Source organism: Cryptomeria japonica, chromosome 7 (genome assembly GCF_030272615.1).
Source record: "Cryptomeria japonica chromosome 7, Sugi_1.0, whole genome shotgun sequence".
Lineage (NCBI taxonomy): Eukaryota > Viridiplantae > Streptophyta > Pinopsida > Cupressales > Cupressaceae > Cryptomeria > Cryptomeria japonica.
The window spans coordinates 758,752,638-758,896,816 of record NC_081411.1 but is presented as its reverse complement, the minus strand read 5'-3'; the positions used below and the strand labels follow the sequence as shown (position 1 = coordinate 758,896,816).

Here is a 144,179-nt window from a genome sequence, read left to right as displayed (position 1 = left end):
TAATCACAAAATAAATACCATCCACATGACACCAAGCTTTGTATTTGGAAAACCCAGTAAAGGGAAAAACCATGGTGGGAAGCCTACCCACAGTCAAATAATACTTTGTTGGCAATTGACAATCAATTGATTGGTTTCACTATGTTGTCATAGATGGCAACATGGTATTGTGTTTTTGCTTAATGTTTTGGATCAGTTGTGTACTGGTAGGCACTTCACAGATACTTCACCAACACCAACACCGACAGTGCAAAAGGATTTCTCTGGTCACTGACAATGCAGGCTGATATGGTTTAGTAAAGGTTATCGGTATTGGAGGCCAACATGTCTTGGATCTGGCATCGACAATTGATTTTAATGTTTATGCATTTATGTTATCTGGTCGACATGTAATTTGATATTGTGTATATATATATATACTTTGTAAGCCGACATAAGGCATGCAAATTTGTATAGGGTATATAGGTCAGTTTGATAGATCAATTTGAGACAGACATGAGATAGAGGATAATGGATATGCGAATGTAATATATATATATATATATATATATATATATATATATATATATATATATATATATATATATATATATATATACACTTTGTAAGCCGACATAAGGCATGCAAATTTGTATAGGGTATATAGATCAGTTTGATAGATAATTTGAGATAGACATGAGATAGAGGATAATGGATATGCGAATGTAATATGATGCGAAATATATCAGAGAGGTCATGTACATGAGGAAATTAATGTAAGGGTTATTCCGGTAAAGGGTTTGAGATTTCAGACTGGAACAGACAAAGCTTAAACTGGAACTTTATTCTGGCATAGAAGATGCTATCTCAGCAGTTCACACTTCTCCGGATTGTAGTTTGGAATTTTATGTAGTTAGTGAGGCTCTTTTTGTGATTGAGCAGTGTGCTCTAGGTTGTAAGCTCCTGCAAGTGCAGGCCCCTCATATTTTGTAATATCTCTTCATATGGCTAGTGGATTGATATTGTGGGTCACAAATCCCACCGTGGTTTTTTCTCTTTGAGGTTTTCCACATATAAATCTTTGTGTTATGGTTTTCATTTATGTGATTGGCTTATTGGTTACTTTACTTCTTTCGATTCTGTATATACCGGTATATCAATTGGTGTATGCATGTTTTAATAAGGCTAAAATTAATTATTTCGGTATAACATTGATTCATCCTCCCCCCTCTTAGTGTTATTGGATTCCAACAATTGGTATTAGAGCCTTGTGCCTTAGAGGAATTTTAACAGCTTGAGGAAGATCCTGAAACCGAAATCCTTGGATATGGCTTTGGAGAAGCAACTTGAGATGGCACTTGAAGATTATGATGCTGAAAGGTTGAAGAACTTAAAGCTACAAGATGAGTTAAATTCTCCTAAGGAATTAATTATTGTCCTACAAGAGAGGCTATCAGTTGTTCAGGCTAGGAGGAAGGAATTGTTGCAAAGTCAGTATGATGAAGAGAAAGATGCACTTAAGGAACAATGCCAAAAATTGAGTTAGGAGAACATGGTTATGAAAAATGAAATGCAAGTTATAACTATGAGGATGTCTAAGGAGATTGAGGATAGAAAGAAGAAGGAAGAAAATCTTGTTGTATCCCCAAAGAACAAATTTGAAGAATGTGGTAGGTTGGTTAATGAGAATGATATGTTGAGAGCTGATTTGGTACAATGCCAGAGTAATGAACAAAATCTTGAGAGGCAAATGACAATTCTGAGAGAAGATTTAACTACTACAAGTGAGTACAAAGAAAAATTTAAGATTAGCTCAACACAGCTAGATGAGTTATTGAAGAGACAAAGGCAGATTGGAGATTACAGTGGACTTGGATTTGAGAAAGGATAGAGTTCCAGTACTTCTAATGAAGATCAAAACCACAAGGCACCGATACGACAATTTAATGCTTATAAATTTAATGGTAGTTATTTTGTTTACAATAAATTTGGTCACGTGGTTAGGTAACGTAGAAACAGAGCAAATCAGAACCTTGATTCTGCTCTCGATAAATATTCTAAAGGCAATAAGTATGGTCATAAAATAAAAGATTGCAGAATGAATGTTAAATGCCATGTTTGTGGAAAATTTGGACATATGGCTAATATGCAGGTCAAGCAATTTCACCAGTTTTAGCAAAGCAATTCAAAGGAACAATGTTACATGTTATGCATGTAATGAGGTTGGAAATATTGATAAATTTTGTAGAAGCAGAAATCCATCGGTTGTTAATGGAGGATCAAATTAGAAAGGAAAAGAGAAGGTTAGTGAAATCCGACAAGATCATACTCAAAGATGGGTTAGGAAGACTGAAGAACAATCATTAGATGGGAATGTCCCGATTACTTATCCGGTGGAGGAGGCTTCTCATGAACCGATAGGTAGCTCATTTGGTAACTAAGGCAGATACCTTAGGGGCAGGCAAAATTCATGAAGATGTTGCATATGCCCTAGGAAGAGGTTCTGGAAGATGTTCCATATATTGGAGATGATTATTTGGCATGGATATGTTCTGAGCGAGATTCGATATCTTTCACTGGAAGTCATTTATGTCAATGGAAGATTAGGGTTTTTATCAGAGGTTAAAATGTCGAATTGACTTTATTGTTGATCACCTTGCATTCAGAGCGACTTTAAAGCGATCAATGGCAATACAGAGCAATCGTATTTCTTCTTGAGCGATTTCACCGACGTCTTGAAGAATTTGTTGGAGGTTTTCACCAAGAGCAATCAAAAGGTATTTATCTTTAAACATGGAAGTGGGATCATCATCTATTCTTGTTTTTATTGCAAACCCGATTGTGGTAGAGCTCAACGACCGCCCTAGGCCAATTTTCAAGCGGTATCCACATGTGGCTACCCTGGAAGATTCGGTTGGAGCATTTTCTCGTGTTCTAAAGGGAGTTGTCTATGTAGAGGATATTAGGGCATATATTCACTATCACATCGAGGACTTGGGAACTTAAAAAATTAAGGGCATGTATATGAGTGAGTTGATGGGAGAATCTGGAAAGTTCAAACCAACATTCAAACATATTGAAGACTTAGGGTTTACTGACATTCTCGATATTCTAGAATTTGAGGATGAAATAATAAGATATGTCTTGAGCAGAGTACATGGGGAATTTATATGGTTAAACAGACCTTAAAAAATCACCAAGGAATCCATCAGGGCAATCACTAGTTTACCATCGGCTAGGCAACATCCAGACAAGAAAGTTTCAAATGATTTCATGAAAAAGATCACCAATGCGACATCTGACAAAAGATCCATGAAAGTGAGCACTATCACCAACATGGACATCAAATTCGGTAGCATGATCATCAAATATAAGGTAACTCAGTCAAACCAACTGAATTCTATTTCCAGTTCATGCATTTTGGGTGCATACAAAATGATGAGAGAGAATGTGAAATTAGATCTATGCGATTGGATGCTAGATGAGTTGTTAATAACCCTAGGGAAGATTAAGGGTGAAAAGAAGGGTACATTTTGGTATGGCAACTTGATAGTTTTCTTAATGTTATATTTCATGAATGATACACCCGGTTTTGGTAAGAGGCAATGGGCATTTGACATCCCGGTAGGGAGACAATTGAAACAGTCAATTGTTGCTTTAGGAAGTTAGAGAGATGATAAGGTATGGGAATATTTTGAAGAATTCCAGAAATATATGAGGTTTAGGGTAAGGGTACTTGAGCATATTGTAAAAAAATATTCAACCGACATATGCTTCGTGGTGAAAAAGGATGAGACACTTATGGAAGTAGTTAAGCCTCAAAATATTTGGATTGAAGAAATGGGCTATGAGGTGGATGCACAGATTCTTGATACCTATGAAAAAATGTTGATTGATACACCAATTGATGAAGAAGAGAAGCCCTATGGTACTGCACAACATAAAACACAAGAGGTTGAAATAGAGTTCAACCGGAAGAAAAGAGAGAAGCATGAAGGGAAAGCAAGCAAATTTATGGAGAAGGTCTCAAAGGAAATCAAAGCATTAATTGATGTTGTCTTGGAGAAAGGCAAAAAGAGGAAGGACCCAAAAGTACACATTGACCTTATTACTGCAGAATGAGAATCTGAGGATGACACACCATTGGCATTTAAGAGGGTTGTTAGGAAGAAAATAGAGGAAACAAAGGCAGAAGATAAGAAGCAATTGGTTAGGAAGGTTACAATCAAAATACCGGCACAAAAGCAAGCACCAAAGGCAACACCTTCAGTTGCATCTGGTACTGCAAAGAAGAAGAAGAAGAAGAAGAGTGACATCAAATCAACAATTGAATCTGGTAATGTGACTATCATACCACCTAAAACTTGTGCAGAATTAGTAGATGAAATCACCAAAGATGGCATTTTGAAGAATGTTCAATTTTATTATGAACACTTAGAGGATGATGAACAAAGAGAGGTAGAGGAAGTAGTCTTACTATACTTGGATATTTATAATAAAGCCTTAATAGAAATAGAAAATCAAATACCAACCGAATTGTATAATATGTTAGATGCTAGAAGACTGTTAGCTATGCAAGGAGATAAACATATTAAGATTCAAGAGCTAAGATTCAAGAGCTATTATCTATTTGTGTTACTATTTCTCGAGATGAAATAGAAAAGACACTTGAAGTGATAGACATAAAAGCCTTCAATAGAAAACATAGGATAACTAGTTTGATGCTAGGAAGAGTAAATGAAATAATAAAGGAGACTCAAAAAGCATGTGTTAAATTTTTTAGAGAAAACAAAGGATTCTTTACTTCACCAGAAACCAAGACAAACACTGTAGATACCCCAGTTGAAGGAAAAGGAAAGGGGATGATGGGTACTTCAGCCTCAATTTTGAAAAATATTAAGATAGTGGAAATTGAACCCCCGATAAATATAGATGTACAAACAAATATTGAGATACCGGTTAATACAGAGAGTGAACTAGTTAATATTGTACAGGATACTAATATTGAGGATAATTATCCTCTGGATACAAATGTACAGGTTGAGGTTACAATTCCGATAGAGGAACCGACAGTTACACAGACTGCACCAAGTGGCGAAGCCACCAGTGCAAGTGAGGAAGTTATAAAGGATAAATCTTTAGAAGAGAAGACAGGGGAATCCGGTAGGGAATCGATAGTTGGTCCATCGTTGTTGTCAATTGACACCTCACAGGTCAAAAAGAAAAAAACATCAGAGAGATGAGTCCCACTGAACTCATGATGATGGCAGCACAAAAACTAATGAAGGAGGGATCCACAGATAAAGAGATTATAGATCAGTCAATCACTATTCTACATAGACTGGTTCCAGAGTGTAAGATTGAAAATGAAGTGAGCCCATCCGGAAAGCTTAAGATAATCACTAAGCATATTTCAAAGGATTTTCAATGCTTACAACAAATCTCAAACTGGCAAGCACTAGAAGGGTTTCCTCAGGCTAAGAGAGTTGCATTTGATCAAGTAATGGAATCTGAGAAGAAGAAGATTGATGAGAAGCTGATACTAATAGAAAATTCTTTGAAGCAATGTACAAATATATATAGGGTATGTTGTAACATTGAAATACTTACAGCTAATGTGGATAAAAAGATAAAAGAATTGCAGGAGAAAATTGCAAGCATAGCTAATTCTTTTGATGGATTGATTTCATTGAGTACATCAATTGATGGTCAAATTTTGATTTTGGAGAACCAAATTTTTGTTATTGAGAAGGAAAGAGACAAAATAATAAGAAGATCCATAAGTTTGAGAGGCTTGGTGAGTCCCCGGTTGGATTCACTCAGTGTACACAAGAAATAATGCATGGATATGGTGGGAAAGCCCACACCAGTAGAGGTAAATGAGAAAGAGTCTATTGCACATATATTGAGTGGACTTGTATCTATTTCTGACACATTCAAAACTAGTTGGGATTCTTATCTTGAGATACTAGAGAAGGCTTATCCGGAAATTTTGAAATTTGTCAAGCTCCGGTAAGACATTTTGGGATATTCATTTTACAGTTCTTATTCTTTGACATTCTTTTTTTAAAAATTGATGGCATTGATGTTAAAGGGGGAGTGTTATAGACGTGGAAAGGAATAAAAGGAGTTGGATACATTAGGGGGAGTTATGGAGTCATGGATATATGTGGAGTATTTTGCATATTCAGCTCAGGGAGAGCAGGGTATGATGAAACCAACAAATGAAACCTTGACCATTTTTCACATGAGTGTTGCCATCAATGCCAAAGGGGGAGATTGTTGGCAATTGACACTCAATTGGTTGGTTTCACTATGTTGTCATTGATGGCAACATGGTATTGTGTTTCAGCTTCATGTTTTGGAATAGTTGTGTACCAACAGGCACTTCACAGATACTTCACTGACACCGGCACCGACAGGGCAGAAGGATTCCTTTGGTCACCGACAATGCAAGCCAACATGGTTTAATAAATGTTATCGGTATTGGAGGCTAGCATATCTTGGATCCGGCATTGACAATTGATTTTAATGTTTATGCATTTATGTTATCTGGTTGACATGTAATTTGATATTGTATATATCTTTGTAAGCTGACATAAGGCATGCAAATTTATATAGGGTATATAGGTCAGTTTAATAGATCATTTTGAGACAAACATGGGATAGAGGATAATGGATATGCAAATGTAATATGATGTGAAATATATTAGAGAGATTATGTATGTGAGGAAATCAATGTAAGGGTTATTCTGGTAAAGGATTTAGGATTTTAGACCAGAACAGACAGAGCTTAAACTGAAACTGTATTTTGGCATAGAAGATGCTATCTTAGTAGTTCACAGTTCTCCGGATTGTAGTCTAGAATTTTATGTAGTCAGTGAGGCTCTTTTTGTGATTGAGCATTGTGCTATAGGCTGTAAGCCTCCCTGCAAGTGCAAGCCCCTCATATTTTGTAATATCTCGTCATATGGCCAGTGGATTGATATTGTGGGTCACAAATCCCACCGTGGTTTTTCCTCTTTAAGGTTTTCCACATATAAATCTATGTGTTATGGTTCTCATTTATTTGATTGGCTTATTGGTTACTTTAATTCTTTCAATTCTGTATGTATCAGTATACCGGTTGGTGTATGCATGTTTTAATAAGGCTAAAATTAATCATTCTGGTATAACACTGATTCACCCCCCCTCTTAGTATTATTGGATTCCAACATACTTCTGCAGTAAGTATGTGAATTGCAATTGAGGGGCTTGCACTTGTAGGAAGGCCAACAGCCTAAAGCGCACTGCTTATCACAAAAGGAGTCTCACTGATTACATAGAAATCCATACTACAATCCGAAGAAGAGGTTGAACTACAAAGATAACATCTCCTATGCCTGAGTACAGTTTTGGTTAAGCTCAATACTAGTGGACTAAATCCTCTTACATAAACCCAATTCGATCTCTAATGATCGACCAAATCCTCTTCCTGAATGATGTTACATTATTCGTACATTATATATCCATTTCCTATACTATAACCATGACCATGATGATCTACAATGAGATTTTACATTATATATACAAACCCTCGACCATAAACAATTAGGTCAGCCACCAAACAATAAACCAATTACATAATTACAAAACATGTCGGGCTCAGACCAAACAAACAATATTCAATACATAAGATATCTTAGAAACATATCGAGAAGTCCAATCCACATGCTTCACTAAACCGATCCATAACCTAGACCAACTGGGACCCAACATAGGTCCATACGCTACAACAATGATCTCCATCCACCAAGTCTCGAACATGATCACCAACAACATCCTAAAACTCTACCAGAAGCTGCACCAACACCACTTATGCAATTCATCAAAGATCCTCATCAAAAGCTCTGTCGATGAAACCCTTGTTGGAACCTGAAGGCAAGCTTCCAAGCAAATAGGATAGCATCTGATCACTAGACCAAAACCATCTTACTGAATATGAACATGAGTATCATGAACAATCCAATTCCATAACCAAATCATATCCAAGCCTAGCGAATCATGCTAGATCTAAACCAACTAGAAACTATTCAACCTACTAGGACCAGAAGTGTGTCGGTAAAGCATCTAAACAACTAGTGTTGGCATCAACAACAAAACATCAATGCAACACATAATCAGTTCCTCTAAATGGCCAACAACTTTGCTGGTGAAACTTGATTTTGACAAAACTTATGATAGAATGAGGCAGAGATTTATTATTAAAATGCTCTAATGTCTTGGGTTTGTTCCCAAATTGTGCAAGCATGTCGAAATGTTGTTTCAGGATGCAAATGGTCATCTTGTGATTAATAATTCACTCAATGATTCTTTTCCTTTGCAACGGTCTATTAGAAAGGGTTGTCCTTTATCACCATTCCTTCATGTGCTTGTTGTTGATGCTTTGGGTTACCTATTGCAAAAATTCAATCAAATTAATCTTATTAAAGATATTCATATTCCTAACAATTCAGTAGTGATCAATTCTCATTTTGTCGATGATAGTCTATTATTTATTCAAAATTCTAAAATTGAAATTGCTAATGTCATGGAAGTCTTAAATATTTATTGTTTTGTTTCAAGGTCTAAGTTGGCTCATCACAAAACCGAGTTCCTTATGATTAGTTCTTATCTAGTTTCGCCATGGATTCCTAAACAATGGAAACTAATCAAACATGGATAAATTACTAGGTACTTGGGCATTCCCTTTGGCTTGGGAGTTTCTCTATCACATATGTGGAGTTGGTTTATAGTCAAGTTGAAAAATAATATCTTTAAGTAGAAAAATAAGTATTTATCATTTGTTGGTAAAATTCAAGTGGTAAACAGAATTTTATTACCATCCCAGATCTATTATTCCTTATATTGGATGCCATCTAAAAAAGGTTGTGAAGAGCTAAATAAGATTGTACGACAATTCTTGTGGACTAATTGGGATGGCAAATTAAGTTTCAAAATCTCTTCTTGGCTTCATTATAGATAACCAAGAAATAAAGGTGGGTTGGCGCTTATAGATCCTAAGACACAAGGCTCTTGTTTATCAATGAAATGGATCATTAGAGTGATGAGTGGCGATAAGACTTGGAAAATTTTGGTTTGTCAATGGATTTCTCTCACTGCTACTAACAATAAATTGCAAGGGGTGGGTTGGATAAATATAATTTTGATAGCTTCTTTCTTCCATCTAAGAGCTTCATTTCCTTTACAATCCATATTGAAAGTCTGGCAACAAGTTTGTTACCTTTTGAAATGGAAAAATTCTTTGCAAAGTGAGTTTAGCCTCCACTTCTTCTATTTGGTGGAACAAATTGGCGCAATATCGTGAGCTTTCTAAACAAGCCCTATACTTTTTTAAGAAAGGGTTGCAACAATTTAATGATATATGAAACTTTAATTAACTAGATTGGGCTGAATGACAAAATATTAAAGTTTCATTCAAGTTGAATAACAAATCTAGGGGGTTTCTGATTTTTGTTAAATCCTTGGTACATGCTAATCTACTCATGAAAATCTACTCTCTTATTCAATGCAGTGTTGTTAAAGATTGGTTGTGGCTGGGGAATATCCCTTTCACCTATTTTGCCCTGAAGAAGATCTACTTGTCCTTGCTTTCAGGCCTGAAGTTTAATCCCAGGATGAACGCTGAATGGGGTTGTAAGTTTAAAGAGAAAGAATGGATGAATCTTAATGCTTAAATATGGAAATCCAAGGTTGATTCAAATGCTCAAATTTTAACATGGAAAAATTTACATCATAAATTACTTGTAGGGGATAGATTGAGGCATTTAAAGATTGTTCCAACTCCTTGCCCTTTTTGTAAACATGATGAAAGTGTAAAACATATTTTTGGGGATTGTGTTTGGGCTAAAAAGAAACAAGCTTCAATTTTTGAACACTTCCCTGCTATTTTCAACCTTGTTTTGGGTTGGAAGGAAGCATTTTTAGGCATTGGTTTGACAAGGAATATTATTGTTGATTCAATGAGACAAACTATCTTGCTTAATATTTGGTCAAGTAGATGTTTGACTATTTTCTCTAATCAAATTACTTGTCAGGAAGTGAAAATGCGATAGTTTTACTGTGACGTTATGTTACAACTTGTTTTTTTGTGTTCCTAGTTGGAAAAAGGGCCACCTACAACAAGCTATTGGAAGAGATTAAGCTACAATTCAGTTGCATGCTAATGATGTTCAATATTAGAGACAACTTCAAAAGTTCTTCAAATTTTATATGTAATGCTTAGTCACTGGTTGTACTGCTTATTCTCATGTTATCTTCAACCATATGGTTTCATGTATATTTTGTTAAAGTTTCATGGACAACTATTGTTATGTTGTAGCTTCTTTTAGTTACCACTCTTAGAGTATTTTTTTAGGGCCCTCTGAACAACTATTGTTTTATCATTTGTACTGGTGGCTGATTTGGTTCTTTATCTTTCCATTTCTTGCAATTCTTTTTTTATTTTCTCATTATTAATATTTTTTTATACTTGCTTTGTTCAATATAAAAAAGCAACAATAATATACATTTCCTACTCAATGATTAATTAGACATCAACAAAAACAAATATAAGATCTTGAAAATAAATAAATATTAAACTAATAAAAACAGATATCATGTTCATTTTCTTTTATTTCTAAAACATCTCGATAAAAAACAATCTTATAAAAAGAAGAAATATGCAATGAACAAGAGACACATTTGCATCAAGTTCCTGCCGGTGTTGTAATTGTTAGTTTGTATTGTTCTTGTAAATATATTGGTTGTTTTGATGTTTATTCTATATAGTTTTGTCATTCGTCAATTATCATTAATTGTTAATTGGGAAAAATATTTCAAAGAGAGAATTGTCGTATGGATAGTTAATTGACATAATGATATTTTTTTAATATGTTGACCATAAAGCATGCAATCAGAAAATAAGAAGCATTTTACAATCTATTGAAAGAGTATAAATATAGAATGTTTGTGGATAATTACTTAAATTTAGGTAATTTGTACTAATAATATCAAACAAGTCCAAGGGGTTGAGCTTAGTTGGTTAAAGCATTGAGTTCTCAATGTGGAGACCCAAGTTCAACTCCTATGAGGGACACCTTTGTGTAGAATTCTAAGTTGTGACTCTTGTTCTTCCATTGGTTGTATTCGTGACATTATTTAAAGTGGATTTCTAAGTTGTGACCATTGGTCTTCCAATTGTTGTTTCTAGCTTGGTGCTCGAAAAGGAGCTAGTATTTGTAATAAGTTTGCTCGAAAGGAGCTGGTATTTGTAATAAGTTTGTAACGTGGACGGTCAAATCAACAAAAAATGAGCTTTGTGATTCTATGATACTTAATACAAAAAAATAATATCAAACAAGAACATAGTTAAATGATTTAGTAGTTTGTCATTTGCTATAGCAATAGAAAATGATGCAAAGTTTCATAAATTGTTGCGGAACTAAAATATGTAGTTGGTTTAATAACAAATTGTGACCACAAATGCTAATTTTGTGTCATATAATTTGAGCTAAGAAACAGTAGCATCCCATGTTGTAGAGATCCATGATCGTTTTTGTTTGTTTCCCACGTGCTTCCTGCAAAGTGTGTATTCATGTAGTTGTCATATACATTATATAGGTAATTGCAAAAAGTAACAACATATATACCTTTTCATCTGGTATTTTGGTTATTGTTCAATGGGAGTGGCGTTGACAATAACATTGTTATGATTGAATGTGAAATGCCCTGTTATTGAGAAGTCACGCATCAGAAAAATAATTGTTGATTTGTCTTCAAGATACTCTTCATGCATCAAATTTTGCAAATCAGGTAACAATGTTTGAATAATGGACTTGTCAAGAGAACAATGCATTATTTGTTTATTACCAGACATTAGAATGGCTTTCAGATGTAATGAATATATGTAGTTAACTTGTTCATCACATCTACCACAGTGGGTAGTCTTTTCTTCAAGTGTTCCATAATTTTTAAATTTGTAATTGGATTTTGGGCAAAACACATGAAATGGATTAGACAGTGCATTTGCCACTTTTAGAGTTCCATTGACCTGCAACATATGTAAAAATATCATTGTTATTGGAAAGGATATGTTGCTTCATTATGATTTTGGAATTTAATAATTTTAAAACAATTACCTCAAATGTTGATTGTAGTATTCGGTTTAATTTTTGTATTGTTCTTCTATTTGTCAGATTGCAAATAAATGTTGACTAGGATGTGCGAAGACTGTTATTTGTATATGTGCGTTTTACAACATTTTTAAACAGTATTGTTGGAAATTCATTTCTGCTCACTTGGTCCTCTAGTGTTGCAAAGTGGTGCACCAAACTCGAATGGAGTTGAAGCTGCTAATTTTTGGCAAGAGAGATTTTTTTTTAAAGTTGTAAGAGTACAAAGAGAATAAAAAATGAAATGAAGGAAATTTAGATAGAGGATTAGAGGGATATTCCCACTTGTGCTTTGTCCATCCCAGATTCTCCATCTTTGATATCAACTAAATATTGGAAAGGTGTTTTTGTAGTAGCCATTACCAATGCACCAATTGTTCCAATAGAATAAGCATATGTACTTGTAAGTAGTTATTTTATAGTTGAGCTAGGGATGAAATTGTATTCCTCACAAAGATGAGGTATATTTTCGATGGTACTTGTTTCTTTCAAGATGATAATACAATCACAATCCCCACGATCATAATCAGATTTAGGAGCAATTTGAAAATCTGATATGGAAATTGTTGATCCTAATACTATTTTATTTTCACAATTTTGGACAAGTTTATAATCGACATTTATGGTAACTGTCATTTCACCTTTTGCATTTGTTAGATCAGCACACAACACTTCTCATGCTTCACTTTTATCCAGGACAATTTTGTAGACTACGATGATATCACCTTCGAAAATATACTTCCTACTTTTCGGCCATTCAAATCTTCAATGGACATGGAATTTTGAATTTTTGTCTTTGATATGTATAGAAGATTTTAGAATTATTTTAATATTTAAGAGATGAATCGGTATGGTTTGAGAGCAAGTATAGTATTTTAATTACCTTTTGGATGTTTCTTCTTGTCTAGGTTGTGTTTGTTTTGTTGTTCTCACGCTACTTTCCATCATGCAACTGTTGTAAGATAATTATACAATAATTAATTACATGTTTTGAAATTGTAGAGAAAATATATATTGCATAGTTATTGACTATTTTGATTCATACACAAAAAACATAGAACATATATTTTAGTGGGTTGAGAAATAGTTTTTGTAAAGTGCAAAGTATTGTGCATGGCAGAAAGATAAGTTGTTTATTACTAACAATAGATTCATACATATTTAATTAGTTTTATTTTGATCAATAATTTAAAACTTCATAAATATTGGATCATGATCAGTCCAATATGCTTCTGATTTGTAAATATAACATGTGTTTATGTATACATTACTCCATATATGATTAATTAGTGTTTATATAGATTGTCTGATCTATGCAATAAAAAGTTGATGCTATTTTCTTGCATATAGTTTAACAGTATTTTGTGTTGTTGTTGTTGTTATCTATAGACATGTCGATGTTAAAATCACCCACAATATATGTAATGGTCGAGTATTTACAAAGGAAAGTACTTCATTTATTATTGTTAGAACTTTTGTAAGTGGTGTATTGGGTCTTGCATATAGATTACATATGTTGATTTCAATATTAATATAAGTTATTGTTATTGTTATGGCTTCAACATTTGTTGTTCTGTGTTGCATTGTTTTTTAAATGAATAGGTTGTGTTTTGTGAAAGTTGTTACACCATGTATATGATATGTTTAATAGTTGTCAAATTTTTGTAATGGATTGTTTAAGGCAGTGAGTTGGGTATGTGTTTCTTGTAAATAAAGAACATCAGATAACATCATATCATGATCATTGAGTATGTCTTCTTTATGTGAAAGTAAGTTACGAGTATTTAAAGTAGATAATAGTAAATAGGTGTTATTACTTTATTGTGGTTGTTGATTTTCAAATTGCCAATATGCATTTGATTGGAGTCTTGACATTTTAGTAATGACTTTTTTTTAACATTAAAGTGGGAATGTACTAAGGGCTGTAACAAAAATAATGTCTCAATTGATCTTGTTCGTGATAATGCCATGTATGTTAAACCATGTTTGTTTATCCTAAAAGGATCACATGCCAATCCTTGAATAGTAAGTCCTTGAGATCTATGGATAGTACAAGCACATGCTAATTGTATTGGAAATTATTTTCTAATGGTTAATCTATTTTGGTTGTGTAGTTGTTTAATAGGCTTTGCAATGCGAAGTATGGGTATCCAACTATTATCAATGTAATTTTTATAGTAATGTGCTAATCGTTTGGCTTGTTGGACACCAATTTGTGGTTCATTAAATTTGATCCAAACAATGTCAATGTTGTTAGCTTTCACATATGCTTTGAATGTCCCATCTGATCCATTTACAAGGCCATCTTCTGTGTCATAATTATCAGCATATATTTCAATTAGCATATTTGGTTTTAATACTATTTATGATGGTAGGTTCATTGTATGATTGTAAACTGATGTTGTGTTGCAATTTTTATCATATTCGTCAATTGCATTAAATGTAATCAGTTGCCTAGGTGCAATTGACAACATATTTTGATTGTGTATGTTCACATCTTTCCCTGTATAGAAGAGGAAAGGAAATTTTGTGTATATGGGGGGTGACTATAAGCAATTTTTATTTAAATAGTCTAGATCTTCAGTTGTTTGAGAGCCAATGCGTATTCTATTGAGTACGTTGATAAAATTCTCGTCCTTTTGTCTCATAGTTAATTGTAATGTATGACACTTTATCTTTTCTTTCCAAAAATTATATGGCATCAACTCATTTAATGTTGGAGAATTTTCAAAGATTAGTGAATCTTGTATAGGTTGTGCTTGATAAAGATCTCCACAGAAAATGGTATCAAGATTTCTAAAGTAGCTAGTAGGTGTTTGCATTATGTCTAGTAATCATTTGTCTGTGAGGCACAAAAACCTTGCACCTACTAAGGAAATTTCATCTATCAAAAGAACACACAGTTGCTAATAATATTTTGACACTGCATCTAATGTTTCAGTATTCAGTGGGATGAATTCCGACTTGTTGAACGACATATGAAATGCTGAGTGTATTGTCATACCACCTATATTGTGTATTGATTTTCTTGTAAAAGCAAGGATTAAGCCTTTTGGTTTATCCATATCATTGTCAATAGAGTTGTTGTATTTGCATATAAGTGTTTGGTATATGGATTTTGCAGCAAATGTTTTGCCTGTTCCAACTCCTCCTGTTACGAACAAGTGAAATGGTGTTTTTGGATTTTTATTTTTTTTCAATACAACATCTTTAACTATTGCTTGTTGCTCTTTGTTCAACATTCGTGTAAGCTTATAGTAGTTAGTATTGTCAATTATGTATGGATGTTTTGTAATTTCAAATGCATTGTGGCATGTTCTCTTTGATTTATTTATAAGGATTGATTCAACGTCTGATTATATGTTGTATTGTTCTTTTTGCAATACATCATTGCCTACAAATAGTTGATTTTGGTTATAATTGTTTTTTGTATTGATTTCATTGATAGGTTCCTCAAAATCACCGCATGAATGATTAACATTGTAATTGTATTTTGCGTAATTCATTTTAATAGTTGTTTCATGATATAAATAAGCACTATGCCATGTTTTGAAACCATTTAGGAGAGTTTTTTCATGGACCATAAAAGAGAAATAAAGTAGTAATTGTTCTCGCGTATAATTTTCTAAGTCAATATGTTTATTGAAGTTTACAAATCATATAATATTTGCTTTCGATGGGCTACATGATTTCTTACCATCTTTGGTAAATTCAAATACAAATTGTTTTAGACAAATGTGTGAAATTGTTTTAGGTCTTTTTAGATACTAATCTATTAATGAATTGGATGTTACATTTTCTGATTCATCTGGCTCTTTTTCCAATTGCTTTGCTGGTTTTAACACAAATGTTCGGTCATCTTCAACTCTTGTATCAATGAATACACACTTTCTTGAGCTATAGTTTAATGGAAGTGATTGAACAATGTGAGCTGCTTGTTGTGAATACATTTGTTGTAAATTTAATAATGCATTACCAAGTTTACTTATCATTTTTATGGTATCAATACTATTTCTTTCATGATCTTTGTGAATTCTTTTGAATGCAGATGTCCTTGACTTGTCTACTTTTGTCATATAGGAGCTACAATACATTGCTGCAACATATGCATTCAAAATAAATTGTGCATCTGTATTTGCTTTCTATATTTCTAGTAATGTTTTGGCAAAGGTATTATTCCATATATCAAACGGTTTTCTTCTAAAAAATAGTGTTGGCATACGTATTGTGGATCTAATACCAATTATCTAATCATCTTCAGTAATATGCATTTCTTCTAGAAACATTTCAAACGAGAATGATTTATCATAGTTTGTTTGTTGCAAACTAGAAATTATGTTTTTTGCAACATGAATTTTATTTTCGTTGTTGTTTTCAAGGGGTTCAAGGATTTTTGTATATTTCATTGGTGGAAACGGGAAATTGTAGTGAAAATTTTATTTTTGTGATTTTCTACATTGTTTTGTATGGTGATTTTTGCGTACATTAGCTATTTCAGAATCTAGATGTTAAGTGTTACAAGTAATATACTTGTCTACAAATGCTTTGATAGTTGCATTGTCATCCTTAACATAAATTGGTACATTTGCAATCCATAAGAGGAAGTGATCATGTTCATTGCCACGATTTTGAAATTCAGTTACAGAGAAATAATCTGAGATAATGTCGAAGAGCGAGTTATTTGTTAATATCAATTTTTTAATTGCATTAATTCTATGTCTATAATAAAGTGCACATGTTATAGGATCTTTTTGTACCAGATAAGATTTTCATCTTTATAAATATAGTATTGTGTTGTTGATATGTTGTTTTTTGATATGCATTGTTTAATTCTTCAAGCGTTTTTGCTAATGGCTCCCAATAGTGTTCAACACTTGTAAATGTAATAAAAAAGGTAGGTGGTCCAAGTTGTCGTATCATTGCAAAGACATTTTTTTCAATTGGTGCAGGTAGTCTAGAGATACTCTTATTCTTTTGAAATCTACGTAACCAATATCAGATTTAAGTAATTTCTCTAGATTAGGCTTACTTTTTACATCTTTTGCTAGGAGCTTCCTTCCTTTTAGTTGGCCTTTGCGCAGTCTTATCCAAATTGTAGACATCACTTGTTCTATCAGTATTTTAATAGTCTTGAAAAATAGATTTGTTGTATGATAGGCAAATATTCTATTTGAGTGTTGTAATTCCCATTTTGCAATTTTTTGGTATGAATATTTGTTTGTAATGTCTTCATCACGTGGGTTTCCAAAGAATAATGTAGGAAAATTCATTTCTTCAGCATACTTATCTTTGAAGATCCCAATAGGATTATGTCCTTCTACTGGTGCAATTTCTATGATTTTGTCTTGCATTTCATGGATGCATTTAGATTCAGTGAAGCCATGTATCAATGTTTCGCATGGAATGTCATTTTCTATGTCACTTTCGTCATCATTTTCACTTGTACTATTTTCATTGGTTTTGTCATCTGCATAATTCAATTGAAGGATTTGTTTCCAATTTTTGTTTATTTGGACATTTTCCATCTTGTATAATTTTTTGCTATGTAATTATTTCAAAGCTTTCATGATGATAGTTGCATGTACTATTTTTGTTTGATATGCATTTTTGTATTTTAGTCGTCTTTTAAGAGCAACAACAATAGTCGATGTTTCATCAGTAGAGCATGGCAATGCTATTTGTACGATATCTATATCGACTGGTACATTTATAATTGAACCAGTTAAGCCAATTTGAGGTTTTTTATATCCCAATTGCCATATTTGTGAAAATGCAATTCTAAGCCACACTAGTCTCTCTTCTAATTGGGAAAGCTTTTGTTACGTATTGCAATGGTTTGTTTGTTCGAATGTAATTAGGTTTTGCATAGTCAAGTAATTTAGATTGTTTTAACGATGTTTTGCATTTGGATCAAATATTGTTTGTTGATGTCAAAGGTCTATTTTTGTTAAATAACGATATGTTTGCATATCTTTATTTTTGAAATTTACAGTCTTTTTTTAAATGCAACATATGACAAATTGAACATGTATATCTAGGTGTATCTTGAACTTGTTTCTTGAACTATTCTATTGGTGACATTGTTTTGTCTTTGTTGATTTATGTACATATTATTATGTGTTTTGCGCGTATTTGTTTCTTGATTTTTCGAAGTGATTGTTGTAGACACCTAAAAATGTCTCATTAATCATTTACTAATTATTTGTCTAATTGATTAAATATTTTTTTAATTGTTTAATTAAGTTAATTAATCTTATTCTTCTAGTTTCATATTTCCTCATCATCTTACTAATTATTTCTATTTTTTATTCTATCATCATTTAATCATTTAAACCATTTTCTAATGTTAATTAAACATTTATTATTTAATTAGTTGTGATTTTTAATCCTCAATTTAAATAATCTTTATTATTTAAATAAATTCATTTTCAATTTCTATCTCTATCTTCAATTAATCATTAACCCTTTTCTTTTTCTTTTTTTAACACAAGGTGGCAGTGCCACTTAATATATTTTATTATATAAAGCTGATTCAAAGAGCTCCCAGAGAAAAGAACCAGTAAGAAAAACCCCGATCCTTGCTCTACAATACATATAAAGGTTGTGAGATGTAAATCTCAAATATGCCAAAAAAGACAATATCTTATAGTGTCCAGAATACCAAGTGTCATAAAACATCCCCCAGTATCAAATGTTTTCTGGAATGTATTGAACAAGATGCAGTCTAAACCAAAACATCACGAGGGCTGTGCACATTTACATAGCAGTCCACAATCTGTCTCACTTATGAATTTATCCAACTTACCATCCAGCACACTTCTCAAATCGATATCCCTTCACAATATACAGAAGTAGCAAAACCACAGGACCCTGCACTTATAATATCACACATACCAATTTATATCATTATGAAAAAGACCATTGTATAGCTATATGTAATATTATCTTGTACCCATATCCTCCAAAAATTTTGCCTTAAGAATTGGATAAGAATCAAAATCACAATTCGGACCCATCATATTAAGTTCCTCCTTGGAACTTCCCATATTTGCCAAATGATCTGCAACCCGATTCCCTTCTCTATACACATGTGAAATGGTGAAGCTTGTAAATGTATCAATTAGTGTCCATGCTTGTTCAAGTAAATATCTTATCTGCCAATTATCAATATTTCTCTTTATGCAAGCGTTGATAATAATAGCTGAATCGCCTTCAATGTGTATATATGAGATGTTCAGTTTTTTTACTAGTAGAATACCTTCAAGTAAAGCATATGCCTCTACAAAGTTGTTAGTACCCGACGGAATAAAAGCAGCTTTCAAAGCTAGAACATATCCTATGTGATCCCTTATGCATACTCCTATCCCTGCATCACCTGGGTTCCCTTTGGAGGAGCCATCAAATTTTAGTTTGAAATGCATTGAGTCTGGAGGACACCATTTCACTTTATTTCTATCAATTTTACTAGTTCTCACTCTCAGAAGACAAGGTGATACAGGAATAGAGATGCCCTTCCAACAGTTAATAACTTGACCATCCCAAGAAGTAAATTCCCTATTTGAATTGAACTGATTTGAAACTTGAGCATTAACCAGTTTTGATACTAATTTTTTAATATAATTGAAAACTTCAGAAAGAGGAGATGTTTGCTTTCTAAAAATACGCTTATTTCTTTCCCACCAAAGTGACCATACTACTATGGATGGGATCACTTTCCAAATACATGCAAAAAGAGAGGATGAGTATAAGACTGGCCATGACTGGAACAAATCACATATATTATCTGGAAGAGGGGTGCTAAAGGAAAGCTTATCAAGCACGAACATCCAACAATAGTGAGCAAAATCACATTGGAGGAGGAGATGATCTAACGTTTCACTGTGTTCACCACAAAGTACACAAGCAAATGGATGTGCAATATTCAATTTAACAAGTCTCTCACTGGTGAGTATTCTCTTATGTAGAGCAAGCCAAGCAAACATCCCTGCCTTGGGAAGAACACTATTATTCCAATAGAAATTGTAGGCTCTTTGTGAATAGGATTGAACAAACATTCGATGAATTGCCTTATACCGTTCCTTGATAAAGTACTTTCCATTATTTGCAGGGCACCATATCAATTTGTCCAAACCATTAGAGATAAAGATAATGTGGTTCTTGAGAATCAAAGAAAATTTTACCTTTTGACCCAGGGAGATTGGGAGTAGAACTGGCTTTTTCCAAATGACACGATTTGAAGGCTTCTCAAGATCATCTATGTAATCATAAAGGTGTGAACCCCAATGAGCAGTAAGTATGGGGATCACATCTACTAGGGACTCCTCCAAATTAAGAGGGGGGAGACCACTCCATGAATCATGCCAAAAGTTGACTTCTTTGCCATTATGTACTTGCCACGATAAGTATCTAGCAATCACATTCCTAGAGTCCATCATGAAGTTCCAAACTGCAGATCCTGATGGAGGATCAAGGATAGTAAATATACGTGAAGGGGTAGGAGTATCTAAATACTTTTCTTGCATAATTTGACACTGCAAAGCATGTGTTTTTTCATACATATTCCAAACTAGGTTTCCCCCAAAGGCCTTATTCCTTTTTGAAAGATCGCGCAGACCCACCCCGCCCGTAGATTTGCTTGGAGTCATTTTGTTGAGAGACACAAGTGGGATCTTTTTCTCTTCTGAAAGATTACCTTTCCAAATAAAATTCTGAATAATTTTCTCGATATGAGAGACAATAGATTTTGGGGCTTGAAGGATTGAAATGTAGTAGTTTGGAATTGTAGCCAAAACAGTTTTGACAAGAAGGATTCTGCCTGACAGAGATAACCATCTAGCTTTCCACACATAAATTTTTCTTTTTAATCTGTCAATCACAAAATTCCAAAAAGAAGGTTTCCCTACTCCCATAAAGAAAGGGATACCCAAGTACGATGATGGAAGAGAATCCACTGGAAAGCCCAATGTCTGGATAATACTGTTAGACACCATTTCAGAAGTATTGAATATGAATAGTTTAGATTTTTGCGCATTGATTTTCTGTCCAGATCTAGAAGTATATATGTCCAATATTTTCTTAATATGCCTTGCTTCTTGTATATTGGAATAGTTGAATAAAAGTGTATCATCTGCAAATAAGGTGTGGGTGATAGAAGTTGAGGTATTAGGGATAAATACCCCCTTCCAGAAACCCAGACTCAACTGCTTATTGACCAATCTACTAAAAGCTTCTGCCATGATAATGAATAGAAAAGGTGATAGCGGGTCACCTTGTCGAACCCCTTGGGTGGCTCGAAAAAAATCGAAAGGATTACCATTAACAATAACTGAAAAATGTGCCCCAGAGAGGCAATTTTTGATCCATTTGCACCACTTATCCAAAAAGCCAAACTTTTTAAGCACTCTCAAAAGAAAGGACCAATATACTTTATCATATGCTTTCAACATGTCTAATTTAGCTATAAAAGTAGGGGACTGTGAAGAGTTAATTGAGTGCAAAACTTTATGGGCCACAAGGGCACCTTCTGATGTTTCCTTCTCAGGAACAAAACCTCCTTGTTGAAGAGATATTACTTTAGGTATCAAGGATTTTAACCGGAGATAGATAGCTTTTGTGAAAATCTTGTACACTGAATTTCATAAGGAGATAGGCCTAAAATCTGCAAAGGATTGAGGGTTATTGGATTTGGGGATAAGTGCAAGATGGGTTAAATTGAAGTTCTTGAGAATACAAGCTTTTTGTCTTGACTCCTCCAAAGCCATTAAAAGATCAAAGCCTAAAACATCCCAACACTTTGGAAAGAATAGTATGGTGAAACCATCAGGGCCTAGAGACTTGTCCGGAGCCATAAAAAATACCACCTCTTGTAATTCAGCAAGAGAGAAAGGTTGCATCAAATAATCATTATCACATTGTGAAATCAGACAAGGAAAGGAGTCTAACAATATGTCGACACCGGACTCCTCATAAACAAAAGGAGGGGAGGGAGCAAGAAGATTTTTATAGAAGAGTTCACCCTCTTCCCTAATTTCTTGTTCATTAGTTAATTTTTCCCCTGAAGAAGAGGCATTTATAAAAAAGATAGTAGATGTATCTTGCTTAATCTTTGCAGAAGCCTGGAAGAATTTAGTATTTTTATCTCTTTCTTTTAGCCATAATTCCCTTAATTTTTGTCTCCAGTATTCATCCTCTCTAGAGCACAATTCTTCCCAGTAGCTTTGTAAATGCTTTAGCTTTAAGAAAATTTCTGGATTAATCCCAGTAGAGAAGATAAGTTCATTGACGTCCTTTAATTCCTTCTCTACCTTTTTTTTTTCTGCAAATATATTTTTGAATACTTTCCTATTCCAGACTTTGATATTTGCTTTTACAAACTGCATTTTTGTATAAAGTTGAAACATTTTGTTCCCCCTACAGAAGGGGGCACTCACCCACCATTGATGAAGTAGAGCATGAAAATGTGGGTGTCAAAACCACATTCTTTCAAACTTAAAAGAAGATCTATGATGAGAAACTTCATGTTTATCTAGACATAATTCAATAGGAAAATGGTCAGACCCGGAGAACGATAGAATTTTAGAGCTGAAAGTATATTTCTGAAGGATCCATTCATATGAAGTGAAAACCCTGTCCAATCTACTTGCAATTTGAAGGGAAGTTCTCCAGTTTGTCCATGTAAATTGACCATTAGAAGGTGAAATGTCAGAAAGGGCGTTATCAGACACGAAAGATCTAAAGTCTTCAATCACCTTAGGTGTTGTAGGATTGCCTCCCCGTTTCTCATCCTGAGACAAGATGGCATTGAAATCAACTCCTAAGATGATTTTCTGAACTCCCTGCTGTTGGATCTGACAAGTTATAGTACTCCAAAGAGTGTGTTTCTCTTCAGGAGCTGTTGGGCCATATATATTGAAGAGAACAAAGGATAAATCAAAATTTTCAATAAGAATAAGATGCCAATTTGTCCCTTGACTCAAAGTTTTTGCTTTGATTGTCCTGGTATTCTACAAGGCCAGAATACCATCAGAAGCCCCTACTACAGGAATATGTATGAAATCCCATAAAGTCCATTTTTTAAAAATCTTTTGAGAGGCTTCATCTGAAAGCTTTGTTTCTTGTAGTAAAATGATATCTGCTTGGGAGGAATCCAGCTGCTGCTTGATCTGCCCCCTCTTGTTAGAGGCATTCAAACCTCTGACATTCCAAGATAAGATCCTCATTGCATCCGAGAAGAACAACATGTTCTTCTCGCTCTTGTGTGGGGTGAAAACTTATCTACAATTGTGGTATAGATACCTGCTGCAATCTCTTCTTGGGTTTTAAGAATCTTTGGCTTTCGACCTCTTTTTTTAGGTGTTTTATATAACAGAGGAGATGAAGAAACCATTTGAACAAGAGAGAGATGTTGAGAAAAATCAAAGTCAAGTTGTGTGGAAGGCTGAAAGGGCTGATATGAATTATCTTCAACCACAAGGTGTTCAACATGACTAGATTCTAACAAGGATGAGGGAATGGGTGGTGAAGCATTGAGAGCAAGAGGCATAGCATCAACAACAAGGACACTTTGAATTTCTGGCAATTCCTCAAGAGCAATTTCATCTATCAAGGTCAATGCAATAGAGATAAGGATATCATGTGCCATTAATTCAATATTTGGATAATTCGACGAGGATCCAACAATGGGAGGACTGCGTTGAATCACATGGAAAGGTTGGTAATTAAACATCAAGTTGTGAATCAGGTTAACCTTTGCATTCTGTGATATATAGAGTTCCTAGAGTTGAGTATCTGAGTTTCCCACAGAAGTTAAACTCAAAAAAGAAGAAGTGGGCTGCCTAAAGAGAGAGGAAGCAAATATTTTCTTGTACAACCAATCAACCAGGATTGAAGAGAAGTGGATCTTAAAAGATACTTTCTTGTATCTCCCCCAAAATTTTTGCAGAGAACTTAAACTAGAAAGAGCAACCTGATAGTGCTGAGATTTCTTCAAATTGGAGGGCTTTGTTCTTTTTTCTGCTAGAAGTAAAGCATTAGTCATAGAGCCCAAAAAGGATTGAGAGGGGATTAGAGAGAGAGGAGAAACATCTTGAAACAACTAAGCACCCTGGAAAGGTCTTGCAATATTATCAACATTGTTTAGAGGTACGAAGCTCTCTATTGAGTTAATTACACTTGTTGTCCCATTTGATGTAGAAGGAGGAGATGGAGAAGATTGATAAAAGGAGAATTTATGGTAATCAATCACAAAGTCCTTGCAAACCCTAACAACATCAATGCCTGAACCTTGACACTGCGAATTAAAATGACCCAATTTATCTATACGGTCATCAATATCTCTAGTACCCTGTATGCAAATGTCTTGATTCCATTTCCCTATGGAAGAAGTCATTATAATGGACTTGGGAAGTGGCTTTGTAAGGTTTAGCAGTAAGCATACCCAGACGGTTAAATGGGCTAGTTCATATGGGATAAGATCGTGCTTGATAAAAATACCCATTTGGTTAGCCACAATTTCCACAATATCTGGATCATGATATTCAAGAGGGAGCCCCGGGAGAGTAATCCAAAAAGGCATGAAAAGGGGGGGAATTGACTCCATGCTAAAATTTGGAACCCACACCAAAGTGATAATACCAATACCCTTACAGAACCATCCCTTATATCTATGAACACAATTTCTATATTCTTTAGTATCAAAAATGGCAATAAAAAAGAGACATTGCTTATCCATCAAAAAAATATCCTTCAAGCCCAACCAATTTTGTTTAGCCCAAAATGAAAGTTGCATAAAGGAAATAGTAGAATGAAGTTTACCAATGAGGGTTGTGGCGCATAGCAGATCTATTTGAGGAATAAGGTGGTCCGACAAAACAATCTTATACACATCTTCAGATTTGCTTGATTTTCCAGTGTTAGCAGCAATCTTGTTCTTTGGCGAGACTGAAGCCTGACTACCCTCTTTAGTTGTTTCATCTAGACATTGCCCTTTACCTTCTGCATCTGAGTTAAGTGCTTGTGGATCGGGAAGTAATGTGGAAGGGGTTTTTTTTCTCCATCTCTGTGTAATCTGTTTTGGTTTGAAGGGTGCTCCTTGATGCAAGTTGTTTATTGGGAGATTGTTTGGGGTTGAAAGAAATTTGGGGTTTATCAAATGGGTATTGTTTGGCCAAGTCACATATGATGGAAGATTAGCAGGATTAGCCTACGATTTAGATAGAGAACGATGTGAGAATGGTGGTGTCCCCTCACAAATGTCAAACGAGGGCTGTGGTGTTCGATCTAGTCGACATGCAAATCGATGTCACAGGAATCTTCTTTCTCTCCCCTTATCTTGATGCCTGCCTGGAAACCATTGGACTCCATCAAAAGAGCGTCTATTCTTTGATATATCATCATGTAGCTGCCACATAATCTGCCTACCTCCCACAGGTCCAGGTCCTAGTAACCTTGGTTGCATGTTTTGCTGCATCACTTTGAGTTACTCAATGCTCAACTTCCTCTCACCATGCATGATCATGAAGAATCCTGTAATAAATGTTGGTTTCCTATTTCTTCCCCGATTTCTTCAGCTAGATGTCACCAACAAAATCTTTATGAACTGTTGTTGCATGATGCTTCCATGTTACAACGACACCCCCTAATCACAACTGCCATGGATATCCTAGTGCAGTTAATCCCTGCAGATTCGACCACGCAGTCACAATGTAAGCCCAAGGTCGCAGAGAGGAGCGAGATTCATTCTCCCAACAATGGCAGCGGTTAGGGTTTGCAGAGAGGAAACAATCCTCCCTCAATGGCAGAGACTACGACCTGGCCAGCACAAGCGGCGGCTAGGGTTCGCAGAGCCGGTTCGCGCAGTAATGCAACTCCCATTAACCCTTTTCTTAATATTAATAAAAAAAATTTAAATTCTTTAAAAGTAAATGAAAAAATGAAGAATGTGAATACATTTGCGAAATGTAGAAACCTTTCTGTGAAACCCCTGCGACATCTCTACGGGTAGGGGAGGCATCTTGGGCAATGGCAGAACAGTTTTTTTTCTCTGGAGGCTCAAGAAAGTGCTACTCGCTTGGAGAACTGTTTCAATGCCCTAATCCCAGAAGCTACAGGGGCTAATTTAACAACTCTAAAGCTCAATGAAATTAGCAGAAGGGCCTTGGAGGCATTGGCTGACCGACTCCCTGCCCTAATACAATCAGAAGGTCCCTCCACTTCTCCGGCAATGAATGTCAATAACTCAAGGGATATATTGTCATTGGGGTGCCCTAATAAAAAATATCTCCTATCTTGCGGACAAAGTCTCTCTCTAGGAACAATGATAATGTGGCTTCCGGAGCAAACATAACCAAACTAGGGGTTAGAAAACCCTCTTCATTTATCTCAAATTTCTCCACCAGAAGAAGGGAGGATTTTTACCCTAAGCAATGTCCTTTAATCATTCAAAAGTCGTCCGACTTCAAAATAGATAATATTATGATTATAAGTGACAATCATACTGATGAATTGTGGGAGTGTTACAATGCTCGCAAGCTCTTTGGCAAATGGTTCGGTTATGGCGCTTTGACCTCTGAGATCCAGCAATGGCTGAAATCCTTCACGGGAAATCAAATAAGTATCACAAGCTTAGAGAATGACTTTTTATTTATCAATTGCAATACTGTGGATCTTAAAAACAATTTACTTAAAAATAATCATAGATATTTTGAGGGTTATTGCTTCAAATTTTTTAATTGGAAACCTAATTTCTCCCCTAAAGATGTTGAGAAACTTAGGGTTCCAAAGTGGATTAGATTTCCTAATATGCCAGTAGAATTAATCCATAGTCATGTCCTTAAAAAATTAGGAGATTTTCTAGGAGGTTTTGAGGGTTTGGAGGATAATTATCTGGAATCCTCTAATATTAAAATTTTAGCCAATGTTGAGATAGGAAAATCAACATTTGATCCCATCAAAATTATCACAAACCATTCAATATATGAAATCAAATCAGAGATCCTCGCGAATGACTTCATTCCAAGGACTGTAATTTCCCCTTTTTAGGAGTCAAAGAAAACATGCCAAAAGGCAATGAAGGAGGTGGAGTTGAACATAAAATTCAACCCTATGGGAGGTTTTTTGTTTAACAAACAATATCTTGGGGCTAAGGAATCAAAAAACACACATAGAAAAACATAAAGTAAAAGAAATGAAATCACACTTACTGACCTAGTAGAGGAACATAGGGGGATAGCTCCTGCGAATAAACAGAGTTTATCGCAGAATTCTATACCAGTAGCCAACATAGCTCTTACAAATTTAAGCGATGAAGGAGCAACTAATAGCTCCCTTATTTTTGAAACCAACCCCATTGACCAGGAGGCTTTATCAGCTCAAAATAAGATCACATTGGAGGAAGATAAAACACTAAGCAACCTTGCTTCAATCACGGAAGACAAGGTTAAAGGTCTAAAAAAAAAGAAAAAGAATAAGAACAAAAAAGGCAAAGGAAAAAACAAAAAACGAAAGAACAAAAAGGGAAAAAATCACATCAAAGACAACAACATTAAGGATATGGGTGCGGATGAAAGAAGAGATCTTGAAGATAAGTGCATACTTGAGTATGTTGGCAACTCTGTCACAGATGACCTCATTGAGTTATTTATTAATGAGATAACTGATGAGGAAGAATTCGCATTACAGAAAACACTGTTAGCTAGAGAGTTATGCAAAACTGACACTGAGTATATGGCCAATCCCTCCTTTGGTGTTGTGGCAATCAAAAATATGGAATGCCTGGGGATCGCTAACACCATGGAGCATTGCTCCCCCCCAGACTTTGCTACTGACCTAATAAAGCGGGGGAGGAAATCCATTTCTGAATTGCTCACCAGGGCTGGAAGTGCGGTGGGTCAGACTAAAATTACTAATCTTTTTGAGGTAGGGAAGGGGAAGATCCTTCCCAATGAACTATGAAACTCCTTACGTGGAATGTTAGGGGCATGAATGCTCCTAACAAGCAGTGTATCTTAAAATGATGCATTGCCAAATACAACCTGAAATTATTCTTAATACAGGAGACCAAACTAAATAATAGTGAATTAACAAACTTAAAGAGAAAAATAGGTATCAGAGAACTTGAGAGGCAAACTGCCTCCGGAGCATCTGGTGGACTGGCCATCATATGGGACCTGAGGCAAGTTTCCTTCAAACTTATAAGGAAGAACCCAAATTGGATGTGTGGAAAGGTTTTAAGCATCAAAAGTAACTTTTAATTCATTATAATTAATGTTTATGGCCCCATCCAAACACAGGCAAAAAAACAAGTCTGGGATGAAATTGAGAATTTCCCTCTAAGCGATACTGAACAAACTTACCTAATTGGTGGGGATTTCAATGCAATTTTGGATCCCAAGGAAAAGTGGGGTGGCAATAACAAAATGATTCAATCATGCTTAGATTTTAGGAACTGGACGCATAAATGTAACTTGCTGGAATTAAAAGCCAGGAACGAAGCCTTCACCTAGAACAACAGAAGACAAGGCTTCTGCAACATTGTAGAAAAACTTGATAGATTCTTCCTATGTGGAAATCTGACACAGTCTTCTAAAACCTCTATCCTCCCCCTCTCTGGATCAGATCATTTCCCGGTCCAATTAATAATAACAGAAGCACTAAAATCGACAAAAACTCCATTTTGCTTTGAAAAGATGTGGCTCAGAGATGAAAATCTATTACAACTTATTGAAAATTGGTGGAATGAAACTAAAGTCATAGGTTCCAAGGCTTTCAAAGTAGTAACCAAACTTAAAAAGATTAAGCAACAATTAACAATTTGGAATAAAGAACACTTTGGCAATATCTTTTCACAAAAAACAAAGATTGAAAAGGAGATGGAGATTATCAATGAAGAGGTGATCAAGTATGGGATGAATAACATCTTATATCAAAAGGAAAAAATCATTTTGGCTCGATATGAAGAAATCTTAGCTTGTGAAGAAATTTATTGGAAACAGAAATCTAGGGATAACTGGCTTGAGGCTGGTGATAGAAATACAAGTTTCTTTCATAATAGCACAAAACATCGTAGAACAATAAACAGAATCAACAAGATCAAATTGGTATCAGGGGACTTTACTGAAAATCCTGAGCTAATTGCTGGAGCAGCAGTGGAGTATTTTGAGACTATCCTTAACAATAGGGAGGGCTCCAAATGGACTAAGGAGAGTGACTTTTTAAAACACATCCCAAAATTAATATCAAAAGAACACAACTTAATGCTTAACAAAAAACTAACTGTGGAAGAAGTAGAATCAGCTTTATTCCAAATGGGTCCAAATAAGGCTCCTGGTCCTGACGGGTTCCCAGCTCACTTTTTTCAAAAATGTTGGGGCTTCATGGGCATGGAAATTACTGAGGCCTTAGAAGGGATGAGAAATTCAGGGAAAATTCTTAGAGAACTTAACAATACATTCATAGCCCTAATCCCAAAGAAGGAGATTGTGGATAGTTTTGAGGACTATCGCCTAATAGCCTTATGTAACACTCTCTATAAATTACTCACAAAAACAATGGTAAACAGATTACTTACCCTCCTCCCCATAATAATTAGTGAGGAACAGACAGGTTTTGTGCCTAATAGATCCATTTATGATGGTATAATCATTGCTCAGGAAGCTATCCACACAATACAAAACAATAAAGCACCAAGTATGCTGATTAAATTGGATATTAAAAAAGCATATGATAAAGTAGACTGGCACTTTCTTTGCAAATGTTTGGGATCTTTTGGGTTTAATAAGCAATGGATTAATTTGGTCTTTGAATGTATTGCTACACCTAGGGTTTCAATCCTAGTCAATGGGGCCTCGGAAGGCTTCTTTGAAATTTCTAGAGGCCTTAGACAAGGGGATCCCCTCTCCCCCTTCCTCTTCATTATAATGGCAGAATCACTAGGGAGAGTGATAAATTGGGCTAGAGAAAAGGCTTAGCTAACTGGTATTAAAATCACTTCTAACATGGGGCCTATTATCCATCAACAATTTGTTGATGACACCATGTTGTTTGGGTCGAGCAGCCCTTTTGAGGATAAAACAATTAAAAAAATCTTGAATAGCTACACCAGCATCTCTAGGCAAGAAATTAATACTATGAAGTCTAATATAACCTTCTTTAACACAAATAAAGAACTACAAACGAGAATTCTTAAAATCCTTCAATATAAAGTAGGAGAATTGCCATGTAAATACTTGGGACTCCCCATAGACAAAGGTACTAGATCTTCCAATCTCTGGAATTAGGTTGTTTCCAAAATTACAAACAGAATATCCTCATGGAAAGGGAAATGGCTATCCTCTGCGGGGAAGGCCACTATGATCAAGGCGGTCCTCTCGACTATGCCTATTTACCAACTCTCATGTATGGATCTCCTCGCATCCAAGAGGAAGGAGATCACAAAACACATAAGAACTTTGTTCTGGCAAGGCTCTGAAGACAAATTTAGACTTCCGTTGATTGCTTGGGATAGGATATGCTTACCTAAGGAGATGGGAGGCTTGGGCATCAAAGACTTTTTCATCCAGAGCAAAGCGTTGGGGGCCAAGTTAGTTTGGCGTATGTATCCTAACCCCAATGCTAAATGGGCATGTACCCTATTTAACAAATATCTGCATAACCTAGATCCTATATGCATCTTTAGGATTTCTCACCCCCCTAAGGGCTCTAGAATCTGGAACTTTACGCTAGATTGTAGAAGCATCATATCAGACAAGCTAACTTGGTGCATTGGCAATGGGCAGGATGCCCTGTTTTGGAGAGACTCCTGGGGAGCCTATATGCCCCTCAACACTCTTCATAATTTCAATTCAATCATACCCACCCTTGAAGGACTCTGGGGTATTCATGTAAAAGATTATATAGAAGAATTTAGCATTGGGTGTCTGAAAAAATGGAGATGGAAATCAATGGATCATCTTAACATTCCGGCCCAGGAGCGATCTCTCCTATCTAAGATCCTAGCCTCAAGAAATGTTGACCTATCTCTTGATTCAGATAAACTGATATGGGATGGATCCAAAAAGGGAAGATATGAAACAAAGGAGGGTTACAAACATATGCTAAATAAAAATCATAACCCCCGCTCCAATCTACCCTTAACTTTGTGTTGGGATAAAAGGTGCCTTCCGAAAGTAGGTTTATTTGCATGGTGTGCTATTCAAAACCGAATCCTCACTACTGACACCTTTAGGAAACTTGGATATGAAGGACCGAGCAGGTGCCCTTTATGTGAAAAGGAAGAAGAAAATTCCAATCACCTTCTGGTAACCTGCGATTATGCTCATAATTGCTGGGGCTGGTTAAGAAATCAGCTGATCTGGTATTCCCCTATTCCTAATAATATTTTTGATCTATTCCACGCCTGGCCAATTCGAAATATAGGTTGCATGTTTGAAAATTTATGGATCATTGCCCAATCCATTATGATCTAGGAAATCTGGAAGGAAAGAAATAGGAGGATTTTTAAAGACAACAAAATGCAGTGGTATCAATTGACCAATAAAATTGAAGCCACCATAGTTGAAATAATAAATAACCAAACCCTAAATTACCAGAGAGATGTCAACATGACCTACTGGGATGAAAAAATGAAACTAAGATGGAAAGGTATAAAGATTCCCCCCTTCATTGGTAAAGGCCTCCCATCAAACTGGTTGTCACGTAAGGAATGTAAGTGGATCCCTCCTAACAGTGGATGGTTTAAATTAAACTTTGATGGAGCCTCGAGGGGTAACCTTGGGAGAGCGGGTCTGGGCTGTAGCCTCCACAATTCAAATGGGGACGAGGTGGCCTTTATGTCTCTACCCTATGGCATATGTACAAATAATGTAGCAGAAATGCAAGCACTTGATGTAGGAATAAATTTAGGCATTATACTTAATATTAAGAGGATTGTCATTGAAGGAGATTCGACCATTATCATCAATGCCCTTAGAAAAGGGGCTATGCCTGACTGGAAACTAAATGCTTCCCTGGCAAAAATAATGACAAACATAAAAACATTTGATAGGGTTTAATCATATTTACAAGGAAGGCAACAAAAGAGCTGACTCCCTCGCCAACATGGGAGCTGATGGCAAGACAATAATTCATATAGCTCCCAGCATTAACCCTTAAAAAATTATTACAACTAATCATAAATAGTCTCCATTCTACATGTTGGCTATCATATAAGGGGCTCTTACTCAAAAATTAGCAGAAGCCATATCCTAATTCCTCTGATTATAAGCATCTTTGGCTCCATAGGAGCCATCTAACTTTCTTCACAACTTTATCAAAACCTTCTCAAACTCTGAAGCCTTTAGTTAAATTATCAGACAAGTCAACATACACACTTATTAATCTATGTATATAGATATAGATCCATTTATATATAAAAACACTTATATATATTTTTTAATCATATATTTTAATTATACAAATTTATTTATAAACATATATCTTTTAAATTATTCATACAATACAGACAATATATATATATTTGTATGTATATATATGGGGAGGGATATATATTTTAATTATACAAATTTATTTATAAACATATATCTTTTAAATTATTCATACAATACAGACAATATATATATATATATATATATATATATATATATATATATATATATATATATATATATATATATATATATATATATATATATATATATATATATATATATATATATATATATATATATATATATATTTATGTGTATATACACACACACACACACACACACACACACAAGTATATATATAATCTATTTATAAATAAGTATATTTTACATATATATTAATCCGGATATCCAAATTTATATAGATTTCAAGATTCAGACCATTTCAGAGATATCCCTCATGGCAATTATCCGAAACTCACACTTATATTAAAAATAGATCAAAACTCACCCATATTAAGACTTCTGACACTCATTTACTTACTCTCATAATCTTCAGATACTTATATAAATATAAATAGATATTTTATATACATATATATTTAAAAAACTCATATATATATATATATATATATATATATATATATATATATATATATATATATATATATATATATATATATATATATATATATATATATATATATATATATATATATATATATATATATATATTTATCTCATTTATTCATTTTTTAACCCGAAATCAATATCATTAATCAATAAACATTTTCATGTTTAAAGTTTACTCTATCTCAACCAAAAACAAATATAGAACTTTCCAGTTTTAACTTGATCTAATTCTCATCAAGATTAAGGATTAGCATTTAATCTTGAGTATCACGCCTAGAGGCCTATACATCCTTTAACTCATAGAACAGAGGTCGATCATTAATTTAGCGGACGATGGTACTCATATTATGGATTAATGAACCACAAATAGGAGCACTTGAACATCATAAGCTGGCATGATCCCCATGAAATCCTGATAATAATGATATGTCAGGGCTTCGGTGTGAGGTGTACTTGCTTGTTCTTCTGCCAAAATTCATTCGGGCTCCTCAACATGATTTTACCACATACGACGCATCATTCAAGGATATGTGCTATTTTGTATCCAATGAGATCCTTCCAAAGTGGGTTTTGGCGTGCATGTTTTTTAGAATGAGCAAACTTAGCTCTTTTACATCACGAACTCAATCGGCTACTAACCAAAGCTTCAGATTTAATAGTTGATGATCTGTAATTTTATAGAGACCCGGAATTGAGAAAAATCAGGTGATGGATACCCCGATTAAACTTAGCAGTTCAAAGAGGCAAATGGCTTTTGAAGGGGTCATCACTAGAGACCGCCTCAAGCGCATCATGCATCTTCCCCATGCCTTAGTGATTGATGCGGTTGAGAACATCCTGGGCTCGGACTTTCTTACAAATTCTAACAGAACCGGGGCTAACACGGACGTGGCCGCCATGTTTCTTGCTGTGACTGTAAGCTCCACCAAAAATCTTGAGGAAACAAGTGCTTTGTGTAGAGAGGTCTTCACTGCCTCTATCTTGGGTTATCTTGAGTGGGTTTTAGTCAATATTGACAACGAGTGGACTATCCCTCGACGGAGGAATTATGCTATTCTCATTCGAATAATAGGCCGGTGCCTCGACTCCCTATCATTTCCATAGATGGCGTGCCTGTCTCTGAGGAAAGGCTTGAGGTAATCAACAAAAATGTCAACTTTTTGCTCTTCTTATTTCATGTGAGACACCCTCCAAAACCCACTTGGTTTGAGGACTTCCTCAAAGCCGAGGGTCTAGTTCTAGAGGATGAGAATGCTTCTTCCTCGTCTTCTGGGTCAGAGTGATTTGGCTCGGCTTTCTGGGTGTGCTTGGGACCATTTTTGAAAATAATTCAGAGCTATTTTGCATGGGATAATATTGTAACTAAAGACTTAGATTACAGGGGGGGATCATAGTAGATCACTATTTCTAAGTAAAACAGGGTTTATTTTGCAGTTAACAGATACCAGGGCATAGATAGCAATTAGTATCGAATCTTAAAAAACAAACTAAAGTGACATATAGGACACTAAATTAGTATGATATTAATCCTAAAAATTACTGAGACATAATAGGTATGAAGGAATATCTATTATATAGACATATATCAACATTCTGTTTTGAATACCCAACTATTTGAATAGATACTCTAGATATTTACAAGCATTTGGATGCATGAATCTAGTGGTATTTACTCACATTAGTAGTGATCATTTTAGAATGGTTAATTTTGATTTATTTTGAATGCCACCTGCTGAAGTTCAAATGCCATCTGTTGAAGTTCTCTATATTTTGACATCCCCTTGTCATAGCTTAAGACGGTGGACTATATGTGGCTAACATGCAAATTTTGAATATCCATTTATTCCGTCATCTCCTTTGCTATAAATCTACTGGGTAGGGGAGGCCGGTATGACTGAATCTCCTTTTCCTACTCTTGTTGTTGTAGCCTAGATCTTATCCTTTATTAAGGACAACATCCAGGAGCATAAACAAGAGTTGGTAAACTGAAGATTATTTGGTTGGTTGGGTCACGGGTCAATCTTGTTCTAGCCTAATCGTAATCAATATCTCAATTCTGTTTCTTAAATTTCTTTATCTTATGATCTGAAAGGATAGGTTTTCTCAGGAAATGGCATGAGGGTAAGTGTCCAGCTTTACAGATGAATTTTCAAATGATATAAATGTTTGGATGACACTAACAAATCTACCAAGTGTTTGAGAAACTAACAATGCAGGCCAAATAGGTTATCTCGGGCAATTAAGGAGAGACTATAAATAACCAAAGAACAACTTCAGAGCCAAACCGCCAGAAGTTGAGGAAAATGATTAAATGATTATTGAAAATAGTACTTTTGGGCTTGTAAGGGAAGGGAAAAATAAAAGCGCCCTCCCACCTGATCACCCTGGCCTGGGGTGATGATGTATTAAATCTGAAACTATTATAAGAGATCTGCTGGACTATGGTCTCGGGCAAGGTCGGAGGTTTTCTCGCCTCCACTCTTTCCTACGGGCGCCCGCACAAGTGGAGTATTGTATAATTTCAAAAATGAGTAATAAAATTCTTGGCCTCGGCCTCTTACCAATAAAAAATAAATAAATATTAATCAAATATTATTTATTTAATTAATTGTGATTTTAATCTTTAATTTAAGTAATCTTTATTATTTAATTAAATTCAATTTCTAAATAATTAAATAGTTTCTTTAAATTATTTAATTAACTAATTATTCCTCTAATTCAAATTCCAAATCCCCAAATTCTAATTTCTTCTAATTTCAAATACATGTGCATGATCTCAAAAATTAAATTGAAAATCAAAGTCAACTTCTAAATATATTCAGCTAACAAATTGAATTTAAAATAAATTCAATATTTGAATTAAATCTCATGCAAATATTAAATTCAAAATCAAAGTCAAAGTGCAAGCACATGCTAAATTAATTTATTTATTAATTAATTCATCTATCTTTTCAATTCCTATTTCTATCTTTTAGTTAGCTTTTTCTAAATAAAGCTCTCAATCAGTTAACTATTCCATCTATTTTAATTGATCTTTTCAATTAATTGATTAATTTCATTATTAGTCTCGCCTATCTATAGGGGGAGACTAATGTTTTCGTCTCTTTCAATTAATTTTGCTCCGTAAACTGTGTCAAGCATTTATTCTAAAGTTTATCTTATAGTTTAGAGTAAATTATTTTTTAATTTCATTTTTCTTTCTACTTTTAGATTTTTCTGATTGGTAGGATACTTTTTCCTTGGGTTTTTTCTTTTTTTCTTTAAAAATGAAAAGAACTGACCAATCAAAGGAATTTATTTTTTTCTCCTTATTTGAGAAGGGTGACTTGACTTCAGTCATCAACGACGTGCAACAAATGAAAGGGGATGCAAGACCATTCGAGCATCGGTAGTCGTTAGATTTTTTTTTAAAATTTCCGTTGCCGTTTTCTCTTTATTCCAGTTTCTTCGTATTCCATCATCACCGGTTTCTCCATCATCGTCGTTTTCCGTATATTTTTGTCTATTTTCTGTGACGGGTTGCACTATTTCCACTGTTGCGAGGGAGTTTTCACTTTACTATGCTCACTTACTGAGGAAAGTCCATAGACTGGCGTGCCAAAAGGAGAGCACTTAATAAAATATTTAAATTTTTAACTTTTAAGATTTAGAACTTTATATTATTTTTTTACATACGTATCACATTTTTTTTTTTTTTTGTCTTCTATGAACACGGAAGGGATATATTTTCAAGTTTGAGAATAATTTATTTTAATTTTTTTTAAAAGCTTTTATTAGTGAAGTAATAAATATAATATATTAATATTCGTTTTATACGTAAAATTTTTAAATAATAAATTAAATGTTTAATATTTTAAAAAGCATATTCTTATTTATTTTAATGATTATTATATAAATAATTAAGTGATTTTGAAATGCATATTATATAAAAAAGTTAATAATAATATTATTTAATTTTGATAGATATATATAGAAAATAGTAAATTAAATATAATTATTCTTTAATTATATATTTAAAACTTTCACATAAAATATTGTATGTTTCAATTTTTGAAAATTTGGTTTTTATTCATTTTAATAATTATAATATTATAGCATCTATAATATATAATTAAATTATTTTTAAGATATATATATATATATATATATATATTATATGAAAATATTCAATAATATAATATATGAATATGAGTTTTATATTATAAAAATAATAATTATTAATTATATATTTAATATTTTAAAAATATATATTCTTATTTATTTTAATCATAATTACACACATATATACACACGTGCGCGAGACACACATATATACATACATACATGTCATTTTAAGAAATATATTAAATGTAAGTTCTTACTATATATATTTTTAATTATATATTTAAAAAATAATTATTTTTTAGTTATATGAATAAGATTTTTGAATCTCTTTTATTTTGATTTATTTGAATAGTTATAATATTATAGCATATATAAAATATGATTAAGTGACTTTATATGTAATAAAAAATTAGTAATATTATTGTTTCACTTCTAAAAATACAAATAGGTAAATAATTGTAAGTTTATAAGAAAGATAACTATTTTTAAAAATAGTAATATGAAAAAAATAATTATGAATTGATAATTTACTTTTTCAATAGGTTTCATTTCACTTTTAATTTTTAAAGTATTTTGGGTTTACTTATAATTTTTAATATAAAAAATAAAAATTTTGGGTATACTTGCCATATGGATGTTGACTACTACACCTTACATCTATTTCCTCCCTTATTTTCATTGTATTTTTTTGTATTTTTTAGTTTTTAATTGTGATTGTATTTGTAATTTTAAATATAAAATAAGCTTCTTGAATCTAATAAAAAGTCAAAGAGAGAGACTATTTCGAACAATCAATAAAAAATAAAATGAGAGTCTATAGTCAAGCACAATCAAATAAAAATTACACCCCAATATAGAGAGTAATCATAATAGAAGCATATAAATACATTGAAAAATGATAGATTATATCAACTCAAAAAATCAATGAAAGCTAGATTATATCAACTCAAAAAATCAAAGAAAGAGACTCGCCTTCAAACATAAAAAAAAATTAACAATCAAACAATCAAATTACAATTAATAGTCTAATAACAATAAAACAATCAAATTACAATTAATAGTCACACAAATATTAGCAGTTACTGTCTTCAAACAGAAAAAAAAATTTAACAATCAAACAATCAAATTACAATTAATAGTCTAATAACAATCAAACAATCAAATTACAATTAATAGTCAAACAAATATTAGCAATTACACCTTTTACATTGTAGTGATTAATTTTTAAAATCACATAAAATACACGAATTAATGATGGATAAAAAATAAAAGAGAGAAAATGTATAAAGACCTCTGGACGTATTGTAAGGGAATATAATCCAATGTTGAAAGTCAAGAAAAATAAACCCGATATCTTACCAACACAATTATACAAGACTTATTCACCAACACCGTTTCATTGTTACTACCATGTATTATCTTAACTAGCTACAAATATAGAAGGGTAATTTTGTGTTTATAGATGTCGTTTCCCAAATCTCTATTTTAGCAATTAACACAAGAAATATTATTGGCCTAGAAGAACACGGTACATGTGCAGTAAATACGAACAATTTACATGAAATATTCTTTTGAATACATGATGTATCCATGTTGTTTTATCCTCTCTATTGTTACAAGTTTTCTTCGTATATAGCTGTAATGCAAACTTAACCATTAAGTTCTACACTTTCACAGTATATACAAACTTAACCATCAAACTCTAAATCGTGAAAAAGTTTGAGTAATTCTAATTCGTCTAGGTCTTTACAGTATAATTAACTATCTCTCACAACAAACATTCGATATTATGCATAGTTTTTGTAAATGCAAATTTTGTGCATTGTTCAGTTAAATTCAGAACACGCATAGTATTAGACACCATACTTTCCAAACTATCACTTTCTACTAGGTTTGATAACTCGTTCTTCAAACACTACAACCACTTATGATTTTAGCACTGAATTTTAGTTGTAAACTGTTTCTGAAATTACATTGTATGAAAAGAAAAAGTTCCTACTATGTCAAATATAAGCTCACCCAAATTTAAAAATTTATCATATACAATTTTTACATGCTCAAAGTAACTTTATACTACTTAATTGTTCTCAACAGTTCACTGCATTGCTAGCATGTTTTTAGCTAAAGGCAGGGACTCATGTTGTCTCACAGCTCTTGTTCTTTAATTCTCTCCAATCATTCTTTTTCTATCTTCTAGTTAGATTTTTCTAAATAAAGCTTTCTTTGTCATCAATCAATTATCCTCCAATCATTCTTTTTCATCCTTCAGTCAACTTTTTGTCAATCAGTTGACTCATTTTATCTATTCAATCTATTATGTTCCACCTCCAAATTAGTAGTTCAACTATCAATCAACATGTGAGCTCACCTAAGTTCCACCTCTTCATCAACCTGTTCCACCTCTCATTCAATTCTCATCCAATTATCTATAAATTGAGCATTCAATCTCCATTCTCAACAATCACGAACTTTGAATCTTTGTGTCACTTGCAAGTTGCCAGCACGATATCTGAGAGCCACCATACCACAAAGAAGAGAAGAGCAATGAAAGCTATATGCAGTCTTGGAATCGAGGATTTTGATTGATAAACTTTCTATTCCTATTTCTTGCTTGTTTTGCATTATTCCATTGTCTGTTTGTTTGAATTTCTATTAGGATAGTGATTCGTGATTTCCCTTTCATTCCTAGTTGATTACATTTGATGAATTTTAGCATACGATAATTGTAAGTTATCCTCCTTTTGGATAGATGAATCTATCTCATGCGTAGTATAACTTCTAATGGATTGTTTGATCGTACGAAGGGTTACATTTGAATGGATTCTAGTTTCATGTTTTTGATATGGTAAGAGTGGTTCAAAGTGACCACAAAGAGGATTTGCATCATGAAAGAGGATAGAGTATTATTATTAAGTATCATCTATCATCCTCAAATGAATAGACAAACTGAGATTATTAAAAAATGTTTAAAAGTAATTGAGAATCTATATGTGTAGGAAAGCATTTTAGAAATTTGCAAGTTGTCCAAAATGTTAGCATAGATTGCCAAAGGGTACAGATATTGCCTTTTGGCCAGATTTCTTAGTGTCATTAAGTTCACAATATCCTTTAATCAGAAGGGAACATTTTCAGATCAAACAAGAGATGACTCCCACAAATCAATTAACAAGCTGGATGTACCTTTTACCAAAATCAATATTAACTTGTTAAATAAAATACAAATGCTTTTATATTCTTGTTAATAATAGTTTTGAAAAGAATGTCTTGATTTTGGTGTTTAGAACCTAACTGGTCTAAATAATGGCGGGTACACAATTTATATAGCTTTTTTGGTATTTAGATTTGTGAACAGAAAGACATGGCTACAAAGAAAGTCCCAAGAATGTACAAATAATGTGCTATTAAATAAGGAAGAGCCTCTTTTCATGAACCAAAATTAAGCAAGCTCTCCACATTGGGCTTCATTGATTCTTCCATGTCATATGCAAGAATATACAGTCTTTTCTCAACCATTCTAGCTACAACTTGTTTGGGAAGTCCTAGACTTATAAGGTAATCTACAAATGGTTTGATAACCGTATGAACTCGCATACCCAAAACATGAGGAAGAAAATAGATTGTGGTTTAAGCTTTACATAATACTGCTAATATCCCATTGCCTCTTGGTAGCAAGCTTGAATCAAATACTGAATACTCCTGCTCACCCCTTCTATTAGGCCTAGCATTATAACTCTTCATCCAATCTGCCACCCTCCCAAGCTTTTCGCCCTTGGAGATGCATAGGGCACATTCTGTAGTTGATTTTCTAGAAATGCAGGGCCTTCCGGAGGCCCCCAACCATCTGGATTGTCCACGATAATTAGTACTTTTAACTATGGCATCACTGTTCCAACCATATCTAGATTGGTTGAAATAAAAAGCTAATCTAATCTATTTCACCTTAGCAAATCCTCAACCAATATTCAAAACAAAAACGACAAAATCAATTGGTCTTCAGCTATTAGGAAAACCTAATTAGTAATCACCTAAGCCAGTATATAAAACCTAGATCAATAAACCAAAATGGAAAATAAATGTATCTTTAGTTATGAGTAAAACCCAAAAACAAATGAAGTTCCAAAAAAGTCCACCTCACTTGAAATTTGAAAATGAAAAAGCAAGCCATGATGCTAAAGCCAGTAAGGAAATCATGGAAAGATTATATAACAAAAAAAAAAAATTCCAGGCCTAAGGTTTTATCTACATGTTATAAACCACCGTACAACATTGGTCCTGAATGTATCTTTAACAAATGGACCATCTACTCTATTTTCAAGCTTTTATTTTCTCAAAGAAAGTTGATATAATTGAACCAGGTGATGTTCTTGACTGTTAAGATCACCAAATCCACCAGATATAACAAGGAACAAACAAGAAGAACAAAATCAACTTAAACAATCTAGTTTGAATGAAATATTAAACTTTAGGTTTACAAAATATTAATACTCTATCCTGTATACATATCAAAACAAATATTTCATTCTAGTATACAAATATTAACACAATAAAAATAAAAATAGACGAGAATAAAAGTAGCTTTATTACAAAAATGTTATTCTGGTATAGAATAAAATTAGGGTTTACTCTCACTTGATCCAATCTTTCATTAACAAAAAAAAATACAAATTCTAACACAACAAAAACATAGGAAGATAGAAGTAAGTTTTTGACTGCTCACCTTTCCACTGCAAAGGAAACAAATGACTCGAACAGATCTCCTCAAATTGATCTCAGACCAATCTCCTCACTGCTCACAAGAACACACCAAGAGAATTTAAACAATTGCATCAATCACAATAATACAACTTGCACAGTTGCATGGGCGGCCACAATAATGCACCAAAAGCCATCTAAATAGTTAGACGCAACACATTAAAAAAATCTTATAATCAGACAATAATTTTTTTATTTGTTTTCAAGCTCTATTTAGGACTGCGTAAATACATTGAGGACAGATTAATTACAATGAGCGGGCATTGGAGTTCTAAGGGAGGCAAGGATACAAGCATTACAGCTGGATGACGTTGTTTGCTGCTATGAGTTGCATGCATTGTGAAGAAATTGTTGAGAGATAGTGCTTGGACCTATTCAACACAGAGGATGAGATTTATGAGGTGATTTTGGAAATTATGTATGCATCACTGAATTTGCAGGGACATTGGTGTGATGGTTTTATTTATGAGGCGGTGCTCATACCTTTATTCGACGTTCTGGAGTAGAAAGAGAGGTGTATCGAGTTACTTGGGGGATTTGTGAAAGCAGTGAATGGGGATGCAGTGGCAGATGCTCTGTTGGAGTTGCAAAATAGTACCAAGGAAAGCATTATGAGGATTTACTTCAACCCATCTACATATTATTCATCAGACTTAGAAGAGGAGTTTGAAGTGGAAGATGACCAGGAGGGGCCCTACACAACATACATGATAACATACATACATGATATCCTTCTATGATGTGGACTTAGAGGACAAGGAGGAAAGGGAGAGGAAGGCAAAGAAGAGGAGGAAGAGGAGGTTTGTCGTGGATGCATGGCCGGTTTTTAGACAAGGGGTGTTGAATGGGGATCTATCAGAATTCAGACAGCTCAAGGACTCAGATGATTGGTGGTTGACAGAGGAATCAACGAATACCCTATTCAATCTCGGAGAGTTGGTGTCTCAGTTGTTGCATTCTCTCATGTAATTGGTACCCAAGACTGTTGAGATAGTGTGTAGGTCATAGGGTTGTGTTTATGCTTCATCTTTTATTTAGTTTGGACCATTAGTCCTGATGTGTAATTTATTTCCATGTAAGCATTTCTTTTTGGAAGTAATATAGGGAGCTATCCCCATCAAAGAATAACACTTACCATTAAAATAATTTTTTTTTTTTTTTGATTCTCCATTTGAAATCATAGATTAATTGACATTATTGGTACAAATAGTCAAAAGAATAGATTTCAAGAATATTTTAATGTCTATTCTATCTACTCATGTACTGAAATTTAACTAGAATAGACAAAAAAAATAAATAAATCCTCTTGCATGTGCACTAGCGTAAATTTTCCACCTCATTGTCAATGAGAAATCTTATCAACATTCTCCCTTATTTGTTTTTTCTATTTGGTGTAGATTTCAAAAAGCCTATTCTATATTGCTGACATTTCCTTTCTATCAAATCATAAATAAGTATCAATAAATGTATTACACCTATTACACCTTACTCTTGCACTCGTATAAATTGTCCACCGTGTAAATTAACATATAATTGAGGACTTTTGGACAATAGTTAGACGAAATATGAGTTGTTAATCATAGTAATTACAGAAAGTGTTGGCTCGAATAAAATAATAATCTATATAAATATTGTTCAAATAAAAATCTATATGAATATTTTTCAATTAACAATCTATATGAATATTGTTTTTTTTTAATACTATATATTATAAGATTATCAAAATTTATTATAAGATTTAATTATTCAAATACTATATTAAATATAAATATTTTTGGAAACCGGATTAAAATTAGTTCATGATTATGATGTGAAATTGATAAAAAAAATCCATTAAGTAAATCAGTTCATGATTATAAAATTATTGTTCAAATAAAAATTTCATTTATGAGACATAACATTTTGGCTTTTGGCGTTTTGTGCTTGGATTGGAATTTCAAATAGGATTTATTCACAGTATGCAACTATTGAACTACAGTCGCACAAGTGTCCATATGTAAATATAATTGGAACATTACTATGAAGATGCATAAAAGATTTGAAAAAAAAATCAAGCTGACATCACAGAAATAGGACTATGCATTATTATTAGCCAATATAAAGAGAGATAAGTGAAAAAAATGTCTTTTTACATATAAATAAGGTATCAACATTGAAAATAACAATAAAGATAAAAATAATACAATATTCTAGAATGACATTTTGGTTCATGTAATTCATACTGCTCACTGAACCAAATAAATAATGTTATTTCAAGTAATTCAAATTCTTGAAACAAAATATCAATCATTTTTGCAATTGTTTCTAATGGTATTGCACAATGAATTTGACAAGAACGATGAACTGCTTCGAGTCCATCAATTACTAATGATCAAAATTCATAGAATTGTCAACTCTCTAGATTGAACATACTTAGATAATCAATACCCAAATCAAATGTAACAACAAGACCAACAGATTTGAATGTAACATCAGGCACATGTGGAATATTAAAGTCATAGTTGATATCATGTATGATGTGTATGCCGATATTTTGAAGGTCAAGGGTAGGACTATTGAGGAATGTGTGAGGATCTTGGGTTTGAAAATTATTTTCATATTCTCATTTAGCAAACTCCATAGTGGAAATTCTGTCAATATTGGTATCGTTATCAAGAATAGGTTTATCAATAGAGCTAAGGGAGGATTCAAAAAATGCAGATGTGGATGAGGTAATGAGATCGATAGTATTCATGGTTGGAGAAATGGTTCCAAAATTGGTCAATCCAAATTTAGTTGGATAGTCCATATCATCTATTCTAGTATCTTTTGCTCCATCATTGTGTGAGTACTTTGTAGTGTGGATATTTTTATTAGAGGTGATATTGCTATTTTTATGACCAATAGAAGGCTTTTTAGAGTTGGTCAATTCATCTCCAGGTAACTGTAAACTTTTTTCCAATGTATTTGACAAAGATTGGATGCTATTTTTATGACCAATGAAAGGCTTTTCAGAGTTGGTCAATTCATCACATGTAGTGATTGGAACAAAGCCTTATTTTTTTGAATCAGTTCTACCTTTATTAGGTAGACAACCTTGCAATATATTTCTTGATTCAGGACACGTTTTGTCTACTTGAGAAATTCTTTCTCAGTTAGGCAAATGAGTTGTAGATTGCTTGTTGGAATATTTATGTGAGTTTGAATCAGTGTGCATGAAATTTGTAATTGCTTTGCTCCCTTTGATTGATATTGCAGCCATATCATAGGCAATAGCAGCTTCTGCTGCTGTGTCAAAACTTCCCAACCATTGACGTTTTCTCAATTTAGAATTCCAAATTTCTGCAACACAGCGACCCCATGAACATTTTCTAACACCTCTATATGACCTATCTTCTGTAGAATCTTTAGACTTATCGGAAGTCGATGACGATTCCTTGTTTACTTCTCTCTTTTTGGTGGACTGTTGAAATGCAGAATTCTTTAGCAATCTATCCTTTCTTATTTTTAGTTTTTTCAACATACTATCAAAGGCACATAATGAAAGATGTCGCATCTTGCACAATTGATTGTGTGATTCAGAGTTGACATACATAAAGTTTGTGTGTGTATTATTGCCTCTAATTGATATAGCAACCATGTCATATGCATAGGCTGCTTCTTTTGTTGTGTCAAATGTTCCAAGCCACTTTTGTTTCTTCAACTTCGGGTTTGTGATCTCAGCAGCATATCGACTACCATAATGACCCGATTCATGTTTTTAGACACCTCTATATCTCTTCTCCATTGCTTCTCTTACTTTTCTAAAGCACAATTGCAATTTTGTTAAAATATTTTGTACTTGATACTAGTAAGCACTAGATTATCTATAAATGGTCATTGCAAATTTCAAATTCATTTTATAAAAGAAGAAATAGAGATAAAGATCAATGTAAATTTGAATCACATTTTATCAAAAAGAAAATAGGGATACAATTCTCAATAAGATAGAATAAAACTATAACTAAAAATGAATAATATAATAGATTATAGTATGTTAGATTTATTATAAATTTGTTTCACATCTGTCACTGTTTAAAATATCACCTTCATAGTACTATATCATTGTCATGTTTAGACAGGAAATAGTCAGATAACGAACAAATAGCAAATTACTATTATGCTAGTTATCGCTAGTACTATAAAGTGAGAGGTCTTCTTGACAACCATGAGCAATGTAATAAGTATGATCAATTGAAGTATGACTATTACAAATCCCATATGGAAAGCATGGTCATACACTCTAGGCAAATCAACAATTGTACGGTGGCATGATTTGCTCATCTTGATGTATTGATCTGCTCCAAAACATATGCTAAAATCAATTTAACCATAAATCTTAAAATACTTCACTTACTAGCAACTCAATAACTATCAACTACTATTTTATGTGGACTTTCTAAATTATGACTTATTGATTTTTACAAGCTAAAGATTGGAGCATTGAACAAGATAACTGAACAAAAGAATCAAATAAAAGATGTAGACAACAAACTTGAAATAGAAGTAATTATCAAAAAAATGTTTTCATCCTCTCAATGTAGCTATGCAAACCTGATGCAAAGTACATAGTGATTTACAACAAACTTGTACATATTCTCAAAATTACCTCGATTACCATTGCTTTTCATATATGTCTTTAGCTTAACAACCTAAAAATCAATAGGGTGGTGTGAAACTTTTGCATAACTTGCCATGGCGCTTCATTGCAAGCTCTATACTTTGTTCTATTTTATGCATTCTAGTCTTCAATTTTTGTACCTTAGCTAGGATTTGGGAACAAATATCACAATGTGGTTGTTCTATGATAGCCCCACCAGGTAATTTTATGGTAAAAATATCATGTAGACTAGACTTGTTTTCACTCGAACCTTTAGTATCTAGATCATGACTGGTAGATATGTACTTCATCTTTGAATAAAAAATAATTTTTCTTCATCATGTTGGAGAACATGCCATCTTTAGAGCACACAAGAGGAGGTAGAATAGAAATATCAACAGGTTTTGCATTCTCTACAATTCATTACCAAAGAAAGTTATTAGTAAATTAGTAATTTTTGTAACAATGCCAATGAAGCTAAATATTTACCAACATAATCTATTGGACCCTGCTCTTACTATAGTTAATCGATATAGATAAAAGATATAAATATGAGATGGATTTTAAGTTCATACTAGTGATTTCGTTCATGAATACATAATCAGTGCGTGTGTGTCTGCCAAGTTCTGTATAATTGCAGTTGGAATTTTAGATGCAACACTATTAGTATTGGTCAAAGAAGTAGTTGCATTGAGCATGCATTGAGAGCTAAGATGAGTTACATTGTTCTTTACACTTTCTTCATTAGGATAACTGAGTTCTGAAATTGGAAAGTGTTGTTGAACTATTTGATCTAATAAACCTGTACCTGGATAAGTAACATTTGTAGCAACTTCATTGGCTTTGGTTATGGATGGATTTGATACAAGTGGATCACAAGAAGCAGTGGACATTGCACAAGTAGGATTGTCAAATAATTGAGTAGGCCAATCAATTTTACTGTGATTGGGCAAAGTGCTTTTGGAAAGATCAAAATTAGGAGCTATGTCATTCCCGTGGGCGAATGTAGAAGATGTTTGATGATTAAAATTACATGGGGGGTCCCAACATGAAATGGAGTTGTCAAAACTAGTATTTGAAAACGTGTCTTGAGAATGAAGATACTTTGAAACAAACAAAGGTGTGAAATTATTCTCCATATCTGAATTTTTCAAATATTGATTCTCCCAAGTGCTTGTAGTTTCTACACCACTTTTGTTTTTGTTGTTAGTTTTTGCTTCAAAAAGAACATCTTGTAAATATTTGCAATTACCTTCAAAAAGTTGGTCATTGTCCTCTAATACATATCCTGAATTTGTCCAAATATAACCAGATGATGGATCTTCCATTATCATGCTAGGTTGAACCAGGAATGAGTCTAGTTTGGAGCTAGTTTCTTGTTTAGAAGGCGACACGATATTTTGTTTCAATAGATTGTATGGTTGTGCAAAACTATAATCAAAATTTGTAATTGCTCCAACTTTTTTCATTGATCTAGCAGCTATGTCATAAGCATTAGCTGCTTCTTCAGCTGCATCAAATGTGCCAAGCCATCAACGCCGCTTAGACTCAGGGTCTCTAATTTTTGTAGCATATCGACCCCATGAACGTTTCCTGACACCCCTGTATCCATTTTTCTTTCAACAATATTTCAACCAGGTGATGTTCTTGACTGTTAATAACACCAAATCTACCAGATATAACCAGGAACAAACAAGAAGAACAAAATCAACTTAAAAATCCAGTTTGAATGAAATATTAAACTTTAGGTTTACAAAATATTAATACTCTATCATGTATACATATCAAAACAAATATTTCATTCCAGTATACAAATATTAACACAATAAAAATAAAAAATAGACGAGAATAAAAGTAGCTTTATTACAAAAAATTTATTTTGGCATGGAATAAAATTAGGGTTTACTCTCACTCGATCCAATCTATCATTAACCCCCAAAAAATACAAATTCTAACACAACAAAAACATAGGAAGATATAAGTAAGTTTTTGGCTGCTCACCTTTCCATTATAGAGGAAACAAATAACCCGAACAAATCTCCTCAAACTGATCTCCTCACTGCTCACAAGAACACACCAAGAGAATTTAAACAATTGCATCAATCACAATAATGCAACTTGCACAATTGCATGGGTGGCCACAATAATGCATCAAAAGCCATCTAAATAGTTAGACGCAACACATTAAAAAAACCTTATAATCAAACAATAATTTTTTTATTTGATTCTCCATTTGAAATCGTAGATTAATTGACATTATTGGTAAAAATAGTCAAAATAATAGATTTCAAGAATATTTTAATGTCTATTCCGTCTACTCATATACTCATACTTATTAGTTCCCGCCAATAGGAAGGATTACTTATGCATCCGTTAGATGCAATTTATTCTTTTTGCTGTCCAATCATGTCATTGAATTAAAAAAATCTATTAACATTTCTATAGTTTTATTATTTTTACATATTTTAATAATATTATCAAAATGATTTATTTCTTTTCCTATTGGCTTATATTTCCTACAGTCATTAGCATAATTCAATTTTTTTTCTTTTATTTGTAGAAAAATATTTATTTCTCTAGTCTTAATAGTTCGGTCTGAATAAAATGGGAAAAAGTAAATCTAGAAAGATCTAAAAAAGTCAAAATCCTTATCCTCTTCTTTAATGCAAGGAGAAAGGATGCAATCAGATGTAACCAGTTGTTAGAGAAATCTGGACAAATCTTATCCCATTGAATGTGTCTTTGAATGCATTGAATGTGTCTTTGAATGCAGAGAATGATATGACTTATGCATCCATTAGATGCAATTTATTCTTTTTGTTGTCCAATCATGTCATTGAATTAAAAAAATCTATTAACATTTCTATAGTTTTATTATTTTTACATATTTTAATAATATTATCAAAATTATTTATTTCTTTTCCTATTGGCTTATATTTGCTATAGTCATTAGCATAATTCAAATTTTTTCCTTTTATTTGTAGAAAAATATTTATTTCTCTAGTCTTAATAGTTCAGTGTGAATAAAATGGGAAAAAGTAAATCTAGAAAGATCTACAAAAGTCAAAAATCTTATCCTCTTCTTTAATGCAAGGAGAAAGGATCCAATCAGATGTAACCAGTTGTTAGATAAATCTGGACAAATCTTATCCCATTGAATGTGTCTTTGAATGCAGAGAATGATATGAAATTCTATTGAGCCCTTTGTTGCGTTGCAATTTGGCAGCCTTTTTCCTGCAAAAATATCAACGGTCATAGCATGAAGCTTTTGTGCAATATATGTAGCTATTATAAATTCACTAGCCAAGGATTTTTCTTTTTAAGAATCGTATTTAGTATTTTCAGTTTGCCCAAGTTTAATTTATGGCTTTTGATCAATTCATTTCTTATGTTAAGAGGCAACTAGAGTTTTTTACGCTCTCATAGTTTTTTTACTACACCAGAATTGACATTTTTTTATGTTATTGATTGTTGATTATGTTTGTTGCTTGCTCTTTTGGCTTTTGTTATGGCCAGGCGGAGGTGCAGCGGGTGGTGGTTTCTCTGTAAGTGGGTTTGCTTGTGTCTTGGGGCTTCTGTTATGCTTTTTTGGTTAAAATTTGGAAGGGAATGTTCCCTGATTTTTACTTGAAAAAAGTTTTGTCTATTTTTTCAATTGCAGATTTCTCTTCTGCTTTTGGTATAGGATAAAATGATACAAATGGTCTTTTTATATTTATGACGGAGTACTGAATTCACCAAGGATATGTCAGGGATTTTGGGGATTCAATTCTCAGATACCTTAATTTGTTTATGCAATTCTTCTAATATTTTCACAACATCCCCAGTTCTTCCATAGGCTATCTCCCAATATTTCCTATCAAAGTAAGCATTTCAGATTCAAAATTATAATAAATTTACACACGGAAATGAACTATATTGTTTGGGTATAAGTAATAAATTTAAATCTTGAAATTGATTTAGTGGTTTGGGGAAATGGCCATGGTTTTGACAAATTAAAACTGTTCATATTTTAATTTGTCTTAAATTTGTTCATCCAACAAATTTTACAATTTCTTTCGATGGCATTTATTTGGTTACTCACGAACTCTGATGATACAGAATGCATATGTTTCAAAGGACTCAACCTCAAAGCCTAGTATGAGGAGACCTCATGTCCTCCATTGTCCCAATGATCAAGCTAAACAAAACATTTCATAGAAAAAATTACAACACTAATCTAAAACATCTCGGCAGGAACTTGATGCTTTGTGTCTCTTGTTTAGAATAGGCAAAAAATAAAATAAAATTCCTCTCGCATGTGCACTAGCATAAATTTTCCACCTCATCATCAATGAGAAATCTTATCAACATTCTCCCTTATTTGTTTTTTCTGTTTGGTGTAGATTTCAAAAAGCATATTCTATATTGCTCACATTTCCTTTCTATCAAATTGGAAATAAGTATCAATAAATTCAATACACCTATTACACCTTACTCTTGTACCCGTATAAATTGTCCACTGTGTAAATTAGCATAATTTAACACTAGGATAGACGAAATATGAGTGGATAATCACAATCATTACAAAAAGTGTTGGCTCAAATCAAATAATAATCTATATAAATATTATTCAAATAACAATCTATTTGAATATTGTTCAATTAACAATCTGTATGAATATATTTTTTTTAATATTATATATTATAAGATTATCAAAATTTATTATAAAATTTAATTATTCAAATACTATATTAAATATAAATATTTTTGGAAACCTGATTAAAATTAGTTCATGATTATGATGTTAAATTGTTAAAAAACAATCCATTAAGTAAATTAGTTCATGATTATAAAATTATTGTTCAAATAAAATTTTCATTTATGAGACATAACATTTTGGCTTTTGGCTTTTTGTGCTTGGATTGGAATTTCAAATAGGATTTATTCACAGTTGCACAAGTGTCCATATGTGAATATAATTAAAACAATAATACGAAGATGCATAAAAGATTTGGAAAAAACAATATTGAACGATAATTGCACAAGTGTCCACATGTGAATATAATTAAAACAATAATACCAAGATGCATAAAAGATTTGAAAAAAAAAATCAAGCTTGACTATGCATTATTATTAGCCAATAGGAAGAGAGATAAATAATATTTGAAAAGAATACATAAAATTAGAATAATAAAAAACTATGAAAAAAAAAATCAAGAGAATTTAATTCTGCATGCTTATTGGTCAATAGTCTTACAAGAAATGAAATTAGATGAATGCATGTCTGAGCAAAGAACTAACAACAACAACAACAACAACAACAACAACAATAATAATAACAAGAGACACAAAGCGTCAAGTTCTTGCCGAAATATTTTTGATTAGTGTTGATGTCAATGATCATTATGTTGATATCAATGATCATTATGTTGATGTCAATTATCTCAAGACAAACAAAAATAGACATATAACAAATTTTCTTAAGATGTTGAAGACAAAGAAGACAATGCATAGCTGAATATAAAAGAGAGTCACTGCATATTATAATAAATTTGTCTTGTCAGCATTTGCAACATTTATAGAAGAGTAGTTGTGTGTGTGTGTGTGTGTGTGAGAGAGAGAGAGAGAGAGAGAGAGAGAGAGAGAGAGAGAGAGAGAGAGAGAGAGAGAGAGAGATAAAATTTGAAACAAAGAAAGCAAAATTCTAGCCAATTTTCTATTATTTATTAAGTAGTAGTGCTCCATTTCACAGGTGTTGCTCCATATGGTAGACATCCATGATTTATGCCTTTAAAATGGTGTCCTTCCTGTAATACACAAATTGTGTTTTTTGTTTGTAAATTAGTATTTTCCACATTATAGAGTTCATGGAAATCTTTGAACTGAAGAAAGCTAAATGTAATGTATTATGTTTACCTTTATGTATAGTTTACTAGGTCGAACTTGTAGCATCTGTAAATAATACATATAAAGATTACAATTAGAAGAAATATTTGGATGAAAATAGTTTTTTTTTAATCATGTGCTAAATGGTAAGCAAAATAGTTGCTCAACAAGTGGTGAAACACAATTACAGTGTGTTATTTCTTTATAATGCAACTTTGTTGTTGGTGTTTTCAAATGTTCTTGTATTGTGATTAAAAATATGCACCAACCATTGATTTGAGCTCACACAAAAGATCAATATCAATGACCCATGTTTATACGTGCCAATGACTTGTGGGAAGTTTCATTGATTCACTTGTATGTTCATTTATTATAAACAAATGACATATTTCTATGATTCTTTAAAATATTTGATCTACAAATAATTCCAATTATTAGACTAACACTATTAAAAGGATATTTGTAAAGTGAAGAAGATTTGTAGTGTTATTTTCTACTTTAAGGATTTAAAGTTAGGATTTTTATGTTGATTTCATCTCTTTGTAATAAAAAGAACATCTAATAAACTAAATAAGTGTTCGAATAGGATTTATTGAACATACCTATTGGCTCCTTCAAAAGACCAATACATGCTCAAGGCACCAAGATTCTATTTGATAAATTCTTTGATAGAGCTTGATGTCATCGAAATGGAAATAAGTTAGTTTCAACCATAAAACCAAAACAAAGAACTAAAAACCATTCCAAACATATCAAAAGAGATTTTAAAAAGCATGAAAGAAGTTTAACAAAATAAAAGAAAGGAGAAGATCCTCCCTAAGATGCTTCCATGATGCCTTTTGATGCTTCTCCCTTGTTTCTCCCCTCTCCAAGTCCCAAATGAGTGTAGCTCTCAGCTTTTAGCACTAGCCATGGATGCCATATGGAGATTCAAGATGGTTGAATATGATTAACAAATTCTATGCAAGTGTAGATAGTGATGCTCTGAAAAAGCTCTATGCTAATACCAGTATAACAACAATACTCTAATGCTTCCTCCTTTGCTTGAGGAGAAGGGTTCTATTTATAGAAAAAATGGGGAAATGAAGGGTTAAGATTGAGCAATCTTAACAAGGGTTAGGATTGAAAGATATTCAATCCATGTGAGACTTTCAACCCAATTCCATGTTGACAAGTGTCACCATGAGGAGGCTTGAGAGGAGAGATAAAGAGCATTAAATGCTTGAGGGGACATGATGGTTACCTTAGTCAAAGAAATAAATGCTTTGAAGAGACACATGGGTTACATGAAGGTTAAGTTAGGGTCAAAGTCCTTAACCATGGGTGTAAGTGGAATTAACCATTAATGGTCATGTAAGAGCCATAAGTGGTTTGGAAGACTTTAGAGGTTAATTTGTTGAACACACAAAGCATTAATTGATTTTCAAAGACTTTAGAGTCTTTGAGAAGTGACTCCAATTTGCTTAGGAATGTGACAATATTTAGGGGATGGATTAGGTTAATTAAGAAGGGTTTAAAAAAATCTAGAAGGGGTTTAGGCATGCAAGTGGATTTTGTAGGAAAATGCACGTGGGAGAAATTTTGGTATTTTCAATTAAAATAAAATCATTTATTTCAATTAAATGGTGTAATTTGCATTTGGGTAAATATTCAAATAAATATTAATTTATTTAAATGAAAAAAAAGAAGATAAAGCATTAAATGCTTGAAGACTTTAAGGGAAACCATTAAAGGTTTGAGAAGACTTTAGAAGGAAGCCATTAAATTTGAAGACTTTAAGGGAAACCATTAAAGTTTTAAGAAGACTTTAAGGGAAGCCATTACGTTTGAAGACTTTAAGGGAAACCATTAAAGGTTTGAGAAGACTCTAGAAGGAAGCCATTAAGTTTGAAGACTTTAAGGGAAACCATTAAAGGTTTCAAGTGGGTGAGGATAAATAGGATTTTAAAATAGTTGTGCGACTTGCATTTGTAGGAAAATGCAAGTGGGTGGAGGATAAAGGTGATTTAAATAAATAATTTATTTAAAATAGTTGTGCAACTTGCATTTGTATGAAAATACAAGTGAGTGGAGGATAAAAGTGATTTAAATAAATAATTTATTTATTTAAATGGTTTGTGCAACTTGCATTTGTAGGAAAATACAAGTGGGTGGAGGATAAAGGTGATTTAAATAAATAATTTATTTATTTAAATGTGAGAGATGAGATTTTGGGGGAATTTAAATAAATATTAATTTATTTAAATGTGAGAAAAGATTTAATTAAATAAATATGATTTATTTATTTAATTAATGGTCTAAATTTGGTTAAGTGAATTAAATCAAATAAATTGAATAATTTATTTAATTAATAGGAGAAGAGGGTTAAGATGAATTAATTAAATATATTAATTTAATTAATTATTGATTGATGGTTAAATAATCAAATAAATTTTAAATATTCATTTAATTAAGTGGACAGATTTATGTGACTACAGAGCTAAATCTACCAAAGACGCCATATTTCCCATGCAAGAATTGGATTTCTTAAACTATGGGTTCTGCGTTGAATAAAGAATTGCTTTCTATCGCTAGGCCATGGGTTTGCTAGGCCCTCAAGTTGTCGATTGGGATGTATTCGAGGTGCTCAGTGAAGGTTGCGACACTTGTGCCACATCTCGTTGACGAGTCCCTACAGCCTGACATGTGGGTAAGGATTGAGCTAGGAAAACAAAACTTTCCCTACCCTTTGCATTATCCTAAACGTAGACAAAACTATTTACCCTTTTGGATTCTTGCTGCCCACAAAAACCACTTGGACTCATCTAGTTTGGAAGGTAAGTGCAAAAGAAATGTAAAGCTCTGTAAGTGGTTGCTTCAAGAAAGAAGGAAACCTGCTTTCCCAAAAAGGAAGAAAGGGAGAAGTCGAGAAGCTATCATACAAGAAAGGGACTCATCTTGGCAAATCCTCCTTCCCGCTTGAAGCTGAGGGAAGATAGAGGATAAATGTGATCTCACAGATCGTAATGATTGCGGGAAATGCACAAAATAGATTCTTTGAAAGGGATTTTGTAGCTTTCAAGTTGATGTACAGGGCGACATAACCTCAAATTCTTTACCAGTTTCATCCCAGACTATGCCAAAGTGGTAGTTTTTTTAATATGGTATGGACACGCCTCAAATATCACAGTAGGTTGGTTTATTCTCAGATTTTAAAGGTGATAAATCTTTTGTAGACATGCAGACAAATTGTGGAAGTGCAGAGAACACACCTGAATTGTTGACAGACATCCTCAAGGTGGTGTCGCCTCATGAAATGCAATGATTGCTAGACTTTCAAAAAATGGATTTTATAAAATCTCTTGGTTAGAAGATTGAATTGTATTTTTATTTATTGTGATAATCAGGTATTGATATTGCATTGAATGCGAATACTGTGGGAGCTACTACTGTTGTCAAATTTGGAAAAAGCTGCCCTAAATTATAGATTCTTTGTCATGTCTCAACTGGTACATTTGAGGACCTTAAGCATATCACCACAACCATGCAAGCACACTTCAGATTTGAACTTCACAGTATTACAGAAGCAGACGTCATGTAAATGAACAAACTTTGACATTAACATTATTTGAAAAATACTTTGTTGATATGCATTAACGAGAGTATACCTCTTGTGTATTAATTTTTATGCAAAATCCATTTCCAATGCTGATCCTTCCCTGCTCAACAAATTTGGTTATGAGGAAGCCTGCGAATGAATGGAAATAGTTTATGCACCTTTACAATTCTCAAGTCATATAAATGGGAAACATATTAAGAAGAAACTTGTTGTACCTAAATTTGCAAGCACAAAGAAAACACTGTTCCATTTCTCCTACAGTTGCTATTGAATCATTCTTGAGGTGACGAGAGAGAAAGAAGTATTGCAGCATTGCTCGAATACACACAGGTGACAGGCGACAGAAACTAATAAAGGCAAAAGAATGGAAAGGAACATTCTCAAGTCAACAAAAGATAATTAATAGTCGAACAACTGCACAAAAATTCATGTGCATGCATTAAGCAACGGAGGATGTTTCTAGACACTTAGTGTACTATACATATTATAAAATTTAATGTGTCAAGTGCATACACAATAAAATGTACAATACTAATAGTTCTATCTATTGAATATATATATATATATATATATATATATATATATATATATATATATATATATATATATATATATATATATATATAATTGTCAAAAAGTATAATAAATATGCATTGAATTATATGACATTTGTCAGGAAAATACATCTTAAGAAATAATTTTTTATTTAGATTTTCTTGGATCTCATTGAATAAGATAAGATTTTGGTACATCTTTATGGATTTCAAAGACCATCTATCATAATCAACAAGACCACAAATTTATTGACACTTTGGATGGTTCATAAAAATATTGACTAAATATTTGAAGAAAATAGATTTTTTGCCATGACTGTTTGCAGAATTCACCAATAAAAAAGCAGATAAATAGTATTAATTTGAGTTGTTAAAAAATAGGCAAAAATTAATAATATTATACTGTATGATATACAATTCTTCTAATAATAACAACAATAATAATAATAATATTATACTGTATGCAATAAAGCACTGACATTTTCTCAGCACGAGTTAAAACGAACCTGGCCATGGTAGGCTCCTAATTTCTAACCAATAGCTAGTTTTTGTTCAATTTCTTGGTACGGAATGTAGCTTACAACTTGCTTGATGCATTCAGAAATCAGTTTGGATTTTTGGGATTTTTTTAGGTTTAATTCCCACAGGTTTAATTCCCACCTGTTAAAACTGTCGGGATGCGGGTGAGTTTTTCATTTCCTATATTCATATGATTTTTTTTGGGCTTCCATGTTCGTTTTTCAGAATAAAGCTATATGTAAAATATAAAAAGGAGTAACTACTTAGGTTTCAGAATAAACTTTCGTGTTTTCTTTCTTGAGAGAAAATTTCTCTGTCTATAATTAGTTTCAGAAGTGCTGTAATTTAAAGAAAACGATTAAAATTTTAACGAAACGTGAGAATGTTTACTAATTAGCTATACATCTCTTGGGTGATTATTTTGCCAGGCATTCAAATTGATGTTTCATTATGATTATCTTTTTTTTTCCTGAATGAGCACGTTTTCTTTTGGTCTGCAGAAATTTCCGTCCTCAACTCCATTAGTATCGTAAGTTAAATCGATGGTTTGTTCACAAACCCAGCCGAAGTTGAACATAGGCATACTCAAGATATTACTTCATTAGTTCATCTGTGTTTGTCATTATGCAGAAGTTTTGTAATCTTGCCCTTAAATCACTCAGTCATTCGTCCACATCTTCTACCTCCGTTTGCTCACATCCAGTTTGGGTTCGAATTCCGCAGACGGTGCCATATTTCTCTCCATTGTCTTTTTTTCCTAACTCAAGACAGCATAGTGGAAAATCTAGTAAGGGCGACAGAGACGAAGAGGATAACGAAGAGTGGGATGAAGCATGGGAGTCTGTGTGGATTCCAGAAAAAACCAATAAAGTCCCATGGGAAGAAAATAAAGATGTCTGCTCAACCTCTTCTTGGCCTGATCTGCCTTCTGAAGAGGAGGATGACCAATGCGATGCCAAACAATTTCTCCACAACGTAAACAATAAGTTTGATCAGATGACAAATCTAATGAAACAGATTACAGAGGAACAACCTAGACCCAATATTATTCTACCGGAGGAGGAGAAATGGGATACACAGAAGAAGCAGTTTGTTGAAGAGAATCCAGAAGACTATATGGGAAGTAAGATTTCTAAGGATTACCGGATTACCAAAATGAAGGTTCATGCTAGCCTGTGGTTGAAGGAAATTGAGAAACAAGAGGAATCCAAGTTGGGTAATCCCGCTGATGATGACATAGACCAACTATTGGACGACTGTTCTGAGTAAGATTCTCTTTCTTCTAGGCCACATATTTTTTATTTATATATGCACTCCTAATGTTTACAGCACAGCAATAAGAGCATTTTCACTTGTCATTGCATTTGGTGTTACCAGATGTTACTGGAAATTAGTTAGCACAGATTTCTTAAATGCATATTAGTCTCAAGGTGTCTATATCATATTTGTGGTGTAGGTTAGATAGGCTCCTTGAGATTGATATCTCTTGGTATGTTCTAGATAGTTGTATATAAGATATTTATTCTAGTTTATTAGGCTTCTGTATAGATGAATTTACAATTAGGTGTAACAAATGTTTGACTTGTAAATGACCATCAAATATATGTTAAGGGGTTTTTGTTATATACTCTTTTTTTTGATAGATAAATGTGGCTAAGGGGCCAGGCCACTCCCATGGTTACGACAAGTTTATATCAACATGTGTCCAGGGCACCATGAATGCTTATGCTGAATCCAAAAAGGCCAAAATATTCTAGGACCTTTCCTATCTTTCAAACTATGTCAGTACATAATATCCATAGTTCGACGAACAAACAACTTACACCCCAAAATCCAATGAAATCATACTGTCACTCCCCTATATTAAGTCTGATCGCAGTGGATGGTTGAGTCTCCAGTGGTCCACACTCATTATCCTTGTTCCCTATTTGAGCAGCTCCTCCAGGAAGTTCACACCCGTAGCCGCCTGTTCCCTTTGAGTATCTTTATCAATAGTTGTGCTCCGTATTAGAAATAGGATCAGGGGACTGTTAAACTGATAATAGATTCTCGGCCAACAACCACCCTGGGACCTGAAACCACCACCTTGCACTGCCATATCAATAAATATTTTCATATCCACCTTCCACTTCGCCCAAACACATGCCTGCATTAACCGCTGAGCCATTTCTTTGTCCTCAAAATCTAGTAGCCATGCAGAAAAACAGAGGCAATATCCAAATTTGTTATTTGTTGTTATTTGTATTCCAGATTCAAGTAATCCTCACCCAATATCATTTTAAGGGTTTGCATTGTCATCCTGGAGCAACATTTGAAGATGTTCCTCAGCTTCCCATCCGAGATCCTTCCTCTGAATGCGATCTGTCACTCTCTCGCCTTCAAACCAAAGTGGCCTCCATCATTTGTGATCCCCTCGACATCTTGGCATTCAAATTAATAGGCCTCTCCATTAATTCGCATGCTTCCTCCACTGCCACCCTCACCTTTCATTGGGCTTGCTTGTCTTGTTGATCAACCTACGCCTTTAATGCATTCATCCCCTCTTTATCTAATATCTTGTCTAATTCGTGCCATATGTCGTGCAAATGAACTCCGCTGTTCTCCTCCCTCCTATTAATCACCCATTTGGCTAGGCGATCGACAACTGCATTCCCCTTCTGATAAATGTGGGAGATGTTATATTCCTCATATTCCTCCAACAATTGCCAAATAGGCCATATGAATCTATTTAGTTTCCAATTAGGTCTTCTTCTCCATCGGATTGCATTTATGATAATCTCGGAGTAGCTCTATAGGTGGACTTGTCTCAAGCTCAAATTTCTATACGTTCTCAAAGCGAGCCATGCAGCTTGAAACTCAGCCTCATTATTGGTCCCATCCATTGATGTTTTGGTGTCTACTGCCAATCCTTTCCCAATCTCTCACCAGCTGTCCCTCTCCAGAGGGTCTCGGGTTCCCCTAGGCAGCTCCATCAAAGTTTACTTTAACCCATACCTTCTCTGAAGGTGACCATCTTACCTCAGCTCTAGGATCCTCCAACGGATGAACCTGTTTGATCCCATGAATGGGGGGAGGTTTTCACCTTTCATCGGGCATGCTTGTCTTCTTGATCAACCTACGCCTTTAATGCATTCGTCCCCTCTTTAGCTAATATCTTGTCTAATTCATGCCATACGTCGTAAAATAAACTCTGCTGTCCTCCTCCATCCTATCAATCACCCATTTTGCTAGGCGATCAGCAATTGCATTCCCCTTCTGATAAATGTGGGAGATGTTATATTCCTCACATTAGAGTTTTAATACTCGGACTCGCCACGGACTCTGCAAACCAAAAAATTGGACTCGGCAAAAAAAACCGTAGTTTTACAAAAAAACATAAAGAAATTAATGCATTTAGAGAACATAAGAGCCATAATTGAAACATTACACATGTCATATGATCTCCAAACACTCAATATTTGAAATTTCGTCATTCATACTCATAGTTTCAAACTTTAAAATGTATAATAGCAGCATAAGTTTATAAATGTTTACAAAATTATATATAATGATAGGTCTAGATCTTGGGGGAGAGAGGAGAGACTGAGACAGAGAGTGGTAGAGAGAGGGGATAGAGGAAGAGTGATGGGGAGATAGATAGGTCTAAAATTTCGGACAGATAAAGTGAGTGAGATAGAGAGAGCGAGAGAATGCTAATAGGAGCCTACTGATTACTGAAATTTGACCAAGTCTGAAAATTTAAAAGATCTTCTAAAACCTAGAATTTGCATTATACTCCTAGAGATGTATATATTCTGATGAAGAGAATGAGACTGACTTGAAACCCTACAAACCTGTTTTCACCAAGAAACAATGCCAAATGAATGAAAAAAGTAAAAAAAAACACTTTATTAGCTTCGCTGCGTGTTTTATGGGTCGCTCGAGTCCAGGCGAAAGACTCGTGAGTCCGAGTGAAAGACTTGTGCGAGTCCTTGGGAAGGACTCACCAGGACTCGGTTCGTGAGTCCTTGGCGAGTCGACTCGGCGTGCCAATGGACTCGCAAGTCCGTGGTGAGTCCACAAGTTTTAAAACTATGCCTCACATTCCTCCAACAATTGCCAAATAGGGCATATGAATTTATTTAGTTTCCAATTAGGTGTTCTTCTCCATTGGATCGCGTTTATGATAATTTCGGAGTAGCTCTACAGGTGGACTCGTCTCAAGCCCGAATTTCTACACTTTCTCAAAGCGAGCCATGCAGCTTGAAACTCAGCCTCGTTATTGGTTCCATCCATTAATTTTTTTGGTGTCTACTGCCAATCCTTTCCCAATCTCTCACCACCTGTCCCACTCCAGAGGGTCTTGGATTCCCTTGAGCAGCTCCATCAAAGTTTACTTTAATCCATACCTCCTCTAGAGGTGACCATCTTACCTCAGCTCTAGGATCCTCCAACGGATGAATTTGTTTGACCCCATGAACGGGGAGAGGTTTTTGTTATACACTTACTCCAATACAAAAACCCTTGTTGCCATTGTAGTTATGCTTATTGGCATGATTATTTATGTTCTATTTTGTTCAGTATGTTTTTTGCATACGGCATCTGTACCTAGGTTTAGAATACCAATATATTAGTAATAGGATGATGAAATGGGTTACAGGAACAATGGAAGAGAATACATAATGTCTTCATGGTATTCATGAACTAAAAGAAAATAAGAATGCAAATTGCAACCACATACTTTGTTTAAATATGCATTATGATGTTTACAGCACAGCACAAGGGTGTTTTCACTTGCTGCATTAGGCATCGCTAGATATTTCTGGAAATTAATTATATTTACTCAGTATGTTTTTGCATACGGCATCAGTGCCTAAGTTTAGAATTTAAAAATACTACTAGTAATAGGACCATAAGCCATGCTACAAACTAAAGAAAATAAGTATGTCAATGCAATTACATCCCTTTTCAACAATTTAACTTCTGTAAATAAATTGTAGGCCTGAGTATTGTTTTACGTACGTTGTTGTGAGGCTGTTTGAGACTTCAGTCATTTAATATTATACTATGACTTACTCCTTTAGGCCATAACTGCTAATCTATTAGATAACTTTCCTAGTATTTTCCTGCAATAGAAAATCTACTTTTTGACCCCAAGATGAATGAAACTTCACTCTTAACTTCTTTCATGGGCATTCATTTCTAGCAATATTTAACTAAGATGTGCTCCTGGCAGTATGGGACACATCCCCTGCCCTCCATTTCTGGCAGGTGAAGTGATGGCAATGAAATGTCTTATACACATTTCTTAAATGTTGGGGCAGGCCTTCCATTTATCCTTGCATATTCTTCAAAGTCTGTGCAAAACCAGAATGTGATATATATATATATATATATATATATATATATATATATATATATATATATATATATATATATATATATATATATATAGGAGGAACAAAACAAAAGAGAAACCAAAAAAGGCAGAAAATGCAAAATTGCGCTACTAAGTTCCAAAAGGTTGATTGTTTTGTTACTGGAAAGGAAGAGCATGAGGTGTCTGTTTATTTCCAATTCCTGGCCACCATGGTGACCACATAAAGGCAAGGCTTATGGAAGTGTGACGGGGCTTTACAAAATTCGGATTTTAAGCACCCCAGCTCCAAAAGTCAGTGAGGAAGTGTGTGCACAATATATGAAAGAGAGTCAGGGGGTTCTTGTCGGGTTCTGTAGCTGTGTTTCCTGGCAAGGGTTTTACACCCTGTGAATTTGGTGTATCTCTGATGCGTGTATCATTTGTTACTCTATTTTCTTTCAAATGGTAAACTGAGTACTCTGCTGCTGCAACTCTGTTTATGTGCACATTTATGCAATTATACATACATATTCTGAATAACAAGTTTTGAATCAGAATTTAGGTCTGTTTTTGTCTTGAGCGGCCCAGATTATTTGGTACTGGAGTAGTGTTTTTTGGTCGTTTTTGAGATTTGCTAACACATTTGGGGTTTGTGTATATTAGCAAACACATGGCAATTATTTAATGGACAAACTGTAGATCTGTAAAGGACTTCATAGCCTGGTTATGAGAAAAAGTGAGGAAGGAATAATTTCAAGAGAGGCCCAAGACTCGAGGCTCAAAGAAGGAAATTCAGTTATATCCTCAAGAGATTTAAGAATTGAAGGAAGTGAACCCAGGGTTGCATCAAAAGCTTAATTAACAAGATGAATCAATGGATAGATTATTTGGAAGATTCACAATTGCACAAAATCAGTTCATAGAAAGCTTCAAATTTGCTGAGGATAACTCATTAGAAAAGAAAAAGAGAGGTGTATGTGAGCAATAGAGAAGGTGCAGGAAGAGATGGCTTTTAAAGAGGATTTGTCAAGCTATTTCCAAGCCCAATGTGAGAAGATGCAAAAGAGCCAAGTGGTCAATACAAAGTTTTTAAAACATTTAAAACTTTTTATAGAAAGGAAGAATGAAGAGAGGCAAATAAGGTTGGCAAGCTATACACATTTCTTGGTTGGTGCCATGTAACTATTGGAACAGGATAGAGTTGATTTCTTGTGAAAGGAGTCAATTATTGGCAAGATGAACCACCTTGGAAAGAGGAATGTTTAAATAATGGAATAAAGGCTTCAAACCATAGTTGCAAAGGTGAGAAATTACCAAGCTGCAAAAAGCATGTTTAGAGCTGAAAAAGGAAGAATATATCACTTCAAGGAAGTGACCTAAAAAACCCAAAGCATGATAGAAGGAAATATGATAAGTTACTTCTACACATGCTTATTCATTCCATGAAATATCATATGAGACAATTGCTAGTTTTGGAAAATATATTAATGGAACTGGCTTTATTGTGTTGAAGAAAATTGGTTATGAAGGTAAGAACATGGTAAGTGGCTAGGATATGAAGAATCTGATTGAGTTAGGAGCTAGGCTTCATCATGTAGGCTTAGGATATACGGATGCTGGAGAAAACTCAACTGAAAGAGAGAGAGATGAAAGAGTCAATATCCCAAAACAAGCCCAAAGAAGCTATATGTTCCTCTAGATTGCAAGCGTGAAGGTTTGAGATTAATGTAAGACAACACCAAAAAGTAGGCTTCATTCCAGAAAAGCCAAGAAAGTCAAGCAAAGTGTATGGAACAGTGCAGTGCATTTGTAAGAAAAGGGTAGCATTTTCAGAAGTGTAAGGTAAAGAAAAGTATTGAAGAGCAAATATATTTAATTTCCAAGAAGATGGTATTGTTTCAAAATATCAATGAAGAGAGGAAGGTGGGTATGGGTTCTCTGGTCTCTCAGTTCTGAACTTCTAGACTTTTCAATAGGATGCCTCAGGGATGTGGGCTTATCACAAATGCAGTGATATTAGCAGGGAACAATGAGTTAAGGCCCTGAACAAGAGACAGTGCCCTCTTCTATGCTTTGGGTAATGCCAAGCCATGGGGGTGTCCCTAAGTTCATGGAAGGATGAATTAACTTCAATTTAGCAGTGATCAACAGGTAAACTGTGTCCCATTAGTATAAGGATACCCAATTGTCGTTGGCATGCTTTAACACCAATTAATCTTAGACTTCAGACTTGCACCTTGTTGTAGAAAACAAACATGAATCTATCATTGATCTATTCATAGTGGCAACCTTTACCATGTTCAATGGACAGACTGCCAAACTATGATTGCCCAGAGATCAATGCAAGTTTACTTTAGGATTAAGTTATTGGGTTTAAATTGATTTAAAACTTAGTTATTATAGAACCCTTATCATGTAAGAAAGAAAAGATTGATCCTTTTTTTGTTAAACAGATTGGTGCCTAACTCAAATGGGCAAGCAATTAGCAAAGACATATGAGAGATACAAAATTTGCGGATTAGAACCCTCTTACTGTTTAATTTTCATTATACAACATTCATATTTTAATGAAGTTAATAAGAATACTACTAGCAGCCTAGCTGTCATTTATATTCATATTGTTTCAGATAAATATAAGCATCATGGCAAAATAAAAGCTCTTCTAGACCAAAGATGATCCAAATGTTATACTATGTTAATAGGAAAAGATTTTATGATGCATTATTGGAGCCTTTCCGCGAGGGTGTATCCCATCAGAATGTATGACTAACTATAGACCAACATAAGATTAAGAAAATAACACAAGGTTAATGATCACCAACTCAGGTGGCTTTACTCAGACAGAGAGGCCCCAGGTTGACCATGCATCTGCATTTCTGTGAACACTAACTCCTATAACAACTTAACTTTGCCATCTAGACTGAAAACAGAGGAAAAAGATTCTCAACAAGGGGAAGAGTTGACTATTTATAGTAAGGAGAGTAGCTTTCATCCAATCGATGATTGGCGACTGTCGCTTTGTCTCTTTTACATGCTTTGTCTTCCTCTGCACACAAAATTAAATAGATATAAAGTTACATGGTTAAGCACATGCTTTAACCTTCGTTTCAATTTATTCAATTACTCACACAATGATTGTTAGTAAGATCAGTCAACAAACTGAATGCATGCAAATGTTATAAACGAAATATGTATATAAACTTAGCCTATTCAAACAATAACATGCAAACCTCAAACGATACTGATGTGATGATGATTGGTTGGATGTGGTTGCTCATTGTTCCAGCAGCATGACAGCGTGATAAGGATGATTGAGTGATGAAATGGACATTATAAGGATAGCATATGAAGAGATGGTTAAAATGAGGGAAGAGGCCTCAATTTATAGATTTTCAAATTTGAAATGGACAGTGGAGATCAAAACATGATGAAGGGCCAGGATTGAATGTAAGAGGAGAGGACAAGTGGGAGATCCAAGAGATTTAGCCATAAAGGCATTCCTTGACTCCACACTCCTCAAGGTCATATGGAAGAGATCCCAAGTACATTGGGAAGATAAACAAGGAATAAAAAATTACTAGGGAAGGACAAAGGGAATTTATCAATTCCTTGAAAATAGGGAGTCTTGGAAGAATAAAGGGTAAAAGGAATAAAAAATTCCTTGGGAAGAGGGGGCATGGGGAGATTCAAGAAATTCAAAATTTCTTGGATAGACAAAAGTGGCTGGCATTTAAGATTGGGAGGTGAGATGGGAAAGCCATTTATGGCATATGGAGATTAGGAATGTGCAAATGCTTAGTGAGGGGATTAGGTGAGACAATGAGGGATTAAGATGCAAGTGGACAAGTTAGGAGGATGTGACATGAGGAGAGAGAATGAGTGGATGGATTAAATAATAGGAAAAATGGTAGGAGGGTTAATTAGCTTAAATTAATTAATTAAGTAGGCTTAAATAATTAATTTAGTAGGAGGATTTGTAGGATAAGGTTAGACAATTAAATAAATTTATAGTAATTTAATTAGTGGTGAAGGCTAAATTTAATTAAATCAAACTAGCATAACAACATGAAGATGGATGAGTGGATGTGGATATGGATCAAAATGGACATTATGATTGTGCTATGATAAGTGGATATGCAATCAAAAGGGCAGCATAAATCTATGATGAAAAGTGGATGTTTTGAGATGAGAGAAGGGCTCAATTTATAGAGTTGGGACCTGTTATCACAAAAGCTTGCACCCTTGCTAAGCTATCAACTCAACAACCTTATGAAACATGGAAACAACACCGAAGTGTGGGACCTTGTGCATGGGGTTGAATCGCCGGAGAAGGCCGGCTTCCTTCTTCAAATAGGTGCACATGTTGAACCAACTCAACACTTCAAAACTTACTCCTAAGCCTATCCTAACAACTTGCAGAGGTAAAAGGAAGAGAGAATTGCTTGAAATAAAAGGAGGTGATGCACCAAGAAGAGATTGTTTCTCTCCCTACCGAAATGGCACAAGGAACCAACTAAAAAACCCAAGAGATGCACAAAACTTCAATTGCATAAGTGACCCAAAACGCATGTATGGAGGTTAGAGTTTGCTAAGTGTCAAGAGGGGAGAAGGATTCCCACAAGTCGCACTCAGAAAACAAGTTAACACAGCATATATGGAGAGAAAATCCACAAGACATACACCTATGATGAAGGTAAGAAAAGCATACACAACATACATATGTTAGAAGGAGGCAAGAATGGTGATTTTTTAATTAATCATAAGGCCAAAAGCCAATCCTACAGTTGTAGAAATGCAAAAAATAACTACAAGTCTTCAAGAGAAGAGAAAGAGCATAGGAAAGCTCAAGGCAGCAGGGAGAGAACCCTTTACAATGAGGCTTAACAGTCTTATATAGAAAAAATGGGTTACAATGGTGATCATGACCCATGCATGTCAGTCTGGAAGTGCAAGGAAGTGCATGCACTTGACTTGTACATGCAATCAACCTAGCCATACCACCAAAGGCAACTTTGAGGAAGGTAGATTGATTGACCTTCCAAAGTCAGACATGACATAAGTCACCCAACATGGCCCCCGTACCTCCTTGATGGAAACCCTGCCAAAATATTTAATGCACCCTTGTGGCTCCGCAAAAGAAAGTGCACAAGTCACCAAGCTGTCGGAGCATTAAAAGTCTTGAGTGTCGATCACGCCATCCGGAAGTGTCGCCAGTTGGAAGGAAGCTTGGATACTTCGAAAGCTCGGACTCTCGAAGTGAGGAAGACAAGGGAAGGAGCAAGAAACTTCGGAACCTCGGGGTTTCGGAGTTCTGGAGAACTTCAAAAGGCTAAGGAAAGAACTTTCCGAAGTTCCAGGATAGAGAGGGGGAGAGAAGAAAAGGAACTAGAGAGAGAAGGCAAAAGGGGAAGGAACTTAGGAACCTCGGGGTTTTGGAGTTCCGGAGAAAGAAGGAAGAATTTAGGAGGGAACTTCGGAACCTCGAGGTTCCGGAGTTCCGGGATAGGCAAGGGAAGGGAACTGCTCAAAGGAACTTCGGAACCTCGGGGTTCTAGAGTTCCGGGATAGAGAGGGAAAGGGCTAAGAGAGAGAAGGGGAACTTCGGAACCTTGGGGTTTCGGGTAAAGGAGAAGCTTAAGAGAAGAGGCGAAGGAAAGGAAGGCTAGGAACTTCGGAACCTCGGGGTTTCAGAGTTCCGAAGAGGGAAGGAGAAAAAGGGCAAGGAACTTCGGAACCTCGGGGTTCTAGAGTTTCGGAGAAAAGAGAGAAAGGCTAAGGAGAGGAGGGGCTAAGGTAGGGAAAGAACTTCGGAACCTTGAGGTTCCGGAGAAACTGGAGAAAAGCTATGGGAAGGAAGGGAACTTCGAAACCTCGAGGTTTCGAAGTTCCGGAGAAGGAAGAAAAGCGGTTAAGTAAAGAACTTCGGAACCTCGAGGTTCTAGAGTTTCGGAAAAGGAAGAAGGAAAGAGACAAGGGTAAAGAGAAAAGAACTTCAGAACCTCAGGGTTCCGGGGAAGAAGAAAAGGCCAAGGGAGGAACTTCCTCTGGTCAAGGCCACACTTCACACTTCATGATTCTTCTCTCCTTGATCAATTGGGGCTGCGTTGGTCCATGGAACATATCTTTGATCGGTTCACAGTGATGGACCAAAGGTGTCATAAAATGACAACATTTTTGGTGAATTCTGCGGGATGCTTACCTACTAAGCATGAAGTCCAGAAGCCTTAAGCATCCATTGGGCATTGAGTCATTGAAAAGACCCAAAACATGTGCGTGCCATCACTTGGAGGAAAACTAGAAACTAGAGCGCACACCCTCTTAAGGAGAATGTGGCATGTGCATAAGCACTTATGAAAGCAAAACAACCTTTAGTCTAATATTTACAAGGTTATCAACACCCTCTTCAGAAGCAGGGCTTGAGATGAATCCCATTCAGTGGGATTGGAAGAACTTCACCATCAAGCTTGGAGAGATGAAATGCATTGGCCTCCTTGCGACTAGTGATGACATATGGGCCACTCCAGATAGCATTAAACTTGGAGTGTCGCCTAGCTTTGGCTCTGTCTGCATCCCACTTGCGAACTAGATCTCCCTCTTTGAAGGCTCTATTAGTCGCCTTTTTGTCAAAAACTTTCTTGACCTGCTCTTGATGAGTCTTAAGTGTATGCATAGCCCGATTTCTAACCTCCTCTAGCTTCATCAGCTCTGCTAGCCTTACTGTCATGGCATAATTTTCTATCAATTCTAGCTGATGTGCTAGTTCAAGAGAGGGTAACTCTAGGGAAGTTGGAAGTCTTGCTTCCTTCGCATATACTAGCATGAAAGGGGAGTTACCAATTGCTCTCTTGGGTGTGATCCTGTCAGCCCATAAGGCTGTCTTCAACTTAATATGCCATGCCCTCTGATTGTCTTCAATTGTCCTTTTAACTATCCCGATGAGGTTCTTGTTGGAGGATTCAGCTAAGCCGTTACCGTGAGGGTAATAGTTGGATGATGTATTCAAGTATACGCCATGCTTAACTGCCCAAGAACTGATTTGGGTTCCAATAAATGCCCTGGCATTGTCTGATATGATGGTGGAGGGAACACCGAATCTTGTCACAATTCCCTCAAGGAATTCCAACACTGAGGCCTCAGTGGCATCCCTCAATGCAACTGCCTTTGTCCACCTAGTGAAGTAATCCGTTGCAGCTAGGATCCACTTATGGCCAGCACTGGAAGGTGGATTTATCAGACCAATGAAGTCTAAACCCCATTGGGCGAACGGTTGATCTGCTTGGATGGGATGAAGAGGTAGGGCAGCTAGTGTTTGCTTCCCAGAGAAGAGAGCACATTTCTTGCAATTCTTCACCCATCTATGTGAGTCATTGAATAAGGATGGCCAGTAATAACCAGCCCTCATTATTTTGATAGCCGTAGTCCTTGCAGAGAAGTGGCCCCCTGAAGAGCCATCATGAAATTCCTCTAACAGTTTGCTGACTTGGTTTTGCTCGATGTATCTTAGTAAGACTCGATTGGAGTCTTTTCGGTAAAGAGTGCCATTCACTAAGACATAGGGAATGGACTGCAACTTGAAATGCTTTCTTTTGGTCCGGTCTAGACCTTGGGGGTATCTACCTTCCATTAAGAAGGTGGTCATCTCACCTACCCAACTGAATTGAGTGTTGTTGCTAGTAGGTTGATCCTCTTGTAATACAAGGGCGACTTTTGAAGTAGTCTCAGAAGATGAGACAAGCTGTTCACATAGGCCCCTGCCTTTTACAAGTTTGGTGATCTTGATGTTGATGTCACACTCCATGACCTTGGTTATCCACCCAGCCCTCTTCTCACTGATGTCCTTGTTGAAAAGGAAATCTTTGACACTTGCATGCGGAACTAAGAGTTGTATCTTGTTGTTGGACAACATTTGTCTAAACTTTTTTAATGCCCTTACAACAGTGAGGACCTGCTTCTCTACATAGCTATATTTAAGCTCCTCATCCTTTAGCCCCTCACTAAAGAAAGCAATAGGTTGCTCCAACTTGTCGTCGTTTAGCTGTGTTAGGACAGTTGAGATACTGGATTTGCCCCCGAAGGTATAGAGGATGAAATCCCTTTCATAATTAGGATTGACAAGGGTAGGGGCTTGAGCAATTGTTTTGTTTTATCTCTTCGAAACCAGCCCTTCCCTCCTTGGTCCAACTGAAAACCAAGTTTTTCTTCAACATGGAAGCGAGGGGTTTTACGATGGTGGCAAGGTTGGGAATGAACCTCCTCACAAAGTTGATCCTACCAAGTAAACTTTGCAATCCTTTCTTGTGACTGGGGAGTGGAAGAGAAAGAATAGCCTCCACTCGCTCTGGATCGATGGTCAAACCCTCCTTGGATACGATGTGTCCTAGCAATCTTCCTTGATCAGTAGCAAATACACACTTGCTAGGGTTCAAAGACACACCATACTCCCTGCATTTCATGAACACTTGCTCAAGATGACCAAGATGGTCAGCTGCATGCTTCGAATAAACAGTTATGTCATCAAGGTATACAAGCACAAACTTTGCTAATACACCCTTGAAAGCCATGTCCATTGCTCTTTGGAATGTGGCACCTGGATTGGTTAGCCCAAAGGGCATTTTACAATAAACATAGGTACCCCACTTAGTAGTAAATGCAGTCTTGTATTGGTCTGATTCTTGGACCAAGATCTGATTGTAGCCTGAATACCCATCCAAGAATGAAAATCTTTCTGAGCCACTGACCTTTTGGAGAATCTGCTCCATAGAGGGAAGGGGATAATGATCCTTGAGGGAGGCTCTTTTGAGATCCCTAAAGTCTACACATAGCTTGATTTCCCCATTCTTCTTCCTTACAGGGACAAGGTTTGTCACCTAGGAGGAGTGCTTGATAGGAAAGATGATATTGGCTTCTATGAGCTCGGTCAACTCCTTCCTCATTAGTGGCTCAATTTTGGGGTTTATTGGCCTTTGCTTTTGTCTAACAGGCTTTGCATCTGGGTCTAGCTCTATCGTATGCTGGGCTAAGCTAGGGTCAAAACCCTTTATGTTTTCATAGGTCCAAGCCACTATGTCATCATATTGTTGGCAAAGCTCAACAAAGGCTTCTTGCTCGGTTGAGGAACACACCTTGCCCAAGTTCAAGGACCTACCCTCAGCAACAATAACTGGCCTGTAATCACCCCTCTTTACAGCCAAGTTCATTTTCTTCATCAACTGATCATCCGAGTTGAAAATGCCTTCCAAGGTAACTAGACCTTTAGGCAACTTGTTGGAGTTGAGCTGCATGATTTGATCTCCATACTGGTCTTGCAGCTTAGAATGATTTTTAGCAGAAAATGCTGCTTCATTTTGCAAGAAGTTGAAGATTTGCTGATCGCTTTCAAACACTTGCCAATTCACTTGATTTTCTGGGACAGCAAGCCTCACAACAAGCATGATGTGTTGCTCCTTTTCACTTGCAACATGCGCTAGTATGTCGAACTGAGCACCAACCGCTTCAAGCCTATCAACATGCTTGTTCTGACCCCTAGGAATGCTCTGGATATTGAAGGCCTCAAATCCCTCAATCAAATCCCAAACCCTGTGTTTATATGATTTGAGTAGGTTGTTCTTTGCTACACTTTGGGCTCGGATGTGTTTAACAACCAACTCACTATCTCCAAATACTTGCAAAGATGTGATCTTTCTGCTTTGTGCAAGTTGGAGACCTTGGATCAAAGCTTCATACTCAACGACATTGTTAGTGCAACCGAATTGAAGCCTAAAAGAGAAGAAATATTTCTCCTGCTCAGGAGAAACAAGCATCACACAGGCACCTACACCATTCTTGTTTCTTGAACCATCAAAAAACATGTTCCATAAGCCCTCTGAGTCTCCTTGTGTCTTGATGAGGTTAGGGATAGGAGTATCCTCTTCATGGATACAATAGGTGCCAATCCCGGTCTCTTCAGTCTCAACTAATGGATCAAACTGAAAGGCATTGGCCCATTCGTCCAACAAGCAATCAGGGACCTCCTGCAAAAGAGTAGCAGGCTCACGGACAACACACTCCTCCCCCTCTTCATGCAAAGTGCAATTCATGTTTATAGGGGTGGGGGTGTAGGGCTCAATGTGGTTTTGGGCAATGGGTTCTGCCCTTATGGTGACCTTGGTACCATACCTTGTTCCAAATAGCATATGGGACCAGTTAGAAGATAGGTACCCACCTATCTTGGCTGTGAAGTCTCTAGACAGGCAGATGGCAAAGAAGGCTGGGACGTCGATAATTAATATGTCTTGCAAGACAGTGCAACCAGGGCATGCATGCAAGGTTAACTTCAAATTTTTCACCACCCCTACTGTCTTAATATAAGTGCCATTTAATTCGACCACCCCTTTGGTCACATGTTCCTATTTTATGCCAAGAAGATCAGCTACCGTCTGGGGCATGACTGAGCTACTAGCTCCTGAATCTATCATGCAATTGTGAACCAAGTTGTCTCCTATGATTAAGGAGAGATAGAAGGTGGGAGGCTTGCTGTTCTTGCTTGAATCTTCCTCTTGCTTGGGTTGCACCAAACTGGTGGAGGCTGCCCCATCACCTGACTGATTGACATCCTTCAGTGCCTCCTTAAGCAAATCCCTTTGAGATGGGATTGAAAGGGCCTCCCACATAGTGACATTGAGGTTGGCCTTCTTCATCTAATCAACTATGTTGAAAGGAACACCAACTGACTTTAGAGGTCGCTTTGAGGCTACAAGGTCTACTTTTGCTCTTTGGACGACTTGGGTCTCCTGCTACCTCTTGTTCCCTTGCATGGTACTTTGGCTTGTATCATGGACGGCTACTTTGGGTGTTGGAGCTTGGGTTGATGTTGAAGGTGAGGCAGCCTCCATGGCTCTCTTCTTTGATCTTGTATACTGCAGCATGGACTTACCATTTGTTTGGTTCAAACCACAAAGTTCTGCGTCCTGCCAATTGACGAAGGTAGAGTCCCCTTGTAAGTTAGCCTGGGGGCCAACACTAGGCTGATTTGGGTCATATTGTTGGCCAGAGGTGGTCGGCTCATCTTGCACAACTAAAGTTTGGACAAACCCGCCATTTTGGCATACACCTTGGTTGTGTGGCTGATTACATGGTTGACACCAATCTTGCTCTTGGGCAAGGTTATTTTGCATTGGAACTATCGCCTTTGAGTTGCTTGCGGTTGTGGGGTTCACACTATTTAGAGGCCTAGCATTACTCCATTGGTTTTGCCCTTGAAAGGGTGGCCTATTCTGCTGGTAACTCTGACCTTGTGTTCGGTAAGGTCTGCTATACTGAGTTTGCTGTATTTTTAGTGCCACCAATTCATTGCCAAAGTTTTGTAATAGAGCCTTGACCTCATGGAGCTCATTGGAGGATGTAGATGGCGTGGATGATTGTCCTGCGGGAGCCATGGGGATAGGAGCCAAGGTGTGTTGTTGAGTAGGAGCTTCTGGTAAGAGAGGCATTGGAGGCCTTTGAGCTATCTTCCCAGCCTGAATCAAACAATTTTCTGCTCTTATGGCTATGTCATATGCACTGGGTAGAGAGGCTCCACCCATTGATAGGATTATGACAGCTATATCGCTGTTGAGGGCTCTAAGATAATACAAGAATGCATGATTTGGAGATGGCTTCACTAGAGCAAGAATCCTATTCCATGTCTTATGGAATCTAAAATTGAAATCTCCCATGAATTCGTGGGGTGCCCTCTTGATCGTAGTCAATTGCTCCACAAGTGATAGGTGATCGCTTTTGTCTTCGAAATGGTTGCACAACCTCTCCCCCAATTCATCCCAATTGTGAATGGAGCTAGACGGCAACCCTCTATACCACTGCAAGCTTTGCCTTTCAAAGATGTGGCTAAGAGTCTGACAGCAACATCATCCTGAGTGATGTTATGGATGGAGCAGATGTTTGCAATGTCTTGAATGTGCTCAATGGGTGTAGTAGCTGTTTCATTAGTGAAGTATGGTATACTCTTCAACGCAGCTACTGGTATGTCATTCCATTGAGTCAAAATAAGGGGACTTTCCCCATTGAAGGTAACAAAGACTTGATTTCTTGCCATGTGAAACAATGGTCCATTGATATGAGTGGTGGGAGCCCTTGATAGCAATGGCCTTGCAAATGGAGGAGTAGAACGAGACTTGGGGATGGAGTGTTTACAACCTCGACACCCCTGACTGGTGACAATGAAGGTCTACCTCTCTGCTTTCTAGAGCCTGCAGATGGGAGCTCTATGAATTGAAAACTGCCCCTAGAAGACGCCCTTGTATGAATTCTGGGCATGAAACCCGCTACCGACCTTGGAAGCTCAGAGGTTCGGAGTTGTGGAGTATGACCACTGCAGCACCTTGGGAGCTCGAATGTCCGGAGTGAGGAAGTTCGGGAGTTCGGATCCTGGAGGTTCCGGGTTTCCGGGCCTAAGCACCTCGAAACCTTGGGGTTCCGGACTTCCAGGGTCAAGTGGTTTTACTGAACTCGGAACCTGGGGGTTCCGGACTTCCAGGGTAAGCAGAGTTACGATGACTTGGGAACGTGGGGGTTCCGGGGTCCCAGAGTTATGAACTTTGTGTGAGCGTGAACTGGTCCTTGAGCAGAGTCGCCAAGTGCATGAGAGATGACTGCCTCTAAAGGCCAAAACACTAAGAATAGCACTAAATCCTTAGCATGTGAATTGAATAAGTCCCACCGGGGGTGCCAAAAACTATTATCACAAAAGCTTGCACCCTTGCTAAGCTATCAACTCAGCAACCTTGTGAAACATGGAAACAACCCCGAAGTGTGGGACCTTGCGCAAGGGGTTGAATCTCCGGAGAAGGCCGGCTTTGTTCTTCAAATAGGTGCAGGTGTTGAACCAACTCAATACTTCAAACTAACTCCTAAGCCTATCCTAACAAATTGCAGAGGTAAAGGGAAGAAAGAAATGCTTGAAATAAAAGGAGGTGATGCACCAAGAAGAGATGGTTCCTCTCCCCCACCCGAAATGGCACAAGGAAACAACTGAAAAGCCCAAGAGATGCACAAACTTCAATTGCATGAGTGACCTAAACGCATGTGTGGAGGTTAGAATTTTCTAAGTGTCAAGAGGGGAGAAGGATTCCCACAAAGTCACACTCAGAAAACAAGTTAACACAGCATACATGTGAAAGGAAACCACAAACATACACTTATAATGGAGGTAAGAACACATACACATCATACATAAGTTGAAGGAAGGCAAGAATGGAGATTTTTCAATTAATCATAAGGCCAAAAGCCAATCTTACAGTTGTAGAAATGCAAAAATAATTACAAGTCTTGAAGAGAAGAGAAAAGCATAAGAGAGCTCAAGCCAGCAGGGAGAGAACCCTTTACAATGAGGCTTAACAACCTTATATAGAGAAATGGGTTACAATGGTGATCATGACCCTTGCATGTCAGTCTGGAAGTGCATGCACTTGGTTTGTACATGCAAGCAACCTAGCCATACCTCAAAAGGCAATTCTAAGGAAGGTGGATTGACTAACCTTCGAAAGTCAGTCATGACATAAGTCACCAAGCATGGCCTCGTATCTTCCTTGATGGAAATCTTGCCAAAAACACTTAATGCACCCTTGTGGCTCCACAAAAGAAAGTGTACAAGTCACCAAGCTATCGGAGCATTAAAAGCCTTGAGTTTCGATCATGCCATCCGGAAGTGTCGCCAGTCGGAAGGAAGCCCGGAGGCTTCGGAAGCTCGGACTCCCGAAGTGAGGAAGACAAGGGAAGTACTTTGGAACCTTTGGGTTCCAGAGGAACTAGAGAGAGAAGGCAAAAGGGGAAGGAACTTTGGAACCTTGGGGTTGCGGAGTTCGGGGGAGAAGAAGGAAGAAGGGGGAGGAGGGAACCTCGAGGTTTCAGGGTTCCGGGAAAGGCAAGGCAAGGGAACTTCAGAACCTGGGGGTCCCGGAGTTCCAGGCAAAGGAGATGCTTAAGAGAAGAGGCAAAGGAAAGGAAGGCTAGGAACTTCAGAACCTCGGGGTTCCGGAGTTCTGAAGAGGGAAGGAGAAAAGGGACAAGGAACTTCGGAACCTCGGGGTTCCGAAGTTCCGGGGAAAAAGAGAGAGAGGCTAAGGAGAGGAGGGGCTAAGCTAGGGAAAGAAGGTTCCGAAGTTCGGGAGAAACTGGAGAAAAGCTAAGGGAAGGAAGGGATCCGGAGTTCCGGAGAAGGAAGAAAAGCGGCTAAGGCAAAGAATTTCGGAACCTCGAGGTTCCGGAAAAGGAAGAAGGAAAGAGACAAGGGCAAAGAGAAAAGAACTTTGGAACCTCGGGGTTCCGGGGAAGAAGAAAAGGCCAAGGGAGGAACTTCCTCCGGTCAAGGCAACACTTCACACTTCATGATTCTTCTCTCCTTGATCAATTGGGGCTATGCTGGTCCATGGAACATATCTCTGATCGATTCTCACTGATGGACCAAGGGTGTCATAAAATGACAACAGTCACAGCTAATCAACAATTGGTTCCTACTTTCTTAAGATTGGATTAACTTTCTTAACCCTTAATTCCTTTTGCTATTTGTTTTCCAAGTTAAGTAAGTCTTCATGTTCTAGCAACATTTATGTTCAACGTAAGTCCGCCTTGTAATTCCAACAAAATCACATCATATCATTGAGTCTGTCCAACATAAAGTCAAGACCTGACTATTGAAACCTTGGAGTCGTCTCATTTGATCACATAGTTTAGCATCCGAGAGGTCTTTGTTCAAGAGAGGATAGAATACTTAGTTTTTTATTTTGTGTTGGATGGTGTCATAAAAAACCCATCAACAAGTTGTAGAAAGGAGAGAGACTGCTAAGTCGATAATTTGTGACTTATACTTCTTCATGTTTCTTTGGGCCAAAGCATGCAATTGTGCATTACACATATTAAACATGCGTCTTTACAAGGTTTTGAAGGACAAACTTTAGAATAAGCTTTCGTTGGAGAGAAATTTGATGTTTCTTACTTCCAGGTTTTTGAAATCTTATTTATATTCACGTGGTAGAAGAGAAAATGACCAAGTTTGAACCCTCTAGCTTGAAGGGTCTCTTTGTGGGTTTTAGTGAGTCCTTCGAGGGTTATAAAATTTATGTTTCATCACAAAGAAAGATCGTAGTGAGAAAATATGTTAAGCTTTATGAGGATGCATGGTCCTCTAAGACTTGAGCTTACCATGTAGGTTGAAGACAACAAATAGGTTGCTGCTCCAAGTTCTGATCAACAAAGTACAACAATCACTCTTGCTAGAAAAGTTTGAGTAAGGAAGCAGATACCCCAACTTTATCTAAAACAGCTAGGAAGCCTAAATGGCTTACCCCAAGTTTGGAGGCATAAGAGCAAGTTGGAGTGCTGAAAAGTTCTTTTAGGGTGAGTTATTTATTGAAGAAGTTTCCTTGTTATGTTGCTTTAATGTCTTTCACCATTGTTGCAAAGCCTTCTAGTTTTGAGGAGGCTAACATGGAATAGGAATGGTGAGATGCTAGGGGAAAGCAGTATAGCTTCATTATATTGATTCAAAGTGGTTATATTGTAACAGATGGGAGCATAGAGAAATTCAAAGTCAAATTTGTTGCATGTGAGTTCTCTTAGTAAGAGGGAGTTGATTATGATAAGACTTTCACTCTAGTTGCTAGGTATACTTTTGGATGAGTAATCATGTCTCTTGTTTCTTATTTTTGGTTTTAAAAGTGTTTTTTTTGATGAAAGACAAACTAAATTAGGGTTGCTTTGCTTTGTTATGTAGTTCCAAGTTTATGTGTTAGTTATTGTTAGTGTAGATAAGCTATTCACACTTATCCTAAGTTTACTTAGGTTATTTTATGATTTTGTCTCACTTCATAGAATTGAGACACCTATTGCATGCATACTTAACACTTGCTCACACACTTGTCAAGTGAGCTCACAAGTGATGCACCTTTGGAGGGGTAGTCAGAGTTTCACTCTTACCTTCTCATCTCCTCATCCTTGCCTATATATGCAAAGCCTCTATGTATATTTTACACATTTTTCATATCTATATGATAGATATCCTATTGGGTTTATTGTTTCACTAGTGGAAGGTTATCAATTCGTGCTTTCAGATTCCTGGCTTACTCCAACATGGTATCAAAGCCATAGGAGCACATACCTTCCCGCATCAAGGTGACTCTTGCACATAGCCCTATCATTGGAGCATCATAGAGCCAAACAAACACCACCATTGTGTTTAGATGGCTTGAGAAACGAAGAAATACCTTCTGTTTTGTCAATTTTGGTAATTTTCAATTTTTGCAAAGTTTTCGCTGTTATCTACAAAAAGTTGTAAAAATATTGAATTTTTTTTAGTAGAGGGTTTTGTGGCAAGTCTGTCATATGTAGGTCACAATCAAAGTTTGCAAATTTTATGGCGCCCTTTTGTAGGTAGATCAGCCCACAACAGTCACAAATTCCTTGGTTACAATCACCATTTATAGGTCAATCGAAGAATCGAAGATTGCTCTCAATGAATTTTCTCAATAGTTGCCTCTTGACTTGGGCTTAAGCAAATTCTTCTCCTGGTTCACTCTTTGATCGCTCTTGTTAGGGTGGAGGCTCTGAGGAAGGATAGCGTGAAGATTTATGATCTATTTTACCTATTTTTGGTGGTTGTCCATTCGCATCCAAACTGCATTTTTGCAAGGCTATTGGCATTTGCACAACAACTGCACTCAAATTTGCTTGGTGCATTGTGGAGGAAGGATAGTGTAAAGATTTCCCATCAACAATTTTAGCAGCAATTGATCTCCATCTTCAAGCTGCACCCATTCCACATTCGCTTTTGTTGTGTCTTCAACCTACACCTATGACACCTGTTCTTAGGCATTGCGTGAAGGTTATACTCAAGGTGCCCTCCTCCCTAGCTCATGCCATTGTCAAAGGAGGTATATTTCCCCTGTTCCAAGACTCCAATTGCACTGGGTCGTATCTTGGTGGCTCATCACAATTCAACCTCCAAATCACACTTTGTATGTTGGCTTCAATAAAGAGCCTCATTTTCAGCGCTAAATCCAACATCCTCAATGGCCTCCATATCATCTCATGTAGCCCCTTACACTTGCCCTTTGTTTTCTAGCGTGTTTGTAGTAACCACCCCCTTTTTGTCCCCATTGTTTGCTTTCCTCCCTCACTGAAATTTTGTCAAACAGTTTCTGTTTATAGAGTTTTCTGAGTTTATTTGGTTCTGAGTTTATAGTTTTGAAGATGAATTTTGGCATACATAAATTGTTTGAAATGCAACTTACAACAGCAATACTGAAACTAAATCCAAATGCAAATATATTCTATTCTGAAACATAATGATTTTGAAATACATCTACAGCAAAATGAGATGAAACACATTTTTATTAAATCCCTTTCATGTATTCTCAGAAAATATTACACCATGCTGTTTACTTTGTCCAAAAAAATGAACATTTAGTTTGCAATCCAATAATGCTGCCAAGCCACAGTTTCAGACCTGTACGGCTACACTCCTAACCCCCATACAGCGGATTGGCAATAGTATGATGACTGTGTTTTGTCCCGAATCAATCTCCAAACCCAATGCTGCTCCTGTAGCAGATATTTGTCTAGAAACGGCACCTTTAGCAAGAGTTTTAAGCTGGTATGATACTACTGTAGCAGCTCTAAGTCCTGTATGGCTTCTATTAATCAAACCCCAGTATGTACGACATTCCCAGACTCACAGATATCTCGGATAAGTTGCAGTTTCAGACTTCAAAGGGCTCAGCCGGCTATTAGAATGCTAGAACATCAACCTCTTCTTAAACCCTTATCACCTATCTTCAAAAATTTGAATCTCCAGGTAGTTTGCGAACTCATCCAAATGATAAAAACAAGTATGCAACACTCTGATATGTTACCTTAAGCTTCCAAATCCTCCTGACTGCGCCTTTAAACAGCGAAGAGAATGATAGCAAGAAGGGTTTTCGTCCTCCAAGCCCAAGAATATAAATTCTCCAGACAAATTCATAAATCTCATATATTTCCCTTGCATGCTGAAAGAGGACTTTTCAATCTCTTTATAACCCTTTCTAAGAGCTCATTCAATCCTCTTGTCAATGTTGGATAAAGAAAATCACCTTTTTTGCCCTTTCCTATAATTTCGGGATTTTTTTTTTTTTCACCCCTATTTTCTCGCGACTACTTTTTCTTTAATATTTCCCATACCATGTAACATGATTTTCCTTCAACATAAGTCCCCAAACACTTTTTTCTGTCTCCAATGTGTTATAGAATAAAGGGGAACTCTTTTATTTAAATATTTCCCACAACTATAGACTATGCATTAATAAAGTTAAATAATTAAATTTAACTTTATAAAATAACTTTATTAACGCACAATAAATCTTATCAATGATAAATAAATCTTCTTGTCGATTTTAAACAATTACCATCGACATGTCACTACCACTGGATGTCCAACCATGTCCAGAATGACTTACTATAAATAGTAAGTGTGCCCAAAACTGCCTCAAAACCCCTCAGAATGGCTTGCAACTGAAACTGTCTAGGCCAAAATGGCCTTTAAGTCCCTTTAATGTCCTACTTAGCCTATAGGACCATGGGGAAATAGGCTAATGACAACATCATGCTATGAATGCTAGAAAGGGGACATTACAGTGTTACCGTTTGCTAAGTTTTGTACTTGGTCAAACTCCCACACAACAACATAGGTGGCTTCATCTTGTGGTTTTACATTGTTCTTTTCATCGTTGGTTGGCATTTATTGTATATGCCAACATAGTATCAAATGTTACTGTACCTGTAACATGTATTATCTCTGCAACATCAAATGCTAATTGTAACACTATGTTCGCTGTTAGTGTTTTATGTTAACCACAAGTGATTAGACTTAACCATCTAGTAACCATTAAAAGTTCTTGCAAAAGGGTTTTTTTGTTTTTGTTTTTGCATATCTTGCAAATGGGGGTGGGGTAATTTTTCAAGTGTGGATAGTCGACGAAAAGCATTTTTCCTCCCTATCCCAATGAGTGGCTGGAAGACTAGGTTTATGCATGTCCTAGTGCAATTTTTTACTTCTAATGTAGCTGTATTTAAAACAGGTCGATTTTATGGGAACTTGTTTATGTAAAGTTAAGAACTTTTGATCGATAGCTTGAAATTGAGCACTGTTTTTTGCAAAAGTTAATATTTTCCCATTTCCCATGCATTGGACCTATTTGCATTGTAAATCACACTAAGTTATAAAGTGCCAAAATTTGGGGGAGGGGGGGGAGTGACTTAATATTGCATCTAGGGAGCATACTTGCATTTCACATTGATTTTGGTCATAATTAGACCATGTTTAGAAATTGCAAAATGAAGTGCACATATTGTGGGAGTAATCAGCATGTGGATGAATTCTGTCCTCATTTCTCACACAGGCTCTTCTAACTTTTATCTAGCGTTGCAAATTCTAAAATACCTATTGCTACATCTAAAGACAACATTAACTCATCCATGAGTTCCAATCATTTTGTGCATCAGGTCATTGACATTGTCTTTCTAAACCTGTCACATTGGGATACATATTTACCAAACATATCAACTTTGGTTTTAGAATCTCACCTTGTAGATTTGGATGACACCATTTAGGACATTGGTCTTCTATTTGATTACAGTCTCATCAACATTGTTGTCATTCCATTGCCATATTTGGATATTGCTCTTGCCTCGCCTACATCAACTTTGAAATTGCATGGTATTAATTATTTAACAAAGGAGATTCGATCTCCTTAAATAACAATTTAGAAATGATGTTTCTATAAAAGAAACAGTTGTGAACTGAAACAAACAGAAAGATTTGAAAACTAACAAAATTACATAAATGACCATTAACTACTAAATAATTGCTTTAATACCCTCCCTTAATGGTCATCCTATTAACCACACCAAGTTGCCCCCTAAATTTTACAAACTTGTCTAGGCTCAGAGACTTGGTGAGAATATCTGTGGTTTGGTCCACTGTTGGAACATATTGCAAGATTACAGTTCCATCTAGCTCCACTGTTGGAACATACTTCAATTTCTTGGTCTTCTCCATGTTATCTAGCAACTGCAATCTCAGTAGCTCACATGAATCAAACTTATCCTAGTTCTGAAAGTATATCTTATATGTCATACCTTTGGTCACATACCAGACACCCAGATCAATGATGTCCTCCACAGTCATAGCCCTCTTATCAGGCATCAAACCAGTTAGGCAAGTGATCGTGTTATTCTTCACCATCTTCAACACATGGATGGTGCGGAATGAGCACAATCTTGTCAAAGCCCTAATGGCATCCTTCGTAATCTTGTGCGGCTGGTCCAAATACATCACATTATCATGAATGCGACTTAGAATGATCGTTATGCTCGTAGCTGGAACGAGGAAACTCTTTCCATATGTTCAGATCCATCTCCGGAATGTGCTTGTACTATTGTTTGAAAGTCATCAAGTCATCTTCCATTAGCTGCTTCCACAAATCATTGAATTTTATGCGACTCACCTTTGTTAAGGGCACATGGATATAAGCCCTAACATCCTCTGTATATAATACATCGATTGACACCTTCGACAAAGCACCTTCCTTATCTCTCTTCATTGCCACAAATGGATAGTGTTTGAATTGCAGTTATGGTTTCAAAGACATGTCAACAACAATCACTGTAGCCATCTCGATCACACAAATTGAAACTGATAACTTAGGGTTGCAGAGAAACCTTGAATAACATTGTCACTAGGGTTTGCAACAGACATCTCTTTTGCATACAATAGCTCTCGAATTCGCAATATCACAAGTGATCAAAATGAATTCAAAAAGCCAATTTATTTGTTACTTTCACCTACTTAGGGTATTTCCGTCTTAAATGCATTTTACCGTTATACCAAAAAGCTGATGCTCTATTTTGCTAGAAAGCTCATACCTTTGCGGATCACGGCAAACATCCGGAAAGCTCCGGAAACGTCGTCTGCCATGCTGAAAACAATCCAGCATCCAAACCGCAATGGGGTTCATAAGATCTTCATTCAGTTCTCCCCCTCAGACAATGCTCTTTATCTAGTTTCCAAAGGAAGCATCTACACCACTGGTTGGGACAGATCCATCCACCTCCTTCCCTTCTACATTCTCGTCATATTTATTCACCTATGTCTTTTTCTCTTTTTCTTCATTGAAATCATTAAAGTTATCTTCACCCAATCAAATTTATTTGTCTTCAAAAAGAAGGTGAAGGTAGTGGGCTGCACAAGGTGTCCAAAAAAGTGATGGATGTCTCATTTAAAGTGTTCTCCCGACCAACACATATGTTGTTGCATTGTCAATAACGACTTGAACCACATTCTTGATGCTCACCTCTAAGACAAACACTCCTTTAACGCAAAGCTCAAAGACTTTGTATTTTTTATCTTGTTAGAGGCAGCAATTGAATTTACAAAAACCATCTCACCATTTGAAGCTCTTAAAAAGTTGATGAAGGTGTAGTTCCTTCCATCCATCCATCTATATGAAATAATGGTGTATTTGAACTTTTGCCACTACTTTTGATATTCCAGATTTTTTTTTGCATTTGCAATAGCATCGTAGAGCAACTGCTCTCTTAAGTCTCTCAGAGAGGGGACTTTGTATCCTTTCCTTGCAACAATCAATGTAGTAGCCAGATACTTCTAGCATAAGCTACTTACCATGTTGAAGGGAAGATTATTGTAAAACAAAATTTGCACATGCTTTATCTACTTCTTGGTGCACCTCCTTGTTCCACCCTATACCTTGTAGTGAAGGTTCTGTTCTAGGTATGTTTGTAGGCACAAAAAAGCCTCATGAATGGGTTCTATTCGAGTTGGATGAGGTGCATGTGCTACGTATGTGTGGACCACAACTAGAGTCCACAATATTTATCATGTCTGCTGTTTTCTTTTCCGATTTGTGATTAATGGCTATTGTTATAGCTGATCGTGCTCTTGTCCTTTGTAGTTTCTTCTCATCCATCATTGCAAGGATTGCTTGTCTCTTGTTTTCCTTCTTTTGTGGCTTTTTCATATCACATGGCGTTGTAGTTAGGAATGTTTGCATTGAGGCGATTGATGCCTCCATTAAGCTACTTCATGTGCAAGAGGCAAATAAAAATCCCCTAGGCTCTATTACGACATATTTCTAAGTAGGTCTTTGCTTCTAGCAGGACGATTTCCACTTGATGATATTGAGTCTAATGTGATGCTAAATGCCATTGTATGCTAACCTGTAACATGTTCAAATAGAAAAAGAAACAATGATTTGAACAAGAGAAACAAAATACAACTCACATAAATCCAATTGAAATGTAATACATTAATTGAATAGCAATGACATTAATTAATTTAATTAAAATAATATTTTTTTTGATTTGAAAGCTAAATTCTATGTTTAGTAAAAAATAAAAACAATTTCACTAACAAAAAATTACTGCAAGTCAGCAATGACAATTACATAAACTGATTTCAATGCATGCAAAATTGTAAATCAAGTATACAAACCTAATATAACATGCTCGAGACAATTTACATGCTTGAAAAATATTAAAATAACTAACTGTTGTGACGTATTCACACATTGCCCCATTGCAAATGGGGACCCCTGCTTTTTGCTTTCTAGGGTTAGTTTTCTTGGCTTAGTCTTTTAGGTTCTTGGCTATTAATCTTTGCATTGGAGAGTTTCTAGAGAGCTCATTAGGACAGGAGGGTCTGCTTGAATTGAAGTGGGTCAGTAGGTGGTCCAGGTCAGGGTTTTTGTTGAAACCCTCCTTTTAGTTAGGCCTGGGTCTTATTTCTAGGGTTGAGTCTTGATTGAGTTTGAGGAAGTCTTTGTGTCATGCTAGGAGTCTTGCCTTTTGAGACCTATGCCATTGAGTCAAGTCAAGGATGCCTTGGACATTAAGTTGAGCAAGCTTTTGATCATGAACAATGAGGAATTTGGGTGAGAACCTCAAATTCGCTCCTGACCCTTTCAGAGGTACAGGAGCGAATTCTTCAAAAGAAAGCTTTCCCCCCAAACTGGATGAAATACTCTATCTCAGGGCCTTGTTTGATGCGATATCCACTCACCTATCCCTCAGAGAAGCATATCAATGAGACTTGAATGCAAAGGCTTGAAGACAATGGAGAATCTGAGCTAGAGCACCAAGTTCGCTCCTGTCCCTCTCAAGGGTACAAGAGCGAAATCTTACTTAGCTCTCTTTGCCCTCCTATTTTGGACAAAACCTTCACTTTAAGGCATGGATTGGGAGGAAATAAGCTTGAATTCACCCTTGGAGATGCCTTTGACTAACTTAGATTGGGAAATTTGGAGAAAAGGTCAAGAATTTGAGCATTATTGCAAAACTTGCTCCTGACCCTTCCAAAGGGTCCAGAGCGAATTCTCCTAAGAACCTCTCTTGGTCCTAACTTGGACTATAACCCTTTCTCCTACGCCTTGATTGAATGAAGATTGATCGATCCATGCCCTTGGAATGAGTTGCAACAATATTGGATGAGAAATTTGAGTGAAAACACCAATTTCGCTCCTGACCCTTTGCTGACCCTTCCAAAGGGTCAGGAGCGAATTTCATTATAGGCCCTGTCCTCTCAAAGGGTCTGGAGCGAATCAAGGTGAGACATGCATCTTACAAGAAAAATTTGAAGGAGTCTTTGCTTAAACTCTCTTAAAGTTTTGAACTTGTTAAAATTCATGAGCAATGATATGAAAATTGAAGGAACATATGAATTTCGCTCCTGACCCTTCCAAAGGGTCCAAAGCGAAATCCTTAGAAAGGCCTAATTTCTCACCAAAAGCATTGAGTGGACATCGCTTTGAGGGCAAATGGACTTGATTGAGATGGAGGAAGGACCCAAAAGCTAAGTCTAAGAGCAAAGTTGAAGGAAATGATGAGAGTTTGAGTGCAAAGAGCTATTTCGCTCCTGACCCTTCCAAAGGGTCTAGAGCGAATTCTCTTGAAACCTCCTTTTGCTCCCAATTTACATCAAGCCTAGCGTTGATTGAGCTTAGAGGCATCCTTAGACATGCATTTAAGTGAGTTGTGGTCACAAAGTATGAAGGAAAATTGAGCAAAATAGCTATTTTGCTCCTGACCCTTCCAAAGGGTCCATAGCGAATTTCTTCAAGAAGCCTTGTACCTTGCTCAAACCTTTGAACTAACCTATTCCTAAGCATTTTTGAGGGCAAAAGACTTGTTTTTGATGAGAAAAGGATGAGAAATGAATTTTTATGAAGGAAAATTGAGCAAAATGCAAAATTCGTTCCTTACCCTTCCAAAGGGTCCAGAGTGAATTTTCCTAAACACCTATTTGCTCCTTGTTTGGGGTCAAAATCTTTGTTCCTATGGCGTGGTTGAGAGAGGATTGATGTATACTTGCCTTGAGAAGTGAATTGAAGCAAAGGAAATAATGAATTTGAGACTAAATGCAAAATTCGCTTGGCAAAATGCAAAATTCGTTCCTTACCCTTCCAAAGGGTCCAGAGTGAATTTTCCTAAACACCTATTTGCTCCTTGTTTGGGGTCAAAATCTTTGTTCCTATGGCGTGGTTGAGAGAGGATTGATGTATACTTGCCTTGAGAAGTGAATTGAAGCAAAGGAAATAATGAATTTGAGACTAAATGCAAAATTCGCTTGTGACCTTTCCAAAGGGTCCAGAGCGAATTTCATTATAGGTCCTGTCCTTGCCCAAGGTCGGAAATCCTTCTTTTAGGCCTTTTTGGGGGTCTAATCAATGATGTCTTCAGGAGAGAGGGATTGAAAGGTCAAGTCTAAGACAAGGCTAAGTGGAAAGGAGTACGAATTGAGCCTAGAGGATCAAATTCGCTCCTAACCCTTCCAAAGGTATAGGAGCGAATTCTTTCAAAATCTACATCTCACCTCCAGTTTGAGTAGAATCCTTGGTTCAAGAACTTTGCATAAGGAAGAATGACCTCATCCAGGCCTTAAGGACCTATAATCATGGTTTGAGCTAGTAGAAATGAGTAAACTTGATGAATTTGAATGCAAATGTCAAATTCGCTCCTGACCCTCTCTAAGGTACAGAAACAAATTTCTTCTAAAAGTGTGTCTTTTCCTCCTAACTTCAAGGAAAATTGATTCAAATATCTTCTTATTGATGATTTAAGGTAAGAAATGCCATGTTAGAATGAATATATAAAATGTATTCTTAATCATCTTTTGTTCTCTTTGTAGATCAAGAAGGCCGGGCTAGAAGGAAGAACAGACAAAGACAAGGAGGACGTCATTAGGAAGCTTCATCATCCTTAAGAGGCCCCTTAAGCGCATAAAAGAAGACTCAAAGTGCTAAGGACTTCAAGTGTTTAACAGTTGCAAGCAATGGAGCTAGCCATCTTCAAGGACCTCATTCTATCACATGGAGAAACCACAAGATGGCAGAGAAGAAAGATCTTATAAACACTTCAAGGCGAGGTGAGCGGAGTGACTTGACAGTTATGGGGCTTCATCAAACACAAGAGACTCAAGGAGATATACATCATTCATCAAGTACATCAAGGACGAAGGAGGATTGACCAAGGTCATCACAACGCAAGTACCAGACAAAGTGGCGTCCTAGTCACTATTCCTCCAATCAGAAGGGTCCACATCAGCGTGTCTAGATTCAATGAATCACGCTTATGCACGAAGGCACAAACTCCGATGTAGCTACCACTGTTTCCTATTGGTTCTCATGCATTGAATGTAATTTTCTCATTGGCTAAAGGGAGTTTGTTGTAACAAACCCTAATTAGGGTTTTCTTCTTGAAATCCTAGCCATTGATTGTAAATCAATCAGAGCCATTAAAATGTAAAGAGTTCTTTATATAAGGCTCTGGCTCTTCATTTGTAAAGGTTAATAGTTGGTTGATAGTGGTTAGAATAGCTATTAGTCAATAGTGAGTAGTCAGTAGAATAAGCAATTAGAGTAGAGTAGGGAGAGAAGGCAAGAGATTGTTGCCCAAAATTGTAAATAAACCTCATTTTTCACTGAAGTTAAGGTGAAATGTGTTGTTTCTTACAATATGCATGGTTTCTTGTTGAATCTTCGTTTTAGATGGTAAATGATTAGATTGAATGAAAGAAGTTACTGAATGCACTTGCGTGGAATCTGCCTAGTCCAAACCACTAGCCTCTTACTGACTGTAAGTGCACCCTGCGTGGTCAATTGGCATAGAATGAGCTTAATCTCGAGTCGTTACGTTTCTATTGTTCATGCATTAACTTGAATGGTGATCAGTGTTTGATGGTGTAACGATTTGAATATATTCGAAGCATCCCTTAGAAGATTGCACTGAGTTGGTGTCGGATTGTTCAACCTGATGGTGAGACCCAACCTAGTAGGACTCCACCTAGTTGTTCATCTATCTTCTCACATTCTAGGTCTTAGAGTAGACTTTCTGAGCCCATCACCTTTTGCTATTTCTTTATTCTTCCTGATGAGTAGATAGGACTCGAGTTTCGGTAGATTAAACGCTCAGGCAATCAAATGTAAGTTCCCATTGTGATTCCAGCATAATCACATCAAACCAAAAGAGCTTATCCACACGTAGAGACCCTACATATAAGAACCTTGGAGTTATTTCGACCGATCCTTAGGCAAATCTTCAGCATTCGAATAACTTTGTTCAAGAGAGGATAAGATACCTTGGTATTTTATTCTGTGTTCGCATGTGCATGAAAAACACATCAACACTAACCTATCAACCCAAAATTCTTCAAATTTGCTACAAATTCCTTTCGAATTGCCCAAGGATGCTTAATTGCTGTGGTCTTCAGTTGTGGGCATGCAGGGTTTAGAAAGGCCAAATGACCATGCTTTTTCTACATAGAATGAGTCCTTTTCTTGTGTTGACATGTTTGAACCATGTATGATGGGTTGTATGCTTGGACTCGTCGAGTAGCCATAGTGGGTTAGGACATAAAATTTGTCAAAAACTCTACTAGTCGAGTTGTGAGTTTACTTGTAACTCATTTTTGAAAAATACTCATAAGCACTTGGGCGAGTCTATGAACTATTGATTTAACTCTTGTATCTTCAACCATCACCTTGACTCTTCCACACCTTATGATGTTATTAAGACAAATTATTTCCTAAAAGGACATCACCTCTGTCATAACTTTCATATTCACAAAACTGTTGGCATTACACACTTCAATGAGAATTGTAGGTGATTGAAGGTATTGTCATTGATGGCAACCTTGCAATCTTATGGCACCGGCAGGCACCGACACCGACAGACTCTACACTGGCAGATAGTTCATCGACAGCGACAAGAATGTTTACCGGCACCCTAGCCGACAGGATTTTGATTATTGTAAATAGTATTTAATTGTGATATCTTTTTGTAAGCCGACATGGCATATTGTAATAAGACTCATATATAAGTATGACATCTCATAGATCATTTTGTAGAGAGATGATAGGATGGATATGTAGAGCGAATACTAAGGCAGATCTTGTAGAAAGGTTTATGGTTATTGTATGAGCTTCAACCGGTACTGAACCTGGCATAGTAGATGCTTTTTGTAGCAGTACATTATATTGGATTCTCATAATCCATTTTGTAAGTTAGTGAGACATTTTTTTGTATTTGAGCAGTGAGCTCTAGGCAGTTGGCCTTCTTGCATGTGCAGGCACACTATTGTAAGTAATATCCATTCATTGGCCAGTGAATGAATATTGTGGGTCACAAATCCCACCGAGGTTTTTCCCACACCGGGTTTCCTTGCCAAAAATCATGTTATGGTGTGCTTTCTATGTTGTGTTTATTGTTCATATTTACTGCATTAATTCTTATTTACCAGTACATTGTTTTGGAATGCAAATTACTTAATAAGGTAAGAAAATTTGTAAATTGGTTAGATACTGATTCACCCCCCCCTCTCAGTATCTTTGGGAATCCTAACAAAAACCACTCTGTGAGGAGTTGTATGAAAAGAAGTACCTGAATTGATCACATGCATCATGACATGAGTGTGTCCTTGAAGATGCCAAGTATGCATCCCTTGCTTCTTTAGTGGATGTCTTTGTATTTGTGGAAGGTTCATAATCAAATGCGTTACCCTTTTCAACCTTTCTAAATTTGCATTGCTTCTTAAAATGCCTAGTTTTACTGCAGTTCCTGTAATGTTCCCAACTTTTAAGGTGACAATTAATTAAATTGATTTCTATTAAGTTGTCAAATAAATAAATAAAATATAAAAAAGATGACAATATTAATTTATTAATAATAAAATAATATTATAAGGTCACTTTATCAAATATATTTCTCCAAGTCGCCCAACTTCTAGATGCTTCCTAGAGATCTTTATAAGGGGGATCTTGGTGATGTATTGGAGATGCTTAAGATTTGATAAACATTTTATGATTTTTTGAGACAAAAACTTTCAGGAATTCAACAAAAGGGTAGGACGAAAACCTAGTTCTTCCTAAAGGGTGGATTTGTGATGAAGTCTACATCTGTGCAAATTTGTGAAGCCTCTTTTGGAGACAAATTTGGTGATTGATTCATGAATAAAATAGATGCTTTATCAGGATAAATAATTGGGCCAACAATTGGTGTAATATTTGCAGAACATTATTATTGCTGTTCTCCAAATTATAAGTATTGGCTGCTCTTTTTGAATGTCTGCCATTAATTTCCTTAAGTTTGGCTTTGTGGAGCATTGCGAATATTACAAGGGCCAATTCAATATTTTTTAATTCCAAGTATTTTATATCGTAGGTCCTGATTAATATTTAGTGTCTGTTTGATGGGAGTAATAAATGTTTGATGAATATTGGTGATAATAATTGTGGAGTTGTGAAGGATTGATATTTGTGAATTTATTAATCTATGGGAGATTAATTATCGCAGTTTATAAGAGTGTAGTCATTCATATAATGTATTTTGGGCAATTGTCTTTCGTAGAAGCAATCATTACAAATGCAATTTCTTTATTTTCTATCGGAGGTCTCAATCCGGATTGGAAACTTCAATTCTAGTGTGAAGGAGTTTAAACAATTCAAAGGCTTAAGTTTAAATTGCTAGCCGTCAATATTCAGCAGATGAAGCCTCATTCAAATATTTCTTCGCAACCTTCCAGACATGGCAATAATAAGGCATTGGATATTCCAAGGTGAAACTATACTATGTTTGCCATTTGATTGCTGGTTTGAGGGTATTTGAATTCAGATTGAAGAAGAGACATTTGTTGGGATTGCAGAGTCAACTCAGAAATTTATTGCTTGCACTAGCGAAAGCTTTCTGGGCATAGCGGCTATTGTTGAAGAGTTGCAAAGCCTTGTTGTTGAACCACCTCTCAACGCTGAAGCAACTGGTTTGGATATCGTCATTGGTTGCGAGCTTGTTGGGAAATCGGACACTACTTTGTAACAGAAATCTTCCGAAATTCCTATCTGACTTAAAGATCAGGTGCACATTGTTTGTACTATTTGTAACGGCATTAAATGATTGCTTTGTCATATTTTTCAAAAACAAACAAATAAATTAAAGACTTGTTTCTTATGCTCTAGTTTGTCATTATTTCTTAGAAATATTTTGTAATCTCTGGAAAAACTTAGAACTACAATTTCAATCTATGCGAAATTCAGAAAAATAAGAAAATTACAAGGACAGGTAGATAGGGGGATATTTTAGAGGTATCAGAGCTAAAATTCTGCTAGCTTGTGGGATGCTAAGGATGATTACCGAAATGGAAGAGAGAGAATGAAATTGCAGCCTCTATAATTGCCGGATGATATAATAGATATCAAAGGATGAAGGATCTACTAACATTTCAAGAATATCTAAGTCTGACAGGGGATAGTATACCTATGAATGATGAGCTTATTAGTGTGTTCGATGAATACTCAAGTGAATCAATGGATGTCAAAGCCACTGAATCTTTTGACAGATATTACATAAGAAAAACGAAAGAAGAATTGGATGCTGAATCAGAATCTCAACTAGAAATGAAAGGTCAAATTGTGTCTACTTAAGAGGGAGTTGATGCTTGTGTAGATGGAGAGGTTAAAAGACTTGAGGAGTTTGCTAATGACACAGGTTCTAAGTATGATGAATCAGAGTATTGTCGTAAAGACAGGTTGGTTGGAGAGGTTGAAATGAATGAGAAGAGTGAAGTTTCAGAAGAAATATTTAAAGAAGAAAACTCTGAAGTTACTATTGAAGAAAGGATGGAAAAGAAAGAGGAATCGTTTGCTCGTGACTTGCAGCCTTCTAATGTTCAAGGAAAAGATGAGAATCATTCAACAAGTCTCGAAGTTTGGACTCTCAACCAGAGAAACGAGAATCGCCCAAAATCGCCGAGTTTGGGCGATTCCCAAGTTGAGTGAGGGTCGCCGAGGCTACTGGGCTCGGACTCGGACTCGGATCAATGATACTGCACTGATGCAAACTGAAGGTCACGTCGAGACGAAGTGAATGTCTTAGTACTTGACTGCTGAAAGAAGGTTGAGTTCCATCCCTGGAACATAGTACACATTGAGGAAAATCAATTTCCTCCCTCCAAACTGAATTTGCACATTGCCCTTTGCGACAACATTGTACTCTTCCCCTCCTCCAAAAATAACAGAATCTGAGTAAGGTTGAAACTCGGTGAGCCAATTCCGGCGATGAGTGAAGTGGCGAGAGGCACTTGAATCGATATACCAGGTAGAAGATTTGACATGGTCTGCAGGTCTTTTAGCCATGAAGGCATAAAAGGTAGACTTGTTATGCTCAATGTGCTCCGCTACATTAGCTTTAGGCTATGAACCACTTTGCTTGGACTGGGTAGCCAAGCGTTTACGACACTCAAGTTTCATATGACCATACTTACGGTAGTAATTGCATTGAACACTTTTCTTCTTCGAGCCTTGTAATGACGGAGAAGAGGGTTTCTACTAAGAAGACTGAGAAGACTGAAATTTGCCTTTATCCTTATGAAAGGATTTGGCTGCGAAAGCTTGTTCTGTACAGGATGAATTGGTACTGCTACCGAACTGTTGCTTACACCGATCCTGTTGTAGAAGTTTGCTGCAAAGATTAGCGAATTTAAGATCAACACCAATTGAGGTGATGTTGAGTCTTTCTAAGTAGGTTGCTTCCCCATAAGTACTGGTCTATGTGGTGTGTCCAACTGAAAGACACATGTTCTCCTAGTTGCCTTAGCTGTCATAAAACTGATCCACAACTGGACTTCCTTAGTTGTTATTTTATTTGCCTCCAACCAACTCCATGGTGAAATGCCCATGACAAACCAAACATTATCAAATTGTAGAACCTTCTTCTTAGGTAATCTCCTAGTCTCTTGCATGTAGCTAGAATCTGTACATTGGATTGATTCTTGCTTGTCCATACCCACAGAGGACAGAGGATTGATTCTTGCTTGTCCTAGCCATGGCAACTTAGTGTGGCTGGAAGGTCCATTAGATGGACGTCAAGAGTGCCTCCTTGAATGGTGAGTTACAGGAATAAGTCTACATGACGCAGCCTTCTGGATTCAAGGTTGCCGGAAAAGAACACCAGGTTCTCAAACTGGTGAAAGCATTCTATGGCCTGAAACAGGCTCTTCAGGCATGGTACATGAAAGTTGATAAGTACCTCATGAATTAGGGTTTCCAGAGGAGTCCTTCTGACTCAAATTTGTATGTCAAGACTATTGGCAGTGATATCATCCTTTTGGTTATATATTTTGATGATTTGATCATCACTGGCAGTTCGACATCTTTGATATAGGGAATCAAGCAGAATTTATGCTAGTCTTTTGACGTGACTGACCTTGGACTTTTGCACTACTGCCTAGGTGTTGAGGTTTGGCAACAATCTTATCGAATCTTCATCTCTCAGTCTAAATATGCCAGGGCTCTGCTAGAGAAGTTCCGAATGCAGGACTGCTAACTTGCATCTACACCTATGGAGAAAGGCTTGAAGTTGTCGGCCAAATTTGGTTCTCCAGTTGAGAATGAATCTTATTTCAGGCAACTAGTGGGCATTTTAATATATCTCACCGCCACTGTACCTAATCTAAGCTATGCAGTGAGTTACATATCCCGCTTCATGACAGCTCCTACATCAGATCATTGGGCTGCAGCGAGGCGGATCCTGCACTATGTCAAGGGCACTTTAGACTTTGGTATCCTCTATGGACGAACCAAAGATCCCAGACTCATCAATTTCACAAATCTAGATTGGGTAGGCTCTGTTGATGACAAAAAGTTCACATCCGGGTATGTCTTCAGTTTGGGCCGGGTATGTCTTCAGTTTGGGCACAGGTGGTCACTTAGACCAGTAAGAAGCAACAGACCGTAGCTTTTTCCTCGACAGAAGCTAAATATCGAGGACAAGTCAAAGCAACTTGTGAGGCAGTTTGGCTTCAAAGGATGCTTTCAAACATCCAAATGTCTCAAGTAGGCCCTTCATCCCTCTTCGGTGACAATCAAGGGGTGCTCAAATTTGCCAAAAATCCCGTCTTCCATGAGCGTACCAAACATGCTGAGCTACATTGTCACTTCATTCGCAAGATGGTTGAAGATAGATCTGTGGATTTGCAATATGTTCCTATCGAGGACCAGATTGCAGACATTCTCACCAAGTCTCTGAATCCGGATAAGTTTGTTAAGTTCAGAGGGCAGCTTGGTGTAGTAGATAGATTGACCATTAAGTAAGGGTATTAAAGTATTGTTTCCTTATGTTTAATTTAGTGGTCAATATTGTATCTTAGTGTAAATATTAGATGTTTCTAATTTTGCTTCTTTTATTGATTGTTTCATAATGGAAACATTGATCTTGTAACTCTATAAATGGTCGTTTGATCATTCATTTAATTCATTCATTATTTTACCAATTACTTGCATAATAGTAAATGATTTTACTTACTATTATGACGGTGATCCCTTGACTGAGAATGATGGTGACCAAGCTTCCAAATTTCCAAACATGGATATTGTGGAGAAGATGTCATGAAGGAAGCTGATTTGAAGAGGCATTATTATGAAGACAAATCAGAAAAGTTGTATGAAGATGATAGGCTCCATGAGTCATATCATTTAAAAGGTCAATTGAATGTAAATGAGGATATGATTATTGCAGCCCTAACTCACCATGATGATACTCATAAAATGATGACAAATTATTGTTGGAAGGCACAAGAGAGACACAAAGGCCTTGAAGGAGAACCATTTCTTGCAGACTTACAAGATCAAAGACCACCATTTTCTACTAGACTAGTAATTCAATCTATTGAGTCCTAGCCAGGGGCACCAATATGAAAGCCTTTTGCTGATTTCAGTTCAGGGCCTGTTGCTGCTGCATCATTGGGATAGATTTATCTGCATACTGGAGAGCTTGTTGCTATAAAAGTATAGACACCTAGGATGCCATTGATGTTGGCTCTTGATGCATGCTTGATAGACATGATTGGGGGCCAACTGAAGCACTATGCCAAGGCACGAGGAGACTTGTTGGTTGCAGTAAGTGAAATGGCTAGGTATATGTTTGAAGAGATTGATTATATCCATGAAGCACAAAATGCTGAACGTTTTGCTTCCCTCTATGACTTTGATGCAGATTACAAAAACTCTCTAAAATACCATGGATTTGGAGGAAGTAGTGATAAAAGAAGAAAAACTACATCTAATTATGTTTCTTAGGTTAAAAGTAAAGGTTGGGTGAAGGTGCAAAAGATTTACTGGGACTTCACTTGCAAATCTGTCCTCACAATGGAGTGGCTTGATGGCATTAATTGATAAACAAGGAAGGAATCAAAGAAGCTCATTTGAATACAAAACAACTCGTTGATCAGGGTGTCTATTGCTCATTGAGACAACTACTTGAAGAGGGCTATTTCCATGCTGATCCCCACCTTGGAAATCTTGTGGCTATCAATAGTGGATCACTTGCTTACTTGACGTTGGTACGATGTTAAATATTCCACGACAATATTGTGTAGGTCTCATTCGAATGGTTGTACATTTTGTCAATCGTGATTCTATGGGTTTGGCAAATGCCTTTCTCTCACTTGGATTTCTTCTTGAGGGAATAGATATGCAAACTATTTTTGATGCTATGCAAGATCAAGCAATAAAGTCTCAGTTGGACATCCAGGGTATTATGAACCAGTTAGTTGAGGTGATGTATGAGTACAACTATTCTTTGCCTCCTGACTTTGCTTTGGTTACAAGAGCATTGGGATCTTTGGAAGGGACAACAAAGTCACTTGATCTTGACTTCAAAGTTGTAGCAAGTGCATATCCTTATATAGTAGGTAGATTGCTTATAGATCTTGATCCTGACATGAAAAAAATATTAAGGGAGCTTCTTATACAAAACAATGCTGTTGCTACAACTATAGTAGACCTACTTGATTTTATTTTCTTAGGCAAAGGTGAATGGGTCTGGGTGTTCCTAATTCAAGATATTGTCAATGTGGTGGATACATTCTTGCAGCAAGAAATTTTAAGTTATCTTTATCTTGAGATAGCTGACGCTGTTGAAGACAACAATGTCTCTTATTAGAAACATAGGTCAAATATTTAGCTTTGTTTAAGCATGTGGACACTCTTGGAGAAGCTATTGTTACACTTCTAGTTCATGATACATTATTGGAGTATAGAGCCGCTCAATTTTCAAGATATGAAGTGTGCAAGATCAATGTTCTTAATGTTGAGTGGTATTTATTTGGAGTGGATGAGTTTCCACTGAGCCTTGGTACATGGCATTTTGAAACAACAAGGATTTCAGGCTGCCTTTTGGGGACAATAGCTGGTTGGAGGAGTTGGAGAGGATTGTATCATCTATCTCTTATTGGAGGTTGGCTTATTGATGAACTTCTATCATCCTTGATCATTTTCATGACTAATTTGAAATGATAATTCGATGTTATTAATTAAGGAGAGGAATACTCCTTATATAGAAAATTACAAGATGATCGTTCCATAACGGAAATGATCGAGAATAAAAACACGAAAGACAGAAAGAAAACTTCCTAAAGCTAACTAAAGACAAAAGACATAAACGGAAGTTTCTAAATACTAAATGACTAAGATGACCATTATATCAATATTACAATGTTATTTTAATACCCTCCCTTAATGGTTATTCTACAAACTATCCTACAGAAGATGTGACATATTCTGCAAGTCATTTGGCCACAAATGCATAAAAGATTGCCCCCTTCTCATAATGCTCTGCGACATGAGCTTGCTATTGAGATCCTCTCTGGTTCTGCAGAACTTCTGGATATGATCAAGTTCACCATAATCGTTCTACAATCCTTCCAACATTATGTTGGGTAACAAAACCATCCCTCTCTTTATCCAGAGACACCAAGATCAGCCTCTCAAAACTCGTGCAAAAAACCCATCATGACTTTTTTTGGAAAAAAAATCAGAAAACCCAGAAAAGAGCAACACCCTTCATCATTTTTGGTGGAAAAAATCAGAAAACCCTATAATAGAGAAAGAAACCATGATTTTTGTGTGAAAAAATCGTGCAAAAAACAAATAGAGAAACTACGATTTTTGAAGAGAAAATCGTGCACAACCCTCCATGATCTTTTCTGGAGAAAAATCAGAAAGCCCATCCACAATTTTTGAGGAGAAAATCGTACAAAATCCCCAGTCCGTTCAAAAACTTTACTCACAACCATCACGAGTAGTAAACAAAAGTAAAAACTCCTTGACTTTTGTGGAAAAAATCAAGCAAAACCCTTCCATGATTTTTTGTAGAAAAAAATCAGACAACCCACAAATTTTTTACGAAAAAATTTCGCCAAAAAAGAACCTAAGCTCTGATACTATGAAATGATAATTCGATGTTATTAAATAAGGAGAGGATTACTCCTTATATAGAAAATTACAAGATGTTCTTTCCGTAACGAAAACGATCAAGAATAAAAACACGAAAGACAAAAAGGAAACTTTCTAAAACTAACTAAAGACGAAAGACATAAACGAAAGTTTCTAAATACTAACTAAATGGCTAAGATGACCATTATATCAATATTACAGTATTATTTTAATATAATTATGCACTTAGAATGATCATTGTTCACATCCTTGGGAATTCATACAGATTTAGTTGGACATTGGGTGTTGGTGGCATGATAAGAGACATATATCTCTACACTTGTCATTGGTGTGAGGGTGTGATGATATAGGATCCATCAATCAGCTTTAGAGCCCAAGTATGGATGCATAGTGCCAAAATGGCCTTGTGGAGGAATTTTCCTCCAAAGGCCAAATTCCTGTTGCATGTGTTTCTGGCACCTAGGTTGAGTGAGGAGCGCCAAAATGAGGGTATGGAGGGTTTTCCTACCAAGCACAAATTCCTGTAGCACATGGAATTAGCGCCTAGACATGAAGGAGAACGCCAAATCAGGGAAGTGGAGGATTTTTTCCTCCAAGTGTAAAATTCCTTCTTGATTGAGAAATTCCACCCATGGAGCTAGATGGGCACCAAATAGGGGTAAGGGAGGAATTTTCTTCTCCAAGAGAAAATCCTCTTTAGCATGAAAATTCCGCCCAAGATTGGATGGAGGGCACCATAATGGAGGTGTAAAGGAATTTTCCTCCAAGGTAAAATTTCCTTCACCTAGTGGAAAATGTACTCCAGTCAGAGGATGAGCACCAAAATGACCTTATGGAGGAATTTATTCCAAGGTCATAAATTCCTCCTCCATAGTCAGATTGCGCCCAAGGTCAGGAAAGGAGCGCTGGAATTGTATAAAGAAGGAGGTTTCCTTCCCAGACAAAATTCTCCCGCAAGGTGAAAATGAAGTCCAAGGACAATATTGAAAAGAATTCAGGGCAAGAGGAAAAACTTCAAGAATTCAAAATTTCCTTCTCATAAAAAAAATTCGCCTTCGGTGAAGAAATTTTAAGGCAAAGGTTGAAATTGGCCAAATGAGAGAATTTTCTCTCTTGAATTCTAGAACTTAGAAATGAAAAAATTCCTAAAAATTAGGAAAGGTGTTGAATTGATCAAAAATCTTCTGCGGAACAAGATGAATTCAAAAACACAAAATAATTCTTCCAAGATAAAATTCTCTCTCCTCAAATTCCGGATGTGTAGGAATCCTTCAGAAGTGGAAAAGATTGTTTAAATTCTTGCAAAACAAGATGAATTCAAAAACACAAAAAAATTCTTCTAGGATAAAATTCTCTCCAAGGATTTTCTCTCTCCTTGAATTCTAGACATGCAAGAATCCTTCATAAGTGAAAAAGATTGTTAAAATTTTTCCAAGGCAAGAAAATCTTCCGAAATGTCTTTTGTGACCATGAAATGGAAAGATTCTTGTAAAGGACGAGTTGGCGACTAGAAAGAGAATATTCCGTATTAATGAAGCGCAACCCAAAAAATTATAGAAGTTCCTAGGATGGCGGGGTCCACTTGCATGTTGAGAATCTATTGAATGCATGGCGGCATGATGGCACATTTACTGCTGGTGGGCGTTTGACCAAGTGGTGGCTGAGTCAATGCATGGCGAGATAATGGAGCATTTATTGCATATGGCCAATTTTGGAGATGGTGGAGCATTCAGAGCATTATGGGTGATTTATTGCATTATGCAGCATTTATTACACGTTGGGCGAATTTGAAAGAAGTGGTGCATTTAATGCACAATGGACACCATTTTTGGTAGGAATGTAATTAATTAATAATGGGTCATTAATGTTTATTCCCACCTTGTTGTATCATGTGCGTGGAATCTTTTGGGTCAAATTCTAATTAGGGTTTGCATGTAATCAAGGTTGGAGGCCTATATAAGGGGGTTACCCCTTCATCTGTAAAGCAGGGAGATTTGTATGAAATTGTTGTGATAAGTTATTGAGATAATAACAATGATACATTGTTCTCTGATGGTGTTCACTTAAGAAGTAATTTTTCAAAACTTGCATGGTTTCACTTTCCTCACTTATAGTAGAATTTTATTTTCCCAAGCATTTAGATGAACAAGGATGATTGTAGTGTTTTAAGGTGAAGATCGCTTGCTCATACCTTTTGTTGGTAGATGATTTTTATCAATAGTGCAAGGTTGGATTGAGCTATTTTATGTGTGCGCTTAATCTAAATCGTGGGATGAACATTGTTCTTTGATGGTGTTCATCAATGGTTTAAAATCCTTCAACCACAACCTTTGAAGATTGCACTCGCTTCATGTATTTGTCTTCTAGTGGCGAAGTGAAGTGTGGTTGATCTCACCCGAAGCATTGTTATCTATCAAGTTCTTAGATTTAGCTTAGTCTTCCTAACCCCTTTCCCCTTTAATTTCAGTCCATTCCAGTTTAGTTGATTCAAAGTAGAAGCATCACAAAATTGCTGTATCCGATGATGAAGTTCCAACCACAACAAAGAAGTGAAAGATTGATCCAAACGTAAGTCCCCTTGTATTACTAGCAAACATCTACCACACGAGCCTATATCCACATAAAGTTGCTAGTACGCAGTCGAAACCTTGGGGTCATCATATGATTTTCCTACAATCTTAGCATAAATTTGACTTTGATCAAGAGAGGATAAGGTGACCGTTGGGAAATTTTATTCTTTGTTGGTGTGGTCACGAAACGCACGTTAACAGGTCCCTTTGACCTTTGTAATTAATTTTTGTTGGCAATTTACCACAAATGATGGTTGGTCCAAGGTTGTATGTGCCCTAGAGGTTTCATGTTTGTTTTGTCAATACAATTGCCCACTATGTAAATGGACCCCAGCTTCTAAGTACTCCTCCATACTAGCCCCCCAGTGTTGATACCTTTATCTTTGGAACATGAGATGTCTGATTCTGTACTCGATGAATTCATCCTTTCGAATGGTTCCCAAGATGATATTTTGGACCATTAATGTGTAATGTCCCTTTTTATAAATGCCCTAGTTTTTGCCCTAAAATCACAATTCCAAGTAGCTTTCCTACTGGGGTTAGGAACTTAAACTTAATCATAAGATGTCTCTAATTTATTGGGGAAATTTGACCATAGGGAAGATATGTTAAGGTGACTCGACAAAGTGCCCTAGAGATCCTCTACCTTAGGCCCAAGAGTGGATATACCATCCTTCTTGGCCCTATGTGGCTCGTGCCATCCATATGAGGTGGTGTGCCTAGTGATGTGTCCTATAACTGTTCCCCCTTCATCTTGCCACCCATTTCCCACTTCCTATGATTGGACTTCTTGGTCTATTAATTCATCATGATAGAGGGATGAGGCATGTTCAAAGTAGGGTGCCCGGAAGCCCATCTCTTCTAAGCTCAAAGGCAGTAACCCTTGTACCCCTTGGCCTCATGGGACCAATTAGTCACCACCATGAGGTGGCATACCTAGAAGAGTATCCCATTGCCGTTCCCCTCCTTGTAATCCCTCATTTCCCCTACCATGGTTGGTTATAATAATCAGACAGAGTATATATAGAACATCCTATATTATGTCATGTATCCTATACCTTTATATATTAAACAGTCATAAGCTATAACATAATATGAATCACCAATGAACAGATAGGAATAACATTCATTATGCTATATTAAACAATCATAAACAGAAATACGTTATCAGTCAGTAGTATGCAGATATAAATATTATTCATTATGCCATGTATGGGGAACTCATACCACAACCATAGTATTGAATCAAATTGCTGTATATTCAATTTCTTATAAATGCCAAATTTGATCTTATTCCATCTTTCTTCCTACCCTTTCTTTAAATGATCTCTCCTTTATTTGTGGAAGAGTCGCCACCTTTCATAGGAATTGAAGCACCACCTTCCATAACAATTAAGAATTATATGTTATTCTCCAAATTGATCTCCCTTCCATCTCTTCCTCAAATGAACCTTCTTCTCTTTATATCTTCCCATGTGAGGGAGAGGTCACATCTCTTCATCATGCCTGCCCCTTGGCAAGAGACATAACCTTTCACAATTAGCACCCTTTGAAATAGTACAACCCTTTATAATTCTTGCCCTTTGAAAGAGACACAACCTTATCTACTTCCCATCCCCTTTTTTCCTCCATTAATCCTTCCTTGATTTTCATGCTTCATTCATTTCTTCCCTCCTCCTTATCCCTTTTCAAATTATCTCCTCTCTCTTATATCTCATGTTTGAGAGAGTCACAACTCTTCATTCCATTCCTATTGACCATTCATTAACTTAATTACATTTTAATTATATTATATTATATTTTTATTATTTTATGTCAATTATTTATTATTAAATCCTATTTCAAAATGGGGACATTACATTATGGCACTTTTATTTGGAACTGAGAGATTGTTTTCACAAACAATCCTTTTTCTACACAGATTTCAGATTTGTTTCCAATTGTGATGTGTTGATTTATAGCATGTCCTCTAAAAGTTGAGGACATATTCATTCCGAAAACATAGCTAAATGTTGGGCTTGAATTATTTTTCCTTGCACATGCTCTTGCTGAAACTCTCTTTTCATCACCGACAATCTTGACATCGATAACTCCCAGTAGACTTTGCATCATTTGTAACTATCAACCTTGTCATTGATTGACTTAATATCTCATCAACAGTTTTCTATCTCTTTTAAAAAATTTCTCCAACTTTCTTTGTGCTCTGAAAAGTTTCCCCTTCTTCTCTTATACTAGCCGAGTCAGATTGTTTGTTTCGTACCCTGCTCTTCTCTGATTCTGCATTGCTGCTTGATGTCACCTCTTTCTAAAACTCGTTAATTTCCTCACCTCTATCATAGAGCTTTTTTGTTGATCTTGGTTGTTCCTTTCTTGCCAAAAATTTGCTGTCACTCTCAGGTCTAATCTTGGCAATCTTGCAGTGTGCTTCATATCCCATCAGCTTTTAATTATTTCCTATTCTTTATATTTTTTCAATCAAATGGATATTGCATGGTTCTTCTAGATCCAAATTAATTAACATTGCCAGAAATATAGGGATACTTCATTTCCCACAATGGATCTCGGGATGGGCATCACACAGACTACATGGATTTTTTATTTTAGGTAGCAGCTCGAGAAATGCAAGTGGGAAAATATACAATCCAACTTATGTGAATAACACACAAACATTGCAGTATAGATAACACAAAGAACACAAATACTAGGAAATGGAGCATTGTTTATTAATCACTTGATGCTGTACAATTTTGAACAGTGATTATAATCTTCCTACTCCATTCTATATATATAAAATCCAACTTAACTTTGATTTAAAAAGCTCATGCTACAAACCATGTCTACCAAAACTCAACTTATATTCTTTTTCCTCCATTGTATTCAAATCATCAAGGGCCAGTTTTATTATTTGTAGTTAGTGTACTAGACTAGAGATGTGTTGTGAGGTATTCACACATCGCCCCATTGCAAATGGGGACCCCCACTTTTTTTTGCTTTCTAGGGTAGTAGTTTGAGTCTTTTGCTATTAATTTTTTGCATTAGAGAGGTATAGTTGGTCAAGAGGCCAGGAGTCGAGAGGATAGCTCTACTTGTGAGGTGTGAAATGAAGTGTTATGAGATGAGCGAGTGGTCGTGAACTTGATTGGTCAAGGCTTGCAATGGCAAAATGGTGAAGAGGAGAGGTCAAATTGAGCATAGAGAGAAAGAGGTTTGATGGAGAAGCCCTTTATACCCAACCTAGTCAACTTTGCAGGTGTGTCCTTCATCATTCAAGGTAATCTAATTGCACTTCAGTTCTAGGTGAGACCTGGCATCAAAATTGGACTAAGTATGATAAAATTTCCTTTGCTCTAGTCTAGGAGCTAATTTTGCTTCCATTGCTCCCCTTTAGGAGCAAAATCCCTCTTCAAGCCTTCCAAATCACCTAAAGCTGCCTCTAATCACCATGTGTCACATTAGTGTGAGCAAAGGATTCAATCCTTGATCAGGAACCTCGAATGAGGTCAAGTATGGAGGTCATTTCCATTGCTCCTCATTAGGAGCGAAAACCACTTCCTTTGCCCTCATCTTGGAGCAAAATTGTTTTCCTGAGCACATGTGAGGAAAATGAATGAGTTTTAATGCCTTTGACACCATTTTGATCATAGGAGTGAAGCTCATCATGATTTTGACTAAGTAATGGAGGGAAGAAGGTAGATTTGAGCCACTTCCATTGCTCCTTCACAGGAGCAAAATTTACTTCCATTGCTCTCCTTTGAGAGCGAATTTACCTTCCATTGCTATTGGAGTGGAGCGAAATCACATTCAAGGTAGACATTGAGGTTCTTTGGTGCATAGAGACTAAAACACAAGGCATGATGTGATAAGACCAAGCTAGAGGATGAATTTGAAAATCATTTCCATTGCTCCCAAATTGGAGCGAAATCCTCTTCCGTTGCCCCAAGTTGAGAGCAAAATTCCTCCTTAGACCTCACATTGAGCATGGTTTGATGCATTTGAGTTGAGAAAGTGAATGTAAGTGAGCGAAAGTGAATTAAGTGTCAACATGGAGACTATTTCCTTTGCTCCTCTTTTGGAGCGTTTTTCACTTCCTTTGCTCTCTTCCAGGAGCGAAAATGCCTTCCTTTGCTTGAGATTGGGAGCGAAATTGGTCTCAAAGCCCTCTTCAAGGTTGGATTGACTCCTTCAAGTGCATAAATGGCCAGGTACTTAAACATGAAGTGATGAAAGATAAATTGAATGCCATTTCCTTTGCTCCTCAGTGGGAGCGAATTTCACTTCCTTTGCTCTTGTCTAGGAGCGAAATTCTCTCCATGGCCTTCCTTAGGACTAATTTGATACATTTACACACTACGAAAGTAAAATTACAAGGTCTAAAGTCGATGCAAATTCAAGGAATTGATAAAATCAAGCTAAGTGGTGAGTTTGAGGATTACTTCTTTTTTTTCCTTGACAGGAGCGAAAATCTCTTCCATTGCTCCTTGTTAGGAATGAATTTGTGTTCCTTTGCTCGAGTATAGGAGCGAAATTGCTTATAGGGCCTTCTCCAAGGATGAATTAACTCCTCCACATGCATAGATGACAAATTACTTGAGCATGAGTTGATGAAAGGCAAAATTTGAACAAGGGTGGGATTATTTCCTTTGCTCCTTCTCAGGGGTGAAAAACACTTCCTTTGTTCCTTGATTGGAGCGAAATATCCTTCCATTGCTCCTCATAGGGAGCAACATTTACTTCTATTGCTCCAATCTCAGAGCGAAATCATTCATAAGAAGTTTGGTGAAGAGAATTTGACAACTATTATGTGAAGACTTAAATTGACGAGATGACTTGAGTGAATGGAGAGCAAAATTTGGTTAAGTGTCCCAAAAATTTCCTTTGCTTCTCATTGAGAGCGAAAAGCTCTTCCTTTGCTCATGAATAGGAGCGAAGTTGATTCCAAGGCTCTTCTTGAGGTTACTTTGGCACATTTTCACGCATGAAGGGTAGAGAGCTTAAGTTTTGAATTGATAGAATGGAAAGAGAGGTAACAAATTTGACTAAGTATCAAAAAAATTCCATTGCTCCTTGCTAGGAGCGAATTCTATTTCCATTGCCCTCTTTGAGAGAGAATTCACTTCTAAGGCAGTCATTGAGGGTAATTTAATGATTTTTGCACTAGGAGACTAAAAAACTTAAGGAATGAATGAGGTACAAGAGATCAATTGATGAAGAGAATGATGGAATTGTTCCAACTTTCATTGCCTATCCATAGGAGCGACCTTCTCTCTAAATGCACTCATCAAACCTGCAAATCACATAAAATCAAAGATTATATCAGATTAGGAGGTTATATAGAAGGTATATATCATGTGTGTTTGATGCTCATTTGATTGTTTTGTAGGAGGTGAAGAAAGAAATCAAAAGAACCAGGTTGGAGGAAGATTAGAACAAGTGTCCTAAGGAGGAAATTTCAAAGATAGAAAGAAGATTTCTCTTCAAAGAGGAAAACTTCATCGGCCAACACAAGAGAATCAAGGAAGAGAGGACTTCAAGATATTCAAAGCATTTCATAAGAGGAGAAGTCATACAATCACTTCAAGGCAGATCAAGAGTTCATTCCAAGGCGGTATCAAGATCCAAAACTAAGAGGAAAACAACATCTACACCTTGCACCTCCATGATTGAGACATTCAAGAGGATAGTTTCAGAAGAGTTAATCAAAGTTAGAAAATTATGATCACTGCTAAAACTGGATAATGTTGAGTATCAAGAAATATGATTCAATATTCCTTCATGATGATCCACCAAGTCTACAAGTGCAAGTTGAAGTGGCATCCTAGTCATCATCCCAGTCACCACTCACCAAATCAAGGAGTTCCACATCAGCACGTCTGGATTCAATGAACCAAACTCATCATATGGAGGCACAAACTTCGAGGCCCCTACCCCTATTATCTATTGGTCGAATATTCCAGAGATGACAAGTGTCAAAATGTTCAAATTATTTCATTGGCCAGAATAGAGTTTGTTGTAACAAACCCTAATTAGGGTTTCATTGTAAAATCTCGGCCTTTGATCTCAAATCAATCCAGACCATTCATTGTAATGAGCTCTCTATATAAAGCTCAAGCTCTTCATTTGTAGAGGCTAATAGAGGGAATAGAATAGTGTGTAGTCCAGGAATAGGATAAATAGAATAGAAGAGTAGAATATAGAATAGTTCAATAGCAGATAGCAATTAGAGTAGAAGTTAGATTAGGAGAAGGCAAGGATTGTTGCCAAAGTCTTGTTGTAAAGAGCATATGATTTCATTGAAGTTATGGTGAATTAATGTGTTATTTCAACAAGTCGCATGGTCTCTACTTCTCAAATCATTTGCTTTCATGTTGATTAGATTGAATGGAGGAATTTGTTGAATGCATTTGTGTGGAATCCGTTTAGTCCATACCACTAGCCTCTTGCTGATTGTAAGTGTGCCTTGCGTGGTCGATTGGAATGATATGAGCTTAACTTCAAATTGTTATATATCCATTGCTTACGCATTAACTTGAATGGTAATCAATGTTTGATGATAATGATTTGAATATCTTTGAATTATCCCTTAGAAGATTGCATTGGGCTTGTGTCAAATTGTTCAATTTGATGGTGAGACCTCGCCCAGTAGGATTCCATCGAATCATTCACTCTTCTCTTGCATTCTTAGGATTAGAATAGACTCCCTAAACCCCATGCCTTTTGCTCTTTCTTTATTCTCCAAGCAAGTAGTTAGGATCTAAGTTCCAGCGATTCAAGCATTCAACAATTCAATGTAAGTCCCCTTGTGATTCCAGCATAATCACATCAAACCATTGAGCTTATCCGCACGTCATGACCCGACATTTATGAACCTTGGAGTTGTCTCAAGTGATCCTTAAGCTAATCTTCAGCATTTGAGTAACTTTGTTCAAGAAAGGATAAGATACTTTTGGGTATTTTATTCTGTGTTTGCATGTGCATGAAAAACACATCAACAAGATGGAGACAACATATGATTTTTGGTAGATGTTACATCAGAATTTGGAAGTAAATATTGTTGTAGACAAAAGTGATCCTTATTGCAGATAGCTGAATTCTGACATCTTTCAATTTAGCGCGATAGTCCATTACATAATCTTGCACAATCATCATCGTGAACTATGCAACTGATTTTTTGGCTCATCTTCCTAGTCCAATTTTGTTTGTATTATAACTTTTTTAGGTTTTCCAAATAACATCATTTTATTTAAATTTGCAATGTATACTGTCCCCACTTTGAAATAGAGTCTAATAAAAAATAATAATATTAAAAATTAAAATATTAAAAATTAAATTATTATATATAAAGAATATAATTAAACATAGTTAATTAAAATTTAATTAAGTTAATGAATGGTCAAAAGACATGGAACGAAAAGTTGTGACTCCCTCAACAATGAGATATAAAAGGGAGAAGAGAACCTCATTTGAGAGGGGGATAATTTGGAAATTAGAAGTGTAGATTTAATTTAAATAAGAAGTGCAAATCTGATTGTGAAAGGTTGTGTTCCTTTCAAAAGGCAGAAATAATGAAGACTTGCACTGTTTCAAAGGGTGCTAATGGTGAAAGGGTGTGCCTCTTGCCAAAGGGCATACATGATGAAGAGGTGTGACCTCTCCCTCACATTGAGAGATATAAAGGAAAGGAATCAAAAGCATCCAGTAACATGACCACGGATCATACCAGATCAGAATTGTTATTAAGTTACAGGCAATAACATCTTTGTTCTTGGTGATATGCATGGGAATGTGTTTAATAAGTATGCTTAATATATGAAGCCCGATAATGTTCTTATCCAGAATTAATAGTAATATTAATATGGACTGCAATATGTATGATAGTCATACTTAATATCATATATATTCATAATACATAAGAAATTAGTATACTTATAGTCTAAATCATGTTATTATTGTCAGTATTTAAGAAGATGGGAATGAGATGTTCCAAAGAGGGGCAGTTTAAATCCAAGCAATAGGTTAAGTCCCAAGATAGGGTGGGGATCAGTGACCCATAAGCCTTGAGGGTATAGACCCAAGATAGGTAAGGGCTTGGATCTGTAAACTTGAGGGAACCTTATTGTATTTGGTCTCTAAGTGCTTTGTTAACATACATAGACCCTTCTCCCTTAAAACTGAAGTAGTAGCAGGGTCGGATATCTATATTAAGAACTATGAATAATGAAAGTAATCATCTAATGAGGAAAACAAATAAGCACTTGTTAATAACTAATTAATTGAAGAATATCAATCAATGGCTTCATGATTAGTCTCTCAATCAATTTTAGTATATTAAAATAGATTAATCAGGTAGGGGACATTACAGAATGTGTTGAATAACAAAATCTTCAATTTGGTTCACTAAATTCTCTACTTATATAATTGTAAGGCTCAAACATCAAGTTCAGTAAGTAAATGCTAGTCTCTAGCCATATAGTGAGACTTCATTTTAAACTAAGTACAGTATAATCAAGACTTTAGCTTGAAATGCTTGCCTTGAGAAGACATTTCAAAAACAACAAATTTTCTTTTTTTGAAATTTTTTTTCTGAAAATTATAAAATTCATAAAAAAATTAAAATTAAAATTTGACATTTTATGCCAAAGACATCTAAGTTTATAAAACCAATAAGGTTTTAAGTACTTTCACAATCAATCCTAGGTCTGCAATACGACCCCAAAGTAGCTCCTTAGAATTATATAATCTTGTAGTGTCATGAAATTGCGACCCTTGCAATTGTTGACCACATTAGGGTTATCACGCACGCGATTCGAATCCCTAAGCCTGATTGGAGACCGAAGACTTGCTCGGCACCTGAGAACTACATCTTGCTTGCCCTCTGCACTGCCCTATTTTGGGGCGGGACCCTTCAAATTGTGTTTTGGAGGTTGCACATTGAGCGGGAAAACTCCCCCAGTATCGGCCTCCGACGGAAAATCAGTCAATTAAACCTAATTGACAAGTATATAAGTCGCATTTCTCCTTCCATTTTGGCATAAGATAGATACATGAGATCACGCATTCAAGAGAATTCAAGCATTCCTTTCTAGCATTTAGCATTCTCAAGTCTCCCTTCAAGGCTAGGTGTTGCATTCAAGCCAAGGATTCAACCATTGAAGAGGAGATTCATTCCAACATTCAATTCCACACAACAAGCAAATCTATCTACATTCTATCTACAACCTCCCTTGAGGTGAATTACATTTCAGTCTTTTATTAAGATTTACTTGCAAGTACTTTCTTTCATCATTTGGTTAATTCAAAAACTAGGGTTTGACCTGAAGGCAAACCCCCAATGCCAACACCTTTCCCTCTCTTTTCTGTGTGTAGGTTGTAGGTGTTCGTCTGTACTTTCGGATTTGGACTCCATTTGCAGAGGCGGAAAAACCCTTTTCGTTTTGCGGATATTTTGGAGGACCGCATACATTCCCGCCACGGTTTGGGCAACTTTTTCTCAAATTCGCAGGGCGGCTTCGACTCGACATTTCACTGCCAGATCCAGGTGCACAGCTTCATCCTATGCTTCTATCTTGAGTTATAATCAGATCTTTGTCACTTTTCCACTTGATCATAAGTACACAATTCAATCAATTCAAATCTCAATCTCAGAAGAGGGGATTCACTTACCATCACTCAGAATTCAATCTCTTTCTCTAGAGGTTGAATCTAGTGTATTTGCCCCCCTCTTCCAATGTAATGTGGAAAATGTGTTTGAAGGGAAATCCGAAGTAAAATTTTTATCCAATGTTACCAGGAGACGGGGGTACTTGGGTACTGGTACCGGTACGACAATTTTTAAAAAAAAGGAGATGGGGGTACTTGGAGACGGCAAATTACTTTTTTAATATAAATTAATAATTTTCAGTGAATATCATAACATAGCATTTTGAAAACAAGAATAGTGGAAAAGTTTAACAAATCAATATTAACTTTCAAGTTTAAATACACATATGTCAAATGTCATTGTGTCAAAAAGACTGAAAAGTTCAAAACTCACACTACATATTTGATATTTCATATTAGTTAGCAGCATCATTACAAATTGAAATTCAAAAACATTGATAGTTTGATGCTGATACACAAACGGAAAACAAAAATCAGAAATCTATCATCTACTTTGCTATGTCTGGATCATCCATATGAAGGTCCTCAGCTAGGATGGTCTCCAGATACTCATCACTCTGTAACTCAGGTTCCTTTGATGGTAGTAGAACTGGGGGCAATTCAATAAGGCCATCTGGTTCAACTGCTTCATCCCCCATGGCTGCAACTCCTCCATCATCAGGTGCAATTTGGTCCCATTTTGCTGAAGGACCCTCCATGTAACCAGGATCAACACGAGAGAGAAGACAGAGTGAGCTATGAATGTATACCAAGTTCTCTGCTTTCTTTGACCCCAATCGGTTCGTCTTTTGTGAATGAATAAAACCATAAGTGCTCCAATTCCTCTCACAAGATGAAGAGCTAGCTACTTGTGAGAGCAATCTGATTGCAATTCAGGGGCTTCAACTCCATGGTTCCACCACCACTCTAAAGGATCTTTCTTTGCCCACATATCATATAAATTTTCCACTGAAGAGAAATCACCTTGCCCACGTGAAAACTTATTCCATTGAGTCCTTATGATTGAGGCATCCTCATGTTGACCATAAATCTTTTTTACTGCAGCCCAAAATCCTTTCATTAGTTCTCTATCCTCATGTGGAGGCCTCTTTTTGGTCTCTTCTGTATTATGCCATTTAGGATTTAAGGCATGGGCAGCACAATGAAGGGGTGTGTTGAGTTTGTTCCATCTTCCATGTAACTTTTCTTCTATCAAAGGATATAAAGAAGAATCTTTTGCATCAGTTATTTTTTTTGACTCTTTCACACATGGAATCTATTTCTTCATAAACTTCCCCCAAACATGGCTTGTCTGAGTCTGTAAATTTAATCACCTCACATATGGGCCTAATAAAATCCACAACAAATCTCACATCAGCCCAAAAACGGCCATCAAGGACCAAACCTCTCACCTCAACTGCAGTATCTGATGCAGATTGCCTCCAAGATGCCCATGCATGACTAACAACTGTGGAACACAAAGCTCCTTTGACTTCACAAAGGCGGTCAAGAAGAATAAAATAGGAAGCGAACCGTGTATCAGCTGGTTCGAGAAGTTCCACCTTGGCAAACGTATGATAAATGGCTTGTGTGTGATTATGGTTACATATGAACATCTGTATTTTTCTGCCCTTTTCTATGAGGTCTGAAACCCATTGGAACTTGCCAATATCTTTGAGTGCATTGTTCAACGAATGCACACAACAAGGTGTCCAAAATATATGCTTGTACTTGTTTTGCACCATCATACCTGCTGCTTTACAAACAGGGGCAGCATTGGTAATAACTTGGACTACATGTGATGCCCCCACCTCCTCAATGCTGTCACATAGCTGGTTATGAAGAAAATTTGCATTCTTTTCTTGCCCTGAACAATCTATTGCCTTAAAAAAATAAGGCCCTTTGCTACATGTCACCATGACATTAAGTAGTGGACGATTTCTAGCATCTGTCCACCCATCCATCACTATACTGCAACCTTTTGTAGACCACACTCTCTTCATTGGTGCAGTTTGTTGCTCTAATCGAATTTTTTCCTTGTCAATTAGAGTTGTGCCGAGCTTTTCAGGTCCAGGTGGTTTATACCCAGCTGGTTCATTATTGATAGTTTTTACCATCTCTACATAGAAAGGTGAGCGGGCAACTTTAAACGGTATACCATTTGCATAAAAGAAGTGTACAATTGCTGCATCAATTGCTTCTCGACCTTCCACATCAAATAGCCTTCCAATGGGGTTTGAGATGCTAGTATGTGGTCTCTTGTGAGACTCAGACTGTTGTGCTCCTACAACACTAGAAGACACAACTACCTCTGGCTCTCTAGTTGCCCTTGTGGTTGAAGCATGAGAGGAGCTCATATTGTAAACTTTCCCATCAGCCCTTTCTTGCTCCCTCACAACATCATATCGTTCTGACTCATTTGTACAAATTTCAACACCGTGTCTTGGTTGGTGAAGGAAATGAGCCTTCACCCTCGTGTAGGTACCTTTCCATCCCAATGGACAAAGTTTACATTTAATAGTGGCTGTCCCCCTTGTTCCTTTTGGCCCTGGAACACCGTCAACATACTTCCACAAGGGGTACAAGCCTTGTTCCCCCCCCCCCCCCTCCAGACATTCTGCAATCTGCAAGTAGCAAAACAAAATAAAAGTTCAAAAATTATTATGGATTACCAAGTTTGATGTTTTAAATTTATCAGATTGTTAAAAAAAAATGAAATTTGGTATTTTAATTTATATAAGACAATTATAAAACTGTTAAATTTGTATCAGATAGTTAAAATAAAAAAATGTATCATAATCATACTTTTTAATTTATAAAATTATAAAATCTATATTAGACTGTTCAATTAAAAATTTGTATCAGTCTGAATTCTGATATAAATCTATAACTTTATAATAGTATCAGTTTGAAAATTGAGATTAAAATTGTTAATTTTATAATCTGTTAAATTTTTAATATTTATTTTTAAATTTTTAATAAATAATAAATATACTGTATTAGTATATTACTTATTAGTATCACTTAATAAATAAATAATACTGTATAACAGTATAAGTAATATATAGTAAATACTAAAACTGTATTACTATTACTTAAAGTTAATTATAATAAATAAATAATACTGTATAAAAATAATAGTAAATACTATTCAAAATTTAAAAAATAAAAAATGAACATTGAAAACATCAGACAAATAAAAAACCCAGAAAAATGCAAATTGAAACTACAAATCAAAACTGCAATGAAACGAAACCTACCTGGATTGATGGGAAATTGCAACGAAACAACTGCCTCGCGATTTTTCTCAACTGGGCTGTATTTTTCTCCACCTGCGATTTGCGATTTAGCCTTAGATTTCCGTTTATGTTTAGCACTTATAGTTTTGCGGGCTGTGTTTGTAGTGTCACGATTTAGTTTTGAGGGCTGCATTTTTATTTTAAGTGTTGCAATTTAGGTTTAAAACTTTACAATCAATGAAATCCTGCAATATTTAGGTTTTCGTCGTCCTTTTTCCAACGCGACTGTGCCGCGACGGGGCGTGGTTTGGGCGTGGTTTTTAATAAAATCGTTCTGTAGTGTTTTTCCGATAGGAGACACCATATTTTCCGACAGGAGACATATCTCCAACACATCCTTCTCAGAATGGCGCCTCCAGAGATGTTTTGGAGACGGGAGACGTGTACCAGTCTTTGAGACGCGTCCCACGTCCCAAGGGTATGGAGACGCGTCTCCCGGTAACGCTGCTTTTATCGCTCCTCGGAGGAAGAAAAGCTTTCCTCTAGTTCTCTCTATCATTCACCTTTTCCAACATTACAAATCCAAACTTTAATTTCCGAGGTGAAATCAACCTAAAATTTAATATAAAAAACACATAAACACCCGTACCACTACAACAAACAAGTTCAGAAGAAAAACAAAGGAAGCCACTTCAATTAAAATGTTTTAGAACTGTTCCCGATTAAAATGAAAATTCTCACGGATCTATTTTAAAAGAACTCTCCAGTTATTGTAATTTCAATTCACAATACACTTAATATGCTTTGCATTTCTGACCTTACTAACGGAGTGCTTTAATCCATATTTCAAACTCTTCAATTTTTAAGTTACAACTTTGAATCTGTAGTTGAAATTCCTCGATTAATAGAATTCAGAACAAGATTTTTCATATATTGAAATAAACTCGCGGCTTTCTCTACATCACATCCTTGCTCTGTGATCTTTCAAAGATGATAGGATTGGAGGATTCTGGCAAAAGTAATCCACTAATTTGTAGGAGATGCTGTAGGAAGGAAAACAAAGATCTGCAACTTCTGAGAAGATGCACTTTTGTATTGATAAATAGGCATGATTCTATTATTACAACCAGGTAGAACCCTTATGTTGGACCTTATATTGTGGAACATAATAGATTGTAGATTATCATCGAATTGCGACATTTTCTACTTATTACAACTTTTGCCTCAACCCATGTAAAACTAAAATGCACCCAGACGCACACATACATATTCAACTCAAATGGCTCTAAACTGTATGGCCGACTCACTACAAAGTACTTTATAAAAGATACTAGGTCTGGTTAGCTATTCAAACTTGAAGAATGAGACCTTTACTAATCTACCAGTGCACATCGTTAAACCTTTATTATATTCATTATGGCCCAAATAAATTAATAGACCAAACGAATTCACAAAAAGAGTTATGGGCAGATAAAATAACTCAGAACCCTCATTTCACCATAAAGTCGGGCATCATACATTATGAAAACTATTTTTTTTAGTGCTTCAATAAAATTATACGTGCTTTAATAAAATCATATGTCCAATAAAGGAAACATTAGTAACTTCGTAAGATGGAGAAACCCATTAAGGCAACCACTCTCTTTAGAAGGTTTACTTGATGTTAGTGTGGATATTTTTCTTTTGAAGAAACAGGTGTAGCCAAAAACAAAGAATATGTACAAGCAAAGCATGTGTAACTTTTTTTTTTGATCAGTAAAGGCAGGGCCAGATTTATATTAATTATGCAAAAATACAGTGCTGACATGACTAGTAGATAATTATCAAAATTCTTGCTGGGAGCATCTGTGAGCCTTCTCAGAATTCAAGAAGGAGAGCAACCAGACAAGCAGACCATACTAAACATATATTGTCCTTCCAAACCTAACATATACAGTCTTAAGATCATTAAAAACTATGAGTCTGAGCAACATATTCTCTACTGCCAAATTAATAGGGATTTTACTAGTTAAAGCCAAAATTACTCACTCGAGAGTCTAAAACAGTTAAAAAAATTTAAACAGATCTCAATAAGGAACCTAGCTCGCAGTTTCATTGGTGGCTTCATATTGAGGAGTCGCATTTCTCGCTCTCCCACGGCCTCTGCTCGGGGGATGGCCACGACCACGTCTAGACCCACGACGACCCCTGCTAGAACCGCCCCTGCATGCCTGCTCCGCCTGAGGACTCTCATCTTCTGCTTTCATAGGCAGAAGGCCGTTGAGTCTAGCAAATTGGATAAGGTCATCCTCTCTGCCCTGGTCTTCTGAATTTTCCCCCAAAAACCGCCATTTAAGGTAACCAAGGCCTACTTCGACAAACACCATGTGTCTATCCAGATCTTTTCCTTTCAAATCTAGCAAAAAAGGGTAGTAGTTGATTAGCTCACCATGAGCATTAAATAGAATTCTGTCGCCTGGCCGAGGAGCTCTGAGTCATGGATAGCCTTGTTTAGGATTTCTTGAAGCTCTTGGAGAGCCTCTTCTGGGAATAGCTTCTTCGCGAGGCTCCAAACTGCTTGCTTTGCAAGTTTTAAATCCATCAAAGAAGCGACAAACCTGGAGGAAATACTAGTGTTATCCCGGGGATACTCGTCTCAGTTCAAATGCCCACTACCCAAAATCATCTTGACTACGAATATAACGGGGAATTCCGAATGGAGAAGGAGGCGCTTCAGCCTCAGGTCTGTTATCTTTCTGAAAGAGACTTGGCGCGTCGAGGCCGAGAGGGAGATTGGAGTATGTGCACCAAAACAGGAGGTGGGCCTAGGGTAGACGCTCATTATAAACCCAAAAGGAGGCTCTGTCGACATGATTAGCAAATGCAGGTTATTAGACAAGAAAGGAAATGAAAAAACAGAGCTTTGGGATAAAACTAGCAAGAGATTGATAACGACTTGTAGAAGGCATTACGGAGAAAAAGATGGGCACACTCTTTTACGCCAAATTATGAGGGGCAGAATTGCATTTAATTTGCCAACTAAGATGGTAGAGGATGTTTGTCCCCGACATGCAAAATCTGCCGTTCGGGCTACGCAAGCCTTAATTAGATTTGACAACTTTGCTAGCTAGGTCTCGAAAAGTGGTTCAGGGAAGGCTTAGCTCAAAACTGCGATTTGAGTGACATCACTAAATCTGGACCCACTCTACCCAAATTTTTTTTTTTAAAATTTTAAATGGGAGGTAGCCGTTTCACTAGACTGCCAAAGATGAAATTTAATGTTTGCATTGCAAAGGGAAGCATTTTCACTAGCTTTCGCGCCTCTCTGAAAATGTCTCTTGCATTTGAGCTTGGTATCCTTTAGAGGCTCTACCTATCAATTAACATGATCTGCTAGGCCAATAGGCAGATTTCCCTGATCCCACCTGTAGATGTAGGTTCCTGTTGTGACCATTTCACACATCGCCCCATTAAAATGGGGACCCCCTCTTTTCGCTTTTGTTTTGCCTGTTCTTCTCTCTGCTTTTAGGGTTTTGAGTGAGTGAGTAGTCTGTCTGGGCTAGGGCTAAGCCTTAGGGGTTTCTTTTGGGATATTTTTCAAGCTAAGTCCAGTCAAATTTTGGAAGTTATTAAGCATCCTCCCGAAGATTGAGATTGTCAAAGTAAGGTAAGCCTGTCAGGAAGGTCAGATAGGTCCCAGGTTAGGTCTAGTCAGGGGTTTTTGAGGTAAAATTCAAATTTTGTCTAAGTGTTAGCATTTTGAAGGTAAAATTGTGTATTCTTGCCTAGGTAAATTTTGATAATTTTTCTGAGACAAGATGATGCCTGAAACAGAGAAATCGCTCCTGTCCTTCATTGGAGGCCCAAGGCGAACTTCGTTCTAAGTGCAATTTCTTATTTTGAGAAGGCTTGTTAACTGGTTCCTGGCCTTGAAAATTACCTGACTCTGCCTTGTGAAATGATTGGAGACTTAAATTTTGAATATTTTAGCCAAAAAGGACAAAAGCGCTCCTGTCCCTCACTCAGGGACCAGGGCGAAAATGTTATTTAATGCATATTTGTCACTGACTTTTCTATTTTGTTTTGTGCAGGGTCTCCAAGAGAGATAATTGGATGTGTCTTGATGCTTCTGAAGATTTTGAAGGCATGGAAATGGTGAATTTTGAAGGTTAAAGGACAAAAGCGCTCCTGTCCCTCACTGAGGGACCAGGGCGAAAGGACTTAGCAGAGTCATTCCTGACCTTGTTTGGTCAAATTGAAACATCAAAGGCATGGTAGATGGCAAAATGAACGTGATAGAACATCCAGACTTGATTAAAAACAACGAAATGATGAAGTTTTTGCCTAGAAGGTCAAAAGTGCTCCTGTCCCTCACTGAGGGACCAGAGCGATTTTCTTTATATGCACAATTTTAGACCTTTCATGGACATTAACTTTTATTCATAGCGTCAAGTAAGGTGAAATCTTCTCGAGCAAAGGAATTTCGAGATGAAAAGTGAGACAATTTGATCATGGTGGCAAAAAGCGCTCCTGTCCTTGACTGAAGGACCGGAGCTTGATTTTCAAAATTGCACTATCTTTGCAAGATCAAGACAATTTTATGATTTGAAGAGACCAAGGAAAACATGATTTATCCATTGAATATAATTTAAGTGGTCCACAAAGGAGGAAATCAACCCAAATGGCAAAAAGCGCTCCTGTCCCTCACTGAAGGACCATGGCGCCTTTTCAAAATTCTCCTCTTTGTTTTAGATTTTTAGGCGAAACCTGACTTAGATAGGAGGGAGCAATGATGTTTTATGCCTTAGATGCGATTGAAGGTTTAAAAGACAAGGAAATATACCATGAAGTAAAAAAGTGCTCCTGTCCCTCTCCAAGGGTCCAGAGCGATTTTCTAAAAGGTGTAAATTTCTTGCAAAGACAAGGCAAGTGTTATGATCGAAATGAATGGAAGAAGGCATGTTTAGCCCGTTGAAGATAATTTGGAAGCCTAGCAAAGGACGGATAAGCTTGGAATTGCAAAAGGCGCTCCTGTCCCTCACTAAGGGACCAGGGCGAAAAACATGTTATCTAGCCTTTCTCGCCAATTTTGGACAAATCTAGGCCAAGGCACAAGTTTGAAACGATGTTTAAAATACTTCGAGGTGGAATTGAGACGTAAGAGTTGCAAATTTTGATGACAATTGGCAAAAGCGCTCCTGTCCCTCTCCGAGGGACCAGGGCGCAATTTCCAAATATGCCCATTTACCTTGCATTTTGAAATGATATTTTTGTTTCCAAGACTCAAGAAGGAGTGGGGAATGATGTTCTACGCCTTGAGGATAATTTGAAGTTGATGTGATCAAGAATTTATGCAATGGACTCAAAAGCGGTCCTGTCCCTCACTGAAGGACCAGGGCGATTTTTATGAAATCAACAATTTCCCTCCGAGAATATGCTAAGGCAAGGTTGTGCGAGATAGGAAAGGATCTTCTAAAACATAGTGAACAAAGATTTGACTTCAAAATTTGAAAATCCTAGCCTAAAATGCAAAAAGTGCTCCTGTCCCTCTCCAAGGGACCAGGGCGAAAATCTTTGAAAAATCAATTTTGCCTTGCAAAAAACAAGTTAAGCATGCATGGAACAAGTGAAAGAGATCATTGCTTACTCCACAACGAGAATCGACCAATAAAGGTGAAGGATTGAAGACCAAAAATGAAAAGGCGCTCCTGTCCCTCTCCAAGGGTCCAGGGCGAAAAGGCCTTAAAGGCACCTTCCTCTTAGAGATCAAGTGAATTAAACTCAAGACTCCAATCAAAAATGCCATTTTAAATGCCTAGATGAAGTTTTGAACGTGAAAATGAGGAATGCAAGGCCTAGATTGAGAAAAGCGCTCCTGTCCCTCTCCAAGGGACCAGAGCGAAGTCATTGGCATTCTTTATTTTTGCCATATCCCAACGTTGATATCCTCCAAATCGCATGAAATGCCAAAATTACCAACTTCGAAATATTTAAAAAAAAAAATAATAAAATTGGCATTTAATAAAGGCGCATGGCATTTAATAAATTAATTTTGAGCCTTAGAAAATCGAATTTTTTATTGGAAAGGCATTTAAAATTAATTTTTATTAAATTAAAATCAAAATGGAGCGCTTGGAGGCTTATTTTCATTTTATTTTATTAGGTCGGCCTCTTGTTTTTGCAATTTTATTTATTTTTTGGCCTATTTTGCCAAGTCGGCCTATGGGGGTAAGGTGGTAAGCGCCCTATATATTAGGGATGTTTTGATCGAGTTTAATCAATCATTCATTCATTCTTTCAAGTGCGAACTTGGAGAGCAAGAAGGGGGTGTGAAATCTGGTCTAGTTGGAGCGAATTTGTCCTAGGTGTTGAAGGCTAGAGGTGGTGGAGTTGATGCTTGTGAAGACTAAAGGAGGCGCATTTTGCTAAAGGAAGGACTTCGATCTACATTTTGCCTAGCCAAAATTCACCTTATTTTAGCTTCATTTTTTTAGAATTAATTCTCAAGTGGAGGTATGGCGAGATCATCCTAGTCCCAATGTTGAAGTTTTGAATTTTGAACTTTAAGTTTTTGAAAATTGCGTAGTTAATTAGGAAATGATAACTCAAGATTTATCATGAAGTTTCCTAATTAATATCTTTTGTCTTCCTTTTGAATCTTCATTGCTACTCGTTGCAAAATATATTACTCATTATGAAATGTTGTGTAGGTGTCAAGATGGCGACTCCAAAGGCAGGAGCATCTACTAGTCGTCCAGCTCTCATGAAGGAAGATCAGAGGAATGAAGAATTGGAGACCAAGATCGTGTCCAAGTGGAGCAACATTGGAGATACCAACTTGGGAAACTTCTGTGTGAAGAAGTTTCGAGAGGTCCCTTACATTGGCAAGCCATCACCTGTCGCAAAGAGAATAATTGAAAGTGAAATCATCAAGGCGGCCGGTTTCCCTCCAGCAATTCAGTGCCATGAGCTGATGATCGAGTGTGCTCGCCATTATGACCCACAATCAAGATCAATCGTATCCAAGGAAGGGAACACTTTGGCTTACCTTTCAGAGGAGGCTATAAGTGAAGCTCTCCATCTCCCAGAACATAAAGATATGATTTACAAAAGCTTAGAAGGAGCCAGGTCGATGTATGAAGATGATCCAGACACTTGCTTGAGCATCATCAATAAGAATTGGCTACTCAAAAGTCGTCCTCGCCTGAGCAAGATTCCCAATACACCGCATAGGATCGACTTCCAAGATAGAGTACAGAGATTTGATAACTTTGCTCAATCGAGTTACAGGAGCTCCTCAAGCCTTCTATTTTGAGAAATGGATGTTCTACTTCATCCAAGTGATAGTTCAAGGAAAAGGAACGATTCATTGGGCTAGAATTATTAGCCATTGCTTGGACGTACAGTTGAGAAGACTAAAGCCTACCAAGTCATTTCACATGAGCTCATACGTCATATATGCCTTGATCAGGAGTTTTGAATATGCAGGACTACCTCACAGAGGAATGATCGGAAGAGGACCTGGAGAGGTGAGAGTTTGCGACTCTTATGTTCATTTGCATCATCCACCAGGAAGTGACTACAAGTTAGTCAATGATACCTTCACGATGAACATCACTAGGATATTGCAAGGCGAGATTCACAATCGGCTATCTCTAGATGCACAAGAGCTTGTAAAGAGGTATGGTGCTTGGTTCATCCAGTTTCAAAAGTTTACATGTATCAGAGTTCATGGGTGTCCTTCACCTCCCTACATGTTGCCGAGGTATCCGACAGACAGGATAGTGCTACCCGAGGTGGCTAGGTAGTTGGCAGACTATGCGAAGGCATTCAGACACAGGCATAGAAATGGAATTCCTGTGCCCATCATATTGGGGAATTCAGTTGAGGTATGTCCTAATGCTCTAGCCTTGGATGATGCAGAGAGAGAGTTGGCTTCATATTCATTCACGTTTTTTGCCTTAAGGGAGAATTTTGATCCTTATGGGTATATAGAAGAGACATATGGTAGGAAGTACAAGCACGAATTTCAGGTAGAGGACTTTTGGATGAATCTCTCAAGTGATTTAGAAGTGAAAAGAAAGATGCATTCCAGATTACCTTTAGATTTCATCAGGAAATGCAAAGTTTACAGAGTGGCCGATCAAGCTCAGGACAGTGGCAGACATCTCCAGTCGTCCTATGACAGAGAAGACAAAGCAGTGAAGATAGATTGGAATGAGCCTGAGGTTTTGGACTTGAGAGCTTTGATGGCTCCTGTTTTGTCATGTACTCGCAGATGGGTGGATGTACAACATCAAAAGTTAAGAGAACAAAACGTACCAATGACTTTTACTTTGGAGGAAAGACCAGAAGAAGGAGGAGCAAGCGCAAGTGAAGACAATTCTCATCCTAGAGGCGCGAAGAGGAAAGAAAGACCTGAGAAAAGGGAACCCTCCAAAAAGAAGCAAGAGGCCAATCGAGATCGCTCATCAGGTACATCATCTCGACATGAGAAAAGGACAAGTCAAGTTGAAGGACAAGAGATGACGATGCCTGAGGTTGATGAATCTATGGAGTCAATAGTACAGAATGATAAACCTGAAAAGGGGAAGGCACCTCAGCATTCATCAAGTCGACCTCCCCAAGTCAATGAGCTACATGAAGACAAGAATGATGATGAAGTGACATCTCCTCTCCGAGAAGACGAACCATTGCCTAAAGAAATACAAGTTAGAGAGATGAGATCCGCCATTCTAGATTGGTTGAAGGAGAGACTGACAAGGGTGATTGTGATTGAGGATGAAGATAATGTAATTGACTTAGAGAGCCTTTTAGGAAATTCTCAGGAAGTAACGGAGAAGAAGAAGGCCACCAAGATGTCCAAGATGATCAGAGATGAGACAGGGTCCAGGAAGTTGTAGATAGCTACACCAACAGTGGACAAGTATGAAGGTGAAATTCTCGCAGAAGAGTATGATGTAGAAACATTTGAGCTTGGTCCACTCACTCCTGAGCAGGCACTGGATGAGGCAACCGATTCATTTGAAGTACTTAAAGACAAGCTTAAGGAAGAAATGGAAAAGAATAGAAAGCTTGAGAGAGAGGTCGGTGCTTGGAGAGGCTACTTTAGCCATCTCAATCAGCCCTTGGGACGTTAGGATCCAGCAGTGTCTCTTGTGCAAGCACTTCCCTTGAATCAGTTGGCGAGGCAGAGAGAGTCAAGAGCTTGGTTCAGCTTATGAGCTCTTGGATTGACAAATCCCACACAATTGCCGTTGAATTTGCAACAAGAATGATGCAGACAATCCATCGAGCTATCCAGGTCCTGGAGATCATTCACAACCTAATGATAACTGTAGCCGCTTTCGCTCACACTAGAGATGTTATCATTCCTGTTCTGCAAGTAATCAGGCAAACACCAAGGAAGATCCTAGCACAAGAAAAGATAATGGATGGAGGAGCTCATAATTTACTCCAATGGTCAACTCTACTTCAGATGGAGGAGGTTCTTTTCGAGGACATCAGCACCAAATGCAATCAAGTTGAGGGTGTCATCCATCCAATTCAGGACAAGGTGTTTGAGGTGTTATGTACCATTCTTGGCAGGAGGATCAAAGTTGAGACAGATGTGGACCTTCAAGAGTTGGAAGAAAGAGTCAAGGTCATCTTTTGCAAAGATGAGAATGTCATCACAGATGAACAATGAGATCAACTGTTCGCTACTATGCTCCTTTTTGAGAAGATCAAAGAACTCGAACCTGGATGGGATGCAGTTCTTCTCAAGGCCTTTGATCAGGTTATCCACTTCGAGGAGCGAATGAGGAATCTTCTCGAGATTCCTATTGCTGAGATTGAGGGAATTGTGTCCAGATTCATTGCATATGCTAAGAAGGAACATTGGAAAGGGAATAAGGTTCTAGAAGAGAGGTTGTAGATGATGTGGCACCTTAATTATCATTGGTCTATGTTTCCTAGATTTTTGTGCCAATTAAATATTTGGCTATGCATTTAATAATGTTCAATGAAAGGGGAACTTTTTGTAACAAACCCTAATTAGGGTTTAGGTGTCAAAATCTCAGCCGTTGATCTTCTTTTGATCTGGGCCGTTCATTGTAATTGAGGATGCTATATATACCCTCACTCATTTTCATTTTGTCATTAGAAAATAGATATTAGAGATTGGATAGTTAGAAGATTAGAGCTTTTGGAGAGAAGGAGGTTATTTTGTAGCAAGATTGAGCATTGAAGAAAGAATTTCAAGCAATTGTTGTCTATTTTGGCTTTGAGATCAATAAAATATTGAAGTTATGGTGTTTTATTGCAATTCTTGTGGCTATTTTCATGGTTGTTTACTTTCTTGAATCTTTCTCAGTCGGAGTAGTATTTAAGTTTGAAGGACTAAGTGTCGGGCTTGATCTTTGGTGAGATTCACGTTCCAAACCACTAGCTTCTTACTGATTGTAAGGACGCCGTGTGTGGTCAACTGGAGATATTTGGATTGCTTGAACCTTCAATCATTATTGAACTATTGATATGTACCTTTATGGTAGTATCTATAATTCTTGATGATTTGAAAATCATTAAAACACCTTAGAAGATCGCATCAATTTCAGTTGAGTTGTAATCGCTTGGCAATACTGAGATTGGGAGAACCTTACCAAGTCTAGCCTTCATTGAGTCATTCTTAGGATTAGATTAGAGTTCATCTCTTGCAAACCCTATCTTTTGATCTTTTTTGGGAACCTGTTAGTTTTAGGAAAATTCTGTTCCTGCAATTCGAAAACGTAAGGCCCCTTGATTAAACAACATTCACAACGACCATTGGTGCTTATCCACACGTAGAGATCCTACAACGAAGAACCTTGGAGTCATCCTGATTGATCCTTTTTCGCGACATCTTCAGCAATCAGAGGCTTTATTCAAGAGAGGATAAGATACCCTTGGGTATTTTATTCTGTGTTTGATAGTGTACAAAATACACGTCAACAGTTCCTTGGGCAGCAATTTTCGAAAGAGCGTTTGCCTCTAAGTTTGCTTCTCTATAGATGTGCTTTGCTTCATAATGTTCAATTCTATCCAAGTTTGCTATTATATTGTCTAAGATTCCTTGCAATCTCCAATTTGGAGTTTTTTTCATCTTGATTGCATTTATTGCTATCTCTGAATCACCCTCCCTGAAATGTTTTTTAAACCATGCTTTATGCAATCTATCAATCCAAATTGCAATGCTTTGAATTCTGCTATAAATTATTTGTGTCCGGAGGAATCGGCTTTGCCATTTTCCCTAGAATTGATCCTGTGTGATCTCTGGTTACATATCCTATGCCTGAAGGGCCCGGATCGCCTTTAGAAGCACCATCAAAATTTAGTTTTAGCCAGCCAGGATTTGGAGGGGACCAGGTAGCGGCCTTCCTTATATTGTTTCTTTGCCCAAAGGAAGGAGGAATCCTAATTCCATGCCAATTTTTCCTAATGCTTTCATCCCATGAGGAGAAAGCTTTAGGCGGTTCCGAAGAGAAAGCTGTCTTGTAGTTGACTGTATCCACTATAACTGATTCAATTGAATTTAGGATTGTTTCTAACCTTCTGGATTTGTCATCAAATAACCTGCGGTTCCTCTCCTTCCAAATTTCCCAGACTACACATGATGGGGATACTTCCATAATTATGCTCAAGGTGCTCTCCTTACTTGGAAGAGGCCAACTTTGAAAAAGGGATTTAATGTCATTTGGTAGAGCTGTGATCAGCCCAAGTTTAGCACAGAGCCATCGCCAACATTTGGACGCAAAGGGGCAGCTCAGCAGGAGATGATCCATTGTCTATGCCTGAGCTTTACACATAATGCACCTTGAAGGTCCTTCATACCCCATTTTTGTGAACTTTTCTGCAGTTAAGATCTTCCTTTGATAGGCTAGCCATGCAAAAATCCCTGCCTTAGGAATGACCTTGGAGCTCCAAAACAACTTCTTCGGAATATCCTGTTGATCCTGATCAGGATTGCTAACTAGCACTCTATAACCATCTTTAGGATTGTACTGCCTTGTTTTAGAAGATGCCCACATTAAAGAATTTTTCCCTCTTCTCGGATTGATATTTCTTGCTTTTAGGAGTTCTGAAAGTTGATCTAATTCTTCCCCTGAGATTGGTACTCCTTCCAATGATTTCCACCTCCAGCTTTGAGAATTGGGTGGGCCGTCCTCAATCAAATAATCTCTCACTCAGACACCCCAGTGATGCTTAAGCCAGTTCCCTGTTATAGGAATGTTGAGGGAGCTCGCAATAGATAGGTAGCCTCCCCAAGAATCCTCCCTAAAAAAACTTGATAATCCATCATGAATGTCCCATGTGATCTATTCTGAAATCAAATTTCTGCAAGAGATAATAAAGTTCCAAGTTCTCGATCCCTTGGGGAATATGCCTATTCTTAGAAGATTGAGAGGATCTTGATCTGGTAAATACTTGGTTGCCAACATTCTGACCCATGTGATGTTAGGATTCTTTATGAACTTCCATACTAGTTTGGCCCCTAAAGCTTTGTTTTGCAGTTTAAGTCCTTAATGCCTAAACCCCCTAAGATCTTAGGCTTGATTATTTTTTCCCATGCAATTAGGGCAATTTTATGTTTTTCCTCAGTATTTTGCCAAAAAAAGTTTCTCATCTTTTTAATTAAAAAAGCATTGGCACTTGCTGAGAGGGATAGGATGGATAATAGATAAATGGGAAGGGCCGAGACCACTGCTTGAATCATCACTAGTCTGCCCGCCCAAGACAACCATTTTCCTTTCCAAGAATTTGAGGTCTGTTCCACTTTTAGCTTAAAGGATCCCAAGATTTAGTTTTCCTCACACCTTGATCAATTGGAATGCCCAAATGGATACAAGGGAGAGAACCTTCACTGCAGTCTAGAATTCTAAGTATTTTAGACTGCAAGAGTTTAGAGGTAAAGAAGAAATAGACCTTCGACTTATCCTTGTTTCTTATTTGGCCTGAAGCTTTCCCATAGGTTTCTAATATCTGTTTTAGGTGGGTTGCTTCTTTGATTTTTGCTGCCCCCAAAAGGAGATTATCATCTGCAAACTGTTGGTGTGTGACTGCAAAGTTTCTAGTTACTTTGATTCCCTCTAAAAAATTATTCAGATGGCTTATTTTAATTGTCCTTCCCAATACCTCCCCCATTATTATATAGAGAAAAGGAGAGATAGGATCTCCTTGTCTGATCCCCCTTGAAGAGGAGAAGAAACCTTCTGGCTTGATTGAAAATTTAGTAGTGGAGATGCATTCAAACACCCAGTCAATCCATTGTTTTGCAAAGCCGAAAGCTTGCATAACTTTGCAAAGGAAGTGCCAATCAACACTATCATAAGCTTTTGATATATCTACTTTTATAATCATACCTAGTCTTTTTGTGCTTTGAAGAGTGTGGATTGCTTCTTGCGCTATTATTGCCCCATCAAGAATTGAGCGGCCTGGAACAAACCCTGTTTGTTCTTCTGATATAATAATTTCCATGAGGGGCTTCATTCTGTTCGTCATGACTTTTGAAAGGATTTTGTAAACTGTATTGCATAGAGAAATGGGTCTGAAATCTCCTAGATTTAATGCATTCTCCTCCTTTGGGATGAGGGCAATAAACGTGTTGTTTACTTCCTTAAGAATTCTTCCTGATCTTCTTGAGCATTCCAGAGCTTCTGCAAGATCCTGACCTAAAATATGCCAACACTTCTTGAAGAAATCCGCAGGAAAACCATTCTAGCCAGGAGCTTTACCCGAGGGAAGTTGATTAAGGGCTCAAAATACTTCATCCAACTTAATTCTCTCATTAAGATTTTGATTATGCTCATCTGTGATAATCTTGGGGATTACTTACAGCATCTTTTTTTGCTCAGACAATTGGGATCCATCTAGGTTATTTAAAAGATTAAAGAAGAAAGTGGTGATTTCTTTCTTTATCTCATCGGGGTCCTCTGTGATTTGATTATCCTTAGACTCCAGTTTTGATATCCAATTCTTTCCCCTTCTAATCTTTGTTACATTATGAAAAAAATTGGTATTTTTGTCTCCCATTCTAATAAGCCAATTCTCTCTAGATTTCTGTTTCCAGAAGATTTCTTTTTTAGATAAAATATCCTCATATTCCAAGAGAAGCTTCTTTTCTTGATGAAAGGATTCTTGGTTCATTCCCTCCAGGATGATCTTATCATTTAGTGTTGCCATTCTTTCTTCTATCAATCTTTTTGTTGAGAAGATATTTTTGAAATGCTGTGAGTTCCATTGAAGCAATTTCTGCTTTACAAATTTCAGTTTAGCAGTAAAGCAAAAGAGTTTTGAACCTTCAAATGATGCTTCCTTCCACCAGTTTTCTATCAAAGTGAGAAAGTTTGGATCTTTCATCCACATGTTCTCAAACCTAAATGGGGCTCTGCAGCTATCCTTATTGCCAAGCAAACAAAGCAAAATGGGATAATGATCTGATCCTGAGCAAGGGATAACAGAACAGGAGGGGGAGAATGGAAAGAACCGCAGATCTCCTTGCTAAAAGAATCTATCTATTTTTTCTGCTATGTTGCTAAATCCTTTCCTTCTGTTTGTCCAAGTGAACAAATCACCTGAGTCTATTTCCAAGAGACCATTCCTATCAATCCAGTCATTGAAGTCTTGTTGAGATCCACCTAAGCGGATTAATCCTCCCCTTTTATCAGAAGCTCTTCTAATAGCATTGAAGTCACCTCCTATAAAAAAGTTGTTCCTCAGTTAATGAAGACAAGACTTCATCTAAGGAAGGCCATAAGAGTTGTTTTTTGAGTGGGGAAACTGGGCCATAAGTGTTTATAACAAAGAAGATTGTACTAGTCTGAAGATGGGAAACTTTAGCCAGAATCCAATTTCTATTTGAAGCAATGCCCTCAACTTTAACTTGGGAAGGCTTCCAGATTATCATTAAGCCTCCTGAAGCCCCTTCTAAAGCCACTGTCAATTGCAAAGATGTATGAAATAGGGGGCTAATTCCACTTCCAAATGTGACTGCTTGCTTACTTTCCAGTTTAGTTTCTTGAAAAAAAATGATGTCTGCATTGACCAAAAGAATCCTTCTTTTGATCACCCTTTGTTTGTTAGGGGCATTGAGGCCCCTAACATTCCAAGATAAGATTTTCATTGCTGTTCAGGAAGGGGATTCCCCTTCCCTACTTTCCATAGATCTTGGAGTTTTGATTGATTCTCCGCAACACCATCTAAAGATCTGGCTTCAATAAGGGATTTGCGACCCTTCTTAGGAGGGGAAGAGCCAAAGTCTGGTTTCTCCAATCCCTCATGGTTCTGATGCAGGCCTAGTTTTCTTTTTTCTTTAACCTGTGAGTACAGGACTGCTAGGGGGGTATATTGCATCCAGATCTTCATCCCGAACCATAAGATCCTGAAGAAGTTTCTTAGCATTCTGGTCTAAAGAAGAAACCAGGTCTTGAGGAGCTAAAGACAGAGACAACATGAAAGGATTTGGACTTTCCACCGGTAGATTAAGAAACTGTTCTGAGGTGGGTAAATCTGAGGAAGAGTAAATCTCACCATCAGATAGAAGAGGCTCTTGGTCCTCTTCCAAATCAGCTTTAAGATCATTTTCAATGACATCCTCTTCCTGCAGGATTTTAGCAGTTTGCATAGGTTTTTTGCTGGGCTTAATTTGCTGTAGGGATCCTCTATGCTTACATCGCCTTAAACTATTTTTCTTTTTTGGGACCTTACCAGGAGGTTGGGAGAAGATGTTAAATGCTCTTCTGGTCAAGGAAGGAGTTTTTTTTGACCAAACAGACTTCTAACAACTTTTTGAGACTGTATCTTTACAATCGGGGAGAGAATAAGAGGACAACTAAAAGGAGGAGGAGAAGATGGAGAGACCATACCTGTACTACAATGTGTCAACTCGCCTAGTATCCCTTCTGATAGATGATTTGATCTAGGAGTGTGAAGAAGTTGTGAGTCTAGAGGAGCTGAAGACACAGGCGTAGAAACATGAGCTCTATCTTGAATCTGCTGAATAGCATTCTGACATGCCTGATCTGCAACCATTGCAGTTGATGCCAATAGATTTTCTTGACCCCTGACCAACTTCTGACATTCTTGCTCAGTAGCAGTTCGCTCTTCAGGCTGGTGTGTAAGGTGGATAGCACCCATTGAAGTTGCCGCTGAGCTATTTCTGACTATTTGGTTTCAAAGGATACATTTGCCAGGGATTTCCTTTCCCATCCTTCTCACTCTCTGTTTCCATCTGCCCATTTCTGAAATAATTTCTAAGTCGCTATAGAAGCCCTTTTTAAGGTCAATCTCCACATAGATATTTGCTACATCTCCTTTTAGGCCTTTCAAAAAATTTGCCTCAATACCCACTAGGGATCCTAAAGTGTCACCTTTTTTCAGCAAAGCCTCCGGGCACCAAAACTCAGATGGGAGGCCCACTAAAGACAACCAGACGGGGGATTTCTCAAATCTATGTTTCGCCGGGTCAAAGCCTGGTTTCCAATCTATAAAGTGGAATGTCGACCCTTGGAAGAACAAAGGACAGCCTTCCATGATTGCTTTCTTTAGAGACGAATCAACACATTCTAGAAGAAAGAAATCATTCTGAAGCTGTCTGATTGAGATCAAGCCTGGGAATGAAGACATCCACCATGAGATTATATCTTTGCTATTCCTGCCTATACCACACCATTGTGCAAAAAGGCATTTTCTTTGAGTCGGGCAATCATGAGGTTCATTGATTCCGAAGGTAGAACAAAAAGTTTGCTACCCATGGATTTCCCGCTCCTTTTTTGGTCCTTACAAACAAAGTTAGGAGTCGGTCGATGAGAAGATAGTTTTTTGAAACCCAATACCTTGGTGCCCCTGAAAGACAAGGTGAGTGCAGCTAAAGGGCAAGCTTGCATATTTTGGCGAACATCATGATTGTAGACCAGAGGTGCCTTGGATGCAGAGCATTTCTGAACCCTAGCTGAAATTGGGATGTTATTTGAGCCTGTTGCCACTTTCTTAGCCCGGGAGTCTAAGCTTAAGTGTTTTCGAGAGCTTACATTCTGAGCATTGCCAGACCAGCGGGGGAGGGCTTTTTTCTGTGGGGGGAGACTTGTCTGAGAACCCAGCTAGGAATGCCTTTGAAAAGTCTGATTCTTCTTTCCCTGAGCACTCGAGGGCATCTGGGTATCTGTCCAATAAGTCTGCCGTCTAGAGGGGCCCTGATATAAATGTGGATTTTGGAATCGCACTGATTTCTGAAAGCCTTGATTTTTATGGGATCTCTGAACAACCAACGAAGGATCTCTGGAAGAATATCCTTCGGGGATCCATGGCCTACCAAACCCCCTGCCTGGCCTTAGTTCGAGACCGCCATGAGACCGCCATGAATCCGCCATCACTTACCTGTTCAGATAATTTGTCTCAACATTTTATATATGCTTAAGCGCAAAGCATGTGCAACTTGAAGTACTGAGAGAAATGTATTATTGTTAGGTACAATGATGTACTTTAAAATAGCTGCCTAAGAATTCATCTCTCTATACGGGAGTGGGATCATTTTTATCAATTCAAGATGAAGAATTCATTGAGTCCATATCATTGGTCAGCTTTATAAATTGAAATTAAATCTCCAGGAGAATGGGAGATGAACTTTCAGTATAGAACTAGCTCTAATATTTTTCCTATGATTTTAGCGTTCTCCTTTCTGAGTTTCCATTTCCTTTGTGCATTTCAAGTTGAGCCAGCCTTATAAAACATAAGGGTGAAGTTGCGTTGCAAATTATGCATTTTAATATTTTAAAATTTCCTTTTTAGTATTCCATTTTACCTTCACAAAATATATGACTGGCAACCCTACAAAAATTATACTGATTTTGTAACATGAGTGTTATATATTGTTTGTAATGTAGGTTCTTCGATTATCAAAAACTCCCAAATGATCCCAATTTTAAAGCATATCCAGAAGGTTGGGAAGGAGTTTCTAAAGATGAAAAGCCATGGGAGGTCTCTCAGAAGGAGGAGGATATCCTCCTCCAAGAATTTGAACGGCGCATGGCCTTCAACAAAATTCAGGTACTTGTATAATTTTCATTTTACATGCAATTTTTTTTTTTAATTAATTGGCATGATAAAATTGATTTATGTCTTTGTCCGTAGATTACCAATTTTATCAAATCCCATATATTCAGTCGAAGAAGACCTATAGATGGATGGAAGCACATGATAGAGGTAGTTGGTCCAAATGCCAAGAATAAAAAGGGTGGTACCAACAAGTTTGTTAGTGATGGGCCAACAAATTTTGATGAAAATCAGAAGACAATCCCTAAAAGGGAGATTGATGAACGCCGTCGATAAATCATCAGAAGTTGGGGCACTTGTGTAAATGTAAAAGTAAAGGGAGAATCAGTCAAACCATTGTTTTGACACCTTTCTTTTGTGCTAGAAAATGAAAATGACTTATACAGGGGAATAGAACACCACCATTTGTATTTATAATGCTTGTTTCTAATAGCACAGCTCTTAAATCCATATTAAAAACCTATTTTACATCAAATTTCTCTCTTTTCCCATCAACTAAGGTGCTTACCTTTTTTCAGTAGTGTTTGCTATATCGCTTTTGCAAGCATCCCTAGTGTGAGGTCGTCTATAATTATTAATATCTATCTAAAAAAATCAAATTTTATATTCTATTTTTACAAATTTCAGAATGATACGATTTTAAAATTAATCTTTGAAAATATTAAATTTTATATTTTATTTTTTACAAATTTCAGAATGATACAATTTTAAAATTAATCTTCAAAAATCAAATTTTATATTTTATTTTTACAAATTTCATAATGATATGATTTTAAAATTAATCTTTACAAAGTGTTCCGTTGAAAAAGAAACATTAATTTCTTTTTTGGTTATACATTACTTCAAATTTCAAAACCCTTTTACAAAGACTAGTTTAGGCAAGATATTGGAGTCCCATTAATAGCTATAATACATGATCAAAGACCAAGAATGTAAGGATGAAATTTTCTCAAACACTAACATGGAACAAATAGCATAATATATGCAAAACATCAATCAATCAACATTCCCCAACAAGGGTAGTGAGAAACAGGTAGGGAAAATTGCCTAATAACAAAATAACCATCAACTTAGGGTAGTTTGAATTCAAATCATTTTAGGGAATTCAGAATCCTTCCATAGCCTTATATTTTGACTCAATCCAAATTCCTTCTTGGTAGAATTCCCTTTTTTATATGTGAAGATTGAGATTGATTGAAGTGGGACTTGCAGAATGCATCTCAGCTTAAAACATTTTCCTTATTAGGGTCCATTAAGGTGAGTCAAAGTTGAGACTCAGGAGCAGGGTTGGTTAGATGGAGCACACAATCCAAGGCATCCTTAATTGAATCCTTCTTGTAAGTCTTCTTCTATCTTCTCCTAACAAGAATAGATGCACTCAACATGATTAACATTATCCAAATTGGTCTTTTGTGTAACGTGACCAATTATATCTCCATCATAACTTAGGGTAATCTCATCCAAGGCTTGTGATAGAGAAGATACCCTTAGGGCCTGACACTTCTTGTGACTTTGAGTTTTGCTAGAGAATGTACACTAGTAGTAGCATGACCTAGCATGTGTCAATGGTGATATGATTTGTTGCATGCATTTACCTAATTTGGAGGATAAGGTGATTAAAAGGGAAAGCACCTTATTAACCTCAATATTAATACATAATGTGGCAAATAATAGGTATGGTATGGACTTGGTCATCTTGTCAACAACAATGAGTTGGTCAAAAGAGCTAGCTATGCTAGTACATACTTTCTCCCAACATTTGAACAATAATCCAAGAAAACTAACCCAAATTGGGATAGTATTGACGTGTTCCTTATTTCGATCAAATCTTGATTCCCACCTTTTAAGGGAAAGATACAAAATTACAAAAAACTCTGGTTTCTTAAGAGGGTTGAAACACAATCTTCGTGGAGAGATAATGCGAGTAGATAAAACCCTTAGACAACACCAAATCTCTAACATATGATGGAGCCTTAATATTCTCTTTGCCTATTTTCTAAAAGTATCAACATTAAGTCCAACCACTAAAAATTTACTAATAAGAGCATTCCCTAGCTTGAACAAAATTCTATCCATGTTGGTATCAAAGACCTTTAGTAGCCATTACTTACCCATTTTGACTTTGACCAAATAAGATTAATTAGAAAAAACACAAGATTTACCTTTGATTTTAGCATCCCATGAAAATTTGAAATTGATTTGTTGTTAGGTGCAACCCTTGAAGTTAAAGTGACTTCAATTTTATATAGATATATGATTACATTATTTATATAAATTTGTGTATATGTATACATATTTACATTTGAAGGACAACAGGCCAAAAAAGATGGTGAAATGCTAATTAATCAAATAATAAATAATTTAATTAAAAAAATTCAATAGTTTTATGAATAAAAAAGTCTACTAAAAGGAGTTATATAAATGAATTGTAAAAGAGTTCAAACTGAAATGTACCTAATCTCTCTTGCTTGTAATTCAATTTTAAAGTTAAGAAGCTAAGGATGATGAAAAAACATACCATTTGATATCTTATAATTCTTTCCACTATCATCTTCTTTGTTGAAGTAAAAATTGAAAACATAACTCAAAATTAGAAATCTCAATTTTATATATATATATATATATATATATATATATATTCAAACTTGTTTTTATTTATTTATTTTACATTTAATGCTAATATATATTAAATTAATAATAAAAATAAACAAACAAGAAAAATATGATAATTATAAGAAGGAAAATGATAGATGTAATTTCTAAATATGTATTTTCATATTTTGTTTAAAAAGTGAAGTCTTAATATGATAAATTGTTTGTTAATAAAATTTAAATAATTAGATTTAGGAGATTTTGTTATTCTATTAGATAATAAAGATTGATTTGATTTAAAGAAACCAAATACTTATGACACAAGATTAGCTCAAAAAAAGCGCCCTAATTTTTAACAAAACTATTATTCACACCATTTTAATAACATAGATGTTATTTAGAGAAAACAATTTAATACTATAGAAACACGCTCTAAAATTGCATTCATTTTGAATGATTATATTGATTTTATCTATCACTTCAAATATAATAGTCAAAACAAGTCATGTAGGAAGAGCATTGTACTATCAAAGTGCTATGGCATCAACACGATCTCGTTGATTATCGACCTCTTTGACTATAGCTTGTCTTCCCACCATTTATTACATTGTTCCAATTACGCACCATCAACTTGTGGCTAGGTATGCAAGAGCTATTACATATAACCACAAGAAAGGTAACAAAATAGATGAGAGCCAATTAATAGATCTTTGTCCCGTCATAGAGGTTCCACAACATCACACACATGATAAATAGTCTTATTGACATTAAGCTTGCTATGTTATTAATCTTTCTTTTCTTTTTAGCTTTAAAACATTCATAGATTGCTATTTTCTTGGAACAAAAAATGTAAAGGGTAATGAGGAAAAAGCAACTAACCTAAAACTTGACTACTCAAGTGGTACAAAAGAAATAGGGACTCATTTTTTATAATTTTTTAAACTCACTTATAAGTTGAACACCCTTATTATAATGAACATGATCACAATTTGTGGTTCTCACATCAAATTTTCATAATCAGTTATAGGCATGCCAAATATCACTATTTCAACCATGTGACAACTTTACAATCTTTAGAACAATGCTTGGTTACATTTTGAGCTAATTTGTCCCAAGAAGGTTTGTGGTATGTATTACTTTGGCATCCAATGCATTTTTTTATTACATTTATTCTACAATGTTCCAAGCTACATGCTACTAGGATACACATTTCATTTAACATTGTCTTTTATGTCACATTGTGGCTAACACATATCATTCCTAAAGGTTAATGCTCACTATATAAGCATCACTCATGTTTTATATTACTCTGTGGCAAACACATATCATTCCTAAGGTTAATGCTCACTATATAAGTATCACTCATGATCATTCTAAGGCAATTGACTTTAGTTCTATCTTTAGGAAGTTTAACTCATATAAAAGTTTTATAGTAGATGGATGAATCTTGTATTATCATTTGATAATTTTGTAATACATGCATATTTTTTCTTATATATCTTTAAAGGTTGAGGTTTCACATTGTAAGTCCATTGTAGTATATTATAATTTATTTAAGGATTATGAATCAATAAAGATCTATTTCTATTATTTTTTATCACAATTGAGTTCTTCTATGTACTTATCTATTTGGCTGTATGTCTGGATGATCCTTAATTAATTATTTCTGGTTAGGACTACATTAGATGGTATGAAAACTATTTTAGCACCCTATGAAGGTCAATATTTTATGGTTGTAAATAAATGACCAAGTTTGAGGTAGTCTATATGAAACTTGTAAATATAATTTCATCTAAGGTAGTTTGCACAAGTGATTGTGGATAGAACACCAACTTTGAGGTAGTTTGAATTGAATCTAAGGATGCGACTACTCCATGAAAAGGATAAGGTATTGCTAATGTTGCTTGAAAGATAAAAGAAATGTTCAAGATGATGAAAACAATAAAGATCAGGTTTGACACTATGGAAGAAGCTAGAAAAAGAGGTCACAACCCTAGAAATGATGAAAACAATGATGCGGGAACTAAAAGAAGAGAAAACATACCAGTTATCAAATAAGATATGGAAGTTTAAAAGGAAGAAACAATGGATTAGGTAAAAATGATGAAAGTTATCTCCAAAGTTTGTAAGAGGCCTAAAAGAAGATTTTGATTATTAATAAATCATGGATCCTTAAAGGGTTTAGATTTTCTAAGTAAATTGAAAAGACATGCAATTGTTTCATAGAAAGAAGTACATTTGGATAGAAAGTGAAGAAGGAAAGAAAATATAGAAAAGTGTGATAGGATGGTGGTAAGACTAAAGGACAAGATGATGAAGGAATGCATTGAATAATTTTATAAGATGATCATTAGGTTTGGATTAAATAGGGAAAAAAGTAGCAAGGTAAATCAAAGAATTGAGAGGGACCATCAAAGAAAAGCTAAGCATTGTGAAATTGTAAATGGTAGTAGAAGCACACCAATTTGCATTTAAGCTAGAAGAGAAGCTAAATAAAAATTTGAGATAAAAAAAAATTGAAAGATGAAGAGGGGAAATATTTCTAGGAGGAAGATATCAATGAGGTGACATAAGATCATATATAGAAGAGGTTGAACCAAGATGAAGCAATATCACATACCAAAATAATAGTGATGGAAATAATTCATACTACAATGAAAATATAATAGTTATCAAAGAGGTAGGAGATATGTTAGAGTTGACAAAATATCTTTTAAACGACCTTGTTTTAGATGTGGATTGAAAGGTCATAGAACATTGGAATACTCCCAAAGTCAAGGACTTACCAATAGAAGAATAACATGTTGTTTAAGACTCTAAAGGATTATGAATTATGATAAATGAACTAGATAGAGGCAAGCCATTGATCACAAGGAGAGTTTTGTTAAAACCAAACAATGTAGAGAAAAAATTACTAGTGTAGAGGAAATTTTTGTTCAAGATAGTATATAAGATTGAAGGTAGGTGTCATAAAGTTATAGTTTTATAAGAAACCGTTGTCAAGCTAAAATTGAAGAGGTTAGAACACCCTAATCCTTATAGAACTTCATGATTAGAGGAAGAACATAAAAAATTGGCCAATGAATAATGTTTGATAAAATTTAAGATAGGGAGTTTTTTCTGATATAAATTGATGGATGAATGCCATTTGTTTTTGAGTAGATGATGATAACATGATACAAAATATTTGCATGATACTTGTTGGGAATTTTTGTTCCAACCCTTGCAGAGATCAATTTTGAGATGCCAGTGCGACTAACATGTGTTATTGTACTTAGCAGAGTTAGCTGCTTCTTCAATTTTTTTTTTAAATGCATAACATGAAGGTTATGTGACACATCAATAACACGAGGGTTGTTGACCCGTGCCTTGCAGCTACACCAACATCTTGTGCGAGTAACACATCATGTTATTCGCTATCTTGTTATGGACACTGCATGCTATTTCGATGCGGTAGACTAAGGTTTTGGTTGCATAAGTTTTGACCAATAGGTTTTGCCCATGCAAGATGGCGGGGAAGGCAATGAAGTCAGTTCCTTCCTTCCCCCGCTTGGGCATAGATCAAAGAAAATGATGCTTGTGGGATAAGAGAAAGCGAAGTGTGGGCGATGTTCGCGCTATCTCGTAAAGCATAAAATGCTGAAAAGGGTGTGTTACAGGGCAACAAATACAAGGAAAGGTTTCTTCCCCCATCATCCCGCACCAAAGGGAATGACAAAGAAAGACGGGCATGAGATCGAAAAGGAAAAAAATGACTCGAGATAGCAGGAGATAGAGACTCGGTCTCTCCTTGTTACCCCGGGAAGGAAAACAACAATAAAAGTGATGCTTGCGGGGTAAGCAAGCAATGTAACACAAAGGCTTCCCCACCACCCCGCAAGGGATTTTGAGGAAGTAGTTAGGCCGTGTGGGGAAATAAAAGACAAAGGCGGATGGCTTTCCTTGCCACCCCACATGATAGAGAAATCACATCAGATAAGCTTGCGGGGTAAGAATGCAAAGTGAACAAAGGCTTCCCCACTATCTCGCATCGAATAAAAGCATAAAGAATAGGCCATGTAGGGTAACAAATGGATGATGTTCCCTACCATCCCGCAGGGCGAAGCAATAAATCAAATGGTTGTTCGGGGTAATTGAAGGTGATGAGAATTTGATCCTTTGTTACCCTGCACCAAGGAAAAGGCACATCAGAATGGTGTGCAGGGTAAGAAATACACAAGGATAGGGTGTCCCATGCCATCCAACGTGGAGAGTTGGACCAATTCGATGGTTGCACAACAAAGGGAGACGTGGAGCCGGGGTGCCACATCACACATCCATGACCGTTAGATCTTCATAATGGCCTGATTGAATAACCATGTTTTAAAGCTCAATTGAGCCCTGTGGAGGGCTATGCAACACAATCTTGTGTGTCCATTTGTGTGCGCCCTAGAGGATCGGATGACCAGATTTGAAACTGATAGGACTGTTGAGGTTTTGAATGCTCTGTGTATGCTGGCTGTCGATCCGATGGTCAAGAAAATATTTTGGCTCGGTCGGCGCCCCTAATCCAATTAGAATTCAATGCGGCCACCAGATTTCATCACCATTACTTCGGACATGACTTCTGTAGGTCATTTTAGATGCTACCCATGCCTATTCAATGTGGAATGAGGACTTTACTCCTACAGACGCAATCTCAGATCCATCATGTACCGAGCTCTCTTTGTGCAGAGGGGTTTTGCTTCTTCCTAGGTGGGGAAGATATTATCAGAGTTGTCCTCACACTCAATCAGATCAACTTGTCGATTCGATTCTTCCTCCTCTCTGATGTGGGTTGGGGTTTCTTAATTGTACTCATTTGAGTTATGCCTGATCTATAAAGGCAATTTTGTAACACTGTATAGGGATCTTCTTTCTTTTCTTCTGCAAAAAACTATGATTCTCTGCACTTGTAAAAATCTGCTTTGCCTTTGCATGAATAAAATTTGCCTATTTTGCCCTTATTCAGTTCTTTCAACTTGTGTAATGTTTTTACCTTTTTGTCCGAATGCATTTTAATTTGTTTCCTTAGTATAGGTGATTATGTTGATCCATTGTGGATACTATCCGTGAACTTGATCAGTTCCTCCTGCTATCTTGGAGATTCCAACCTTCACTCTGCATTTTGGAAGCTAATTAGGATGGAATCTTGTGCATATCTTGGGTGGTTTTATTTGTGTTTTGTGCATCATAGGCAGGGAAGATCATTTGCAGTCTAGGTGCAAAACTTATTTCCCTTCTTTCCTGCATCCCTTCTTTCTCCCTTTTCCCTGTCAAATTAGTAGTTTAGGATTTATTAGTGTTGGATTGGTCCAACACTTGCACTTAGATTGGAAAGGAAGCCAACCTTCTTCGGAGATTCAACCTCACTTTTGCAAGTCCCACACTTGGGAGGTTGTTTCCACATTGCACAAAGTTGATGATCAAGGTTGTTCATCAAGCGGGTTCAACTTTTGTGACAACAATACCTAGATAAAATAATTAGACATGATGAAGGATGATAAGAAACATCCTTTAGTACCACTAAAGAAGAAGAAAAAAGAAAGTTTGTGGTAATGCCAACGTCTATTTGCTGGATGGGATTAAATTATTAGATGGTATAAGTGTTGAATATCTGGGCAACTGAGAGGGGGGGAGTGGGTGAATCAGTTGACAATTAATTTTTTTTGAAATCTTTATTCATAGATTCAGAACACCTAGCTGATTTAATCAAGGCAGATAAAGCATGAAAACATACACACACAACAAATCAGACACTATTAACACCAGAATTTACATGGAAAACCTAAGAAAGGAAAAACCATGGAGAGTGCTAATTCTCAATATGAAAACACTGGTTAAGGTTATTTTTAGAAAGGATGGCTCATTGCCAAGAATGTTCACTACAGGAGGGCTCACTGCCCAAAAAGGCTCACTATCGTAGGGCTTACTGTGAAAGAAAGAAAGAGAGAAAAAAAATCCACTACTGAAACATAGTCTGCATTGCCGAAACTTCTTCTGATAACTATCCACAACACACTTCATAACAATAATTGGATTCTTTCAATCTCACATATCTTCAACACAATTAGCCATTCACAAAAATGCCACACTAACTTATCTAGATCATACACATACATATACTATATTCGGAAAAACATAATCTTCGAAGTCGACCAAGACAAATCTAAACATTCTGGTGGTGGGAAGGAATGAGAAGTAGACCACATCACAATGTTCCTCATCAAACACATGAACACATTACATACATTGCCAATGTTGGACCCAAAACAAAAATGTCATCACACATCCTTGACTTTCGAATGAACATCTCGACTTCCTTATCAAGTCAGACCTAAAAATAGCATTGAGTAACATCAGCAACACATCTTCCGAGAAGCCAAATCTTCTAGGAAATCACAAAATGACCATCCACATCACATACATGTTGGCCTATTTGTCATTGTTGTCATTGATGTCATGAATGTTGCATGTTCTCCGACATGTATGCGTGTGATCCGATTCAAAAAGTTTGCTTCATTATCTTAATATGTATGCACAGTTTTGAGGTCTTGTATCTTGCGTTACTTGAAGCTTCTTTTGGGTCTGGTCTTTTCCAAATATGGTCTTAGCACTCATTTCAAGATGAGTTTAGATCCAGTCCTATTCGGATATGCTGAGTTGCATAATTCTCCAATTTGCTTGCTGTTGGAACCCGACATCGCATGAAGTTACCCAGTTGCTGTTGCATGTAGTTAAGTCCGGTCTCATCCATTCTGGTTGAGACGACCTAATAGTCAAATGATGCAGAGCTATATTACCAAGGATATTATATGTTAGATGCAATGGTTGTTGAAAACAACTATTTTGGTGTACTATATGCAAAAAGATTGTGGTCGTGCATTGTGTGCAAATCGAATACAACGAATTTATGAGATAGCTTATTGTTAGACACAATGTGCCACTGAGAGGGGGGGGGGTGAATCAATGGTTTACAAACTTTTCTCTTTATCTACGCTATGTGTGAATACCGATTATCATCATAATAACTAGTGGGTCTACTGCCAAGATAAATCAAGACAATGCAATGCAAGCATACACAAGGGCACATACCATAATACCAGTATATACGAGGAAAACCCAAGATGGAAAAAACCTCGATGAGAAATGCTGCTAGAGTCTACTGCTCCAATGCAACCTCACAATGAAACACTTTAGTTACAATATTTAAGGCACAAACCCAAGGAGTACCACTCTTGTAGTTTATGGGCACCAACCCAAAGGAGCTACAACCCCTGCACCGAGAGCCAACTCAGTGATCTACAAATAATCATTATCAAATACAAATGTAATAATTTGACTACAAGTGAGTCTTGTAACCATTGCATATTCTTCACTCTACCGGTTTCGCTTCTCCTTTGCCTTACCAGTTGTCTCCTCCTCTTCCTTATGTCACTTTATCTCTATTATGTTCTCTATTGATTTTCTATCCTCTTCTTCCTTCTTCTCACCTCCTCTCTCTGCTCACCTTCTCCTGCTATTGCTCACTTGGCAACTCTGGCTCTATAGGTTGTTCATCTGACAGACTCTGCACTTGACTACTGGTTACTCAGTTTACTGGTTCCACCCTACTCTGTTCTGCGCATGTGGGATCTTCTCTGCAACCTACTCACGACCACCTCACTCTAAGCTATCCTTTGGCTGGGTTGAACACCACTGGTTCACTTCTGCACTTCTCCTCCCTTACTTCTTGTAGGTTGCAATGATCTTATCAGTTAAGCATTTGATAAACCCTCTCACTGGTTGCATCTCCAACACATAGTTTATATGATCTTTGATGAAGTCAATTAATGGTTGGCTCTCTGCTTCTCTTTCACACTCCACTCTTCAACATTTAACATGTAGCTTCATCATCTCCTGGTCTTTGGTCTACATCCTTATATCTAGGTTTTCCCGCCAAAAAACCAATTCAAACATTGGCGCGATTAGGGTTTCTTATTCGACCAACGAGCCATACCATATCCAATCAAATCTCCTCAAATCATGTCTCAAAGATGATTGCCTGTGAATCACTGCCAACATCGTGCCTTCCAGTGCATACCTTCCATCTTTAGCAATATGCATTCAATCTATCGGCTCATCTTTGGTCAATCACTATAATGGTTTGATGATTTGCTTTACCTACTTTGATCTATATCTAGACATCCTGCATCAATCAGTTTACTCCATGGATCCGATCAGATACGTCCTGCCTCGAGCTGCAACCCCTCTGCAACTCGACCCATAACAGTCAGTCAACATTAAATGTCGACCAACTCTACAACAAATTCACCATCACGACACTTCACTGACCTCTGCAAGCTTGCCACTTCAACTCCACGTGGCATCCTTGTTAGTATCCATTTCAACTTAGACCTCTGTGTCGATTCAGACAAGATCATCGACCAAACGCTCAACTCGTGCACACCTACCAGACATCTAACCCTACTGGTTCTCTAGTAACCCTGCTAGTATGTCTTCTCTTAGCACCTTTGTCAACATCCACCTTATCTCACTATGTCAAACCAACATGATCACCAACCAATATCACACAAACGGTGTATGCTTCATGCTACTAGTCCCTCTTTGCCTATCGATTAACCTTGTTGCCTTCTCCTTCCTTGTGCCAGTGGATCTTGTCAGCCTGGTCTTCAATCATGCCGGTCTTCAGCAAAAATCTTTGATGACACATCAAGTGCATCTTCATTAGACTAAGAGCACTTCACCTTTGTCTCTTTGTCCACTTGGCTGTATGCCGATATCCTCCTTGTTTACCAATTTATATGTTTTTGCATTCATACCGGTAGTGTGCATGATATCTTCATGCTAACTATCTCCATTTGTTATGCATTTGTGGCAACACCACTTTCCATATGCATACCGGTAACTCCATGTGTGCAACTGTAGAGCCTCATTTTCATTTGACTGGTTCTCTTCTCAACCGGTTTGCCAAGGAGGTAAACTCACCATCTTAACTCTTCGTTCTCTACCGTGGTAGAACATCATGTCATCACATGCTGACCTGATGCACATCTCTGATCTCAACCTCAGGCGGCTTCCTCATCTTCTACATTACTCATCCAGTCTATGCATCCAATTACCTCCCTTTGCTTGCTTTGCCTTATCCCGGAGAGTCATAATGCATTTCATGTATGTTAGGAGAGAAGCCAAGTAATTTTCACTTACCGGTAGAAGTGAATCCTTGTCTCCTGTGGGCCAATGACAGAAGAGAATCAATTATCAACATATTGTGCACTTTAGCTTCTAGTGTTGCACTAATATGACCTATTTGTGTGAGCAACGACATCTCCTACACATAATCCGATAGACATCTTGTTGGCATTTTGAGTTTGTTGGCATTTTGCATATAGATTTCATTAATGATATGTTGTCATTGATGTAAATTGAACCGGTAATGGTATTTATGTTATTGCTGATATTGTTGTTTTTGATATTGACTAGTAAACCAGTAAGAAGAGCTTTGTGGAAGATGTTGTAAACCAGTGTGTTAAGTTTGTGAGTTGAACCGGTAAACTGGTGTAAAGGGTTAAACCTTTCTATGCAATGTAATCGATAAACCCTATCAACTGTTAAACCCTAACCGATCAAGTTTGTTGGTTTATTATTTGATGAGCGGTTATGATGGAGACACGTGTGATCATTGTATGAGGATAAGTTCAAATTGT

The 144,179-nt window shown here is 36.5% G+C and overlaps 2 protein-coding genes and 1 pseudogene across 4 annotated transcripts; 2 read left to right on the top strand and 1 right to left on the bottom strand.

The window, feature by feature from the left end:
- Positions 1-45,209: 45,209 nt before the first annotated feature.
- On the bottom strand, positions 45,210-45,614 carry LOC131856990 (ethylene-responsive transcription factor ERF088-like). The gene has a single exon (XM_059208970.1). The coding sequence runs from the start codon at positions 45,612-45,614 to the stop codon at positions 45,210-45,212; it is 405 nt and encodes a 134-aa protein (XP_059064953.1).
- An 11,567-nt stretch (positions 45,615-57,181) lies between these two features.
- Positions 57,182-132,357, top strand: LOC131030063 (protein GAMETE CELL DEFECTIVE 1, mitochondrial). 3 transcript variants are annotated; one of them, XM_059207791.1, is made up of 5 exons: positions 57,182-57,232; positions 57,365-57,400; positions 57,737-58,501; positions 131,694-131,856; positions 131,941-132,357. In XM_059207791.1, exons 3-5 carry the CDS (start codon positions 57,861-57,863, stop codon positions 132,136-132,138), a joined length of 1,002 nt encoding a protein of 333 aa, XP_059063774.1. In that variant the 5' UTR covers positions 57,182-57,232; positions 57,365-57,400; positions 57,737-57,860; the 3' UTR covers positions 132,139-132,357. The 3 variants fall into 3 exon arrangements, with proteins under 3 accessions (XP_059063774.1, XP_059063775.1, XP_059063776.1); XM_059207792.1 differs by having other exon boundaries at positions 57,200-57,280; XM_059207793.1 differs by lacking the exons at positions 57,182-57,232; positions 57,365-57,400 and having other exon boundaries at positions 57,464-58,501.
- On the top strand, positions 95,529-97,083 carry LOC131030070 (uncharacterized; annotated as a pseudogene).
- Positions 132,358-144,179: the final 11,822 nt, after the last annotated feature.

Excerpts from the sequence above, each read along its gene's own strand:
- LOC131856990 (XM_059208970.1), bottom strand. The coding sequence starts at position 45,614 with ATGCGACATCTTTCATTATGTGCCTTTGATAGTATGTTGAAAAAACTA.
- LOC131030063 (XM_059207791.1), top strand. The coding sequence starts at position 57,861 with ATGCAGAAGTTTTGTAATCTTGCCCTTAAATCACTCAGTCATTCGTCC. Across the intron at positions 58,502-131,693 it reads CTATTGGACGACTGTTCTGA|GTTCTTCGATTATCAAAAAC; the intron begins GTAAGATTCTCT and ends TTTGTAATGTAG. Across the intron at positions 131,857-131,940 it reads TGGCCTTCAACAAAATTCAG|ATTACCAATTTTATCAAATC; the intron begins GTACTTGTATAA and ends CTTTGTCCGTAG.